This window comes from Quercus robur, chromosome 10, assembly GCF_932294415.1.
Source record: "Quercus robur chromosome 10, dhQueRobu3.1, whole genome shotgun sequence".
Classification (NCBI taxonomy): Eukaryota; Viridiplantae; Streptophyta; class Magnoliopsida; order Fagales; family Fagaceae; genus Quercus; species Quercus robur.
The window spans coordinates 44,238,137-44,356,162 of record NC_065543.1 but is presented as its reverse complement, the minus strand read 5'-3'; the positions used below and the strand labels follow the sequence as shown (position 1 = coordinate 44,356,162).

The 118,026-nt window shown below is 38.1% G+C and overlaps 8 protein-coding genes and 2 long non-coding RNA genes across 13 annotated transcripts; 5 read left to right on the top strand and 5 right to left on the bottom strand.

The window, feature by feature from the left end:
• Positions 1–3,666: 3,666 nt before the first annotated feature.
• Positions 3,667–5,213, bottom strand: LOC126702628 (uncharacterized). The gene is made up of 3 exons (XM_050401390.1): positions 4,761–5,213; positions 4,518–4,648; positions 3,667–4,111 (listed from the first exon to the last, which is right to left on the bottom strand). Exons 1-3 carry the CDS (start codon positions 5,089–5,091, stop codon positions 3,980–3,982), a joined length of 594 nt encoding a protein of 197 aa, XP_050257347.1. The 5' UTR covers positions 5,092–5,213; the 3' UTR covers positions 3,667–3,979.
• A 9,931-nt stretch (positions 5,214–15,144) lies between these two features.
• Positions 15,145–23,228, bottom strand: LOC126703639 (nucleobase-ascorbate transporter 6). Its single transcript, XM_050402663.1, has 14 exons — positions 22,742–23,228; positions 21,672–21,769; positions 21,382–21,561; positions 20,929–21,029; positions 20,485–20,560; positions 20,345–20,404; positions 20,013–20,197; positions 17,788–17,884; positions 17,309–17,395; positions 16,357–16,415; positions 16,169–16,260; positions 15,974–16,051; positions 15,721–15,881; positions 15,145–15,606 (listed from the first exon to the last, which is right to left on the bottom strand). Exons 1-14 carry the CDS (start codon positions 22,866–22,868, stop codon positions 15,391–15,393), a joined length of 1,617 nt encoding a protein of 538 aa, XP_050258620.1. The 5' UTR covers positions 22,869–23,228; the 3' UTR covers positions 15,145–15,390.
• A 10,858-nt stretch (positions 23,229–34,086) lies between these two features.
• On the top strand, positions 34,087–35,282 carry LOC126702370 (uncharacterized). The gene is made up of 2 exons (XR_007647736.1): positions 34,087–34,239; positions 34,782–35,282. It is a non-coding gene; the product is annotated as an uncharacterized LOC126702370 (long non-coding RNA).
• Positions 35,283–35,952: 670 nt separating this feature from the next.
• LOC126703544 (uncharacterized) lies at positions 35,953–37,402 on the bottom strand. 2 transcript variants are annotated; one of them, XR_007648122.1, is made up of 4 exons: positions 37,224–37,402; positions 36,294–36,400; positions 36,138–36,198; positions 35,953–36,033 (listed from the first exon to the last, which is right to left on the bottom strand). It is a non-coding gene; the product is annotated as an uncharacterized LOC126703544 (long non-coding RNA). The 2 variants fall into 2 exon arrangements; XR_007648121.1 differs by having other exon boundaries at positions 36,294–37,398.
• Positions 37,403–39,361: 1,959 nt separating this feature from the next.
• LOC126701750 (uncharacterized) lies at positions 39,362–47,512 on the top strand. Of its 3 annotated transcripts, XM_050400099.1 has the most exons (5): positions 39,362–39,612; positions 41,351–41,523; positions 44,417–44,574; positions 45,712–45,774; positions 47,108–47,512. In XM_050400099.1, exons 2-4 carry the CDS (start codon positions 41,367–41,369, stop codon positions 45,739–45,741), a joined length of 345 nt encoding a protein of 114 aa, XP_050256056.1. In that variant the 5' UTR covers positions 39,362–39,612; positions 41,351–41,366; the 3' UTR covers positions 45,742–45,774; positions 47,108–47,512. The 3 variants fall into 3 exon arrangements, with proteins under 3 accessions (XP_050256056.1, XP_050256055.1, XP_050256054.1); XM_050400098.1 differs by lacking the exon at positions 45,712–45,774 and having other exon boundaries at positions 46,195–47,196; XM_050400097.1 differs by lacking the exon at positions 45,712–45,774 and having other exon boundaries at positions 39,366–39,612.
• A 3,613-nt stretch (positions 47,513–51,125) lies between these two features.
• LOC126702478 (uncharacterized) lies at positions 51,126–59,027 on the top strand. The gene is made up of 4 exons (XM_050401179.1): positions 51,126–51,726; positions 53,282–53,653; positions 53,768–58,205; positions 58,593–59,027. Exons 1-3 carry the CDS (start codon positions 51,583–51,585, stop codon positions 58,163–58,165), a joined length of 4,914 nt encoding a protein of 1,637 aa, XP_050257136.1. The 5' UTR covers positions 51,126–51,582; the 3' UTR covers positions 58,166–58,205; positions 58,593–59,027.
• Positions 59,028–60,811: 1,784 nt separating this feature from the next.
• On the top strand, positions 60,812–68,228 carry LOC126702477 (uncharacterized). Its single transcript, XM_050401178.1, has 3 exons — positions 60,812–61,539; positions 63,036–63,407; positions 63,502–68,228. Exons 1-3 carry the CDS (start codon positions 61,369–61,371, stop codon positions 67,951–67,953), a joined length of 4,995 nt encoding a protein of 1,664 aa, XP_050257135.1. The 5' UTR covers positions 60,812–61,368; the 3' UTR covers positions 67,954–68,228.
• Positions 68,229–69,349: 1,121 nt separating this feature from the next.
• On the bottom strand, positions 69,350–74,502 carry LOC126702480 (rac-like GTP-binding protein 3). The gene is made up of 8 exons (XM_050401181.1): positions 74,207–74,502; positions 73,765–73,852; positions 73,456–73,565; positions 73,260–73,323; positions 71,512–71,576; positions 71,363–71,428; positions 70,074–70,171; positions 69,350–69,695 (listed from the first exon to the last, which is right to left on the bottom strand). Exons 1-8 carry the CDS (start codon positions 74,309–74,311, stop codon positions 69,656–69,658), a joined length of 636 nt encoding a protein of 211 aa, XP_050257138.1. The 5' UTR covers positions 74,312–74,502; the 3' UTR covers positions 69,350–69,655.
• A 7,233-nt stretch (positions 74,503–81,735) lies between these two features.
• Positions 81,736–87,799, top strand: LOC126702479 (protease Do-like 9). Its single transcript, XM_050401180.1, has 9 exons — positions 81,736–82,499; positions 84,291–84,490; positions 84,583–84,763; positions 84,928–85,119; positions 85,398–85,630; positions 86,755–86,856; positions 86,941–86,991; positions 87,083–87,187; positions 87,283–87,799. The coding sequence occupies exons 1-9, from the start codon at positions 81,935–81,937 to the stop codon at positions 87,379–87,381; spliced, it is 1,728 nt and encodes a 575-aa protein (XP_050257137.1). The 5' UTR covers positions 81,736–81,934; the 3' UTR covers positions 87,382–87,799.
• Positions 87,800–96,025: 8,226 nt separating this feature from the next.
• LOC126704218 (uncharacterized) lies at positions 96,026–96,994 on the bottom strand. The gene is made up of 2 exons (XM_050403237.1): positions 96,726–96,994; positions 96,026–96,639 (listed from the first exon to the last, which is right to left on the bottom strand). The coding sequence occupies exons 1-2, from the start codon at positions 96,901–96,903 to the stop codon at positions 96,026–96,028; spliced, it is 792 nt and encodes a 263-aa protein (XP_050259194.1). The 5' UTR covers positions 96,904–96,994.
• Positions 96,995–118,026: the final 21,032 nt, after the last annotated feature.

Here is a 118,026-nt window from a genome sequence, read left to right as displayed (position 1 = left end):
CAAGCCAATAGATATCATGGGTTCAAGGAGCTATAGTAGTAGCAGCAATAACATTCTTATGTTCAAACCACAGACCAGCCTAAGCACAAAATCAGTTTTTGTCTCAGTCCCCTCCCCTTTACGCATTGCTTAATAACCCCAGATTCTTGTGATCAAAAGGTTCGCAGCCTACCGACTCTCTCTTTTTACACGCTTCAAAATCAAAAGTTGTCCCTCTTTCTTGTTCTTCAACAACATCTCTGGCCATCTCCAACACAATCGACCAAATCCCAAATGATCATCCAACTCTACAAATATATATATATGCTTTCAACTATGCTAAAAAAGCAGCTTTATAAGTCTCTCAGCTCAACAAAGTCATGCCCAAGTTGTCACTCAAATCACTCTCATCTCATGCTCTTTCACCACCTCTCTCATTCTCTGCCTACAACCCCATTATTGCATGAATCTTATTTGATCAAAAGTTTGCCATCTACTTTAATTTATGTAACCTCATGATCAAAGCCTGTTGAAAGTTCCACAATTTCCAAAGAATCCACTCATCATTTCAACCAAATGCATGCTAGCATTAAAAAATGGGGTGCTAATGGCTATCCTGGATATAAAGTACAAATTCACCTTAGTGATCTTCACTTTGTGTTAGGACCAAGAATTACAGGAATATAGAGAAATGATCAGGGGCTAGTGATTATTGTTTATGCTATGATTCTGATAGTGACGTATCTAAGGACATGCCATAATTGTCTTTCAGCTCTGAAGACCATCTCAGAAGTCTATGGTAGAGGAATGATAGTTAGAGATTGTTCTCTTCTCCACACTTTCGAAGATGCATGGAACATGATCCTATTATGATCAGTGGTATTGATCTTTCTTCCAATGCAAGCAACACGGGCTATATGAAGTAGCTTTCAAACAAGTGATGATGATCATATCCTGGAGTGCTGTGAAGGAACACTTTTATTTGCCAAAGCAGTTTCGAAATAAAAGATAATAATACTGATATTCTTTCGCAACCAAAAAAAAAAAAGATTGTAGTCGTGTTTGGACGGTGAAAAGGACGATCTTATTGAGAATGAAAAAGGAGTTATTCCTATTCATCACTCCAAGTCAAAAGTTGTTCTCTTTGATAAGTATTGAGAGACTAAAGGTCTCAAACTATGGTATTAGCATCTTCTCTATTTGAAACTATTTCACGGTTCAAATTATATATTATTAAACATGTATCTAGTGTCGTGTTATTTTAAAAGAATTTAACTGTGAAATAGGCTATCCCCAAATGAAACTATGGTGAAAATTTAAATGTTTGATACAGCTAACTCAATTAGGTACAGCAAAGCTTTTCAATATCATTCAAAAGAAGATGCTTCTCCATAACTTCAAGCATCTGATTGATGTCATTTTTAATGAGTAATCAAAAATAGAGACAAATTTTATATGATACTTTGTATTTGCCGAACAATGGGCAAACAATTGATGGCCCGCATGGAAGGTATTCTATGTACTTTAGCAGAAACTGAAGATGCGTAATGCACCTAAAAATTATAACTCCTGCAAAAAATGCTTGGTATGGTGAGCTGGATGCAATTTGTACTACTCAATAAAAGCAATCTACGAAAGTGGATCGAGCAATATCTTTAAAAGTTCCAAAAAAGAAAGAAAAAGCCATCTTTTGCTTTGCTAGCTTTGGTCTGTCTTGCTCTAGGCACCAAAGAGAAAACCAATCATGCATAGGGTAGTGAGGAAGATTCGCTTCTACTCGTGCAATAATAAAGGTCAATCTGATGGCTATCTCAAAGTCAAAAATTTACCAACATTATCATTGCAGGTATTCTATAACTCTTTTTTAGCTCAACTATTTCGGTTAAGGAAGAACCTTCTGCAGTGGAATGCTGATATATCTACTGATAAAAAGCCTTTTTTTTCAATAGTTTTCAATAGTCACGACAGAATTTCAATCTATGGTTTCATGATGAGTGTTCTTTAGCATTAATTGAAGACTTTAATTGATTTTTGGTATAAGCGAGTTTTAAATCAGATTCTTATTCGACGGCCAAAAATCTATCAGTTAAGCTATGCAAGTCTTTTTCTTTCCTATTGGTCTTCAACACAAAGTTAAAGATTCCATACAGTCTCTGTCCATTTCTGTCAGTACATTTAATCCAAGGAAGTGTTTTTTAATAAAAATTTCAGGATGTTTCAGTCTATTTCAACGAATATTAGGTGTGAATTTATTTCTTTATATAATGACGGACTAACTCAAGTTGTTTTAATTAGTAAATATTATATGTTCTGCTAAAACAAAAGAAGTAAATATTATATATATGTATAGAATCATGAAATAGTACATACCTTGGTATCAAATTTTTTTTGTTTGTTTCTCTAATAGACAAACACAAAATGGCCACTAGAACAATATTTATAGACTTGCACGAGCAACGTATATAAAGAACTGTCCGAATCTTCTTCCATTATGGTTTATGAGAGATACCATTAAATGAAATTGCTTATGTGACATTGTCACTCTTAATTTTTTAAACCGGAATGTGTACTAAACTTTACTTTTGGAAACTTCAAGGGACAATCTGAAACTTAATATATTGATTACTGTACAAGTTCTTGTTAAATGATTCAGAGAAGACAATTAACATTAAAAAAACGACATATTTATTGTTCTTCCAAAGTCTAAATACTCATAAACTAAGTGACATGATTACATGAGCTGTTTTCTTTTTAGACTATTACTGATGAGCTTGTGGAGGGAATAAATTAAAAACAAGATTTGCATTTTTCATAATTCTTTCAGTCACATCCATGGAATCTATTTTGTCATAAATGGGGAGTTGGTGACAATTTAATGATATTTAATAGCTCTAATTTTAATTTCTAATTAGTTGGACTTTGAAGGCAATAATTAGAACTTTCTTGGCTTGAAAAATTGTAGATTCAATGTACGTACACCAGAAATAAAACACAGCACAAAACTGACCCAACTCTAAAATTGTTTGTTGGCGATTGGGTTCATTCATAAGTATTATCTTCTTCTTTTTTTTCCCCTAATGCAAGGCTGACCGAATGCTGGAAATATTACTTAGCAAGACATGAACATAGCAAAAAGTACATTTATGCATGATGCTTTTTCCCTTTACGGAGGATTTTGCAGCAGTAGTTGATTGAAACCCACTAATACTAACTATAGTGGTAGCTTATGGAATTAGTTACAGTAATTATAAATTATTGATAATCCCAAAAGCTTAAACAGTTAGAAAATGATGAATTTACCACCGCACACTCTTGAGACAATGATCACTTCACAAGTATAAGTGCTTGTAAGGTATAAGGGGTAAGGATCAAGATTTAAGTCTCAGTTTCACACACATATACACTTAGATTAGGTTAAAGTAGAATTTCTATATAGTATAATAAATAAATAAATAAATGACGAATTTAATTTGACACTCTTTTTGCCAAGCACCTTTTAATTTATTTGCCACTAGTCCCTTCTCTCCCACTATTGTACCTATTGAATTTAGATAATAAAGGAGCATAACTCTACCAAAGATTTATACAGTATTTTTTTAACATACGGATTTTTATTTTATTTTATAGAAAGTGAAGTGGAGAAAGGATTTGAACCTAATAAATTACGGATTGTCTCAAAAGATTAAATAGTTAGGAAATTGTGAATTTAATATAACAAGTCAAGTATTACACGAGCAATTGTCTAACATGAAAGTCTAATTTCTTTCAGAACAACACTAAATTACAAATGATGTTGGATATGTGCCCCTTTGCTATACACCACTATGCAGTCATTACCCAGATCAGAAATTGAAAAAAAGAAACTTTGTATCACTCAGCTTACAATAGGCCTCCTAGATGATCCAAAAAGATCTTCACAGGTTTTGATCTATTGAACATGAGTTTTGATCCACTGCTCCTCTGTCTCTTACACACCCTGTTAAAATTGTTGGAAACATGGTCAACTCGTAGCCTCTGAGATGCTTTTTAACGATGGTTGCCATGTTCTTGACCTGGCTGTGGTGGCAGAGTTAGTTGATGATGATGATGATGATGAGGTTGTCCTTGGTCGGTGTCTCTCATGTTTGGTTACCTGAAATGCAATGATATAATTAGTCAACATAATTCATGAATGAAATAATGGATTATTATTATTATTATTATTAGTACACCAGCACATATTATTCTTCATGGAATCCTTTAGCTTGAGTTAAGGAAGCTCAAGACTTTCCTACTATTTTTCACTGATCTAGTTCTAACTTCTAAGATTCCCTAATGTTCTAAATTAACCAGTAATAAAAGTTATTACCTTTAAATGTGATTTTGTCTGAATTATGTTGCATGTACTAGAAAAACTTCAATTAGAACCAAAGCTGACTAGAGGATCTGAGTTATCTTCTATTCAACTTAGCTAAGGAAAGGAAAATCTACCTTAAACTCAACCAAAATTGTAAAGACAACATATTGTAACAAAAAAATTACTGTTTTTGAAGTTTTACATGTTTGTCATTCTCTGCATCAGATCTTCTGGCTGCTGTCTCTGGCTGATCAGAACCTGGCTTCTCTGCTGATTCTGAGTGGCTTTTCCTCATCTTTGCTTGCTTCTTTGCCCACAAGCCTTTCATAACCTCTAAAACCCACAAAGAAAATTGCACTTCCATATCAGATTAAGGCACAAAGTAGCTCAAAACAAAGTCTTTTTGTCACAAGTAAAAGGAAAAAAAGACAAACAAAACACAAACCTTGAGTAGTGATGAGTCTATAAACTTGGCCAAGAACAAGAGTGTCGGTGGGACGGAGCAGCTTGATCCTAGTTAAACGAACCTGATTGCTGTTGCTGTTGCTGTTGCTGTTGCTGTTGCTGTTGTTGTTATTGTTGTGTTCATTCTTAACTGGGCAGTTTTCTTTGTCGCTGGTTTGACACAAAGTGGTGGAGATGAGAAGAGCAACATAGTGACCAGGGTTCATCTTCATGATCTCATTAGCACTCACAGGCCAATAGAAAGTGTCTACTTTCCCACTTGTGTGTTGAACCACTAGTGTTGCTGCATCAATGGCTTGGCAGTTTCCCATCTCTCTCTCTCACTAAGAAGATGATAATGAAGAAGAAGCAAGCAAGGAAGAAAACTGAAATATGCACCACCCTCTTTAGAGGCCACCTTGCTATAGTGCTAATAAATTCCCAAATGACTTCCTAACTCTTATGCAAGCCTTAAATACTAGTAACTTGTTAGAATTTGAAATGCCAAAAAATAAAAAAAAAATAAAAGTCTATTTCAAAATGAAAAAACCAATTTGGTCAAAAATGCTTTGTACTAATCATTGTGTGACACATTATGATGATCAAGGACAATTTGGAGAATTAACCTTAATATAAAGTGACATAATTGTGACACATTATGATATGGCGAGCTGTGATTGGTTGGCTCAAGAGACAAAGACCAAGTAGGTACTGAGGTGATTGTTACACTTTCTCATGTACGTTACATTCTTTTGGTCTATACCAAGTCAAGTCCACCGTTTTAATTTTGTAACACTGTTACATAGATAGAGAGAGAGAGGCTGCGTGACTGCCACGTCACCAGATTGCACATAAAGCTGTTCTTGAACGGTTACATGTAGTTCTGGCTTTAAAATGCCAGTACTACTTGCCTTATCTGCCATGTGAATCACACGCCCCAATTGGAAATTTTCTTCTTTTTTTTTTTGCTGAATAATTTCATAAGTTTTCATTGTTCATTTGCATCATACTGATATTATGAAATGACTTATTTTCATCTTTTTTTTTTTTTTTTAAAAAGGATAAAATAGAAAAGAAAGAGTTATGTTCATCAGTCAAAGGCATATTTATTATGGTATAATTTTGACTAATATATAAAATTGTTACACCTACTTTGTTGTGTGGCATTTACAATCTTTTAAATTTTCATTTTTTTTTTAAAAGTTGGTAAATTATATGATAATCTGGAATTAGACTTTGTGTCATTAGTTCTCAAGACAAGATGATCATTTTTCATTTTTTTTTCTTTATAAGTTTAGAAGAAGAAACTCAAACCAAACATGTTTAATTCTTGGTTTGTGTTGCACTTTTGCCAACTTCAAATATTTAAAATTAATCCAAATGCACGCTACATTAGTTATTAATTTTAATTTTAATCAACAATATTTCATGAATTCTAGCTACTATTTTAAGGTCAAAAGACCTAGTCTAGTCCAATAGACTATATAGTTCCAAGGTCTGATTCTTAAATTTGCAAATTTTTTGCTTACTTTGAACCTTATTTATAAAGATGTAAACTTTTAACTAAAAACATTTTACGACAAAACTGGAAACTTGTTGGGCACAAAATTTATGGCATATAGTGTACATTTTACTTTAAACCTTATAAAGATGTAATTTATCATTTTGATTAGCCTTTTTTGTTGACTTATTAACTTATTTATTTATGTATGAATTTTCAACACCCCACTTTTCTTTATGTACAACTGTACTTTTGCCAACTTCAAATAAATAAATAAATAAAATTAATTCAAATGCACGCTAGACTACATTAGTTATTAATTTTAATTTTAATCAACAATATTTCACGAATTCTATCTACTATTTTAAGGATTAAAAAGCTAGTCTAGACCAAAACTATATAGTTCCAAGATCATACTCTTAAATTTTCCAAGTTTTTTGTTTACTCTAAACCTTATAAAGACATAAACTTTTAACTAAAAACATTTTACAACGAAAATGGAGACTTTTTGTCTCAAAATTTGTCATTTAGGCTGTGTTTGGTTGCCGTAAAACGTTTTCCGGAAAATACATATTTTCCGGAAATGCTAATTTCTGGAAAAGGAAAATATTTCTGTGTGTTTGGTTGCATTTCAAAAAATTTTCCGGAAAATATTTTCTAGTGTTTGGAAAAGAAGAAAGGAAAACACAAATCAGAAAACACAACCCAGAACACATCCAGAAAACCCGCCGGCGCGAAGGCGATCTCGCCGGCGCGATCGCGTTCGCGAGATCGCGATCTCGCCGGCGCGATCGCGTTCGCGAGATCGCGATCTCGCCGGCGCGAACGATCGCGAAGGCGAGATCGACGAACGATCGCGATCGTCGACGATCGCGATCGACGAACGCGCTCGTCGATCGACGAGAGATGAGCGCGCTCGTCGATCGCGCCGCTCGATCGACGATCGCGATCGTGCACCGCGCCGCTCGTCGGCGCGGCGCGATCGTCGGACGAGCGGCGCGATCGTCCCTCTCTCTCTCTGATCTGGGCTCTCTCTTCTCTCTCTCTCTCTCTTTTTCCGGAAGTGAAATGAAGTGAAAATGAAGGCAGAAATCATTTTCCGTGGTCAAACGGAAAATTCGTGGTCAACCGGAAATGATTTTCCGGAAAATAACGTTTTCCGTGACAGCCAAACACCGAATTTTCCGGAAAATCATTTCCGGAATTAGTTTGAAGTCAATTCAAACGCACCCTTAGTGTACATTTTACATTGAACCTTATAAAGATGTAATCCAGCATTTTGATTACCTTTTTTTTATTGACTTATTAACTTATTTATTTATGTACAAATTTTCAAACACCCCACTTTTCTTTATGTACAACTGTACTTTTGCCAACTTCAAATAAATAAATAAAATTAATCCAAAGACATGCTACATTAGTTATTAATTTTAATTTTAATCAACAAGATTATATAGTTCCCAAATTTGCAAAATGGTTTTTTTTTTTCTTTTTTTGCTTTGAATCGTGAAAACATTTTCCGACGAACCCGGAGGCTTGTTGGTCTCAAAATTTATGGCGTATAGTGTTATGGTTCAAAGCTCACACAGAGGACCACAAAGAGAGGATAGAGACGTGTATGGAGGAAAGGAATAGCAAACCTATCTCTAATCCTTATGTATACTACAGTTTTTTGAGAGCGCGTGGTACAGTACTTGTACTGTAGCAAAGACAAGTGGGAGAGGAAAAAAAATACGTTTTGTATTGCTTACCAAACAGAGCGGGACCATAAGCGTGAAATTTTGTGTTGTAGTGACAACCGAGAGAGAGACTTCACTGTCAATGACACTGAAACAAAACGTGAAAATAAATAGACTTTTTTCACTATGGGTCCCTCATATTATTCTCATTTCTCACACACTTTCACTCGACACGTAATGAGTATGTGTCGCGTGATGTGTGTGAGAGAGTTTTTGGGACACTTTTTTTTCTCTTTCTTTTTGAGTTACTTCCAGCTTTCTTCTTTGTCCGTTACAACATGCCTAGCCAAAATGAACACATAATGATGTATAATTTTGTGCCATAAGTCGCCACGTAATGAGTTGTGAGTGGTATAAGTGTGATGGTGGGCTATGTAAGAACACACTTCGACCACTCATGACTCGCTACATGACGAGTGTAGCGAGTTATGACATAAAATTATACATTTTTATGTGTCTCTAACATTACTGTTGAAATTATATTCCAAAAACTCCTACAAAAAAGAGGGATCCCCATTTTGCTAAGGTTCTTTCTTCCACTTGAACCAAGTAAAAGCAAACAAACACCAAATTGCCAGAAGGAAAAAGGGATTTGGGAACAACTGAACAAGGCTGCAAAGTGGGTTCCTCTTCTTGTAATTTGAAGTGTTTGTCTTGATGACAAATCCAAAGGTTCTATTCTGAAAGAAATGTATCAAACTTTTGTGTGTGGTTTTTTCCTGTCATCTATTATAAAAGATTCTTGTTGTGTTCTTTTGTTTTTAAACTACAAAAAATTCGAACTCAAGTTTTTTCTTTTGGGGTGAAAATGAAAATCTGACTTGAGTCATAACTTATGACACTCCTGACATAAAATAAAACCCGGAGAAGGAGGGGGAAGAGCGAACTCAACCTCTGTTCCAAATTTACCATAATATTTGACCAAGAGATTTGTTTTACTCCACTTTCTTTTCTTTTTTTTTTCTTTTTTTGTGTTTTTAAGGAAGAAATGGGAAGAGAGAACTCAACCTCTGTTCCAAATTTACCATAATATTTAACCAAGAGATTTGTTTTACTCCACTTTTTCTTTTTTTTTCTTTTTTGTGTTTTTAAGGAAGAAATTTAGAATTCAAATCCATTTCTCCCTGATATTGTAACTATTGGCTTATAAATCTAGAGTAATTTTTTTGGGTTCTTTTAAGTTTCATTGTTGTAACAATTGAATTATAAATCAAGAGTAATATTTTTTTTAGGCCTCTCACAACTGGCCCTCCATTTCTCCTTATCTCTATCTCATTAATATCAAAGTCATCTCATTAAGGATGGAAAAATGTCTCAAACCTTCCTCGACCTCAACCTACCCTGACCCATTTCACCATGCAAGTGTTTTCTTTGTCCTAAAGAGGGGATTGGGCAAGACCAGGTCAACCATGGTCTAACCTTGTCCTGATTCATTACCATCCGTAAACAAAACTGCCTTTCATTTTTTAAGTTTTTATGTAGACAAATTTATACTAGGTTTTAAGACATTTTGAATTACTAAATAGGATTTCTATTAATATTTTTCACGCGGAGAGAGAGATAGGGTACAAATCACAGATATGGAATATCACAAATAATGTTATTATCACTGGGGGTATCATTTGAATCATAATTTATTCTATCTTTAGGTAACAAAAATAAAAATAAAAATTTGAAGATAGTGATTTCATTATGGAAGAAGATTTTTTGGGGTTATTGCTTAAAAAATATATAGGAGCAGTGAGTGGTGATAATAGAATTAACATGAATCGGCACAACCATCTTAATCTCAAAATTAATTTCTAAAGAACGTTGTTTTAAGAATTAATTTTGCAAAAAATAGATTATATGTTTGGAAAGGAAATTTAAGTTTATTGATGTGTATATATACACACACACACATCAATAATTAAAAGGGAGAGGATTTGAACTCTAAATATTTTCGTTGGAGAACATCACAAAATGTCAACCAATTAAACTTTAAGCTCTTGACTTATTGGAGGTCATGTTAATCATATTATTCCTAAACAAATTTCCTGACTTATGATTTAGAGGGATTTTTTTTTTTTAATTACAATAAGTGGGGGATGGGGAATTCAAAATTTGGTTCTCCATATTAGACAATACCATTAAATTACTAAACTTTTAGTCTTTTATTATTTAGAGTAAGCTTTGAATACACAGTCAATGGACAAGTTTTCTTCCATATTAATTTAGATTTTAGAGTAAGTTCCTCAAATCATTACCTGTTAATTATATGACTATCCACATATATTTTATATTCATTAAGTAATTCAAACAAGTTGAATTGACTACAAACTAAATCATGTAAATTAAAGGTAAACCTAAATAATCATTTAAACAGCCAAGTCATGGTTCCTTCAACTGATTTAGATAGAAATTTTGTCCCCTGGGAAGAAATAGTATACACCCCCCAAAATGATTCCTCCATGGCTCCATGCCTTGAGCTATATCAATGTTCAATGTGGGGACCATAATAAGGTTCCATGCCGGGTCGTTCAAACTGAGAACAAATTAATTGATACAGTTCAAGTGGTGGAGCCACCATCCTGTCAGGCCTTTTGTCTTTGAAAGCTGTGTTTTGGCAAGGTCTATGGATATTTTGGTGACTGAAAATTAATTTGATCCAACTTTTTTTCTGGGTAAAACCACAGTTTGATTACAAAAAATTAAGATGTAATGTTGTACTAGGAAAAAAAAAATGAATTACAAAGAATACACATTGTGGAGACTTTTTGCCTCAGCTCGGCCAATAGCTTGCTTGTAACCGATTTTGGCTTGAATCCCACATCGAAGGAAAACCCCCCCACTTTCTGCCTTATAAGCTGTGAAGCTAAGGGAGTAATGTACCACTAAGCATCTGATCAGAGGCTTGGTGGTACACTACTCCCTTAGCTTCACAGCTTATAAGGCAGAAAGTGGGGGGGTTTTCCTTCGATGTGGGATTCAAGCCAAAATCGGTTACAAGCAAGCTATTGGCCGAGCTGAGGCAAAAAGTCTCCACACACATAAATTTCTCATACATAATTACTACTGTATAATTAGTATTTTTCTTTTTTATGTTAATGTGTTTTCTTAAGTTTAATTTGAAATTTGATCTCTCAAATTAGCCTTTTCAGGTAGTTGCATCTACTGAGGACAATGAGAAAATAAATGGTAGCCTCAGAAATATTGATAAAAAATGATTATATGGCTAATTTTCTCGATGTTCATGCACAGTGACATGTAAAAGAAGAGAGTTTAGAGATACAAAAAATTTTGAAACCTGTTGATGTGGCAAATTGTTAGTGGTAAGTTAAAAAATGATAATAATAATGAGCCAAGATAATAACTAGGGAAAACTAGCTAACTCAACGAGTACGAAAAAAGTTGTCAAATTTTTACAAAATGTTCATAATATTGCATACATCAATGAAGTTTCAACCCTTAATTTGAGAATTTCATCTTGAATAGAGCAACCATACCTAAAATTAAAATAATATGATATCTCATCTTCTAATCTTTTCCCTTTTTACTTTTTTTTTAGTATATAGTATTAATATTTTGATACTCCTGCATTTTTTTACTTTATCTTCTGAACTAAAAGGACCTCGTCTAATTAAGAAAAGAATAACTAGCACATCCATGCTCCATGTGAAATCAATCCAACCACATGCTAAAATGCACTTTCCCATATCTTGAAACACCTGTTTATAACTACAAGACTTTCCCCTCTTTGCTACAAGAATTCTTTTAAATTGGGTTAACAAACATAAAGCAAGAGTTGGAGGCAACCATATCCAGAAAGCATTGGGAGCTTCAATATCTACCTGGGAAATAGAGACATGATCTTTGCTTCAACGGAAAGAGAACACAACAGTAATTATTTAAGAACATGCAAACTTTTGACTCCTGTAGATCTTTCAATCTCATAATCTATTCCTCGGGAACCTTTTGATAATTTTTTATTTTGTGTGGCAATGGTAACCTAGGCTAGTAACATAAAATATAAGAGTCTATGGACTATGGCTTTCACAAAGCCCCAACAGAAGTTTCAGTGAAACCATGAAAATCCTAGTAGTGAAACTTTAATTAGAACATTAATAACAATTTACAAAAGGAAAAACTTTTGCCACTAATTGTACTCAAGTTTGATTAGATAAAATCCCAGAAAGCATTTCTTGATATGAAAGTTGTGAAATCTTAGGTATTAAGGCTTCCAAGTTCCAACCTTAAATGGTGCACTTTTTTTCTTGCTCAAAATGTTGCATAAGGAGGTGGAGTTTAAGTCTATAACCATTAAATATTTCAAGAGAGATCTTAACTTCTTTCGTACAGAATCTGCAGAACCATATATTTTATATCCAAAGTCCACCAATTATTTGTGTTTGATTTGAGTATTAAACTAGTGGGTAGCATTGAGCTCCTTCTCCTTGTCATGACTCATGAATTGAATTGAGTTGGGTGGGTGCAACATTTGTAGGACCCCTTGTCATTACTTTGGCATTTAACATTGTGATCAGAACTTCCTCACCAAACAGCATGGAGAGGATTTTTGGGATTATTGTAAGACTAAGGATATGATTGTTGTTCATTTCAACTTATGTACCTAAAACACATGACATGAGCCAAGAAGCTAGCGAGATGTCATCACTTTTATATATATATTTGTGCCTAGTTCATCGGAGGAAGAAACACATGAAATTTTAATAATTATAATTGTTATTATAATAAAAAATATATATATATATATATATATTTGTGCCTAGTTCATCGGAGGAAGAAACATAGATGAAATTTTAATAATTATAATTGTTATTATAATAAAATGTTTTGTTAGTTTAGGCCTTTCGGGTTCAAATTGAGGCACAGTTTTATTTCAAATAGGACCAAATAGGACAACATCAATTTAAAAAGGTTAATTGTACTCTCTCTCTCTCTCTCTCTCTCTCTCTCTCTCTCTCTCTCTCTCTCTCTCTCTCTCTCTCTCTCTCTCTCTCTCTCTCTCAACTATTGGAAAAGTGAATATACAAGGAAAATAGAATTTGAATTTCAAAATGAGAAAATTCACTTAACAATAGATGCGAAACATATTGATGAAAAAATAAGGGAGAGTCAATTTGAAAATGTTTAGTCATGTGTAGAGGAGAGAAATTAATGCATTATGCACTAATGAGAGAGAGAGAGAGAGAGAGAGTAAATTCATATAAGTCAAGAAAACAAACAAAGATAGAGAAAGACCTAAAATAACATTAATCGAAATAGTTAAAAAAAAGACATGTTATTAAGGAGGTAACAAAGAGTATGATTTCGAATATAATCGAATACAATAAGACGACGGAATGATTAGTTTTACAACACTCCTAAATTAACCTACCACCTTAAACTGTCAAACATATGGTTGTATTAAATTAAATTATCCTTGGAAAAGATAATAATGTTTGTGCTTCATTGATCGATATAAAATATGTATTTGAATTTAATTGAGGCACCTAATATACTATACATCTATACCTAAAATTTACCCTTTCTATATGTTTATGGTCTATTTTTTTTAAATCAAATTGAATATGATCTTTTCTATAAGTGCCAAAAAAATAGGTAGAAGAATTTGTCATTATAAGACAATTATTAAGATAAAGAATTTGCCAATATAAGACAATCATTAAGATAGGGTGGTCCACTCTTGTAGATTGTATACTCAATAGTCAATAACAACTTGTTGAACTTGAACCTAATCTAGAAATCTTGAGTTACAAAATAATGAAGCCTTGTAATTCCACCATGTCGGAGCCAAAGTCCTCACCCCCATTTACATCTATGCCAATAGGAGCTTATAATCTCTGATAAACATGTCAGTGTAAATCCAGATCATGGATACCTTATTCTTGTTACAACCCTTATTTAAGATGGGGAAAACCTGTACGAAGTAGGACCAGGACAAGCTGAAGCAAAATAGGGCAAAGCTATTTTGACATCCCTAATAAGGTGGCACTAGCGTTGATGCAAGTAAACTAAATAAGACAAAAGGAAGAGGGACGACAATAGAGTTTTAAATAAGACAGTAAAAGTTGAACCCACACAAGGTGTTGTAGTATTGGTAGATCAAGGCAAGATAGAGACATTTTGCCATCCATAATAGCATAATAACTGGAATCATAATTGGTTTCCATGTTCTTGCAATCATTTAGATTAACCCTTTTAAGCATATTGCTTTCATATGGTTCCCCTCACCTGGGTTATTTATGGCACATTAAAGTCCCCTGGCTCCATACATGGTATTTGATCTAGTCATTGGGTCAAATTGGACTTCAAAAGGCAACGACAGGTGGATGCCCTATCAGTATCACCACTCATATCAAATTGTAGGGTGCCCTGTCACCTGATTAATTAGCGGTGACTCCCATTAATTGTAAGGTGCTTCATTCTATGGTCTATTAAATCCAGTTTCACCCTAGAAAAGAACAAGGCAGCTAACAGCCTACCACAGTATCCTCGAGCCTAAAATGCTATGTATTTCCAGCCACAACAAAGCCCATGTAAATTGGGACTCCCTAGCTAGTTTACTGTGAAAATCAGAAAGGAAGCTGCCAGGCCCAGGACTCCATCTTGTTTTTCAACTACTAAAATGAGTTGAATTGAAATTCTTAACAGTCTCTTAGCAAGGACAATTTTTTTTTTTTTTTTTTTTTTTAACCATGGCCTTCTTTTTTACTATTTTATGCGTACAATTAGATTAAACTGATTTTTTAATAGATATGTTAGAATTTTTGTCTATAGCATCCATTCTATGATACTTGTCTTTTATCATCAAACCAAAGCCACTATTTGGTTTTTGGTGTAAATGGAGATTGAACCCTAAATCTCTTATTCAACAACAATAGACTTTAATAGTTGAGCTAAACTAACTAGAACTCATAGATTAAACTGATTTTAAGTTCATTGTACAAGTGCAATGTGATTTAAATACAGACCAAGGAGGCATGGACAATCTCCACAAGATAAAAAAAAAAACCAGCAGTTAAAATAGCATTCAAAATCATAATTTTAAGTTGAGCAAAAAATAATAATAATATTCAAGCATTTGTGTTGAAGTAACACGGACGGACAATCATTAAATGAGAATCAGAACCAAGCAAAAAGAATGAAGAGACATAAAACTGCTTCATTAGTAGTTTAAAATTTAAATCCAGTTCTGCCATTGGATTTACAACAAAGAAAACAATTAAATAAATGTTCTAAGGCATTCTATAAAGGAAGAGACAATCTTATACTGATGTAGCCTGTAATAAGATTCACAAGTAATAGAGACAACAATGATTTATAACATGATCCTGCAAAGAGCCTTTGAACCTTCAACAGAGCAATATCTTATAGAGAACCTTATAATATCAGACAGATGGGAAATACTTGTTTAGATTGAAGGGCAGGGAATAAAATTCTTCACTCCTTGTGTCACCCTTGAAAGACCGGAACTTGTCCCACCAATGTTTACCTCTGTCTTTCCTGATTGTAGGGTCTCGATGCATTGTGTTGTCCAGGAAATATGCCACCAAGCCAGCAACGAAAGGTTCTGATGAAAACGGGACGTTTATGATATCGTTGAACTGCCAAGAAAAGAGTGATGTTTTAGTTAGTGGAATCGAAACCAACCATGACATGATTTTAAGATAAGTTTACTAAAGCAAGACACATTCAGGGTTCACATATGTCATCCATACCCATCTTGCTCCTGTATGGACAGGACCATAACCCTTGATTACTGTATACTCGTTGAAGTACTGTGGCACTGACAAGCCCACGAAGATAGAAAAGCCTAAGATGAACTTTGTTCTGAAGCTGTTTAGGTTGCAGAACTGAAGAAAACTAAGACCAACAGAACCTGCAATGCAAGATAAGAATAATTACGAATGATAAAAATGATTCAGATGTCAACCTACCTGCTTGTTAATCTGTTAAATCATGGACACCTACCCACATAAGCAAAGAAAAGACAGTACAGGGCAGCAACAATTGGCGCTGGGATTGAAGCGAAGACGGCTCCAAATTTTCCTGTACAATGATGAAAAGTTCTGATAAAAGGAACAAAATGCTTGCAGAGAAAGGCCAAGTAACACTAATTATTCAATTATCATGCATTTCAAAACATCTCACGCAACAACTTCTTACCAAGAATGGAAAAGAAAATCATAAATCCAGCTGATATTTGCACTACCCTTCGACTGCCAACACGAGTCAAGGCCAAGAGACCAGCATTCTCTCTGTAAAAAAGCAAGTAGAGTCCTCAAATCTGTGTTTCACTTAATTGGAATAGAATACTCAAAACAGGATAGGTGTTCCCTATTATTAAGACTTACACAGATACAGAGGATCCATTCACAGTTCCAAATAACCCAGATAACAGAATGCCAACTCCCTGTCAGCAAAAACAATTAACTACAATAAGAATCCAATTTTCACCAGAAATAGATCTTCAAGAAACTTGCATAATGATATTGAACACAAATTTTTACCTATATGGGTATTATTCTGAAAAATAGTCACCAAATCCCACAATTAATTACAGTCTTCAGCAACAACCCAGAGATGGATTAGAGTAAATATGATAATTCTCTAAATTTTGGGTCCATACATTTCTTATGATATCAAGTACAACCATTTTATTGAGTGCTTATCTTTATATCTTTTATCCAGATATTTTCTTCACTAAAAGAATTGTTTAATCAGATTATGTAGATAAGATAGTGCACTCAGTAAACATGGACAGGCTGAGGTTTAAACATTGGTAAGAACATATAGGATATGAAGGGGAAGCATTAATATTTGGATACATTAATGTCAATTACATACATGTATAGTAGAATTTTCTGTTTCTTCTCTTGTTCTTAAGAATGGTTATTATTTATTAACATTTCTTCCTTTCTGGTTCCTTTCATGCACATGCCTGTGTAGGAGAGAGAGATTTGCAGTATGCACTCTTTTTTCCCTTTTTTTTTTTTTTGGGGGGGGGGGGGGGGGGGGGGTGGTGGTGGTAGGGGTAGGGGAGAGAGAGAGAGAAAGAGAGATTTGTAGCAGTGTATAGAAGCAATAACAGGCTACACATGATCAAGGGCACAATTAAAATCATTTTCTTTTATTTGTTTCATTGCATTAGTATATTGATAAATCCATGCATACAAGAAGAAAAATTAAGCTGGAAATTATCCACATGATCAATGATGAAAAAACAACTAGAACCTCAATTTTGCATTGACAAGTTTGCCACATTACTTATATATGAGGGGACAAATCACAATCCTTCCTAATTACCTGCCAGCCAACTCCACGGCTGAGAATGGAAGGTGGCAATGGAGTTGCACTTGCATACCTTGCGACCGCATAGAAAGCACCAGTGGACTGCTCAAATCATTGGACAGATACAAGAAATGAGAAAACTCCAAGAAATCAAATAGTATTAACATAGTCAAAATAACAGGGTACTGAAGTCTGAAACAAAAATTGACTCTGAAGACAAGAACATCATAATGCCTAATTGAAGGTTAAATTGTCCACTCATGCAAAAGTATGATAATCATATAATCTCAAGATGAAATGGAGTTCTACTGATGAGGAGTATTTTAGTCTATCATCAACTCATTAATGGACTTCAAATGAAAGGCATAAGAATAACTGCAAGAGTACAAAATAATTTAGAACTGCAGAATAAATTATGTCAACAACAACGGCAGTGATGTAATGGATTTTGGTACTTAATTTGAAGCATTTCAAAAGGAAGAAAGAAAGCAGACCTCTACAAGAGCAACAAAAGAAGTCATCATCATTGCAAAGGCTTCACCAGCATCAAATGAAGGAGTTCCCCATTGAAAGGGATATGGAACTCTTATCCTGCAAACCCAAATTCCAATAATCAATTCTTTCCCACTCATGTCAACTATCAAACACATACTAATTTATGTTTTTACCAAAGTAAACATAATAATGCAGCATTTAATCAAACTATAATCACAATAGTACCACTTTTATATCCCAGATCATGGCTCCATTCAATAACATGTATACAATGTAATAAGGGTTTAAGATGATAACTCAATGAAAAATAAAAGGGCATACCACCTAAACTGGGCTCAGCTGTATGAATCCTTTATCAATTAATGATTTATGGAAACATAAAGATGAAATTTTTTCCAAGTACCTTTGAAGAAAATAATAATATATCACAGTTCAAGATGCAAAAAAAATGAATGTCTTTGCAACTATTTTGAACAAATCGTCTGTGAAAAATCAGCTTTTACCTCTATCTGTTCTAACCATCAAACTTGAATAACGCTTAGATTCAAGATCAATCAACACGGTATCAAGCTCTCAATAAAAGGCTAACAAATATGCATCACCTTGATTCAGAAAACAGTTAAAAATAATAATAATAATAACAATAATAAAAAAATAAAAATAAAAACACAAAGAACACAATAATTTGGTGACAAAGTGGAAAACTTTTGAAGAACTTTACAAGGGTGACTTACAAAACCTTTGTAGCTAGACCCTATGTAACCAAGTAAACAACCCATACACTTCACCATAATGATTCCAGAACCTTAGACTGTTTCTATATGATCTCCACAATGAATGACACACCTGTTCCAAGCTGGAACTCCGAGAAGTCAGTCCACACACTAACACAAGGTAAGAATCTTGGCAGTTTCAATTAGGTTCAGGTTCTTGAAGTTCTTGATTTGAAACTCAAGAATCTTTGCAGTTTCAATTAGGTTCAGGTTCAATGAGATCAACAACAAACAAAGGATCTCTTTGATTTGAAACTCAAGGGAAGGCACTCAGGGTTTGCCTTGGTATGGCAGCCTTCTTGGGGTTCAAAAAGTCATTCATCATGATGGATTTATATGAAGGTTAAAGACCAGCAAAAATCTGCTCCGAGTAGAATTAGTATTCAGTGTCCTGAGATCTCGCTCAAGCGATCGTCAAGCAATAATCACATGAACTCTCTGCCTCACTTACTGTTTCACTCAAGCAAAATTTCCAGTTGTGCAAAACTTAAGGCAGCTCTTCAACACTTGACTCAACCTAACTTGAACATACATGTTTTACAACCATTTTTGATACATAAATTGTCATACAGGAATTTGACAACTCTAAATCCTAACAATCTGTGTGAAATCTCAAATACCACCAATCCCCCCAACCACCAAAAAAAAGGGGAAAAAAAGAAAAGAAAAGAAAAGAAAAGGTAATATCTCTAAATAGTCCATGAAAATGTAGCCATGCCAAATCTGTGTGCTACATGTAAATATGGCTAACCAAAGTTTGTCAAAGGGAAACTAAATGACTGTAAATAGCATAATTCACTTGCAAAATAATCATAAATTACCCAAACACATTCCCTACAGGTAAATTTGAGCTCCAATATAGTAACTAAAATAGCAATCAAACCACACAATCCAATTGAAAGAGATTTTAGCGCGAACTTTATCTGATGAATAAGAAAGTTTTTAAAAAAAGGATTAACAATAAACAAAACGATCATATAGAGCTACATATCAAGGCCTTGTATCCTGTGCCTCAATAATCAAATTTATAGTCATTATAGAAGAAATGTTGAAACTTTCAACTTGAAAGGAGCAGTCATATATATATAACCAAAGCTGAGAGAAAATCCAATTAGATTTTCAATTGGAATCTAATTTTGCATGTGTCACATCTAATTTTTTAAATTTTTGTGCCCAATGAGTTAACTCAATGCAAAAGACAAGGAGTTTAATATAAATTAACCATCAAAATCCCAATTATATAACTAATTCTATATCTAAAATTAGAAGAAGAGAAAGTTTGAAAGGTTTTGCTTTTCAATGCCATTTGTTTGTCTAACTAAAAATAATTCAAATTGTGATATGTATGATGTGTGTGTGTGTGTGTGTGTTTTGTTTTTTATTTTTTATTGTGCCCGTGCATATGCATAGGTTTCTAAACTAGTTTCTTTGATAAAACAACCCATCCTTACCATGGAGCACCATCTATAAGTCCAGCACGATCAGTACGACAGGTATTTTGTGTTTTTGGTGATGCACCATTATATGCCCCGCCTACAGTAAGTAGGTGAGCATAGATCCAAACAATCACTACTGAGAAAATGACTGCAAAACGGTCAAAGAGATGTCTTCCTAAATGTATCACATGGGGCAAATACTGCACAAAAAGCATCAACAATAACAACCTCAGCTTAACAATAATCAATGCTCTGTAAGGTTTCAGAGATAAAATTCACATAAGGCAAGAGATTATAACACATCAATAAATTCAAAACCATAAAAAATGCACATTAAAGACCATTACCTGTGAGATAAAAATTAAAAGAACGAGCTCTGGCAGCCCAATCTCCACGCATTTGGCAACCTAGACATTCAAGGCAAAAGTTAACATCCAAAAGTAACAAATGATCTAGTGTGTGCACATTGCAGAAAAAGAAGGCTTACCCCAGGAAAACCTAACTCGTAAAGCCCAAATCCAACTAATGCTACCAAAGGTACAGCAGAAAGTGGACTTAGAAACCTGAAGAATGGAAATCAGAAAATTATTCATCAAATTGTAATGAGAAAAAGTCCCAAACAGAGTATTCAATTATTTCTGTTTGATGAGACTATTTTGGAGTAAATGCGGAGATATGTCAGTATGAAGCTAGTGACAATAATTGCTATTTCAGAAATCAAGTTGATTAAGAGTAACTAAATTGAAATTAATATGAACCAACCAAAATTAATCCATGAAAAATGACATATAAGTCAAGAGGCATTTTACAGGATGCTTTCCTATATGGCCCAAGCAAATAGAATCTGGATAATTCTATAAAATGGGGAAAAGTCCAAAGTTGCCCAAGACTTATGCAATTTGATATAATTTTGTGTTGGTTTTGTACTAACCTTGTAACGTTGCGCCAAAGGCCACTGAATCCTAAGACAATCTGAAGAGTTGAAGCAACAATAAGAGAACCCTGGATTGCCCGCATTGTCCTCTTAAATTTCTGTATAGGCATCAAGACATCGTGACATGGTTACAACCAAGCTGGAGCAAACATCAGCAAAATTAATGTGAATTTTGAAAGAATTATAGACTGATAGTCAATTTTCTTGTTATTTTTTTCAAATGGATATCTTTGTTTTTTCCAAAAGTGTGGCATTTAGTGTTTTGGTTTGATTGTATGCTCGCTCAAATTAGGGGAAACTAAAGACACATTGCCAGCAATATCCCATGCTGGACACTAGTTTGTAATATCCCATGCTCAACAATACTTATGTACACCATATTAACAAGCAATTCGTCAACTTATACAAATAGCACCAAATAATATGAGGATGGGTTTGAGATCACAAAACCTCCACAGGGTTGCCGGTGCCATCACTGAATCGACCAGCAAGGATAATTGAAATTGTGGCAGGGACAAAGGTATATGACCCTCCAATGACAGCAGGCAGTCGACTCCCAAACAATGACTGCAGCAACGTGTTCAAACCAGCAACAAAAAGAAGGGTCTGGATCACCTCGGCCTTCTCCTCCTATTACAACAGTACATGTGATTTAAGTCAGAATCATTGGAGACACCTTAAAAATAAACAGATTTTTATTTCTTTTCTTTTTTTTGCAATTTTTTTCCTCGGAAGCTTACATTTCCACCTCCCATTTGGGGAACCAGAGCAGTGGGGATGAGAACTGTTGTGCCAAGCATCACAAGATAGTGTTGAAACCCAAGAAGGATGGCCTCGGCTGCATTATTTCCCATAAACACATTGTTTTAATGATTTACTAATGAAAGCAATGGCGAAATTTGAAACGAAAGGTACTGAAGTAATTTGAAGATAAGAAACAGTACTCTGAACTATGACAAAATGTTTGACTTGAAATTCTTCTAATTACATCAAAATTGCTAGTAAATATTTGGGTAGCCATCCCCAAATAGTCAGAAAGAGACATTCTTGAGTTGAGACTAGCCGTATAGTGTGTATTCTAAAGAACCAGGAAGGAATGAAAAAAAAAATACCCAAAAAAGAAAAGTACTGTATAGAAAATTTTCTATAAAGGGAAATCAACTAAAAAAAAAAAAGGAAATAAAGTGGTTGCAACATATAACATGGAATCTAGTGACTGAAAACCAAATCCCAAGTTTCTGAAACAATACTAATACATAGCATCAACAGGCCCAAAAAAAAAAATTTAAGTAGGAGACTCAATCAGCAGAAACAAAAACTAAAAATTTTCCACCAAAAGAAAAGTCATAATAAGTTTAGTGAAAAAAGCAGTTGGTCTTTTCTTTTTTTCTTTATTTAAAGAAAAACTAGAATTTCCCAGTGGACAAGTGAGGTTTATTTCAGTTTTTTTTAAAAAAACAAATTCTCCACTTTACTTTCTGGAAAAAGGGGTATCTGCCACAGAAAAAAGAGAGAGACTTCAGAAAAAAGCTACTTTGAAGTTTGAACGGTTAAAACCACAGAAAAAGTATCCAAATCAAGCTAACTTGTAATACTAAAAACCTACCTTAAAGATATACCATATAGATTCAGAAGAATCAGAGTGAGAAACTATGTCTACAAGATCCACCAACCATGAATAATTTAGCAACACTTTATACTTTCCAAAAATGAAAAATACTTCAGAATCCAAGCCATAAAGTCAGTACTCAGAAGCAAAAAAAGAAAAACACAAACTTTTAGTGAATGAGAAAGAGATACTGTTACTCACGCCATGGCGGTGGGCTTGTAATGCAGTAAGCAATGTTGGGTAGCTGATCCTTTGGTGGGTGTGGCGCTGGCTCAGAAGATTTTCCTCCTCCTCCTCCACCACCACCATCACCTCCTCCTCCAGCCATTGATCTCTCTCTCTCTCTCTCTCTCGCTTTCTTTCTCTTTCTTTCTACAACTTTCTCTCTCTAAAACTCACTAGGAAACAAAAACTTCAACACCCACTTACACTACAAGAAGTAAAAAAAAAAAAAAAAGGGTGTATGAAAACACAAATATAAGCACAACCCAGATCTTAAATACCTAAGAAACCCACTATAGAATGAGCATTGAGTAAAGGAAAAAACAAAAGCTTTACACTCAATAATATGAGGACCCAAGAGATTGAACCAACCACATGGAAACCCACTTAATATAACAGAAGGTTAGAGGAGAACTGTTACAAAGAAAAGAACAAATTAAAAAAAGTGGGAAAATGTAGCTACAGGGCTTGGATGTAGAGTGAAAAAATGAAAAATAATAGTAGTAGTTATAATTTTTAATCATAGTCTAGCAAAGAAAATAGCTATGTGACTATGTGAGTGATGTGGATGAAAAAAAGGGTCCAGTGAAAAAAGGTACCTTTGTTAACACTCTTTCTGAAGCAAAGATCAAGTGGGAAAAGGCCTTTGAAGTCAATCAATCTGAATTATGTAAAGGTATGAACCCTACAACTAAAAAAATGTTTCAATAAAAAGTGGGGAATGATTATTTGAAAAAGAAGAAAAAAAGTATAGCTTAAAAAAATTGTGTGTGGGGGTATATGAGTGAATAGGTTAAGAAATGAAGATGTATATTGAATGATATATTTAAAAGGAAAGTGAGTGCAATTATAAACCAAGTGAGCTTTATTAAAGTCCCTCTTTTTCTCTCTCTCTCTCTCTCTTTAGAAGATTGGATTTCTCTCTCTAAATACGTGAAGTCACTCCATAACAAACATTTCTCATTCCTTTTTCATGAATGATGATAATATTTGTATGCTTTTCTTTTTTTTACCATATTTGTTTGTTACCAAGGCAAGAAATTACGGGTGCAAATGAAAATTCTAAAACCACCTTGCTTGGAGGTTAATTTTTAACTATGGATACTGATAATATTTGTATGCTTTTCTTTTTTTACCATATTTGTTTGTTACCAAGGCAAGAAATTATGGGTGCAAGTGAAAATTCTAAAACCACCTTGCTTGGAGGTTAATTTTTAACTATGGATAATTTTTTTTCGTACTTTTCCTATATTTAGTAATATAAAGAAAAATCATTTCTTAACTTTTTTTTATTTAAAAAAACTTTATTGTACACAAAACTAAATAATAATAAAAAGTTAAGATTTAATTTTTTCAACTCATTTTAAAGTCACTACTAATTATTAAATATAACAAAATGAGATAATTTAAAAAAAAAAAAATATTAATGCCAAAACAAACAGATAGCAGTGTAATCCTATAAAAGGCTTGCCTCAGCAATATCACTTCTCGATTACCAACTTTTCCGGCTAAGAATGCACCTAGTTTTGACAAAAACTACATGTTATTTTCACGAAAATGACATTAAAACCCTTAGATACTAAAACACAATAACAACATAAAATAATTGAAGGCATGGGCATTTAGGGAATTATGTAGATGATGATCACGTGTAGCCTAGTATCAAAGGGAATATATATTGGGGCACCCAAAGGCCAAAGCAACGCAATGGTGATGAATAAAAGGACAGCCGACAGGAGCCTCATAACGCTTGTACAGCAAGTCGCCCAATCAATGGGCTTGAGTTGTGTTGCCTTGACCGGCCGTTCCGGATACAACTGGCACCCATATATGAATATATATATATATATATGTATAGCTTTCATTCAACATTCAACAATTCCCTATCATTGAGCTTGTTTTGAAACTAATAGAGAATGTAAAACTATAAAATATACCCTTATTAAAAGAATTGCCCTAAAGATCCCACCTTGGGTTGTTGAATTAGTAATAACTAGGGTATGTTTGAGTATATATTAAATGGTTTTTGAGGGAATAATAACACACATTTTAAGAATATATCACCTAACTTCAATTTGCAACAACAACAAAAACAAATGTTAAAATTTAGGTATAATTATCTATGTGAAATAATATATTAGGTTCCTTCCAATTCAATGCAATTTTATGTTTTAATTTATTTGGAAAACCTAATATAACTCACTTAAAACAAAACTGAGTTTTATTTATCCTTTTTTAATAAATAAAAAAAATAGATTTGATAAAGTATCTTACGAAGCCACCTAATGAAGCGTCTCTCTCACATTTTGTATGTTTCACATATTTTTAGTATTCACATATTATAAGAGAGTTGCTTCACAATCAGTTCTCATACAATAATTTTTTCACAAGCTGTTCTCATAAGATATTGGTTTATGTTTTAAAAAACTAACTTCAATTTTAAAATTAAGAAAACATAAAACAATTTGTTAAGGGGTGTTTAGATTAAAAATTTAATAAACATATATATGTGCATAACAATTTTTATGAACCTTCAAGGGTTCGTTTGGACAAGAGGCTAAAAACTGACATCTATGATTTTTCCAACAACAACAACCAAAAAAAAAAAAAAAAAGGACTTTTGAGAAGAGAATACCTATTTTTAAAACAAATCTAAAAATATTATGGTTTTTCTAAAGAAAGAGCTGGTATCTCATGTGTTAGGTGCATGAGACCAACCTCTGACAAGCAGGTGGGTCTTACACAGGCATATGAGAGATTTTTCCTTAAAGAAAATAGAACAAAGACTTCCAATGTCTATTTTTAAAAGAGGATGTAGAAAAAAATGAGGGTGTAGAAGGGAAGGATCAATAATTGCTTTTAAAGGAATGGCTTGGGTGAGCTCTTGATGAGATCATCATGATATCATGCAAGCCACTATTTTTAAATTTCCCCCCAATTTTACTATCCCTCGTTCCCTTTTTCAAGCTTGGATGACCCTTCTGTACCAACTAAACCAAAAGGAATCGAGACCAAATGAAAATTTTCAAATATAGGCTCAATTCAAGGTTTATGTTAGAAACATGATCGGTAAACACTACAAAAAAAAAGGTCTATGGCTGCGTATTTGTGGCGGCGTAGGCCCACCTACTTGTGAGAGGCAGGTCACATGTGCTTAGCACATGAGAGATTTTTCCCTAAATAAAATAAAACAAGGATTTTCAATGCCTCTTTTTAAAAGAGGATGTAGAAAAAATGAGGGTATAGAAGGGAAGGATCAAAATTACTACTAAAGGAATGGCTTGGGCAAGCTCTTGATGAGATCATCATGATGTTATTCAAGCTACTATTTCTGAATTTCCTCCCAATTTTACTATCCTTCATTCCCTTTTTCAAGCTTGGATGATCTTCCTGCACCAATTAAACCAAAAGGAATTGAGACCAGATGTAAATTTTCAAATATAGGCTCAATTAAAGGTTTATGTTAGAAACATGATTGATAAACACTACCAAAAAACAGGTTTATAGCCGCATATTTGTGGCGGCGTTTTCCAAAAACAAAAAAAAAAAGTAATTCAGTCTTTATCTAACATCACTTATTTCAACGAGACATTATACAAAGATTGGGCACCTATTATCACTCCACTCTGACTCCATTTGTCTTGATTGTATTAACCAACAAACCCCAATGTGAAATTGCAGGCCAAATCCTAAAATTAAAAATCTCAATTAAGTTTCACTAACTTTGATTAAGGTCCAAATGTGTCAATTTTTTGTTGAAAATTCATAAACATTACAAATTCTATCATTCATATTGCTAATTGCTAAACTCCATAATTGACTGAGTTTGACCAAATTTAACCGAACTTTAATTATAAATCTAACTATCAGTTCGAAGCAATTTGTCTCCATCTTAAAGAGCACAAAAGAAGCTTTAAATCCACTGTTCATGGGTTGAAATGGAAGTTGAATCAAACAAGATGTCACAAGATCACGGGGAAAACATCTCAAACACTTTGCAAATTTTGCTTTATAGAACTATTGGATTATAAGCTTGATCTTGGTCAAACTGGGTCAAACCACCATTGCCAGGTTATGACAAATCCTACAATTTTACAAATATAGAGAATGAAATCTTGATCAAAACTAGTTTAAGGTGTTATGTTCCCATGCTCATAACTTTTCACATTGAGAGAACTGAAGTGCAAGCTTGCTACTTTAAGAAAATTGTGGTGAGGGGTTTGAAAGAATGCATGGCATTCCAAATTTCAGTACCATCTCTTTCATCATTCCTAATCTTTTCTTTCCTCTCGTTTATTCATCCTCCTACCAAATAAAACTTTATGTCCTTAAATTATATCTCCTCCTCATATTCGTAAGGTTGTTGAAATAATATATTTCCTTCAAATTCTGTGGTTATTAAGTGCTTAATCTCAATCTTTTAGTATATTTATCTATATATAATTATAATAACATTACATCTTTAAATACTAGGGGGTGTTTGGTAATGTTGTTTGGACAACAATTTTCGTTGTTTAAACAACACAACATGTATTTCTACATTACTTAAATAACGTTACTAAAACAACATTACCAAACAAGTCTAATGGCGTAGGTTTTTTTTTTTTTTTTTTTTTTTTTTGGGACCAATTGATTGGCATAGTTTTTAGTCTCATATCAACTTGATATGTTACAAGTCTAAATATCATGATAAGTAAAACACATTTAACGAACTCTTTTTTGTTCTTTGGGAGTTACCCAAAAGTATAATAATTTGAGTGCCCCACCCTTATCTTAAAAGAGGGAGAATTATGATTTGGCTAAGATTTGGTAGCATTATAAAGTAACAATTTGTTCCCCACTTCACAAGCCATGTCTAAATTTATAGTTTAAATTACAATGCCATTAATGTAGTTGGTAAAATGCATAACATACACATACAAACGAAACAATAAAAAACTCACGAGTCACATCTGTTTATTTTTCAATTGTATAGTAAAGTACTAGGTATTTTGGAATTGAGAGTTTCATTTGCGTTAGTTACAAAAAAGAGTTAAAATTGGCCCATTATTGTATATAACTAAAAATTTACTAGAATATACCCAACAAATTGGAGTTCAATTCCCTCTTGTGATTGGGTGTAAAAGGAGGAAAGTTGGATACTTGCGCTCCCACACATTAATTGGAACACCCTAATTAGCTTGAAAAATAATTATTAAGTATCTTATAACTCAACTGATTTACACTTCTACATATATCCAACAGAGATATTCAAGTTCAAATTAATTTGTGCCCATCAATCAAATTATAAAATAATTAATTGTATCAAGTTGATGAATTGTGCAAGCATAGAGATGCATTCAAAAATCAAAAGTTACTTCACTTGTATTACTTCTAGATAAGTAACATACTAGAGGACAACATTAGGTGAAATCGAAATAGTCGGTGGTAGCAACCTTCCAAAAAAGAATGAGGTCGGCGAGACTTGGACTAGGATACGGAAACTGCATGGAGAAATTCAATGGGTTTTTTCAAACTTTGACCCCCGAATTTAATATATGCAAACTTGTACTGTCGGATTCCTACGTGTACAAACGTTAAGGAAGACCAGTGGACATGCTTTGACGCATGGAAGCGTAAAAAATTCGCTAGATTTATGCAAATTATATTCAGGAAAAATCTAGTGTCTTTATCAAATCTCTCTAATGCTCATCGACTCATAGTAATATCTTTAGCCAAAAAGAAAGAAAAAAAATAGTTAGGTATACAATATTTTTACAATAAATTTTATATAAAAATTTTACTAATAAGTGAGTAAAAGAGTGATGTCAGTGGTAGATCCAAATTATAATCAATAACAGCTTGTCACATAGAATTTGTTGTGAAAATATTGTGAAAATATTTTGGACCCAAATTATTAAAAAAACAAAATCAAAACAAAACATTATTCCATGTGTAGTGAGTTATGATACAAGGATACTCTCATACTTTCTTTTTTCTTTTTTAAATACTCTCTTTAAGAAACAAACAAAGTTTGGCAACAACCGTTCAATATAAAGATGATATTGTCACATAGAATTTGTTGTAAAAATATTGTGAAAATATTTTGGACCCAAATTATTAAAAAAACAAAATCAAAACAAAACATTATTCCATGTGTAGTGAGTTATGATACATGGATACTCTCATACTTTCTTTTTTCTTTTTTAAATACTCTCTTTAAGAAACAAACAAAGTTTGGCAACAACCGTTCAATATAAAGATGATATGTGTCTCTATCATATGCGTTGTACATTAATTAAATCACACTTAAGTGATTGTATATAATAAAAAATTTTGTTGCACAAGAACATACTTATTATATTTGTTTTGTGTTAATTCTCACCAAATTATTATAGAGAATAATCTTATGGGAGGGACCTCAAGGTGCTGACAAGAGGTTTCAAAACCAGAATCTTATAGATATCACGAGGCCTTGGAAACAACTAAACCAATCCCTTGAGGTTGTTAGTTATTAATATGATTTATTATGATTGTGTTTGTATATAAAATAAATATATATTTTACAATTAAAGAAATATATGATGTGTCAAGATTCTCATGGATGTTTTAAATATATAATAAAATTAAAATTCAATTATGAAATATATATATATATATATATATATTAGAATAATGAATTGTAAATTGTGATGCTTAAAAGTTTACATAGAAAAATACTATAAGGTGAACCAAAACCAAAAGTTAAGCGTATTCAGTTTAATATATGTTATAGATAGATTATAAGTATGTAGTTTTATCTTGAAATAAAAGAAACAAAGCCCATAAAATTAATCAACCAATAGATTACTCATATTCCGGTGGCTTTTGTGATAAGTCATGGATAAATATTAATATAGAGACATGGGTCTCTTTCTCTTCTTGATATAGTAAGTATGTTAAACAAGTTCTATATTTTAATTTAACTTAACTCTAAACTTATAGTGTTTGTAGCCTACAATTTCACCGAATACATCAGTAGTATAGCGTGCATGCTTGCAAGTTACAACCCATAACATCCAAGAGCATTTCAAACTTCAGAACTTTGTTTCCCAAAAAAATGAAAAAAAAACTTCAGAACTTTTATTGCCAAAAACTTTCTTAACCCAAGAGGCATGGTTTCTCTAAAAAGCAAGCCACAGAGAGTCACCTATGCATAATGCATAGTTAATTAGCAAGCTGAGGTATCATTTGTTAATGAAAGTAGCTAGACAAATCACTTAACCAACTAAGAATGACCATGTACCACTTCCCATAAAACTAAGAAGACCTCTTAATCTATTAATATTTACTGTCTACGTATTAAGTCAAATTAAAGCACAAGCTCCACTTTTTGGTGGTGTTTTTTTTTTTTCAATTCCTTTAAATTTCAGCCTTATAACCATACTCCCCCATTCGTGATTGTACATGGGGCTATAATTATAAAACATCTGCCGACAAATCCATATATGAAACATGTTATAAAAATTTTCAACAACAATATGGAATACTTGGAGCTCTTTTTGGAGCTCTTGTTTTAGAGCCTAGCTTCATAAATATTAAAAAAAAACAAAAACAAAAAAAAGGCATATGCAAATGGCAATTGGTGTAGTGCATTGTACTGGCATTAGATTGAGAATATCAAGAAGAGGTTAGTTTAAATTTGAAGTTTAATGATTTCTAAGGCTATTCGTGTCTGCAATTGAAAAGCACAGGAAAAGTTAAACTAATTTTGATTGACATATAAAAAAAAGCCATCATTATAGTCCGTTACATTTCCTTCTCTCACATGATAGCCTCAATTATGTCACATTGAAAGATTAGTTTTTTTTTTTGAGAGGCATTGAAAGATTAGTTGAACATGTTGATTGGACCACGTGAAATTCGTCAAGATTGAAAAGCTAAAGTAATTTAGGCCTTGGCAATATAAAATTAGTAAGGAGCGGCTTTTGTTTGTCCTTTTCTTGGTAATTCATGGATTTCTTTGTCAACTTTTGTGAGCACTCAATGACGTATGTCAATATCATATTGGTGAGTGTTCAAAAATATTTATTAAAATCACCTAACCGATAAGAAGAGTGTATAGGTTGTTGGTAATATATATTATATACTGGGTTCGTTTTAGGAACAACTTATTTAGCTTTTTGATGAAAATTTTTTTTATTAAAAAAGTGAGAAATTTTTTTTAAAAAAAAAGTGAGGAAAGAATGATTTATTAAAATCACCTAACCGATAAGAAGAGTGTATAGGTTGTTAGTAATATATATTATATACCGTGTCCGTTTTAGGAACAACTTATTTAATTTTTCGATGAAAATTCTTTTTATTAAAAAATGAGAAAATTTTGTTTAAAAAAAAAAAGTGAGGAAAGAATGATTTTAAAAATCTGTACATAAAAAATAAAAGCTAAAAGTTGAAATTGATACCAAACAGATTCTATAGTAAAAAATAATGGCAATGTTAGAGGTGTGAAAGGGTAATGAAATATGGGCATGGATGAAAATAGGAAGAGGATTGAGAAAAGTGTATAAAGAAGAAAAAAAAAGAAGGGACAGAACATGGGTGTTGCTTTCAACTCTTTAGGGAATACTCATATATACAATGGCCAGCCAACCTTTTCATTTGAGGGACCACAGCTTAGCATATTCCTTGGCTTTTTTTTTAGATTATTGAGATATGGTTGTTTGGTGCTGTCACTTTCTCTCATTCTATGCTTTCTTTTTCTTTTTTTCCTCTTCAAATTTTGGAGATATATATGGTTGCCATTTGTTTTGTAATCCCATACAAGCAAGCCATACATATTTTCTAGGTGTACACCCACGAGGTTGGACAAAGTGGCTCCATCGATTTCACAAAAACGTGATGAGACTGCAACAATTTATTTATTTTTCTTTGAAATGTAATTTTCATCCCTTAAATTTGGTCAAAGTTTATCTATGTGCTCTTGAATTTATAAAGTTACAGTTCTAAACCTTAAATGTTTGATTTTTTTTTCAATTTGATTCTTCCATGCATTTATTGAAAAGGAAATGCATACAGGTGAATATGACATTACAGAAGCTAAAACAGTTTATTAATAATATATATTTTTGAGAACCCCTGATAGACGAATTTTGAATAATAATGAATTAATACCTCAAAATTTACAATGTTAAAAATTTTAACCTTTTATATTTAAATCGAAATTGAACTTACCAAATTTTATGAATGAAAAGTGCATTTTCACTTTCTTATAATGAATAACAACCTATAATTCAGCACCAATAAAAGAAAAATAAAAAGAATAGCAACCTATACCAATAATTCACTCAAATTCATCAACAACCTACAATAAGTATATATACGGAATAAGAGAAGGACATGACATCTACATTTAATGCTACTTGTATTCTAATCTACCACTATTGTTTGTTTCGAAATTACTCAATGGGTGCCTATTTATGATATTTGGAAATTTAATTTTTATTAAGATTTACTCCATTTTTCAAGGAAAATTATAGTTATAATAACTAAGGAATAACGTCTTATATTGCTTAAGAGAATATGTTGTGTGTATTGTATAGTACAACTTGTCACACCATCATTTAAAAGTTACCATGGCTTTTAAGTTGTGATATGCCTGTGTGTTAAAATTCATTTCTCTTTCTCTTATGTGTGTGTATTTGTTTCTTAAAAAAAAAAAAAAAAAAAAAGTATTTTGTGGGTTCTAGTTAATTCAAATTGTTAATAAAGTCTTTTATTATCAAAAAAGAGATATGTGGTTTGGTGGGTTCTAATTAGTTCAATTCTTTGATGGTTGAAATAAGAGTTCTAGGATTCAATTGTTTACACCAAAATCCGATTAGAAAACCGATTGATGTTTTAACCTAATGATAAAAAAACAATTATCATAGAGCGAATATCATAGATTCAAATTTCATTGTATCTATTTAAAAACACTATTGATTCACTGTTATGAAATTACAAAAAAGTAAAAGGCATAGAATGTGTATGGACTGAGAATAGCAAGCCAGCCCCCGAATTGTGTTAGGCCCCATGTCTATAAGGACAACTTTAGCCCAATTCGGGCTCATATCGCGAGCAGTTGGGAGTCAGCTAAGTAGATAGGGAAGTATTCGAGATATGCTGAGAACAAGAGATAATACTTTGGGGGAATTCACCCGTAGGGTATCAAAACCCAATGTTAAGTTACAAGGGAGTCATTTTAATAGCAAGAGGTGGGTCCCCTCTGACAAAAGATACGATATAGGGAACCTATTGACATGCCAAATATTCCTCTATCATGGCTATCCCACTCAAAAAAGAATATAAAATAAGAAGGCAGAGGTCAAAAGAAGGGGTTGGGACAAAATTGAGGAGAGAGACATGAGAGAAGTGAGAAAAATACATTATGGGGAGAAGGTAGTCTTGTTCAGACTTGAGAGAAGGGGCTCAACTGCTTGGTAGCCTTCACAACCGAGTTGAAATTAAGATAGTTCAGCATTGAGGGATCATCATAACACCATAAGTGACACCACCAATCACTTCTTTGGACTTCCCATTGAGAGATAAGACCAATTCGGAGGACAAGTAAATTTGGGATCTAGACTCAATTGCCCTAGGTTATTGGAAATAGACCACCACAGAATGTATGACACTCTGATCATATGAATACATTTGGAATCAGTTTTTTTTTTTTTTTTTTTTTTTTTAAATTAAAAGTTTATTTGTTGTAGTGTGCCCACAGAATGTATGACACTTTGATCATATGAATACATTTGGAATCAGTTTTTTTTTTTTTTTTTTTTTTTTTAATTAAAAGTTTATTTGTTGTAGTGTGCCCACAGAATGTATGACACTCTAATCATATGAATACATTTGGAATCAGTTTTTTTTTTTTTTTTTTTTTTTTTTTTTTTTTTTTTAAATTAAAAGTTTATTTGTTGTAGTGTGCCCAAGTATAATTGTATCTAAAAAAAAATGTAATTTTAAAATGCCGTAGGCTAACAAAAAAGCCAAAAATCCTTTTAAAAAAAAGAGTAAATTGTAAATTACACCCCTGAAGTTTAGGGTTGACTAGATTTTACACCCCAAAGTTTCAGAAACTTGATTTTACACTCTGAAGTTTGGTTCCGTTAGCAATTCACCCCCTACGGTTAGTTTTTGCTATTAAGTGACACATCATCATGCTGATGTATTTTATATTTGCCAAATCAGCCATAAAACTACGTCGTTTTAGTGATGACCAAATGAAGAGCTGGCATACATCAAAACTACGTCGTTTTAGGCATAAACTTAAAACAAAAACCTCTGGCCTAGACGACACAGTTTCAAGCTAAATTCTAAAATCTAAAAACAAAGAACACGAAGAACTCACACCTCCCTAGCCCAAACCCTTGGCTCAGACTGAACCCAGATAGACCATCAACTCTCCTCGTGAACCCAGGGGGCAGCGGCGAAGAACCCAGGCGGCAGCAGTGACGGTGGCGGCCACACCAATAGTGAGCTGCTCCTCTCTTTCGCTCTTTTCGGATTTGGCTTGTGTAGTCTTAATTCCTACTTCCCAACATTAAATCGTGGCATCACACCAATACAATAGTAAATTTAAACCATTGGAAAAATGAAATTGAAAAACATTTGCTTCATTTCGTGGTCACTGCTAGTGAGGTGTGTAAATATATAGTCATATTTGTGTTGATTTTTTCAATGACATTTTGGGCTGTGGTTTTGAAGTTTTTCATGTTGGTTGTTAAGATTGAATTCCTATTATTTGGGAAGATGTTATTTGTTTATATGGGTGGTAAATTATCTAAAATATAGAACTTTCTGTGATAGTTTATAGCTATGCACGGTAGGTGTTTGTGAAAATGTTTGTGCCAGCCTGTAGTGATAACTATACAGTCAAAGCAATATTATTTGTTTTGGTTTTATTGAGTTTAATTTTATCTTCATTGCATAATGAAATCTTGGAACCATCATAAACCCAATATATATATATATATATATATTGAACTAGAATAATTATTATTTGAACTTGTTGTAGGTTAGGAGAACAGGAGGCGATCATGAGTTTATGGGCTTAAGAGTGGAAGAGGATCATCACCCATCAAGTGTTGCTGGAAGCCAATGAACTATAGTAATTGCCTTGTGCTTATTATTTGCATGTTGCTAGTATTTGGTCATGCTTACCATATGATCCAATATATCAATTATTACAAGTCTTAACCCAAACAAGTGTTGCTGGAAGCAGTGAAGTTGGTAGATATGGAAAAGGAAATGGAACTGTTGCTGGAGGAAAAGTTGAAAATAGAACTGGAAAAGGATGAGGGTCAGCAGCAATGCTAGTTTGTAGGACCTTTTATATGTTAGGACATTTGATTGTTAGAATCTTTTGTGGTTACTGTTTTGTATAGCTGTCCATAAGCTTATTTGATGGTGTTAATGGACAAAAGTAACCTATTTTGTGTTGGTCTTAGGTAGGACCTTTGGTTTGACAAACATTATTAGTCACTGTTTTATTTATCTTATGTGATGTTTATGTGTATGGTATTTGATTAAGACATATTCGGTTGGTAAAGATTTAAAGAATTGCATAAATACCTAATTGCACTCTGCGGGTCTAATGTAATTGCAATTTGCATTTATAAATGGCTATTTCAATTATAATAAACAATATTCCAAAAAGAGACAAAACTAAGTGTCAATTTTAACTGCAAAAAATGCATTTCAATTTCCATTACAACATAATAAAAAGAGTGGTCATTACAATTGTCATTACATTAAACAAGATAAGAAATTGACTACTCTTTCAAAACAATTGTCACTACAATCTTTCACAATGACTAAACTAGAATTCACCTATTCTAAATACAATAAGTTCTTTCATTGGAGATGCTTTCACTAAACAAACTAAAATGACTACCACAACAACAAACTAACTTTTACAATTTGGGTTTCCTCGGAGAAGCTGCTACTTCTACAACTTCACTCCTTCCCATTTCAAGATTGTCAATTTGCAAGAGATAAGAGGCACATGTACACCTGATCCTGAATCTCTCATTGGTTCACATCTAATTTTAGCCATCACTGGGGAACACAGAATGACTTCAAGAGCTCATGCATTCAACATCAACTGATAAGAGATTATACCAAGTGTTGCAGCAGCTACGGCATCTTCAATTCGTTCTTCAATTGTTCTAATTCTGCTGGATGCATTTTACTAATGGCAGAATTAAAAGATTCTCCATGAAGGGCAGCACATGTTTGAAGGTTCTGCTGGATGCATATTTACGCCACTGGCATCACAAAAGAGAGAAATAAGAACAAAGAATAGAAGTTGATTCTAAAATGACAACTGAGAATTTGAATAACAAGTTCAATTAAGTATTAGAGAACCAACCTGGACTCTTCCTCAGATAAGTCATTGTTTTCACTCAATATTACAGTTGTGCATACAGACACTGTATAAATTAAAAGGCACAATTGCAAGACTTAATCAAAGGTTACCCAATATTCATTTGCAAATAATGTGTAAAATACAAAGATGAATCCATACCTCAAAATCTGATCAAGCTTATCAAGGACTTGAGGCAGTCTCAATGTGAGAATGATTGAAAGGGCTAAACCAAATGTCTTCCTTTGGGTGGAAGATACATTGTCTAACTGTGATGAAACAAAAATACTTTGGCAATAAAAAAATGAAGCAAGACTTAAAGTAGGGGTCGTCTACATTTTCCATGCAATGCCAACAGAAATTTCAATAAGAAAAGTGTTGGTATGTAGTTAGAATGCAATGAATAAATAATGTGATCCTGAGACTCTAAGACTATTAATTTACCAAGTGCATAATAGTCGATCCCTTAACTTTATTCCTGTAGTTTACAAGACTTGTTGTAAACTGGAGCTATAAAAAGGGTACCAATATTATGCACAAATAATAATTATTCTAGTTCAATTTTTTTTTTTTTTTTTTGGATTTATGATGTTTCGAATATATAATTTAGCAGTGAAGATAAAATTAAACTCAATTTTCTTTCTTTCTTCAAGTTAATTTTGCAATAAAACCAAAGCAAATAATATTGCTTTGACTGTACAGTTATCACTACAGACTGGCACAAACATTTTGACAAACACCTACTATGCATAACTATAAACTATCACAGAAAGTTCTAAATTTCAGATCATTTACCCCCCATATAAACAAATAGCATCTTCCCAAATAATAGGAATTCAATCTTAACAGCCAACATGAAAAACTTCAAAACCACAACCCAAAATGTCATTGAAAAAATCAACACAAATATGACTGAATATTTACACACCTCACTGGCAGTGGCCACGAAATGAAGTAAATATTTTTCAATTTCGTTTTTCCAATGGTTTTAATTTATTGTTGTATCGGTGCGATGCCACGATTTAATGTTGGGAAGTAGGAATTAAGATTACACAAGCCAAATTCGAAAAGAGAAAGAGAAGAGCAGCTCACTATCGGTGTGGCCGCTGCCGTCACTGGCTCACTGCCGCTTCCTGGGTTCACGATGTGAGCCGATGGTCTATCTGAGTTCAGTCGGAGTCGAGGGGCTTGGTTTAGGGAGGATTGGGTTCGTGGGGTTTGGGCTAGGGAGGTGTTAGTTCTTCGTGGTCTTTGTTTTTAGATTTTAGAATTTAGCCTGTCGTTTAGGCTAGAAATTTTTGTTTTAAGTTTATTAATAAAACGACGTAGTTTTGATGTATGCCAGCTCTTCATTTGGTCATCACTAAAACGACGTAGTTTTGTGGCTGATTTGGCAAAAATAAAATACATTAGCATGATGATGTGTCACTTAACAGCAGAAACTAACCGTGGGGGGTGAATTGCTAACGGAACCAAACTTCAGGGTGTAAAATCAAGTTTCTAAAACTTTGGAGTGTAAAATCCAATCGACCCCAAACTTCAGGGGTGTAATTTGCAATTTACCCTAAAAAAAAAAATCAATGCCAAACAAGAACGTTAGACAAGTCCAACCCACCTCAAAGCTTTATCTTAGGGCCATGTTGGGTTATACAGGCCTTTTTTGTGGACCAATTAAAAAGACACCAACTCAAGCCCACTTTAGGGCCATTCATAAAACGAACTACCTAAAAAGCCCAAAAAGGCTAAAACCTCCCAAAGCTTCCCAAAAACCCAAGCACCACGAACAAAACAATCATAGCCGCTTATTACACACATACCCACAGTGAAAATTTCCATAGCATAGCACTACTAGCTCTTAATAGCAAAATTGAACCATTTTCGTTCTTGGCCAATATTTACAGTGCTTTTGTTTTTCATTCAAATTCTTGCTGCAGAGGGCTCAAGTTCTCTTAGGTATACGTTTCTCTTTCCAAAGCCTTTGTTACATTCATTTAATTTTTGCATTTTTGTGGGATCGAATCCAATCTTTGGTGCTACGCTTTTAAGAGTCTGGTTGAAACTTCCTTGATGATTTATAGTGTATAATTTTTTTTTTTATTTGTTTAAATTTGTAGCTTATAGTATTGTGTTGTATAGCTTCAAATTTGACCATTCAAATTTGAAAAATCGGTAAGAAAATCTAGTTGCTGAGGAAAAGTTCATAGTTTTTGGCTATTAACGTATATAAAAAGTTACATTTTGATCGAATATAACGATTAAAAGATATAGTATAACTAATGAACTACTATAAATTGATTATTTGGGATAGCAAATTGTGATTATTCTATTTTTTAGAAGGGAAAAAAAATTCTTACCCAAATTATGGACAGGGGTGGCCCTAGATATTTTGGGACCTAAGGCAATAACTGAAAATGGGGCATTTTTTATACTTATATATTAATTAAATTAATGTTTATTTAATATTTTTATATTATATTTTTCATCATTATTTTCATTTTCTTCTAAATTATTTTGAAATTCATTATCAAGATTTGTTGTATTGCAAAATTGAATATCATTTTCTTCTAAATTATTTTGGTGAATTTCTTGCTCATTTGTGATATTTTCATCTAAATTTTGTGTTATATTTTGTTTATTACTAATAACAAATTTATCCATTGATCTTTTTTGAGACTCAATTAATTTTTCTTCTTTTTTTCTTTTTTTAAGTTTTTCATATCCAGATGCATATTTTCTAGTATATATTTCTAATCAAATAATATATTTATAAAGACTAAAATAAAAAATAACTTTCAAGTGTAGAGCAAATGAGAAATAGAACTTGATTTATATAAAAAGTAATGTTAGCAATAACAAGTTTTTAGCAATTTCAACCTGCATAAATTAAAAAAAAAATTAAGCACAAGCACAACAAAAATTTAAGCACAGTCATAACACTGACACAAAACTTATTAATAAGACCCACCCACCAAAAAAAAAAACACAAAACAAATCCTATCTGTAACCAAAAAAAATAAAATGCAGGCTTTTTAAAAAAAAAAAAAAAAAAAAAAAAACCTTGAAGGCCCAAACTTAACGCCCAGTCCAGGGAGGGTCCAGGCAGCCATAATGATAAACTGATAACTGATAAACAAAGTTACAAAACCAGCCAGGGAAAGGGAGGGCCCAAATAAACAAAGTTATCTTAAGTTCTTAACAAATAAAAGCCCAAATATTTATAATTGTATACCTGATTCCTGAACCTCAGAACCTGATACGGTGAGGTGAGGTGAGGTGAGCAGTTGAGACTTGAGAGAGGCGGAGAGCAGAGAATCAGAGAGAGGCTGAGGCGGTCCAGCTGGACCAGCCGTCCAGGCGGAGGAGCTTCAAGCTTGCTGCTTTGCTTGAGCCTTGAGCTGTTGTCTGTTGAGCAGATGAGAACAGACTGAACGGTGGAGAGTGGAGACTAGAGAGAGGCGGAGAGCAGAGACTAGAGAGAAAGGTAAAATTTTTAGGGTTTTGAGTGGATTTATTTGTTTTGATTTGTGATTCTTTTGTGGTTAATCTCTTTGACCGGATTTGTAGTTTATCTGGTTGTTTTTTGGTCAATGATTTTGTTTAGAACCAATGTTTAATAGGATTTACCAAAATTTTTGTTTGTTTTTGGTTAAAAGGATGTGCCAGATTATTTTTGTAATTCATTTGAAACTACCCGGTTGGTTCTTTTCTAAAATTTTGGGGCCCCCTTCCACTTGGGGGCCTTAGGCAATTGCCTAACTCGCCTAAGGGAAGGGCCGGCCTTGATTATGGATGAAATGACACTCCTCCCCACTCTTGAGATACGTATAAATCAGTTGGATTTTATTTTATTTTTTTTTTAAATAGTATCTTCTGTTAATGAAAACCTAACTGTTGACTATTGCATTTATACAAATGTCAAGGGGGAGTGCCATTTCATACAACTTTTGGGAAAAGTGTCATTTCGATAAACCTTAAGAGGGCATTTGGTTTGCCGTGATGTTATATTATTGTAATCTTACATGAATGTAATTTGAATACAAGAATACAACATTACATTATTTAGGAAGGTGATGAGATCAAGGTGATGTGATATATTTTGTAATTTTAGATTATGGTAATGTTAGAAAAAATAAAATAAACCAAAATTTTTAATGTCACATCATCATAATGTGCGTTACATCATCGTAATGTGTATCATATCAAGGACACATCACAACGAACCAAATGCCCCCTATGGGAGGTTGGTATAATTTACCATTTTTTGTGTGCGTGTGTTTGGGGGGGAAGGTAATTCTATAGGTGACAAGATTTTCCTTTTGGTTCAATTTTGTGGTTTCCATTTCCAGTATTTGACTAGAACAGATTTGTTGGATTCCTTCATTAGTGTCTCGTAGAAGTCTCCAAAGTCCTTGTATCACTTAACATGATTTTTACCCTATTATTTGTCAATAGAGAAAGTATTTGTGTCACAAGGATCAAAATTCCATTGCACTTGATCTTTCATTTTCCTTTTTAATTTTTTAAAATTTATTTTGATTTCCAGTTGGTCCAAAGTCCAACCATATGAAACAAATCTAGAAACTCATTTCTAGAATATTGTATATAATTATAACTTATACTAGTGAGTTTGCATGCTTTGTCAGAGTACACAAGGTATATGGGGATATGTTTGTAAAGGATATGAAACTTGTATTATGATATTTTCTTCTTCTTCCATTATGTCTTATTTTTCTTGTGACTATCATTGTAGCAACTAGCAAGAAAAGATGGTTATTTGGAAAATTTGGCATATTGAACATTTTGAATGGAAGATGGTTATTTTGCACCATGAGAAGCATATTTGATTTTTTATATAAATATTTTAAAATGTTTGTGGACTATTGTATGTTATATTGTTGATTATGTAGTTGTTTTACTCAATATACATGTCATGAATGAGAGTGTTGCTCTGTTGCTTCATATAATTGTTTTGAATTTCAAGAAATGTTACTGATCTTCTACACATACCAAAACACTAGAAAACGTTTTCAAACTCATTTTCCGGATCACTACCAAATACAAGAAAATGAGTTAGTTATCTAGAAAATGTTTTCTTGAAAGCAACTCATTTTCCAAAATCGAAACAAACCAAGTGTTAGTTTGTGTTTATGTTGCCTACATAGGATAATTGCTGTGAGAGCGCTTCCTGATTCTGTTTCTGTAATTGCATTGTGATGCAGCTAGGTGATAACAATAATGCTATTGTCAAGAATTTTTGGGAGAACACTGTTTGCAGCGGCTAAATCAGAAACAACTAATGCAACAGCTGCAGCTGCTTCTGTAGCAAGGAACCCTCTGCAAGAGTTCTTTGAGGCTGATAGGAATATAGATGATGACAAACCTGTTGTCTACGGTATGGGGCGTTTTCTTGTTCCTTCATTCTGTTTGCTCATTGCTTTTAGTAGTCGTAATAATTTATTATTCATGGCTTTATGTTATAAGATATATAGCTGTTTTTTTTTTAATTGGTAATTACACACACCTTATAGCTTGCAGCAGTGGGAGTGTGACTTACTGGGACAACCTTTTTTAATTACATACACCCAATGGGTATTGAATCCAATACCTCACCCTCTGCCTTGTTCTTACAAGGAGAATAGGTGTCATTTGAGCTAGATCTCAGTGGTAACGTATAGCTGGTTTTTTATTTTTTTTATGTTTATAATTATTATAATATCCATAAGAACAAGGTCTGTTAATTAGAAATGGATCTGTGGCAATAGAAGGGTGGAAACATGATAATGCTTGATGTTCATTTAACACTGAAGAGACCTTCAACCGAAGTGGAAAAAAGAAAAAGATTAAAGTGTTTTAAAGTCATTCAAGAGATTAGGCAAATAAGCTAAATGGTATTTACCTTTGAAAGGCACATTTGAGAATAGTTAATAATTATCAAAATGTGGGAAATGAATGAAAACAAACACAACACTGGGTATCCATGGGTTGATAGCACAAACCCCAGGTGCTTGATATAGGTCCTTGGGTTGGGGGGCTTTCTTGTAGTTCTATAATTAATGTTTTAACCTCATCGGTGTCTGTTTGTAATTCTTTAAGGTAGCTCACATTTGAGCAATCCTTCTTTCTAATAAATTATTCTCTAACTTATCCAAAAAACAAAAGTACAGGTTTTACATGATTACTTTTATCGCATCAAATCCTTCTATCAAACAGTCTTGTGCTTGGTAAATTAACTCACTCACCAAAGGGGGCTTGGAACCCCCCCAACCTCACGAACTACCCCATACTTTTTTTTTGGGGTTTTTTGTTATAGGTACCCCATACTTATGGATGGTGGAGGGGCTATTTGGTCAAGGGCCATTGGCAAATCCTTTCCTATAGATTTAAATAATGAATTAAAATGTCATTGCTTCAAAGTTATTTGAATTTTTTTATAATTTTAAGATAAAATTTTGTCAAAATTTGAAGTCTTTTTTTAATTAGTAATAAGATTCCATTAAAAAGAAAATAAAAAAGGGATTAGCCCTAGTACACTGTAAGTATACTTTGATGTAGGGTGGGTAGTCTGCCTATGAAATACTTGGGAATGCCACTGGGCACCCCATACAAAACAGCATCTGTGTGGAATCCTATATTGGAATGGATGGAGAAGAAACTCTCAGGTTGGAAGCGTCTTTATTTATAAAAGGGGGGGTAGACTTACCTTGTTGAAGAGTACTCTTTCTAGCCTTCCTACGTACTATCTATCATTATTTGTCATCCCTGTAGCTGTGGCTGATAGATTGGAGCGAATTCAGAGAAATTTTTTATGGGGGATCTTCAGAGGAGTGTTTCGAATATCCTTTGGTGGCTTGGGAGAAGGTGTTTTTACCGATAGATATGGGGGGTTTGGGGATTAGGAAGTTGGTGCATTTTAATAAAGCCTTGTTAGGGAAATGGTTATGGAGGTTTGGACGAGAAGGCTCTCATCTTTGGAGGAGGGTTATTGCAACTAAATATGGAGAGGGTCAAGGGGGGCGGACTACTAAAATATGTAGTAGGGCCCATGGATGTGGTCTGTGGCGTGGTATTCATGATGGTTGGGAGAATTTCTCCAAACATGTGGCCCTAGTGGTGGGTGATGGCACTCATATTCTTTTTTGGCATGATAAGTGGGTGGGAGATAACTCACTTAAAAGGCTCTATTCTTAGCTGTATGTGTGTTCTAATGACAAGGAAGCTTGTATTTCTGATGTATTATGCTTCCTGGAGGGCGGAAATGATAGAATTTGGAATTTGAGATTTCATAGGGATTTTCATGAAAGGAAATTAGAGGCTGCCTTCTCTTTCCTTGAGTTCATTCATTCTTGGATCCCTAGGGGTGGTGGGAGTGACACTTCTCAGTGGTGTCTCAACGGGAATGGCAAGTTTGATACCTAGTCCTATTACCATAACATGAGGGGTGAAGCTGCCTCCAATTTTCCATGGAAGGGTGTTTGGAAAGCTAAGATCCCTAAGAGGGTGGCTTTCTTTGTGTGGATAGCGGTTCATGGGCAGATCCTTACACTGGATAATCTTAAACTTAGGGGGTGCATTTTGGTGAATCGGTGTTGTATGTGCCATCGGAATGAGGAAACTGTGGATCATCTCCTCCTCCATTGTCCTGTAGCTCACTCTCTCTGGGTTTATATGTTTCAAATCTTTGGGACCCAATTGGTCATGCCACGCTTTGTGGAAAGTTTGGTGTATTGTTGGAGCTATTGGCTGGGAAAATTTAATTCAGACATTTGGAATATGGTTCTTGGTTGTTTGATGTGGATTGTTGGGATGGAAAGAAATCGACGCTCTTTTGAGGATACCGAGAAATCCTTGGCTCAATTACAAGCTCTATGCCAGAAGACTTTATTTGATTGGTCTAGGTGTTGGGGCTTCTTGGATTGTTCCACTATCTTGGAGTTTATTGCTTCTCCTAGTATTGCATTTTAAGTTTTTTCTTGTTGTTTGATGCTGTTTGTTTGTTTGTTGCATTTCCTTGTGTTCACCATCATGAACACCTTATATTTGCTTTCTTTTGTTTTACAGTTTGTTTAATAATACTCTTATTACTTATTAAAAAAAAAACACTTTATAAGTATACAAGACATAAACAAGCATTTTGAAATCATTTTGCACATGAGATCATATTGCTTGTAGTTCTTCACTATCATGTGAATCAGTGTACTTCTAGAACAATTTTAATTCTGAAAATTTTCTGTTTTTCCCAATGATGTATAATGATAATCATCCTTTTAGTGCTTTGGTGCTGTCAGGTCGTAGTTGGAAGGCTTCTGAACTGCGACTGAAGTCTTGGGATGATCTTAATAAGCTATGGTATGTCTTGTTAAAGGAGAAAAATATGCTGATGACTCAAAGACAGATGCTTCATTCACAGAATCTACGGTTTCCTAACCCAGAGCGCATTCCCAAGGTATAACGCTGTTACTTTGCTTCTCCCTTGACGCATTATGTAATTGTAGTCATTTTTGGCTCCTTGAATGCTTGGCTAATTGTCAGAGGTTTAGCATAATTCGGATGAGATAGCCAGTAACACTCCAAATACAGGACATCACTAAAACTCGCGCTGCTAGTAATAGATTTCTTGAAAAATTATTGGGATACTCTTCCAGTAGATAAATACAAGGACTTTAGTGTTATGAACTTATATAAACTGAAATTTGATGTTAAAGGTTCAGTATCAGTATGACCAATAGTCTTTTTTTTCTTGGTTTCCATGTAAGTACTGGATAAAGCAACCAAATTCATTTATTTAATTATAAGAATCCTTTTTAGTGAACAGGAATCCCTGTTGTTTCTTTGAATTCAATTTCTGTGCAGACTGAAATTTTTACTGATGTAATGATTTATTTCTTTTCATTTTAATACATAGCAAGTGAATGCATTCTTTTTACAAATAAAATTATCATTATTAAACAGATAAATAAAACTCAAATCCAGTGAGTTAATGCATTGGATACAATATTTGACCATGAAATGTGCCTGCAAAGTGAAGCAAGACATTGCTCTTGAGATATTAAAATCTTCTTTAAGTATACCTTATGCCAATAGATAACAGTACTTACAATCTTGTTGTTCCACTCTTTGGGTGACCAGCCTAAAAATGTTGGAAAGTTGTGCATTACACTTTGCAGTCCATACTTAGTGTAGAGATGGCCCAAAGTATGCGAGAGAATGTGACATCCACCAATTTTACTCATTCTTACTCACTGAAATAGTTTATTTTTAAAAGTTATTCTGTATGTTTAGAGCAGTAAATATTTTGATCATTTTTGGTGTGTGACAATAACAAAAGACACATTAAATCTACTACCAAGTAAAGTGATCCAATTGGCTGTGCAAATCTAAGGCAGAAACGGTCTAAAATCTGCACACCCCCCCACCCCCCAAAAAAAAAAAAAAACCAACAATTTTTTAGTCTCATTCTTTTCTCACTGATTAGTGATTACCAACAAGTTAAGTGATCCGATTCCATTTTCAAGTTTTTTGATGATTCGATAGTTGGGTTAGGGGAATTTGAATCATGAATGTGTCTTCATTGGAACACCAGGAGATGCCAATTGAGCTTCAACGCTCTTGACAATCCAATTCCATTTCCAAGTAATTTAAGAAGGTAAGTACTTATGTATATTAATACCCAATTAACCTTTTGGAACACCCTTATGGATGCTGTGAACCCCATTCTGGTCCCTTCTAGTGCCAAGCTTCTATATCTCATCACCTTGCTTTGGAATTGCCTTTCCTCATGCATTGGTTTGTGGTATTTGGTTGGCCATTTGTCAGGCCTTCTAAGAGATGTGTCTTTCCATATGTTAGGCATTCTAATGGGATTAGAGAATACCTTCAGAAAATGGATGGTTTTTTTATTTTTATTTTTTTTTTAAATTAGCTAATCATTGTCTGCTGTTGCTTGATGCTTCCTTGAGTAGATCACGTAGTCTAAAAAACAAGAATTTTCCTGTAGATAACAAACAATATACCATCTATCAGGGAGGGTTTCTGACCGGAATGGATTCACTGGTCTTATATACAGGGGCAGAATTTCTTTTTGATAAGTAGAGGGGCAGAATTACAATGTTAAAATGGAGTGCAAGCTATAGCTTTGCCAATATCAATATCAGATTGCATCCTAAGTGCCATAAATGCGAGAGGTTGGGAACCATCTGAACACAAATGTTACCAATATTTTAAACATGCTACTTTAAATACTTGACGTTCTTTTAATGTAGAGGGAAGAACTCTTTTTGGAACTTGGCTTTTTAGAGAATCTCTCATTTCTTGTTCATGGTAAAATTTGACTGCTAAAGTATTGAGTGCAGCAAAGTGAAATTGACTCCATGATCTAGTTCTACCTCAGCCACTGACTTGTATTACATGAAATAGCTTTGGCATTGTAGTTATATCCGCATCATTTTAGTTATATCCATCTAGTTCTTTAATTGCCATTTGGATTGCTTTGCCAAAATAAGGCGGGTGAAATTGATCAAAATTTTATCTAGGAGGAAAAGCTAATGATATGTTGAAAAATGAAAAGTAAATAGTTTCCTAGCATTAAACCTAATCATGTCTAGAAATTGCTGCAACAAATTCTTGGATTTCCTAATTGGTTTAGTATGTTAGATCATACCTAGAAACTGGTTATATACATTTTATATAAAAATGGTTAGGGGTCAATTGGCATTGTTCTCTTTTTTTCATTGCTTTCAGCTACTCATTTATTCTGAAATTCAACTTGCATTTCACATTAAGTACTGTAACTAGAAATACCACATTGGATTTGTCTCACTGTGTTTCAATTGGTAGACTGAGTACATGAAAAACAAGTTTTGGAATATAATGATTTAGGCATTAAATTTGTTGCATGTATTAATACTTTTCCTCCATCTTTCTGGAACCACAATTACTAATTGGCATTTCGGTGATTCTTGTTGTTGAATGAAATTAAGGTGAGGAAGTCAATGTGTCGTATCAAGCAAGTACTCACTGAAAGAGCGATTGAGGAACCTGATGCTAGAAGGTCGGCTGAGATGAAGAGGATGATAAATGCTCTTTGATAACTTCCAGCTTGTGTCTATTCACTAAACACTGTATTGGGTATGTTTGTGGACTGCAATCTGGCCACATTTTTCTGGGTGCAACTTTGAATCTTCTTGTAATCACCTAGTATCACTGTTATGAAGTAAATGGACAAATTGCAGCAATTCATGAATTGACAGAGTACTTGTTTCCTATCTCTGAGATTAGTTTTCTTGTAATGAACTAGTGATGTTTTTGAGCACATAATTAACACTGCTCGCGCCTGGTGGATATGTAGAACATAATGCATATTCTGTTTGGGCTATCATGTTTGAGCATTGTAATCTCTGTCTCATTTTCATTTTTGAATTTCCTTCTTTTGTAGTCTCATGAGTTTTGGCACCAGGGACATGATCTGCTTGAAGGTCCTTTACACTGTTTGCTATAGTTTTAAACAAGTCAAAATCGTGAATATATTTAATTTGTATGGAATATATTTTGCCTTTTGAATAAAGGCAAAATATTTCATCAGTAGTGCTCTGGAATATTTAATCTTTCGGACTTGAGAATCTTCTGTCTAATTTTGTTATTTATTTTGGTTATAAGGTTGTGCTAAATTATCAAACTTTGGGTTTAGGCATGCATTTCAGCAGAAGTATAGACTCTAGTATTCTTTGTGTACTATCATCAGTTAGGTCGATGAGGTTCATGGCTTTAAAATTTAAATGCATGAGGTTCTTCCGATGATAAGACAATAATCAAAGTTGATATATGTATGTGTATGCATTAATTTTTCTTTTGGCCGAAATCATATTTTCTGCAAAATCTATTCGATTGGCTGATGATATGACAATAATCAAAGTTGATATACGTACGTGTGTATTAATTTTTCTTTTGGCTGAAATAATATTTTCTGCGAAATCTATTCAATTGGCTGTTGGCATCAGAAAGTCTCTCTTTCTCAAACTTATTAGAGTTTGTTGATCGTTGTAATTAAAGTATTCAGTTGTGATGAGCCTCTAGTATTGTCTAGAATACTTCCTGTGTACTTGATGTTTTCTTTTTTCTAATAAAACTTATTAATTAATTATATATATAAACTTTATTTTCGATAATTAAAGATGTTATTTACTCCCTGAAGGTTGGTACTGGGAATAGTATCAGAAGTCTTAGGCGTACAGTTTGTGGTGGGTATATGTGATATTTCAAACTAGGCCATCATATTGACTTTATACTCTTTTGATAGATAGATTTTGCACCACATGGTCTGTTTATGTTGATAGAGACTTTGAGCCAATTACATAATTCCACAGCTAGGCTAGTTTTTGCAATTACAATTATTAAATGATATGTTAAAAATATTCTGTTATTGCCATGGTGAAAATGGTTAAAAGATTACAACAATTCTAGGTTTATGCATTTATATCTGTGCCTTCAATCGTTCTGCCTCTTGCTCTACTAGGTGTCCAGAATGATAATAACGTATATGATGCAAATTACAGAACATGTCGTTTGTTTTTATTGTTTTTTTCACACCAAACTCACAAACATGTTTTAAATTTCTAACGTGGCAAGGAAAACTGATAAGAGGAAATAGAAGCTGGGTCCATATGCAAATTTGGTGTTGCCCAGGTTTGGATATCCGTGCACGCACGAAATAAGATACATGAATAGGAAGTTAAAGATTAAGACAGCCTAGATTGTAATTCCCCATCTATTTGGGTTTGCAAGATGGGCAGAGTTGATAGTACAAGTAGCCCTGGTTTTTCTTTAAAGACACATTATTAAGTTTTGGAAAAAGATGGAGGCACAAATGGACAAACTCAACATAACCCATCAAAAAAGTATGGACCCTTTTGTCAATATAGAAGCACCCCACATGCCTTAATGGGAAAATATGGTTTTGTAACTTTTGAAAGCGATGTTTTTACATTTGATTTGTAGACCTTCATAAACTTAATATTGTTGTGATGATGTTTCTCCAACTTGCAGTTTGGCATGATTTTTCCATACCATCATTATACAGGTTGCACAAGAAGAATAAAATATAGATGACCAACAAAAAGAATTTGACCTTAAAAATTACTTTGTTTTTTGTTTTCTTCCTTTGTGATCAACTATATAGATTCCTTTTGTGATCAACTATATAGATTGCCTTAAGTAATGATGGTGATCTTGAGGTATAATCAAAATCAATTAAAATATAGTTCTAAGCACTTCTTTTTAATATTTTAAAAAAAGGCAAGGGGTGACTAGTGCAACAATTTTTATTTTGATAAATATATTAATTCTTTTATCTATTGAGAAACTGTTGTTTGAGCGATTGAACAATAAAGAAGTTGAGGTAGGGGGTTGAGTCATAGCTTGATGTAAGTCTTATTCAAATCACCAATAATTTTTAGTGGTAATAATTTTAAAGTTAAATTGGTGCCAACTTGTAACTTCCAAATGTTTAAACTCAAGATCTACACCTATATCAAGACCCTAATTGGTGGATTACCCCAACTTTGAGTTTGAGTTGAATCATAGTTTGATGCAAGTCTTATCCAGATCACCAATAATTATGGGTGGTATAATACAATAATTATGAAACTAAACCTTTGTCAAATGTTTACTTTTGAATGTTTGAACTCAAGATCTATCTATATCAAGACCCTAATTAGTGGACCACCCCAACTTTGAGTGGTGTTTTTTTTTTGTCAATAGAGTTGTAACAATACTTGACTATAAATACTACATCATGGTTCTAAGTTCTAACACATTGAAGGGTAGAGGATCCAAACTCAACCATCTCCACCTCTCACATTTATTATCCATGTGAAATGTAACTAGGTGGCAGTGCGGCACCTCAAAATAAAAACAATGGAAAGAAAAATCCCCAAATTTATGTATTTATTTTTTGGTTTGAGAATTCCAATGGTACATGATTTTCAGGCCCCCATATGATCTCGAATTGCCTTATGCTTACTTAAGCAACAACCTCATAAATCATTTTCCTGCCAAAAACAGAACATTTACATCATCCCTTTATTACTTTTTAGTAGAGTGTGTTGGAACAACTCAAGACAACCTTAACTTCTCCATCATCTGCCCTCATGTGGATGTTACCTAATTTGATATTACAATCTTACCCCTCCCACCCTATACCCATCCATCACCTACAGGTCACCCAATCACTGCCCGATTAACCCTAAAAAAATAACCTACAACACCAAACAAGTCACACAGAAAGATTAAATCAACTGGCCTTGAAATCTCAGAGCCCCCGAAGTTGTCTGGAAACTCAAAGTCAAAGCCCCTGGATGGGTCAACATTTCTCACTTCAACCATGCCACACACAAAAACACATATTTTACAACTGTCCCACATGGTAGATTTTTTTTTTTGGACAGACCACATGGTAGATTTTGAATAGTAAATAAAAAGATGACGGATCCATGTGACATGACGAACAATAATTACCATGATTTAAAAATTTGGACTATACCGGTTGGTCGAACCAAGAACCAAGTACCAATCTAATCTAATAAAAACTTACAAAATATGTCAAAAAACCGGCTATAACCAATCAAAAATTGTGAATCAGGAGCAAAAATGTTCTTTTTAACCATACCAATTTTTAAAATTATAGTATCATAATCAACCACACAAGACAGTTCTAATAAATAATATAAATTTGTGTGCAATACCTAGCATTTAGATTCTCTAAAGTTCTCTTCACACACTTCCTTACCCCAAATGGGCCCAAATCTTATAAATAAATAAATAGATAAAATAAAAAAGAAAATGAAAGTCTGAAAGTGCTCAGTCAGTCAGTCACATTCCCTTTAAAAAATTAATTGACAATCATAAATAACCTGCGTCACAAGCGTGTAACTTTATGATTCTCTCCTGCCCGAACTGCCCGATCTGCCCGAACTCTGCTCTACCCAAGTACCAAGTACACCTCTCCTTTTTGCCGTCTGAGGCTCGCTCTCTATCTTTCTCTCTCTCTCCGATATTCTCTCTCTTCGCTATTTTCTCTCTCTAGATTCTCGCAGTTTCTCTCTCTGAATCGAAAGGCGGCTCGAATTTCTCTCTCTCTCTCTCGCGGTCGTTGTGGATCTGAGGCTTTTGATTAGATCGGTTAATCGGATTCGACGTGGAAACCCTAGAAATCGGAATCGAAAATTTTTGAGGTTTTTGGGGGAGTGGAAGAAGAAAGCGGATTTAGGGTTCGGGGTTTTTTGAAATTGAAATGGTGCGTGTGGGGGGTTAGGGTTAGGGATCGATCTAGGGTTTTTTTGATTAAGCGAATGTGAAGAATTTGGGGGAAAAAGAAAAGAGAGAAGTGGGTTTGGGGTTTTGGGGAATTGATGGTACTCTTGGTAGGGATTGAAGTTGGGAAAGGGGAAAATGCAAGGCTATGCTGCATGGGCGGGTTGGTGAGGAAAGGAAACGGAATCGGCACATGTGGACAGTCCCCACGCGTGCGACCATAGCTGCTTCCGCCACCGCAACCGATGGTTCTTCTTCGGTCACTTTGTGTTCCTCTAATTCGTTTTGCAAGGTTTGCTTTTGATTGTTTTTATTTTTTTTTTTATTTAAATTTTTTTGTTTGTTTGTTTGTTTGGTTGGATTTGACTGTTTGGTGTGTGAGAAAATTTTTTTGTGGGTTTTGATTGTTTGGGACTTGAGATGATTTGGCATGTTTGGTAAGTGAGAAGATGAGGTGGGGTATTTGTGCTTGATCGATTTAGAAAGAATTTTTTTTTTGTTTTTTGTTTTTTATTTCTGTTTTGGTTTGGGTGTTGGGGGAAATTCTTGATATGAATGAAAATTTGTGTGAATTAATGTGATTGATTTAGATTTGAAGGAATGAACCCAATTTTTGTGAATCGTTTGTGTGTGTGTGTGTGTTGGCTCGATTGATTTGGAAATGGAGTCCCATTTTTTTGAATTGGTGTGATGGATGTAATGCAAAAATGAACTTGGTTTTGCGAAATGTATGGAGAAGCTTAGAAGGGGTATTGAAAGCTACTATTTTGGCTAACTGTTGATGGGTTTTGAAAACGCTGAAATCTTCTACCTATTTTGTGTTATGTGGGGATAAAGTTTTTCTATTGAACTGTTTAAATGAGTGCAGGGAAGGATTTCGGCTCTGCAATGACCTTTAGATTTAAATTTCTCTTGGGAGGGAACTCCTTTTGATGGGAAATTATGTAAACATTTGGAATTAAAATTTTTCTACAATCTGGTTGTTCTTATGTTTTAGGTGTCAGTTCTGGATGTTTATTCATGGTCAGGATATTATATGGTTGATGGGCCATTGCAGATGACACGATATTGGACTATGTTGACTGGTATTTTACCTGTTTGGCTCATGTCCTGATATAAATATTATTAATGCTTAACAACATCATAATGTGGTCACGTTCACAGGAACAGCTTCTTTTAAGTGAACATAAAAATGCAATTAGTTTATGGAGTAAATATTTAGATTCTAGATGACAGAAAATACACCAAGGTTAGCATGCATTGTCGGTCAATTGAGTTGAGAAAACTTATAATATATTTTTATGTTTTTGAGACATTCGTTGCTTGCATAGGAGCAGACATTTGTTGCTTGCTTAGGAGCAGTAGATTCTTGTTGAATCAATATGTTTATGTTCACAGTATCAAGTTAAATAACTTTCAATAAGTTTATTTTAATGACGTGTATCAAGAAATTATCAAAACAGAAGAAGTATGTATTGTTGCTTGGCATTGGCACTGGTATTGGTATGTATAGGCATTAAGTAATACTGCTAAGGGTTAGACTTGGTGGCTTTCTGGCATGGAGTTAAAAGGCCTTAAAAAGTCACCTAAGTTCAAATTCTTCTACTTTAGCCGTTGATTGACACGAGTTAAGTGTTATTGCTTTTTTGACTGCCAGATTTCTTATTACTATTTGAAATTATTCCTTAGACAAACTGAGTGCATTATAATGCCTACAACTAGCCAATGAAAGTCCTCTTTCTGCCCTTCTGTTTGTAATGTACATCGATTGTGGAAGTGCGTTTGGTTTTCTCAAGACCTTCAAATTTATAACTGCCTTAATTCCTTTTTTTGCCTCCACTTCTCAGGACGGACGCAAAATTAGTGTTGGTGACTGTGCTCTTTTCAAACCACCTCAGGATTCCCCACCTTTCATTGGAATAATTCGTTCATTGACTCAGAGTAAAGAGAATAAGCTAAAGTTAGCTGTGAGTTGGCTTTATCGGCCTGCTGAAGTAAAGCTTGGCAAAGGCGTCCTGTTGGAAGCCGCGCCAAACGAAATCTTTTATTCCTTTCATAAGGATGCGATTCCTGCTGAATCGTTACTCCATCCGTGTAAAGTCGCATTCCTTCCTAAAGGTGTTGAACTTCCATCAGGGATTTCATCATTTGTGTGTCGGCGGGTATATGATATTACAAACAAGTGTTTATGGTGGCTAACTGATCAAGATTATATTAATGTGAGTTTTTAACGCTCTTGCAGATACGTCTCCTTGCTTACATATGTTATTTCTTTAGGGTAGTTCTGAATATTCTTACTTGCACAATGGAAATTCATTAATTTTCTTTTACAGGAACGACAGGAAGAGGTAGATCAGCTGTTATATAAGACGCAGAAACAAATGCATGCAACTTTACAGCCTGGTGGCAGATCTCCAAAGCCAATGAGTGGTCCAACATCAACATCGCAGTTGAAAGCTGGTTCAGATAGTCTCCAGAATAGTGCATCTTCCCTTCCTTCTCAAGTTAAAGGAAAGAAAAGGGAGCGGGGAGATCAGGGCTCTGAGCCTATCAAACGAGAGCGTGCTACAAAAATTGATGATGGGGATTCCAATCATACTAGACTGGAAAGCAATTTAAAATCTGAGGTTTCAAAAATTACAGAAAGAGGAGGGCTAATAGACTCTGATGGTGTTGAGAGATTGGTGCAGCTCATGCTGCCTGAAAGAAATGATAAAAAAATAGATTTGTCTGGGCGGTCTATGCTTGCTGGTGTTATAGCTGCCACGGATGATTTTGATTGCCTTACTCGGTTTGTGCAACTCAGGGGTCTGCCTGTATTTGATGAATGGCTCCAGGAAGTCCATAAAGGGAAGATTGGTGATGGTAGTGGCCCCAAGGATGGTGATAAAACTGTTGAGGAATTTCTCTTGGTTTTACTTCGTGCTCTTGATAGGCTGCCTGTAAATTTACATGCCTTACAAATGTGCAACATTGGGAAGTCTGTGAATCATTTGCGCACTCATAAGAACTTGGAAATCCAGAAGAAAGCAAGAGGTTTAGTTGACCTATGGAAGAAACGTGTTGAGGCTGAAATGAACATCAATGATGCGAAGTCTGGCTCAAATCAGTCTGTCCCCTGGTCTGCAAGATCACGCCTTCCTGAAGTTTCCCATGGTGGGAATAGACACTCAGGTATGTCGTCTGATGTTGCAATGAAGAGCTCAGTTACACAGCTTTCTGCATCCAAAACTACTTCTGTGAAGATTGTCCAGGGGGAGAGTATCACCAGGTCTGCATCTGCATCTCCTGGGTCCATAAAATCAGTTCCATCACCTGCACCAGTGAATACTAACTTAAGAGACAGCCAGGCTCGAAATGCTGTTGGTAATGCTGCCGATCTCCCTCTGACAACAGCAAGGGATGAGAAAAGCAGCAGTTCTAGTCAGTCGCACAACAACAGTCAATCATGTTCTAGTGACCATGCTAAAACAGGGGGACATTCAGTGAAGGAGGACGCAAGGAGCTCTACTGCTGGTTCAATGAGTGGAAATAAGAACTCACGGCATCGAAAATCAATCAATGGCTTCCCTGGTTCAGCTGTATCTGGAGCGCAAAGGGAAATAAATTCAATCAAAAGTTCCTTGCTCAAAAATCCGGCTTCAGAAAAATTATCACAGTCTGGATTGTCATTGGAAAAGACACTTGAAAGCCCCTCAATTGAGGGTAACAGTCAAAAATTGATTGTTAAGATTTCAAATCGAAGTCGCAGTCCTGCACAAAGTGCCAGTGGAGGATCAATTGAAGATCCTTCAATCATGAATAGCAGAGCTTCTTCTCCTGTGCTTTCAGAGAAGCATGATCAGTTTGATCGTACCCTGAAAGAAAAGAGCGATACTTGTCGAGCTAATATTACTTCGGATGTGAATACTGAATCCTGGCAAAGTAATGATTTGAAGGATGTACTGACTGGGTCTGATGAGGGTGATGGATCCCCTGCAGCTGTTACTGATGAAGAGCGCTGCAGGACTGGAGATGACAGCAAAAAATTGGCAGAAGCTAAAGCTACTTCCTCATCATCAGGGAATGAACAAAAATCAGGGAATTTGCAGGAGGCTTCTTTGCGCTCCATAAATGCTTTAATTGATAGTTGTGTTAAGTACTCTGAAAGAAATGCATCTATATCCATTGTGGATGATGTTGGGATGAATCTCCTTGCTAGTGTGGCTGCTGGAGAGATGTCGAAGTCTGATTTGGTTTCACCTACTGATTCTCCGCAAAGGAACACCCCTGCAGTTGAGCATTCCTGCACAGGTAGTGATCCCAAAGTTAAATCATCTCCAGTAGACGACCTTGCTCAAGACCAAGGCCAGTCTAATGATGGTGCTGGTGATGAGCCTGAGAAGCAGGGTGTTGTTTCCTGTAATATTGGGACAAAAACTGTTGAAAGCACATCTATTTGTTCTTTGTCTGGGGAGAAACCTGCAGGAGAGAACCATGGTCATTTAAGTAGTTCTTGTATGGATTTTCAGCAAACTGTAGACCCATGTGTAGAAGGTGATGGTAAATCTACTGAAATAACAGTAGCTGCTTCAATGACTTCCTCACCTGTGAGCACTGTAGAGAAAACTATGGATATTGACGGAGTCAAATCACTTCAGGAGAAAAAGGCAGTTGGTGAGGTGAATGCAGATGCCATTCCAGATGTAAATGAAAAGACAAGTTGCTCTTTGTTGAATGAAGATAAGTTCAATGTAGTTTCTGCTCTAGAGTTCCAGATGGAAGCAGCTGAAGGTCTGGATGGTGGTAACCAGACAGAGCTGAAGCCACCTTTATCCATGATGCATATGGAAGATGTGAAAGGAACCAAAGAGGAAGTTGTGGTGCCTTCTGGTGGTGGGAAAGATATTGCTTCAGAGAAAGTAAAAGATCTGAAGGCTGAAAAGATTGATGAAGCAGATGCCAGGAATCATGTAAATCAGGCTGAAAAACAAAGAAATGAGCAGGAAAGTAATGACCCTACAACTTCTGAGAATCGAACTTCAGTTGGTTTAGCTTCCACTGTCACTGATCATGATGGTGAGTACGTGGAGGAGAATTCGGAAAGCAAAGCAGGTCATGATCAACAGGTTAGACCAGCTCCTCACACGATTTCACCTGCATTAACTGCACAAGAAACAGAACAGCCTGAAATGACTAGGGGACCTAAGAGGACTGGCACAGAAGCAGTTGACACAGAGGAAAGTAAATCAACCAATGCAGATGCAACTTCTATGCCTGCTGCCAGGGCATCAGATATGGATGCAAAAGTGGAATTTGATTTGAATGAAGGCTTTACTGTGGATGAGGGAAAATTTGGGGAACCGAATAGCTTGCCGGCACCAGCATGTTCATCCACTGTTCGATTGGTTAGTCCATTACCTTTTCTTGTTTCTTCCGTGTCTAGTGGCCTTCCTGCTTCAATTACTGTTGCTGCTGCTGCAAAGGGCCCGTTTGTTCCACCAGATGACCTGCTGAAGAGTAAAGGGGAACTTGGTTGGAAGGGATCAGCAGCCACTAGTGCCTTTCGGCCAGCTGAACCCAGGAAAGCTCCAGAAATGCCACAGGGCACTGCAAACGCCCCTCTTCCTGATGCTGCAGCTGGCAAGCAGAGTCGCCCTGCGTTGGATATTGATTTGAATATACCTGACGAAAGAGCCCTTGAGGATTTGGCTTCACGGATTTCTGCTCAGGAGCCAGGTTCTTCATCTGTCCCAACAAATAATCATGACGTGGCACGTGATGGAATGATATGTTCTGAACCTGTTCGTGGCTCTGGGGGACTTGATCTTGATTTGAACCGAGTTGATGATGCTTCTGATATGGGCAATTTCTCAATCAGCAACGGTCGTAGAATGGATATTCCACTTGCGCAAGTTAAGTCACAATCGGGTGGTGCTCTTAATGGTGCAGTGAGTGGCCGCAGGGACTTTGATTTGAACAATGGGCCTTTAGTTGATGAGGTGTGTGCTGAACCATCACCTTTCAGCCTGCATTCCAGGAGTGGTTTTTCATCCCAACCATCCGTTTCTGGCCTTAGAATGAACAATACAGAAATTGGGAACTTTTCACCATGGTTTACTTCAGGAAGCAATTATCCTGCTGTGCCTATTATGCCAGATAGAGGGGATCAGTCTTTCCCAATTGTTGCAAGTGGTGCGCCGCCAAGGATGTTGGGTACCACTGGTGGCGGCAGTCCATTTAGTCCTGATGTCTTCAGGGGGCAAGTGCTGTCATCTTCTCCAGCAGTGCCCTTTTCCTCCAGCACTTTTCCATACCCTGTCTTCCCTTTTGGAACCCCCTTTCCACTGTCATCAGCCGCATTTCCTGGTGGTTCAACAACATACATGGATTCATCATCTGGTGGGAAGGTTTGCTTCCCTGCAGTCCGTCCCCAGTTTTTAGGACCTGCTGGTACCGTTTCTTCTCATTTTCCTAAGCCTTATGTTGTTAGCTTCCCTGATGCAAACAACAGTAGCGCTGAGAGCAGTAGGAAATGGGGAAGACAGGGTTTAGACCTTAATGCCGGGCCTGGAGGATTAGACTTGGAAGCAAGAGATGAGACTTGTCTTCCACCAAGGCAACTGTCTGTTTCCAGTTCACAGTCCATAGCAGATGACCAAGCAAGGATGTACCAGGTTGCAGGTGGTCTTTTGAAGAGAAAGGAGCCTGAGGGAGGTTGGGATGGATACAAGCAGCCCTCGTGGCAGTAGGAATGAGTAATGGCACAATCTGGTGACCCATGAAAAGCTCGTAAGTTTTCGTTTCTGTATATATAGCACATGTGAGTCTAGTCACCTAGGAGAGTGATAAAGGTTTCTTTAAGATTTTTTGGATATTACATAGGAAAACTAGAAAAAGGTTTTGGTAATGAATAGTTTGTAAATGACATAAGATAATTTCTCAGTGTTTGTCCATGTATGCATCTCTTTTTCATTCCTCTGTAGCTAAATAGAGGGAGTTTCGACTTTTTATTATTATTTTAATAATGTATTTATCTTTTTCTCTGAATTCATTGTGGTTACTGTCTTTTCCATAGTATTTATGCATTTATCTTCATTTATTATTATTATTATTTCTACATTAGAGCTGCCATTCTTAACTTTTTATATTAATTATTATTTAATTTCTTCTCTTCAGTGCTTTGAGGATGGGTGTTGGCTAATCCCAGAGGTTGTCATCTAACTTGTGTGCTTTCGGAGGATGGGTGGTAAGTGAGTTATCTGATGTTGTTCATAGTCTCCGACCCCCATCCCTTCGCTGTATCAAAATGTAATCTGTCCGGGGTCTACAAGCTATTTGTTCCTTGAATTTGTTCTGGGTGGCTGCAGATCAGTTTCCCCTTTGTAGATATTTTAACTGTTGGAAAGCATGCAGTCTGTGTTGCCCAGACATTTCAAAATTGGTTCCTTTACTGGTATTCAGTGCAACAACTATATATGACATTGGACCCAAAGCCATCCCTTCCTTTTCCAACACTTCCTTTTATGGAGGTTGGGTTACTAAACTGCTTATAAGCCAACACCTTTTGTATGTGATTTGTTGTTAATTTATCTTTCTTTGCCTTTCCCCTTCTACCTTCTAATCACATATATATATATAAAGCTGACTGCTCATCAAATTTTGGCAACTGAACTCTTGTTTTGTCATGGTTTAGTTGCTATGCTTGATGCTGTATTCTAATTTCATTTTATTTTATTTATTAACACTAATATTAGTCTTCGATCCAGTTTGGTTTTCTGTCCAGACTTTGTTCCAATGTTCCTACTCATCAAGATCAATATTTTTATTACATGGTGTTTTCCCACAAGCCACATCTAGGAGCTGTTTGGTTAACCATTTTTCATTTTTTGAGGAATCATTCTTCTGAAGTGTGTGTTTACATATGCATGGTCAGTTATTGTGCTAAAAAGTCTTGATGTTCAATGAATGAAATTGTGCATCATCTGTATGATTTTATGCAATCATTGACAACTCTTCAGGAGAGGCCTTAGCTTTGTATTGTTCGAATTATTTGGTACTGTAAACATTCTTTTTAATTTTTTATTTAGGTTGGATGTTGTATTTTTGTTTATTTACCCAAGTTGCTGTATACTAATTGTTGATGGGTGCAAATGGCTGTGGGAAGAGTTTGAATGTCTTCCTGAAATAGAAGTTATAACATGGATTATAATAAGATGATGGAAACACTGTGACATGGAGCATAAAGATTTATTTATTTTTTCGAAGTCTCGATGCAATTGAAAAACCAGCAATTTCACCATTCCTAGCCCCTTTTAGAGGTGGGGGCATCAGGCATGGACAATTGGTTAAACAGAGCAAATTTGTACCATGATTATAAGGAACTCTCCCTGTTTCAGCGCTTTGTTAATGCATGTGCGTTTATGAGGATAACTTTTGGCATAAATTAAATAAGATAGATAGCCAACTCAAAATTCATTATAGCTTCCAGTACCACCACTTTGTACTATATTTGTCTGTGGCTTAAGATAAGAACTTAATTGATTAGGCAAATAACTTGCGTACCAAGGATAATTTATATTGAGCAGTTTGTGGTTGAGAAGGCATTGAATTAAATGGCTCGCTTTAGCTATAGATGATGGCATTGGTCTACTAAGATAGTATGGGGACAATTCTGCCCAACCCAATTATGGTCTCCACTTTCTACAGAAATTTCAGGACTCCCTCCTAATATTAGATGTCATTAAGCTTATCGTCTTAAAAAGTTGTGTAAAAGATAATGAAAATTTATAACTCATACATTGCTCTTAAAATTAACCTACAGAAACCTACAAGGATTAGAGGCATTTTTTTCCCTGCTTTTACAGCAAAAATTCAAAACCTTTTGCTGTATTGAGACTATAATCAATTAAGCAATGAAGCTATTCAGAAAAAGAGGAATTTTTCGTTTGTTGTTCAATTCTTATTACTATGGCAAAATAAACAACAATTGGTGTTCAAATAATCATTATAAAGACAATTATATATAAACAAATGGGAAATAAAAAGAAAATAGCCACAAATAATAAAAGTGATTTGTAAACATTACCATCAGTGATTTTTTTTTTTTCCTAAAAAAAAAAGAAAGAAAGAATTGATTTAGAGGATAAAATCAAGCATTTTAGCAAATTCAACAGGCCCAAGAAAAGGGACTGGCAAACACAACTAAGAATAGAATATGATAGTAAATGTGTGGGGAATAAGGGGATAAAACTCATAAAAAAAGGGTAGGGCATAAAAAAAGAAAACAAAATGAAGGGTCATTATCAGTTGACCTCACCTAACAAACAACACAATATATATTGCATTGCTTTGAAAAACCCAAAAAAAAAGAAAAGAAGAAGACCCGATTCCGAAAAATCAAACCCGAATCCGTAACAGACTTTAACCCAAACCAAACCCAACACAAGACAGCCCCGTTGCCAAGTCTAAACTACACCTTTCCTTTTCCCGTCTACCCCTCTCTCTCTAGATTCTCGCACTTCTTTTCTCACTCTTTCTCTCTCTAACTTTCTCTCTCTAGAGACCGAAAATTTCTCTTTCTCGTTCGGCGGATCTGAGCTCCAATTAGGCCGATTAATCGGGCACAGAAAATCGGAGTCGAAGTTTTTTTTTTTTTGAAAAAAAAAAAAAAAAGAAGCAAATTAGGGATTGTATTATTATTATATTTATTATTGAATTAAGTTTGTTTGGTAGTTTGTTTGTTGGCGTAAGATATGGTGGGAGCTAGCTAGGGTTTCGGATCGATCTAGGGTTTTTTTGCGGAATTGTGAGAAAATCATTTGGGGGGGATTTTGGTGGTGTAGAAAAGAAAGTGGAGAGGGTGTTTGGGGGAATTGATGGTTTTCGTGGAAAGTGAAAAAGAAAAAAATTTAGGGATTGAAGGACGAAGGATTGGGGAAAATGCAAGAGGGCTATGCTGCAGAAGGTGCATGATGGGAGTAGTGGTGGTGGCGGTGGTGATGGTGAGGAGAGGAAATCGACGACTCGGCACATGTGGACTTGTGTCCCCACGCGTCCAGCGAATTTGATCCCAGCTGATGCTTCTTCTTCTTCTTTTGTTTCTCAGCCTAATTCATTCTTCAAGGTCTGTTTATTTTATTTTGTCTTAATTATATTATTTGATTTGATTTAATTTGGTTTGGTTTTGTTTGATTCTATTTGTTGGGTTTGATTTTTTTGTGGGTTTTGGAATAAATGATGGGGTTGTGAATTGATGGGGGTTTCTGGGTTTGATTGGTTTAGAAAGTAGGAAATGAACCTGATTTTCTGAGAAAATGAATGTTTTGATTTTGGGGGTTTTTTTTTTTTTGGGTGTGAATTATAGGAAATTAATGAAATTTTGTTTCAATTATTTGAATTGCTGAAAATGGGCCCTTCTTCTTCCGATGAAGTATGAAAGAGGAGGTTTATTTCGGTGTATTTAATTATATATATGAGCTAAAAAAATTTCAATGAATGTTCCCAATTGACCTGTAAATAGGAATTTGAAAAGGGAAAGGGATGGGGGGATTCAGTTTGTAGTTTCATAAATATTGGTGCTAGGAATAGGATTCATGTGATGGTATTTAAGTAGAGGTAGAAATGCCTAGGGGCTAGGAACCTTGCCCCAAATCTTGGAGTTAAGGCACCTCAAGAAGCATGAGCCAAGCTCGAATCCTATTAGTTACCTCTTTGATGGTAAATTGGTGGGATTTATCCTAGTAATTGCCAAGTAATTGTAGCCGATAAGGTCTTGCTCAAATGGCACCTCCTCCCCTTGTAAGAGCAAGGTGGAGGCTGAGCCTGTGGGTTCAGGCTCCACCAGGTGCATGTGTAATTATCAATTAAACAAATGCCTGCTATTGTTATAGACATGCTTGGGATTAGTTGCGTATTTGAAGAGTTCTCCTCGTTGGCCCTTAAAACAAAAAAAAAAATATTAATTTTTATTTTGCATTGTAGTCCTTGTTAGAATGACTATTAAATTTACTGGCCCTTAACATTTTAAAATTTTAGTGCTTAGGTGGTTTTTTCTCATGTGCTTCTACTTGTCTCGCGCTTTCTTGGCATATTTTAATAAATTATATTACTCTGTTCAAAAGAGATAGCAGTCAGAGTACATGAGACATTTAATTTTTTTTACTAGTCTGGCAATATAGAGATTATCTTGAATTGACTCCCTACTTTTTACTTTTATACTTTGAAAATTCTGAAAAATTGCTTACTGTAGCGGATGGATTTGAATACTATCTTTATTCTTCTAATAATGAAGTTGCATAATCTAATCTTTGGCTTGCTAATCAATGTAATCAGTGATGTGTATTTGGTGCTTATTTCTCTCTTGACCTTGTGGATTCCCAATTATGATATGAGAGTGAAAATACATTTCTAAAACCTTCAGTTGTTTATTTGGGAGTGACTAATCATTGATACTACTTTTTATTGTCTTGTTAATAATTTCTGCCATCTATTTTATATGTTATTTTCTCTATGATAAAATAGGAAGAATCCTGTTTTTTCCCCTCTCTTTGGTTTTTGGTTCTTCTTTCTATTAACTGTTTTTTTTTTTTTTTTTTTTTTTTTTTTTTTTAAACTTTACAGGATGGACGCAAGATCAGTGTTGGTGACTGTGCTCTTTTTAAACCGCCTCAGGATTCCCCACCTTTCATTGGTATAATCCGTTGTTTGACTACGAGTAAAGAGGATAAGTTAAAGTTAGGTGTTAACTGGCTATATCGACCTGCTGAAGTAAAGCTTGGCAAAGGCGTCCTATTGGAAGCTGCGCCAAACGAAATCTTCTATTCCTTTCATAAGGATGAGATTCCTGCTGCATCGTTACTTCATCCATGTAAAGTTGCCTTCCTTCCTAAAGGTGTTGAGCTTCCATCAGGGATTTCGTCATTCGTTTGTCGGCAGGTTTATGACATTACAAACAAGTGTTTATGGTGGCTAACTGATCAAGATTATATTAATGTGAGTTCTCTTTTTTATATAAATTCTCTTGGTCATCTTTCATTTTGCTCTCACATGCTGAATCTTTAGGTCCTTAATGTCTTTTCTCTCTCAGGAACGTCAGGAAGAAGTAGATCAGCTGTTAGAAAACACACGAATTGAAATGCATGCAACATTGCAGCCAGGCGGGCGATCTCCAAAGCCAATGAGTGGTCCGACATCAACATCGCAGCTAAAAGCAGGTTCGGATAGTGTTCAGAATAGTGCTTCTTCCATTCCTTCCCAAGTTAAGGGAAAGAAAAGGGAGCGGGGAGATCAGAGCACTGAGCCTGTCAAACGAGAGCGTACTACAAAAACAGATGATGTGGATTCTGGACACAGTAGACTGGATGGTAATTTAAAATCTGAGACTGCCAAAATTACAGAGAAAGGAGGCCTTATAGACTCTGAAGGGGTGGAGAGATTGTTGCAGCTGATGCTGCTAGACAGAAATGAGAAGAAAGTAGATTTAGCCGGGCGGTCAATGCTTGCTGGTGTTATTGCAGCCACAGAAAAGATGGATTGGCTTAATCGGTTTGTGCAACTCAGGGGTCTGCCTGTATTTGATGAATGGCTCCAGGAAGTCCATAAAGGGAAGATTGGTGATGCTAGTGGCCTCAAGGATGGTGATAAATCTGTTGAGGATTTTCTCTTGGTTTTACTTCGTGCACTTGATAAGCTGCCTGTAAACCTTCAAGCCCTACAAATGTGCAACATTGGTAAGTCTGTGAATCATTTGCGTACGCATAAGAACCTGGAAATCCAGAAGAAAGCTAGGAGTTTAGTTGACACATGGAAGAAACGTGTTGAGGCTGAAATGAACATCAATGATGCAAAGTCGGGTTCAAATCAGGGTGTCACCTGGACTGCAAGATCACGCCTTCCTGAAGTTTCCCCTGGTGGGAATCGACAATCAGGTGCATCCTCTGATGTTGCTGTGAAGAGCCCTGCACAGCTCTCTGCATCCAAAACTGCCCCAGTGAAAGTTGTCCAGGGTGAGAGCACTTCTCGGTCTGCGTCTGCATCTCCAGGGTCTATGAAAACAGTGCCATCAACTGCGCCTGCAAGTACTAACCTAAAAGATGGTCAGGGTCGAAATGCTGTTGGTTTCACCTCTGATCCCCCTCAGGCAACAGTGAAGGATGAGAAAAGCAGCAGTTCTAGTCAGTCTCACAATAGTCAATCTTGCTCTAGTGACCATACTAAAACTGGACTTTCCGGGAAGGAGGATGCAAGGAGCCCTACTGCTGGTTCAATGAGTGGAAATAAGACCTCAGGTGGTTCTTCACGGCATCGGAAGTCAATAAATGGCCTCCCTGGCTCTGCTTTATCTGGAGTTCAAAGGGAAAGTTGTTCAAGCAGGAGTTCCACGCAAAAACATCTGGCGTCAGAAAAACAATTACAATCTGGATTGCCATGTGAAAAGGCACTTGATGGGCCTGTCAATGAGGGTAACGGTCATAAATTGATTGTTAAGATTCCAAATCGAGTTCGCAGTCCTGCACAAAGTGCCAGTGGAGCATCTTTTGAAGATCCTTCACTTTTGCATAGCAGAGCTTCTTCTCCTGTGCTTTCAGAGAAGCATGATCAGTTTGATCGTAGCTTGAAAGAAAAGAGTGATGCTTATCGAGCTAATATTACTTCAGATTTGAAAACTGAATCATGGCAAAGTAATGATTTCAAAGATGTACTGACCGGTTCTGATGAGGGTGATGGATCACCTCCTGCCATTACAGATGAAGAGCGCTGTAGGAGTGGTGATGACAGTAAAAAGTGGGCAGAAGCTAAAGCTGCTTCCACATCATCGGGGAATGAACATAAATTAGGGAATTCAGAGGAGGGTTCTTTACGCTCTATAAATGCTTTGATTGAAAGTTGTGTCAAGTACTCAGAAGCTAATGCATCTATTTCCATTGGAGATGATGGTGGAATGAACCTGCTTGCTAGTGTGGCTGCTGGAGAGATGTCCAAGTCTGATGTGGTTTCACCTGCTGATTCTCCGCAAAGAAACACACTTGCAGTTGAACACTCCTGCTCAGGCAGTGATTCCAAAGTCAAATCATCTCCTGCAGATGACCTTGCTCAAAACCGTAGCCAGTGTAATGATGGTGCTGATGTTGAGCATGAGAAGCAGGGTTTAATTTCCAGTAATGTTGGTCCTAAAAATGGAGAAGGTAATTCAGCCTCTTTGATGTCTGAAGAGAAAGTTGTAGAAGGGCACAGTGGAAGTTTTCATTCTTCAAGTAAGGATTTGCAGCAAACTGCAATCCCATGCAAAGAAAGCAATGGAAAATCTACTGAAATGACAGTACCTGCTTCAGTGGCTTCTCCCGCAGTCACAGTAGAGAAAACCATGGATATTGAAGGAGGCAAACATCTTGAGGAGAAAAAGGCAGTTGATGGGGTGAATGCAGATGCCATTCCTGATGCTAAAGAAAAGGTGAGTGATTCTTTGTCAGATAGAGATAAGGTTGATGTGTCTGCAAGGCTAGAAGTCCATAATGAAGTCATTGAAGGCTCATCATCACACCTATCTTTAGAAATTGATGGTGATGACAAGAAGTTTGTAAATGAAGGGTTGAACAGTGGTGTGAAGACAGAGCAGAAGCCTCCTGCTTTGATGATACATTCTGAGAGTGTGAAAGGAACCAATGAAGAAGTGCTCCGTCCTTCTGGTGGTGGGAAAGATCTGGTTCCCGGAAATGTCAATGAATTGAAGACTGAAAAGACTAAGGAAACAGATGTGAGAAGTAATGTTAATCTGACTGAAATACGAAGTAATATGCAGGAAGGTAATGCTCCTACAATCCCTGAGAATCAAATAGTTGGTTCAGGTTTAGCTATTACGGATCGTGAAGGTGAGTATCTGGACGAGAAGTTGGAAAGCAAAGAGGGTTTTGTGCAATGTGGTAGACCAGTTCCTCACAAGGTGTCTCGTGCATTGCCTGTGCAAGAAACAGAATGTGAGCAGTCAAGGGGGTCCAAGTTGACTGGCATGGAAGTTGAAGATACTGAAGAATGTACATCTACAACTGCAGATGCTGCTTCTATGTCTGCCGTAAGGGCGTCAGATATGGAGGCAAGAATGGAATTTGATTTGAATGAAGGCTTTGCTAGTGATGATGGAAAACTTGGGGAGGCAAGTAATTTGACAGCAACAGAATGTTCAACTGCCCTTCGGTTGGTTAGCCCGTTACCTTTTCCTATTTCTTCTGTGACTAGTGGCCTTCCTGCTTCAATTACAGTGGCTGCTGCTGCAAAAGGGCCATTTGTTCCGCCAGATGACCTACTGAAGAGTAAAGGGGAACTTGGTTGGAAGGGATCAGCAGCTACTAGTGCCTTTCGGCCTGCTGAACCCCGGAAGGCTCCTGAGATGCCACATGGCACTGCAAACATTCCTCCTCCTGATGCTACAGTTGGCAAGCAGAGTCGCCCTCCATTGGATATTGACTTGAATTTTCCCGATGAAAGAATTCTTGAGGATTTGGCTTGTCGAGATTCTGCTCCTGAGCCAGGTACTTTATCTGGACCAATAAATAATCCTGAAATGGCACGTGAAGAACTAATGGGTACTGCTCCTGTTCGTTTCTCTGGAGTACTTGATCTTGATTTGAATCGTGTTGATGATGCATCTGATATGGGCAATTACTTAACTAGCAATAGTTGTAGAACGGATGTCCCTCTTGTGCCAGTTAAATCATCAAGCAGTCCTCTTAATGATGCTGTGAGTGTCCGCAGGGACTTTGATTTGAACGATGGGCCTGTTGTTGATGAGATGAGCGCTGAACCTTCACCGTTTAGCCTGCTTGGTAGGAGCAGTCAGCCATCCCAACCACCTGTTTCTGGCCTTAGAATGAACAATACAGAAATGGGAAATTTCTCACCATGGTTTGCTACAGGAAGCACTTATTCAGGAGTTATTCCATCAATCATTCCTGATAGAGGGGAGCAGCCTTTCCCTATTGTTGCAACTGGTGGGCCACAGAGGTTGTTGGGTCCCACTGGTGGCAGCAACCCATTTAGTCCTGATGTTTACAGGGGGCCAGTGTTGTCATCATCTCCTGCCGTGCCCTTCCCCTCCAGCCCATTTCAGTATCCCGTCTTTCCTTTTGGAACCTTTCCGCTGAGTTCAGCCGCTTTTTCAGGTGGTTCAACAACATACATGGATTCATCATCTGGTGGGAAGGTTTGCTTCCCTGCAGTTCATACACAGTTTTTAGGACCTGCTGGTGCAGTTCCATCCCATTACCCTAGGCCTTATGTTGTTAGCTTCCCTGATGGTAGCAATAACAGTAGTGCTGAGAGCAGTAGGAAATGGGGAAGGCAGGGGTTAGACCTCAATGCCGGGCCTGGAGTCTTAGATGTAGAAGGCAGAGATGAGACTTCTTCTCTTCCACCAAGGCAACTTTCTGTTGCCAGTTCACAGGCTATAGCAGATGAGCAAGCAAGGATATACCAGGTAGGTGGTGTTTTAAAGAGGAAGGAGCCTGAGGGCGGGTGGGATAGTTACAAGCAATCATGGCAATAGATTTGAGTAATGCACAATTTGGTAACCCATGAAAGCTTGTAAGTTCTTGATTCTGTATTTGCCAGTTCTAATATGCAAGTCTAGTTACCAAAGAGAGAGGATCTCTGCAATGTTTCTTGGATTGTGCAAAGGGGAACAATGGGAAAAGGTTTTGGTAAAGAGTAATTTTTAAATGACAAAAAGAAATTTTTTTTAGTGTTTTCTCCATGTATGTAACTCTTTCCATTCCTCGGTAGCTAAATAAGAGAAGTAAGATTTTATTTGATTCTCCTGAACTAATATGTTGCATATTGCATTGATTGATAAGGCCAGTTTCCTTTGGCCACAGGAAGAAAAAAAGAGATAAAAGAGAAAATATTCATTTAGTTCTTGTCCTTGGTACTCGTTGATGCAGAAATGTAAGGCACTTTTTCTCCCATTGGATCTGAATGAGGCATTGGTCAAGACTCAAGAGCCATTTATGCCATTATGTTTTATTTTTTTAATCAGGCTGCTTAGCTATCATTATGGTTGTCAGTTGTCATTATGATATGAAGCTTCCCCAATTTTGTTCAGCACCTGAAGCACCTCGTTTCATTCTCTTTTTTCAGATAGAAATGAGAAAAAAGAAAAAAGAAAAAAGAAAAAAAAAAGTTCTTAAAAATGAAATAAAAGTAACTGCATTTTGTGTATACATGTGCAGACATGTCTATACCATATTCTGTACACCTGGTTAGCCCACAGAGAGAGAGAGAGAGAGATGAAATGCCACTTACTCAGCGGTCTTCATGTACCACCGAATTTTAGTTTGTGGATCAAATATTTCATATGAAAGCCATCGCAAACGGAAACCCCTAAATGTGCAGGGTTTAAAAAATGTTGTGATATGAGGTAGACCTTAAAAATCTCTCCGAATAGACCGTAGCTCGTATGGGCTATTACGCCATTGCTTCAAAAAGATAAGTAGGCATTGCTTCCACGGCCAACATAAATACATAATTCTTCCAGTGGCAAAGATGACTCAATTATCGATCTCTATGACAACGAAATACCAAACATCGGCCTGTAAGAGTGTAGCTACAGTTTTTTTTTTTTTTTTTTTTTTTTTTTTTAAATACTCTTTTTATTGGTAACATTGAAATTGTAAATAGTGCATCTGGAGATCTTCATACAACAACCTCAACAAATTACTCAAGGTTAGTCGAGCATATTTTTCTTCCTCCATTTTATTCTATTTGAAGTAATACTCTTTGTTACATTCGATTCAACGCATTGTTGCACTCCATACATGAGAGTATGAGTCGGATCCATTCATAATACATGAGTATGAGTTGATGGGGCAACTGAATTCTAACGAATTCACCATTTCACCTTGGGAAGCTTAATGGCTTTTTACAACTAATTTGAAACCAGTAAGTGACTACTATGAATAGCAAACCAGTCTCTTGTTTGAGAAAAAGAAAAAGAAAAACCTTTCAACTTCAATTCTTTACAATGAACAAATAACACAAAGATTAGTTTCCAAGGATATACGATTTCCTGATAATTATAATAATAAAAAATAAAAATAAAAACAGAAAAAGAAAGTGAAAGAAAATAGCCATAGAGCTCCGATATTTCTTCAGACATCACATGGAAATAAATCTAACAGGATCCTTACAGCCTGACTACAATGGAAATCTTCTGGGTGACATAGCCAAGGTCAAAGCTTAGGTAGATTGTTTCATTTGAGACACACGAAACTGCTCCCACGAAAAACATTTCTGCAGTTTTAAGCACCAGATTATTCCCAAGAAACGGAAGCATGAAGGATACAAAAGATATCAGAAACAGGATAGTTAAAGATGACTTTTGGTTACACTAGCAGATAGTCAGGCACTAACAAAATACTATCGAGAGTAATGATGCTAATTATAGAAAAGGCTATATCGGCAGTAACATGAGAAAAAAATGATGCAGAAGCAACACAACCTTACTAGAGTTTGAATTTCAAAGGGTGGGATATATATACATAAGAGCACTTGTACTACATTCATTTAGGATGGTAATTCACAAACGCAGAGTGGGATATGGTGCCCAGAAACTGTATAATCGAAGGATGGTAGAAAAGTCTCTTAATTGTAAGAAAGGAAAGTACTAACAATAGGCATCCGCGACGTGGCTTTTTCTTCTTCTCTTTTTGCTTCTGTGGTGGTTTGATAACCACCTTGATTGCAGCATCAAAAACTGCTTTCACATTCTGCAATTGCAATGTAAATGGTCAATTACAGCATAAAGACAGATACAACCTGTAGTAACCTTTTAAGACAGAATAGTGAGGACAAGTCCCCAAAGCAATCAAACTATGTGTAAATAGAGAGGCAGGCAAGATTCTTTAAGAGAGAGAAATGTAACACCCAAATTCATTACAAGCATTGCAACTATCCAATCTGTTTGGAGAGTAAAAGGGTCATGATACAGGCTACTTAAATGGTCATTTTGTCATGCCATAATTTTATTTTCTCTAAAAAAATAGGTTTTCATTCAACTATTTAAGTCCATCGTTCAATAAATGATTACAATTTATACAATTGAGCCTAATATTCTAATTTTATTTATTTCTTCAAACAAAATTTCCAAATTTATGAAAATGAAGTCTCAAAATACCAAAATAAATCAAACTAGTAAACTTAAACAAGTCTCAAACCCAAAATCAATAAAACTAACAAAATCCACAAAACCAGCACATCAGTTGGATTTTTTTTTCCCTCAACTGACAATTGCCAACGAGTTCTAACTTAAATGACACTTCCTCCTCCCTCAATAATGGATACCCATGGGGAGGATGTGTACAGAAAAAAGGGCAACCCAGCTCCTATTTCTATGAGTCTGGTAGGCAGTCTTGCCCACAAATTTTAGAGAAGCTAATTCCCAAGGTCAAACCTGTGACATAGTGTTTGGGCAGAGGACACTTACCATCGCACCAAGGTCCCACCTTTATGTGTAACTTACCAATAATTTTATTTTTTTGGATATGTATCTCATTTGAAATAAAATATTCCCAGGTCTTACTTTTTTCAATAATATGTCAAAATATTCAAAGCAGCAATGATTATCTGCTAAACTGTAGAACTTTTATTACAGCATAAATGGGATGATGGTAATTGATTCCTTTTTATTTCTTCTAGGATCCCACTAAAAAAAAATGAAGAAATGTGCCAAAGATTGAAATACCCATCTTTTTAAGTTGTCAGTTTTCTAGGTGCTACTACTTGATTAAAACCTGCTGCCAGAATATTTACACAAATCAATAATCAATTTGACATTATATCTTTGGTCAATATAGTTTATTTTGGTTGCATGAGCATTCCACATTTTCTCATATTTGCAGCAGAAAATATACCGTTGCATCAATCACATGATAAGAATATATATGCCAGCTCATACATACCTGCTGAGTTTTTGAGCTGCATTCTATATAATATGCAGCACCAATCTGTTTACGGAGTTCCTCACCCTGATTATATTAAAACCATTATCAGAAATGGAACCAACCATAAACATCAAGTTGTAGACAGCAGCTACTGGATGAAACCACACCTGTGCAGTCGTCACAGGCACCATTCCTGGATGATCAGCCAAATAGTGCTTATCCTCACGAAGATCTATGTGTCCATTATAAACCATGCATTAGTTGCAGAAATCAGCACTACTGCAAATAACTAATCACCACAATAATTTAAAGACAAATGTCAATACAATCTACATAATTGTTAATTGGAATGGAAAATTTTCTGTTTGTCACTGTTACCAGAATATTGATTGTAATAGTATGAAAATGAGAAGTTTTTTTGAAATATGACACTAATATGAAAGCTACCATCACAGATATTGGTTCATTCAGATCAGATCAAAATAACATATTTAAATAGCATTAAAGGTTCTAAAGTTTTCTTATGCAGTAGTTAAATTTCATAAATTCTATGTTAGTCCTGCTTATTAGATACCCAACCCACAAAAATTTCCCATTTGAAGAGAATGTTCAGAGATAGAAATCCCATTGCTTGGCAAAAGATAGGAGACCTATTAGAATTGACAATTGCAACATCAATTTTATTAAGCTTATTAAAATGTTGAGCTTGCTCTTTCATTATATCAAATAAATATAGACGACAAGGTGAAATGATATCTTTGAACTAAAAAATTTGGATTCTCAAAACTAGATTGTTTGGATCAGTGACAAAGCGTGATCCATCGAAATCAAAGAATCAAAAAATTGTAAGAGAAAGATATTTAAGTTTCACAAATTTTAGGCATGCAACGATTTTATATAGCAATCTTATTAAATGTAATTCCAATAGAGGGGAAAAAAAACTAATGGATAAAAAGCCATCCCTTTTAGCTAATTAATTTATGGGAATGTATTCCTTTTAGAGCACTATGCTAATCATGCATAAGAGTACAGAAGGATGAACGATCCCTGTCTTGATATTTATCCCATGTGATGGGATGTATGTGGAGCCTAACTTACTGTATTGGTTATGCCAGGCCCCAAACAAAATTGGTGCCTATACAATTATTGGGGGTATTTCTGGTATTTAAGTACAATTTAAATGCCCTAGGCTTTTTATTGTAAATTTTCACATACATGTAGCCCTAGTAATAGGGGGGGGGGGGGGGTTGTATTTATGCTAATGATCCTTATAACTCCGGTTATACCCGTCATAATAAAATTGCAGCAACTTCAATGACACAATCCTAGGTTTGGGTGAACCATGTAAATCTGAGTGTTTTGAGTTATTAGATCTGGGTTAGGTTGCTACTTTCCTAACACCGTACTACTTTCAAATGGGATATGACCTTATTCCATGCACCAAGATGACATTCATGAGCCAACATAGCAGGGTCCCTATCAAAAAGATCTTGCCCTTCTCACCACATTACTAATATTACTACATGAAAATCACAAACTTCTAAAAATATTGAAAATTTTGGAATATTCATGTCCTCATGTTTAACAAAACAGGCTTCTTCTCATACTAGGGTCAGGTTTAGTTGATACACAACATGTGGACGGTGGACACCTACAATATATATTTTCCTTCACAGAGAGCTGCTGTCAATGCATTTATGGATTTTATTTAATGCTAAAATCAGTACAAAGTATATCAAATACATTTTTGGAGCCCAAACTCATTACATTAGTAGGAAGAAAGCAAGAAAAGAAGTGGTCATACTGAACGATGAGTAACTAAATACAAGTTTCGAAAGATTGCACATAACAAGAAACTAGCCACAAACAAGGTAGGGTTCAAAGTGCATATTAATATCAATTCCTTTTAACTTACCCAATTTGGTGCCAACCAGAACCACGGGAATGCCAGGGGCATAATGCTGAAGTTCAGGGATCCACTGATCAAGAAATTGAGTATTAGAAATCACGTTTATTTACAATTACAAATCATCCCAGCAAAACCATAATTACAGTGAAATGTAATGCTAAAGACAACTCAGTCAAAATATAAAATTATCAGGTAAATTCACCTTTTTAAGTACGTTTTCGTAGCTTGCACGACTAACTAGTGAGAAAGCTAAGACAAAGACATCTCCTCCTCTGTAGCTCAATGGCCTTAATCTATTGTAATCCTCTTGCCCTGTGAAATACATTGAAAACAAATAAGACATAACAAACCTGTTTTATTACAAAATCAAAATCTAATTGGAAATTTTTAGGCTCAAGTTAAAATTTTCAAATAAAAAAAGGGAACTTTTCAGCTCAGTTTAAGATACAAGTAGAGAGCAAATTATATTTAAAGCTAAAAATGTTATCATAAACCATCAAATAAATGATACCAGCTGTGTCCCAGAGTCCTAAGTTAACAGTGGTGCCTTCAACCACCACATTTGCACTGAAGTTATCAAACACTGTGGGTATATAATCCTGATAAACAAAAAATAAAAAGCCATTCAAATTCAAAAAATAATTAAGAACTAAAAAGAGTCAGACAACAACAAGAACAACAGAACAGCAACAAGAAGTTGAAACCTTAGAAAAAACATAAATTTGTTAATAATAAAATAGAAGGTAAATTGCTCAACAATATTTTGGTGTGGGAGAGAGAGAGAGAGCAATTGCTCTATAATTAAATCATAAAAAGCAAAAATCTGTAAAACCCAGATGCATACACTAATTGAACTACACAAAAATGCCAAAAAAGATAATATATAAATTAATCCAAAAAAAGAAAAAAAAGAAGAAGACCCAGATGGATCTTTGAAAGAAGCAATAACATACAGTGGGGAATTTGTTACTTGTATAGCAAATAAGCATGCAGGTCTTCCCAACAGCCCCATCTCCAACTGTCACACACTTGATGAACCTTGAAGCACTTGAAGCCATTAAAACCAAACCCAGAAGAAGAAGGCTCAGCGCTCAAATATAACACCAAAAAGGGGTTGTTGGGTTTTAACAAGTTTGTTGCTTTTGATTCAAAGTGAGATAAAGAGAGAGAGAGAGAGAGAGAGAGAGTCAGTGTGTGTAGCGACTCACATGAATCTCACTCATTCACTCTTCTGTAGCAATTCTTTTTTACTCTTTGATGTTTTCTCTTTCCTAGTTTTAAATTGATTCTGAATTTTTTTTTTTTTTTTTTTTTAAGGAAGATTCTGATTTTTTATATAAAATATGTTAATAAGTTTCTTCTTTCTTTTTTTTTTTTTTTGGGTAAAAAAAAGTATTAGTACAAAATAGTGAATACCCATTATTAACCTTAAAACTGAAAATGGGTATTGTTTTCTTAAAATTACAAAAATGGGTATTAATATATTTTAAAAAATCTTAATACTACTTGATTACGACTTTATTAACTTTTTTTTTTTTTAATTTGAAAGATTTTTTTTTTAATTTTTTAAATTTATCTTTACTTTTCATTTTTTATTCCTTGAATACTTCTCTTTTATTTTCCCTTGAAAATTTACCCAAAAAAAAAAAAAAAGAATAACTCAACTCATTAATTTTCATAATAGTTAGGTTAAATTTATTGATTTTCACAACAATATAATTGAAATTTTTTTATTGAATTTTATCTTGACTTATCACAAATATCATTTTTTTATTATCTATCATTAATAAATTACTATCGCAAAATATTTTGTGAAAATTTGTACAATAATATCATAGACAATTTTTTTTTTACAATAAATTTCGAAATTGTTGAAATAGTAAACTATGAGTAATATATATGTGGGGCCCAATAATTTATGGGCCCGGCCCGCTTGCTTATGGGGAGTCCACAGGCCCAAGCCGAAGAAGGCCATGGCCCAAGCTCAAAGATAAGAAGCTCAAAATGGCCCGGGGATACAGCCGAAGACAGCTTGGTCCTCGGCAGACCCAAAGTCTCATTGATGAAAGTGGCATACGGGCAAACCCTAAAGATCAGAAAATATCTTAGGGAAATTGTCCTTAATACCCTTCACTGATAAGACTCTGCACCTAACAGAACCTGATTTTTAGGCTTTATTAACCATCCCCAACAATTCTGGGATTAGATTGACGGGACAAATATCAGTCCTGGAAAAGTTGACCCTACACGTGGACGAGGGACAGCAAACGTAGGCTAGTATAAAAGGAAAGGTAAACTAATTAGAAAGGGGATCCCCCATCTCCCTTCCTGGAAAAACTCCAGGGATAAGAATGCCCGGACAATATATGTACACCATCACGAAAAACCCATCGCCGGGTAACCGGAGAAAAACATTAAGTGCTCCTCGGACCTGATCCGAGGAGTCCAATCCATCAAGTTATAAAGCTGTGGGGCTTGGAAATCCAGGCTGAAGCCTTTCCTTATCTAAGTTCCTTAAAATCCGGTTTGGACAAACGCCCTGTGACCAAACTCTAGCCTTTCAAGCCCACTCTCTACAAATTTTATTGTGAGGGATCCTTCACGCGCGAGCCCAACGTCATTGTTGGGTCGTTTGAGAATCGTGTCCCTACAATATATATAGACTTTTTTTTCAGCACCCATTAGGCCATTATTTCAATAATTATAAAATGTATTGTAAAAAAAAAAGTTGTTTCCATAACATTATAAATTTTACGGGTATTAGAGCTTTTTTTTTTTGAGTTAAGGGTATTAGAGTTTTTGAAATAGATACCTTTTCTGCATTTTATAGTCTTTTTTTTTTTTTTTAATAGTGCATTTTGTAGTCCCAATTTATGTTCGTAGAAAAGCATGTGAGAGTGTATTACTGTACCGCCATGCACCAAACGGCTCACTCGTGACATTGCGTGCCCAACGTAACACGTAATTTTGTTGTTTCCATTTTTCATTTAATTATTTAGTATCTTAAAAAATAAAAAAATCAATGCCTTTTGTTGTCGAATAAGATATTTTATGTTAATTCCTATGAGTCCAAATCTTCTGTCCCACTTTTTCTGCTCCACCCTATATTCCACCAATAAAAACTTGTCATATGTTCACCTAATTAATTAATAATGGTAGTATTAATAAGTTAATAATGGTAGTATTTAATTAATTAGGTGAACATGTGACAGGTTTTTATTGGTGGAGTAGAAAAAGTGGAACAGAAGATTTGAACTCAATTCCTATCTACACCAAAAACTACAAATTGGTGTTAGATCTTAAATTCAATATTTGCCAACACCAAAAACCGATTGATGTCTTGACCTGAAGATAAAGAGCAATAATCTTAAAGCAACTGTATAATCTTTTACCTAGTTAACAGTAATAAGTAACAATTAATCTACCATTTTTCAGCAACAAATATTGATGAAAAGTGGATGCTCAAATGCTTTATCCAATTTATTCAAGTGATACTCTAGTCTAACTGCAACATTTAACAATGTTGGACCACAACAAGGACCAAATTGAAATAATACCAGCTATATGAAAACAATGACAGGGATTTGTGGAGATTCTAGGACCACAAACATTACTCTGATTCATAGAGATTGGAGAGGGGAAGAGTCAATGTTGACGTAGAGTAACAATCGGATTCTTACTCTATTATTATAAGGTAACAATCAGAATGAACCTCTTCTCTTTAATCCTTCACAAGTAATACCTGACCTAAAATAATTTAATTGATCGTTGGGACCACAAAAACTGAACTATAGTGTTGTCTTTTAGAGACTATATTATATAACTTTGGTATAACAATTGGTAGCTGGAATTTTCGTGGATATCCCCTGTTTTACTTTCAATGAGTAGATCCATTAAAAGTTGGAATTATGGGAAGTATAGTTCAGGGGTGTCAATTCGGATTAGCGTGTCGGGTTTGTGTTGTACCAAGGTAGGAATATTTGACTGTATAGCTCAATTCGAACCTGACCCATTTAATAATCGTGTTATGATCCTTCAACCCTAACCCAGCCTATTAATAAGGTAGGTTGACCTAATCCAACCCACTTGACATGCTTAATAAATAGGTTGTATTGGGTTAACGCGAATGTGACACAACCCATTTTAACTTGCTTAATATTAAATATAACATCTGTCTAAAAGTTTTTTTTTTTTTTTTTTTTTACATCCTAAAAGTAGTCCATACACTTCAAGTGTTCGACCCATTTCAATTTTGAATTATATCCTTTGTAAGTTTTTGTAATTACTTATTTTCTTTTTAAGTTTAAAATATAGATTAGATATAAAAATTATTTGATAAATCTAAAATAAAATGAATATTTATTTGTTATATAAGTTAAATGAGTTGTGTTAAATGTGTCATTTCGGGTTAACACGAATAAATTGGTGTGTCAAACGTGTCTATTGTGGGTCATGCGGGTTGACCCGCTTATGACATGTTTCTTATCGTGTTACATTTGGGTTGACTTGTTTATGACCCAAACCCACTAAGGCCCAACCCTAACCCGCAAAAACTCATATCAAATTCGTGCCGTGTTTGTGGGTTGGATCAAACATTGACACCCCTAAGATAGCCAATATAGTGACGTAATTTCCTGTTAGTACAATTGTAAAGCACAATAATATACTTCTACATCATCATTTGCATGTAGAAAGTACACTAGGTGATCTAGCAAGAAGTATTTCTATTTGACTTGTGAGTTTCTAAAAATAAGTTTAAGGGATTTAAGGCAGGTCTATTTTTCAAAAAATTTGCATTAAATACCCTCTCCTTCAAAGCTTTATGGTTTTTGTGATAGGTGTTAAATGTACACGCTAGCGTAGAGAAGGATAATAGTTAGCGATGGAGATGACAAATGAAAACAAACAAAAGAGCTTGAAAATATTTGGAGACCTTAGTATTTGCTTGACATCAATTTATAAGCTCAAATTTTATCTTTTAACTTTTATGTATAGTTTTTTAAAACTTCACTTTTTCAAAATACAAGTATAATTTAGTATACTTTTAGAGAAAATGTATATAAACTGTTCCCAAATGAACAATATATAATTTTTGGCTGAGCTTATATTTGTTGGCTTGTTTTGTTTTAAAAAGTAAACTAAATAAATGTATAGTTGTACTAAAAAAGAGAGAAAAAAAGTAGACTTGAAATGTTCCTTGGTCTTAATTGGAAACTTGAGCAAAGAGTAGATTATTTTTGTTTGTTTGTGTTTTTTTTTTTTTTTTTTTTTTGGGGGGGTGGGGGGTGGGGCGGTTATAGATAAAGTAAAAAAAAAAAATCATTTATTTATTTTTATCTTTAGTTGGTGTAACTACTAAAGTCAATGAAAGGCAATTGTTACTATTTAAAACTGAAATTAATATTTTAACAAATAGACTTGTAAGAGAAAGAAAGGAAGAGTAGAATAATTAAATAATAATAATAATAATAATAACTTTCTAAAATAAATAAATAAATAAATAAAGGCTATAGGTAGGCCTTTTAAGTTTTTAACTATTAGTTTGAAACTCAAGGCATAAAAAAGCAAGGCAACCCTAAAGCCAAAAAATAGTGAGGCAGCTAGAGAAGAAGGCTAGAATAATGGCAGACTTGAAAAGGGTTGGTCGGGGGGCATAAGTAAAGATTAAGCAAACATAATAAGAAAAGGGTCGCCCACAATGGGAGAAATATAATTAAAGAGGAACAAAAACCATTAAGCTGTGTTTCGTGCTTGGTTTCTAAAATAAACAAACTTATGAAACTTAATTCTTTATCCAAAAAATGACTTGGTACAGTACAGACGTGACCACATATTTGATTAAAGGTGTGTTTTGACCATGTTTTTTATATATATATTTCCTTATTATGGATCATGATTCATTGGTTCTAACTTGTGCTGTCTTTAATGATTTTTGGGGCTATATCAGTTTATTGTAATGGAAAACATTAGGGGCTCTAGAGTTGTAAAGATAAGCTTGCATTATAAGGTAACTTTAATTGGCAGCAAAGTAAGGGGGCTATTGTGTGCTGAGCTTTTTCTTTGGGTGCGTTTTGTTGATAGGTAGGTTTGAGTGCAAAACCTACTGACGGTGAAAAATGAATGAGTCTAGCTAGACATGTCCTTTATTCAGTGGATGAAACCAAATGCAATGATAAAAGCAACTAAAACTTCAACACTCTTAATAGTCTTATGTGCTCCAAAAAAAGGGAGTAGACTCAATTTATAAATCCCTATCTTGTATCTTATCTTATATAGGAAGTTCAATCAAGAATATAAATTAGATTCTAATTGAACTTCAATTTTGTACTAAATGTCAATATAATAATTGTCTCCTATAATTTGATGTCAATTGTCAGGTGTCTTCATACTTTAAATGTACTTCAATTTCTTGCAAGTTTCTTCTAATTATACTTTGATGTGCGTTACACTGTGTTTGGTTGGGGTGAAAATAGGAAGGATGGAAAATAAAGGAAGGAAAATAGGGTAGAAAACAGTGTTTTCCACTGTTTGGCAAAAGAAGGAAAATGGGAAGGAAGGAAAACCCTGGAGAAAGTTCTCTCTCGGGCCCACAATTTTCATCCTCCCAAATTGGGAGGAAAAGGCCGGAGAGAAAAGTGCTCTCACAACACTTTTACACAAATACTCCGTTCTGGAATCAAGTAAAAAAAAAACTGAGAGAGAGCACTGGAGAAAAAAAGAGAGAATGAGAGCTACGTCTACTAGTGCTGGAACCTTCTTGAATGAGGAAGAAAAAGAAAATAAAAGAAGGGGGATAGAGATAAGGACAACGTGTGTGGAGGAGAAAAAGAAGAAAAAAAAAACGTATGGATGAAATGAAGGTTGAGAAAGAAGAAATAATATAATGAATAAAAAATCCTAACTGAGAAATGTTACCACAATATTTTTATAATAAATTTTAAGTAACAGATTGTTATTAGTTAATATTGGTGAGTAAAAAAATAATTTTAGTGGTGGGTTCAAATTAGAACTAGTAACAACTTTCCACATAAATTTTGTTGTGAAAGTATTGCGAAAAATGTTGTGGATGTAACACTTCTCATTAAAAAATATAATTGTTGGTAAATTTTATATTATTTAATGAGTACAAATAAATTTATTTCTAACCTATTATGTAACAAGGGTATAATAGTCAATTTATATAAATTACATTTTTTATCATTCCACTTTTCTTTTCAACCAAACAAAAGAGTTTTCCACCCTTCTATTTTTCCATCCCTCCAACCAAACACACACAAGGGAAAACTAAATAATTTTTATCCTCCTACTTTTCCATTCCTCCAACCAAATAGACCCTAATGTCAATTGTGGTTACATGCAATTTCTTCTTTCTTAACTGGGAAAATAAAAAGACTAGATTCAAATTTATATGCTTTTATATAATACTATGAATGTGTACACTTTGGGTACCTGGCATCTTTGGGTAAAGCTTAGTTCTCTTAATTTATTGTCGTAATGCTCCAAGCTTAATTATCTCACGGAGAGAAATGCCAAACTAATGTAGCTATGTTGTTCTTCACCACCTTGATGCGTTCCCTACTCTCCTTGACATTGTCCCACACTAAAAGATTGAGTAGAGGCCCTTGGGAGATAAGCTTTCCTTGATAGGGAAGAAGCAAAGCCTCACCTCTAAATGGCTTTGACAAACTTTGGAATTGAATCATTTCCTTTTCATGGAGTTTTGAAAAGTTTAAACTTCTTAGAGATAGAGAGAGAGAGAGAGGTAGGAATTTATTGTACGAACTACACTCCTTTGCATACACCAAAAGTCCATTAATGAGAAGTAGTTAGAGAAGAATGTGGAGCAACTATGCATGGTACATTTTGATCGTGTTTCTGAAGTATAGCTGAATGAGCGACTTATGAATAAAGATTATTATTTGGGATCCTTCCTTTTTTCAATCAAAATGATCTGAGATAGAATCAAACTGATTTCCTAAATAATTCTTTGGATATTCCTCAATGTACCAACTTTCCACGGAATGTGAGAAGTAGATGAACCTCCATCAGCCGCATTAAGGGAGTGAACAATAGGAAGAGCTGCTTTGATTATGTATGACTAGGCATAAGGCACTAAGGACCAGAGCTATGTGGGCCTGGCCCAGTTGGGTTGGACTTGGTTGAATTGGTCTGGCTTGATTTGTTTGTCCAGGCTTACAGCCTTTTTCCCCGCCAATAACGTTTTGGAAACTGTTTCATTCAATTTGCAGTTGTATACTTCTACGACTTTAATACCCCAAAAAAAAAAAAAAGGGAAATTCATGTTAAAACTGAAACGGCAAGTCAAGGTTTTTTTTTTTTTTTTTTAATAATTTATTATTATTATTATTATTATTATTTTTTTGAATTTTAAAAAACGACATAGTAGAACTACAGGTCGTCTGACTCGAAAACAAACGACAATAGCAGCAAATCGTATATACATAAAAAAAAAACGACAGGACACATTTAATTCCGAAAACCGAATCGTAACGAAAGTAACGAGTCTGTCTCTCTGTCACTGTAGCGTAGCCTAGCTCGCCTCCTCCCCAATTTTCCTCTCTCTCTCTCTCTCTCTGCAACTTTGTTCTAACCTCTTTCTCCTTATCCCATTGAATCTCTCTCTCTCTCTCTCTCTCATTCTTAGCATTTGAATTTCCAATATGGGCCGCGAGCCCACCAAGCGGAAAAGAGGCCGTAAGCCCAAAAACCCCTCTGCCGAAACCCTAGATAACCCTTCCGGCACCGCCACCACCTCCACCGCCGCCTTAGACGACGTCTTCTCCGTCGGCAACGTCGAGCTCATCGACTCCCCCAACGGCACCACCTCCGTCGACGATTACCGTCCCCGCGGCCGCCCTAAGAAGCGTCTCAATCCCGACAAGCCTCAGCCGCTGCAGAGGAGGGAACCGCCGAGGGTGTTGGAGAACGGCGGAGAGTTTATCGACGTGGTGGTCGGAGAAGGGGATGGACTGGGGGCCAGGGTGGTTCCGGCCATGGACGCGGTGGTGAAGGTTTTCTGCGTGCACACGGAGCCGAACTTCTCGCTGCCGTGGCAGCGAAAGAGGCAGTATAGCTCGAGTAGCAGTGGCTTCATCATCGCCGGGAGGAGAATCCTCACGAACGCTCACTCCGTCGAGCATTTCACTCAGGTGAAGCTCAAGAAGCGTGGTTCCGACACCAAGTTCCTCGCTACCGTCCTCGCTATCGGCACCGAATGCGACATTGGTACGCCTTTCCTTTCTTTCTGGTGATTTTGTTTGGAATAGATATTTGAGCTTCATTTGTGTTTTCAAAAAAAAAAAACTTAAAATTTGAGTGGAAGTGTTAATTCATGGGCTAGTTAGTTTTGGGGAGCAAGTTTGTGCTGAGATGAGTTTTTGTGGTAGTGTTGATATGTGTTGCATTGGGAGATTAGGGGATTCTGCATTTGTTTCCATTGAGAACAAGTTTTTGGCTTTGTTGTTCTGGTTGAAAATGTTGGCAACAATTAAGTAAGTATTTTATTGAACAAGCCTAGGAGTCTAGAGCATAACAAAGGTTATGTACATTAAGATAATGATTCTAGGAACTCAGGAATGAGATTACTTCACTAAAGCCCCATGCTTGAGAGCAAACAAACAATAATCTAGCAAGCACCATATCATATGATTCATATCCCTATAATTTTCATATCCTCAAATATACAACAATTCCGTTCCTGCCACAAAGTTCACATGAAGTTTGATGTAACCAAGTTCCAAATATCTGAGGAATGTTTGCCGACCCACTTTTTCCAACCAAACAAAAGGTTAGGAACTACCCCAGTAACACCCAATGAAACCCAAAGGAATGAAAGATGAAACTCCACAATGCAAATGCAACACTGCATTGTAACAGAAGGTGCTCTCTGTCTCCCCACTACTATGACACATAGAACACCATCCTACTATCCTCTCTTAATAAGATTCTCACTAGTGAGGATCTCCCCTCGTGTTGCCGTCCACAAAAGAAAGATCCCTCCTAGGTTCCTTGACACACCAAATACTCTTCCAAGGAAAAATCATATCACAAGGCCCCTTAAGGCATTGTAAAATGACTTAATGAGTCAACATCAAAAAATCCATTCCTTTTCAAACTTCATTTCAATCAATCTCTACCCTCTTTAGAAAGGATGTGAGAATATACTTATAATAGATATAGAACATTGAAGAAAGAGGTTACTTCCTCTAACTCCCAATCATTAAAGTCTTTCACAAAGTTGTCATCCCAGCTCCTCTATTCCCTGTCATTTTGTCTTTCCCACAAGGAACCAACTGAGACATCTTGAACCAATGCACACCACATCATTTGTCATACCAAAAATGAACTCAGCTGTCCTTCCCTTGGAACTCATCCCACCCCATTGCAATACTTTTCCATAAGCCACAACCATGAGTTCCTTCAGCATTAACCTCCCCCCTTCTCTCCATATTTTACAGCAACTACCTGCCTCCATAATAACTCCTCCACGCAAAGCGACATAACCATTTTCCTGAAAGTGCTTGGTTAACCTTTAGCAATAGGTGTGCACACCGTATCCCACCCTGCCAAGTGATACCTCATCTCATTCCCCATACCACCCCAAAGAAAGTTTATCTGCAATTCTTATTCGCAACACTAACGGTAATGGTAAACTGTGAGAGAGGTAGATGTTAAGATTAACAAAAGCCTACTATGAACTTGGTTTCAACACCTCTTGTGGTGCTTGGGTGCTGGGGTTCGAACCCCACCATCTTCCCTCCCCCTATTTACCTATCCCAAAAAAAAAAAAAAAAAGAAAACCTGAAGAGAGTGGGAAGGATGAATCATTAGCAAAGTTGTCAATACTGTATTCAATATAGATGGGGGTTGGAGAGAGGGAAGTTGTGAAGTAAGGTCACAGGTGCATTGGTGCTGCACATGTAAAGTCTTTTTGTAGCCTTTTTATTTTGTTTGTACGTGGGCTCAAATTGTGGTATTTTTAATTGACTTCAAGTTTTGGTTTATGCAATGTTGCAGCGATGCTTACGGTCGATGATGATGACTTTTGGGAAGGGGTGTCACCTGTTGAATTTGGGGATTTACCTGCGCTTCAAGATGCTGTCACTGTTGTGGGTTACCCAATTGGGGGAGACACAATTTCTGTTACAAGTGGTGTTGTTTCACGAATAGAGATCCTTTCTTATGTTCATGGTTCCACTGAGCTTCTGGGCTTGCAGGTTACAACTTCGTGGTGCCAGCAGTTTGTTAATAATGTGGTTTGCACATTTAAAAATTGTCCTGATACCTTTCTTCATGATTGCTTTTGCAGATAGATGCTGCTATAAACTCTGGGAATTCTGGTGGGCCTGCTTTCAATGATAAAGGCAATTGTGTGGGTATTGCATTTCAGTCCCTTAAACATGAAGATGTAGAGAATATAGGTTATGTGATACCAACACCAGTCATCATGCACTTCATCCAGGATTATGAGAAGAATGGAGGATATACAGGTAATTTAGTCACAGGTTTGATTATTAAGTTTTGTTACTAACTTTTTGAAAGTTGTGATCCACCTTGTGATTTTTCTTCATTCATGTGTAATTATACAATTCTAATAATCACAGCTACTTAGTTTTTTCCCCTTTGAATCTGATTATCATTCATAACGTGCCAGGATTCCCTATCCTTGGGGTTGAGTGGCAGAAGATGGAGAATCCTGATTTGCGGAGGTCAATGGGTATGAAACCTGATCAGAAGGGTGTTCGTATTAGAAGAATAGACCCCACTGCCCCAGAATCTAATGTTTTGCAACCATCAGATATTATTCTTAGCTTTGATGGGATTGATATTGCTAATGATGGAACAGGTAAGCATGATGTCTTGTGATTGTAGGGGAAAAAAAGAAAACACTTTTCAAGTGCATCACCATTGACACTCCCTGTTTTGAGAGATAATAGGATGTTATGGGGTCAATAAAGACATAAACATCATAGCTTTACATTGACAACATGTGCAAATTTTGCGTTAGGGTTTTAAATGTAAACATGTGAAGTTCTATACTTGTCTTTTGTTACTTTATTATTCCTTCAAACTTTGAACCTTTTGTGATATGGCATTTCATCCTATTCCTTGGTGATATTGCAGTTCCTTTTCGGCATGGAGAGCGCATAGGTTTTAGTTACCTTGTCACCCAGAAGTACACTGGGGATAATGCAGCAATTAAAGTACTCCGCAATTCTGAAATTCTCAACTTTGACATTGATCTTGCAACTCACAAAAGGCTTATTCCAGCACACAACAAAGGCAGGCCTCCCTCATACTATATCATTGGTGGATTTGTTTTTACTACTGTATCTGTTCCATACCTTCGTTCTGAGGTTTGTAGTTAAACTTTTGAATCCCTTTGTGTGCTTATTTCTCTGTAATATGTAAGTCTGCATAGGCAATGATCTAATACCTTTTGCATCTACCGTTTGTTCTCTTGATGTTCTAGCTGATCTTTATTTTACATCCAAAGAACTTTAGCATGATGGAGGCTGTACAACTTGTGTAATTAGTTAATCTGATTGAATTGAGATCTCAATTCTTTCTTTTTGCATGAAATGATGAGGATGGTTGATTATCTTACATCAATTTTCTAATGATTAACAATTTTATACTTTTTAAATTTTATATGCTATAGTGACATGGCATCTTGGTCTTTTGAGCATATGCAGTTGCATTGGGTTGGTTGATTGCTGCGTCAATTCATCCCCATGAACCCTGTTCTGCTAGTCTTTTTTATCTACCTGGCTTCTATAATATGTTACAGTATGCTACTAATTGAAAAACAATGTTCAATTAATCTTCTTTATCTGAAGGCTTTTACAATATTTTAGAGCATGATACTTGTCAAGGGAAAATAAATATATTTCCTTCTTGCTTTGGGATCACTGTTACTTTGAATGTGTGAGGATGAGCTCCAATTGCAGTTGGGTTGTCATCGAATAAGGCACCATTTAGGGTAGCTTCTTAATGCTGCTGCAGCTTCTTGTATTAAAAGGCAAAAGCCCTACCAAAATGGCTCTAACTACCATAAAACGGAAATGAGTTTTTTTTTTTTTTAATTTTTTATTCTAGGCTTGATGTGATGTATCTTTTATTTATTAGAGGTTCTAACTGTTTGTTCCTAGTATTTCAACCTGCACACGTTTAGGCTCTGTAAATCTTCTTTATTTTGATGGTTTCTTATGCAAGGAAAAATGCATTTCATTTCAAACTTTTAATGGCATTTGAGCTTTCAATATATCATCTACCTTTTGCTTTTGATAATGCCCTAATCTGTTTATTTTATTTATGAAGAGTATTCTGTCCTTGTGAGTTGCAACTTGCACATGCATTTGGCAGCCTACTATTTTGATCTCAAACATCTAATTACCAAATTTAGTATTGTAATGAATGACTTCGCAAAGTTTTTGCTTGGTGTTTCATAATCCTGACGTCCTTCTGCATGTATGCGCAGTACGGAAAAGAATATGAATTTGAAGCTCCAGTCAAGCTTTTGGATAAACTGTTGCATTCAATGCCACAATCACCAGATGAGCAGCTTGTTGTGGTTTCTCAGGTACTTTCTGTCTGCCTATATGTCTGTCTGTCTGTCTCTCTCTCTCTCAAAATTCTGGCTTTTACCTTTAATGTTTTGTTTAAGGTGCTTGTTGCTGATATCAACATTGGGTACGAGGAAATCGTCAACACCCAGGTCCGTAATAGCTGTTTCCCGCAAGTGCTTTGATGTTAGTTGCTGTATTGCTTTGGTCACTGAGTTTTTTGTAGCTTATATATTTGTGTAGGTTCTTGCTTTTAATGGTAAGCCTGTGAAGAATCTAAAGAGCTTGGCCACCATGGTAGAGAGCTGTGAAGATGAATTTTTGAAATTTGATTTAGATTATCAGCAGGTCCTCTCTTTCTCTCTCTCTCTGTGTTTATATGTGTGATACAGACACGCACACATGTTGCATTCTCATTTATTCGTAAGTGTTCTTTTGTGCAGATAGTGGTTCTTCGGACAAAGACTGCAAAAGAAGCTACTCTAGATATTCTTGCAACACACTGCATACCATCAGCAATGTCTGATGATCTCAAGTCATGAGGTGGATCATAGGTTCATTTTGAACTAATTTTCTTAGCCTGCGCTGCCTGTGTGTGTCTTTTGTATAACATCTGGATAGGAAGATGTCAGATTCAGAGGCCAGACTTACTAGCTCTATGTTTGTAGTTTCTTAGTATGTGATGTTACACATTGGCTCTGGAGAACGGTTTGGTGCAGGTACCTTACTGGGGATTGATAGTTTTCTGTTCTTTGCAAGTAGCGAAGGAAATCATACGGCTTGTAGAATTGAAGGGGGTGGTCCTCAGCAAACATTTTCCCTCTTCTATAAATTTTGGAGAGAGATGCTAGGCATATATTTGTGTAATAGCTACCATAAATTGGATGTGAATGGAATCTCAACTTTGCTGATATTCGAATTTAGAAAGAAAAAATATAATACCATTTTTGTTCTTCCTTATACTATGAAATATCTTCTCTAGCAGTGGCATGCTTTTCAGAGGGTTTGTCCACCAGCAATTACAAGGGGAATGTTTGAATAATTTTATCATACAAATAATGGCATAAGGGACATATCAATATTGTACGGCACCGAGCTCCCAAAGCCCATACAGGCCTTGGGCCTAGACCCATCTAGGCCCCGGGCCCAAGCCCATACCAGCCTTGGGCGCAGGCCCAGCAGATAGTTCCCGTTACCTTATGCCCTTCTTAAAACTGCCTTAGGGCCAAAAACAAGTTTTGGTTATTAAGCTCCCAGGGTTGACCGGTTAACATTTCTCGGTAGAGCGCATGAGTCAATACCCGGGAAGGTCATGATATGCACGGGAACGTGAGTCGCCGAACATAATCGGTGAAAATGGAGTCAAGTTCCAAGATCATAAATGCTGCACCGCCCTCTCACCTAAAACAGCCACTTTAACCAGATAATACTGGACCTTCAATAGCACTAACGATGAACATAATCATGGTCTCTCCACTAATCTTGGCTATAAATAGAGGAAAGTTGGGAGAAGAAGGGGTTCAGAAAAATGGAGAGAAAAGGAGTGAAAGAGAGAGCTTTTCAGCTGAGTGTTGCTTTGAGTCTCTCTGCCGAGAACGACCCATTGTAGGAAATCCTTAAACCCACTACAAATAAATTGTGAGCCCAAGGGATCTAAGGCCCAGAGTTCTTGTACTTGGTTCTTACAATTGGCGCCCACCGTGGGGCCATCCTACGAAACTGTGGTTCGAGTGAGACTCAAGCAAAGAAGATGTCTGAGGAGCGTTCAAGAGGGCACGTTCCGAGCAATTCCGCAGGATCTTCCCGGGGATCGACGTGGAGGGAGAGAAGGCAGAAGCGGCTGGAGGATAGGGAGCATTCAAGAGGAGAGGAAGGGTCTGGATTGGGAGAAGGATCGGACCAAACGCACCGGACGATTTCAAACGTCTCAGCACATCGGCAACCTGATGATAGAGACCGGGAGCTGGAGCGGTTGCGCAGATTGGTAATGGACTTGGAGCTGGAGGCAAGGGGTCGGCGCCACGAAAGGGACCACAACCCCCAACCCAGAAGGAACCGTGGCGAGGAAGGTTCCAGCCGACCTGTTACGCAACAACACCGAGACCGATCCCATTCTCAAGAGTCACGTCGTCACTCCCAGGATATTCGTCTTGGACGGGACCGTTCCCGGTCACATGGATATGATAACCACGGGTCAGAGTCGCCAGAGGAGCGGCAGCACCACAACGCCGCGATGGATGCCATGAGCAGGGCCTTGCGGATGGCGGCCCGGTCTCCATTCTCAGATGAGATTGAACGGGCACCCATGCCGAGCAGATTCACGCGTCCACCATTCAATTCCTATGAGGGGAGGACAGACCCCGTGGAGCATGTCAGTCATTACATCCACATGATGTCGTTGCATGCGCACAACGATGCATTGATGTGTAAAGTATTCCCCTCTAGTCTCGGCTCTACCGCACTGAGATGGTTCAATGGGTTGCGGAAAGGTTCTATACACAGCTTCGCCGAGCTGATTCAGGAGTTCGGCAGCAGGTTCGTAACATGCAGCCGAGTGCAACAACCGGTCGACGCGTTGCTTTCCATGAAAATGAGGGTCGGGGAAACCCTTCGGAGTTATGCCAGCCGATACTGGGAGTTCTACAATGAGATTGGTGGGGGAAACGAGAAAATTGCGGCTAGCACCTTCAGAATGGGGCTCCCCGAGGATTCTGAACTACGGGAGTCGCTGACAAGAAGACCCCCGGAGGACATGAGGCAACTGATGAGACGCATAGAGGAGTACAAACGCCTGGAGGACGACCGGCTGCAAAGCAGGGGGAAAGCCCCTTTTTCAGGGAGAGTTCGGCAAAGCTTCTTGCCGCCAAAGCCGAAAAGGGACTTCAAAATGCAGGAGCCGGAGGTGCAGATCGAAGGGGTTAATGTGTTGTTTAAAGAGCCCGTGCACAAGATACTGGAACGAATAAGGAACGAGCCATTCTTCAGATGGCCGAACAAAATGGGAGGCGACCCATCTCGGAGGAACCAAAGCCTATACTGCACTTATCACAGAGACAAGGGGCACACCACCGAGCAGTGTAGGGTATTGAAAGATCATCTCGGGCAGTTAGTGAAGGCAGGGCACCTGAAAGAGTTTGTAGCAGATTCCACTGACCGGGAGACCGAGCAGGGCGCACCACAGAGAAGGAATCCCCTTCCACCACCCCGGGGAGTAATCAACGTCATTCATGCCGCACCGAGAGGGGCAGCGGCGGCTAGGATGGTGATGACAGTGGCTTGCGCGGAGGGAGAATCATCCAAGAAGCAAAAGAGGGCTGGACGGCTAGACATCTCGTTCGGAGAAGATGATTTCGAAGGGACAATCCAACCCCACGACGACGCTTTGGTGGTGACAGCCCGGATAGGCGGATTCCTGGTGAAGAGGGTGATGATTGATCAGGGTAGTGGGGCTGACGTCATGTATCCGGACCTCTTCGAAGGGCTCGGGTTAAGAACCCAGGATTTGGCGAAGTATAACACGCCATTGGTCTCGTTTGACGGGAGAATTGTGATTCCCGAGGGGCAAATCTCACTCCCAGTGGACATGGAGGGCAAGGAAGTTGTAGTTACATTCATAGTAGTCCGATCGTTCGCACCTTACACCGCAATCCTGGGGAGGCCATGGATTCACACCATGGGGGCTGTTCCGTCCACCCTTCACGTGAAAGTAAAGTTTCCTACTGAGTACGGAGTTGTAGAGGTAAGGGGGAATCAGCAGGTGGCGAAGCAATGCCTCATAGCCGCGGTCCAGTGGGAAAAGGAACAGCTCGGCCAAGCTGAGCACGCCGAGAAAGAGACTGCATAGCAATTACAGATACCCCAGGAAAAGGGGGCGGACGTTGCCGAGGAGTTACTGAAGGTAAGAATTCTCCCAGATAGTGACAAATACTTCCAGATAGGTACAAGCATGAATGACCGGGAAAGGGTAGAGATGTTGTTGTTCCTGTTGCAGAACATAGATGTCTTCGCGTGGAACCCGTATGAAGTGCCCGGCGTAGACCCCGAGTTCATTGTTCACAAACTCAATGTGGACCCGTCATTTCCTCCGAAAAAGCAGAAGCCGAGAAGAGCGTCAAAGGAGCACGTCGATGCAGTAAACCTGGAGGTCCAGCGGCTGAAGGAGGCCGGGGCCATAAAAGAAATATTCTTCCCGAGATGGCTAGCAAACACTGTCGTAGTAAAGAAGAAGAGCGGTAAATGGAGAGTTTGCGTGGACTTCACCGATTTAAACAGAGCGTGTCCCAAGGATCCGTTCCCGATGCCCAAGATTGATCAGTTGGTGGACGCCACGTACGGGCACCCGAGAATGAGTTTCCTAGACGCCTTCCAAGGCTACCACCAGATTGCCTTAGCACCCGAGGACCGAGAGAAGACAACATTCATATCCCCGAACGCAAACTACCACTACGAGGTCATGCCGTTTGGATTGAAGAATGCCGGAGCTACCTACCAGCGTATGATGACAAGGATGTTCCGGGAGAAAATTGGTTGCACGGTTGAGGTTTACATCGACGACATGGTAGTAAAGAGCAGAAAATAGTCGCTGCATACTGAAGACCTTCGGGGAGTGTTCGAGATACTACGGCGACACAGGCTGCGCCTCAATGCCGAAAAGTGCACTTTCGGAGTGGGGGCTGGCAAGTTCCTGGGTTATCTGATCTCCACTCGGGGAATAGAGGCTAACCCCGACCAAATAGAGGCAATCAATCTCCTAAAACCACCGAGCAACCCTAAGGAGGTGCAGGTGCTCACCGGGATGTTGGCCGCCTTAAACCGGTTCATCTCCAAGTTTGCCGATCGCTGCCGGCCATTCTATCAACTTCTGAAGAAGTGGAAGGGGTTTCAGTGGGACGAGAGCTGCGATGAAGCTTTTCGAGAACTAAAGGAGTATTTGGCAAAGGCGCCGAGGTTGACGGCCCCGGAGCCCGGGGAGGATTTGTTTATGTACCTTGCAGTGACCAATCATGCCGTAAGTGCTGTATTACTAAGGGACCGGGGAGTGCAAATACCGGTGTATTACGTAAGCAAGACCTTGGTCGATGCCGAGACAAGGTACCTGCCTCTTGAAAAGTTGGTTTTGGCCTTGGTACACGCCACGAGGAAGTTACCACACTACTTCCAGGCACACACAGTGTTCGTCCTCACCGAGTATCCATTACAATCACTGTTGAAGAGATCCGATTTCACAGGACGGATTGCTAAATGGGGGACTCGGTTGGGATCGTTTGACATAAGATACCGACCTAGAAGCTCGGTGAAAGGGCAGATTCTCGCTGATTTCATCGCAGAATTCACACCTAAGACTGAAGGCCAGGTAATCTGTAGTGCGGAGATTCGCCCGTGGAGGTTATTTGTGGACGGCGCATCAAACGCTATGGGGGCCGGGGCTGGTATTGTCATAATCACCCCTGAGGGTATGCGACTGGAACATTCCTTCAGATTGGGGTTCAAAGCCTCGAACAATGAAGCCGAATATGAGGCCCTGTTGGCCGGACTAAGGGCAGTATTGCAGCTGGGCGCCAGGGACGTAGAAATCTACTCAGACTCTCGGCTGGTCGTTTATCAGATCACTGGGGACTTCGAGGCTCGAGATCCTCGAATGAAAGCTTATCTGAGTACGGCAAAGCAGATTATCGGTCAGTTTGGAAAGGTAAAGATATCCCAGGTGTCCCGGTCGCAGAACAAGCATGCTGACTTTCTTGCGACGTTAGCCTCATCGGCTACCGAGGACACCCCGAGGCTTATCACGATTGAACTTGTAAGGGAACCAAGCATCTGTGTGCAGACTGCCCTCGACCAGGCCGGAGTAGAAGTTGCGCGGGTGGCGGTGGCCGGACCATGCTGGATGAACCCGATCATAGACTTTCTTTCTGAAGATAAAGTTCCAGAGGATGAGGCCGAGGCCAATAAGATTCGACGAATGACGCCCAGGTACTGGTTGTCTTCGGACCGAAAGTTGTACAGAAGGTCCTTCGCGGGCCCTTACCTCTTGTGCCTGCATCCTGAAAAAGTTAAGGAGCTTCTAACCGAGCTGCATGAAGGAGTATGCGGCGGGCATGCCGGGGGACGATCTCTAGCACACAGAGCAATAACGCAGGGGTCTTGGTGGCCACAGATGCAGAAGGACGCCGCCGAATACGTTCGGAGTTGCGAACAATGTCAAAGGCACGCCCCAATGATCCATCAGCCTGCCGGACATCTAAATCCTGTCAGCAGCCCGTGGCCATTTGCACAATGGGGGCTTGACATCCTCGGGCCATTCCCCCGAGCAACGGGGAACCGCCGTTTTGTATTGGTGGCCATGGATTACTTCACAAAGTGGGCTGAAGCTGAAGCCTTGGCCAATATTCGGGATATCGACGTGAAAAAGTTTGTGTGGAAAAACATAGTTACAAGGTTTGGGGTGCCGAATTCACTAGTGACAGACAACGGGCTACAGTTCGACAGCAACGCTTTTCGGACCTTTTGCGGCGAGCTCGGCATCAAGAACAAGTATTCAACCCCGGCATACCCCCAGAGTAACGGCCAAGCTGAAGCAGTAAACAAGACGATTTTGAACGGGCTCAAGAGAAGGTTGGATGGAGCGAAAGGAAGGTGGGCAGAAGAACTACCCAGTGTCTTGTGGGCCTACCGCACGACCCCCAGGAGATCCACGGGGGAAACCCCATTTTCTCTGGCATACGGAGCAGAAGCAGTGATACCGACCGAGGTGAGCTTATGCAGTGCGCGGGTCGTTGGGTTTGACCCTGTACAAAACGCCGACCTTATGATGGAGCAGTTGGATTGGCTAGAAGAATGCAGGGAGGCTGCGACCGTACGTCTTGCCGAGTATCAGCAGAAGCTAGCGCAAAGGTACAACCGAAATGTAAGGACCAGGGAATTCAGTGCCGGGGAATTGGTGTTAAGAAGGGTAGTAGGGAACATGCGGGACGTGGCTGCAGGGAAGCTTGCTCAGAGTTGGGAGGGACCATACAGAGTCACAGCCGTAGCAGGGGCAGGGGCTTACTACTTGGAGGACCTGGTCGAGAGGCCGCTCCCCCGACCATGGAACGCCAACAACCTGAAGAAGTTCTACGCGTAACCATCGATGTAAGCCAAAACTTGTATTCTATGAAGATTAAGAGTATGATGAACTTTTTTGTCTTTGCTGTTTTTTACCCTGTAGCCGCACACCAAGAGAATCGCCAGCAGAACCTAAGGACAGAAACCTGACCCTCGGCTCGATCAATATCGCCGAGCAGGTGAAAACCTTACAAACAAAATCCTAAGGACAGAAACCTGACCCTCGGCTCGATCAATATCGCCGAGCAGGTGAAAACCTTACAAACAAAATCCTAAGGACAGAAACCTGACCCTCGGCTCGATCAATATCGCCGAGCAGGTGAAAACCTTACGAACAAAATCCTAAGGACAGAAACCTGACCCTCGGCTCGATCAATATCTCCGAGCGGGTGAAAACCTTACAAACAAAATCCTAAGGACAGAAACCTGACCCTCGGCTAGATCAATATCCCCGAGCAGGTGAAAACCTTACAAACAAAAACCCTAAGGGCAGAAACCTGACTTTCGACTCGGTCAAAATCACCGAGCATGTGTGAACCCTGTAATTAAATCTATGAGGGCAAAAAAAAAAAATGATTCTCGGTTAAAATCAAACATCCGGACAAACGGAAACTTTGCAAACAAATGCTCGAAGGACAGAAACTCAATTCTCGGTTAAACCAAAACCTGATAAAAACTTAACCCTTTTTACAAAAACTAAGTCCAAATAGCGCTCTCAAAACTACTCACAGCTCCGCACAACAGGTTCTCGGGGGTACATTCTATTAAGCGGCCATAGCATTGGTGTGATTCAAGCAGAGCACAAACGGATATAATTCCATTCAACAAAATTGAAACAGGAAAAGAAAACGGACTTCCAATTAAAAGAGTAAAAGCAATTGTTCAGTCACCACAGCCCGGTGACATAGGCAAATAAAACCAATAAAATAAAACAACGGTTCAATCACCACATCCCGGTGACATAGGCAAATAAAAACGAAATAAAAATAAGCTAAAATAAAATCAACTAGGGGGTTGAGTCGGTGGTGGCACTTCCTGTTGGACGATCAGGGAGAAAGGCTGGGCCTCGTCAAGAAGTTCCTGCACGGTCGGTGTGCTCGTAGCCTCCAGTTCCTCGGGCTCAGCATGAGAGTCTATTTGCTCAACCAACTCCCTCATACTGGCCGTCTCCTCCTCATCTAGAGCAGCCGGGGCGTTCTGGACGGCAGGTAAAGGACTCGGAAATGGAATCTGGCCGGGGTCTCTCAGCGGCGAGTCTTCAGGAACTCCCATTGCTTGAAGAGCAGCAAACCACCCGGCCTCGAAACCCATATGCCGAGCCCGAGCCACCACCGGCTCTGCGGAGTTCTCGGCGTCGGCAAAGCCCACGTCGTACCACTTCTGCTCCGCGGCCGCCAAGCCCGCCCTGAGATCAGCTATCTCCTCGGCATGAGAAGTGTTGAGACTGAGGGCTTGGGCCAGTTTAAGTTCCGTCTCATTTTGCCTGGCCAGGAGGTCAGTACACCTCTGTTCGGCAGATGCTCGGAACCTCTCCGCGGCAGCAGCCTTATTCTCGGCAGACTCAGCAATCTTGGCCTTTTCCTTAGCCGTTTTTACTGCTGCCTCCCGCGCCACCTTCTCGCGCTCATTTTCCTCGTCAAGCTCCCGTGCCCGGGCAGCCACGATGTGAGCTAGTTGAGCGGCCTAGCAAGCGTGAAGGTTAGCAAAGCGGCAAAAGGAAATTTACATGGAGCAAATAGACAAAAGAATTACCGCAATGGCGTGCCACTCTAACCGGTGCCCCACGGACTCCTCGGACCCGTCCTCAAAGGCGTGCACGTCCTCGGGAAGTTGGAGAGCTCCGGCCAAGGTTTGGGCAATGCGGCCGCCCTCGCCCTTATCCCATATCCGAACAGAGGCCGTTGATGGCAATGGTTTGCCATCCAGAAGGAACTTCGGCTCCCACGCCGGAGCCACTTGGGAGGAGGATGCGCCCCCCGTGTCGGCTTCGGTCTGCGGCTCACGGATGACAATCCCCCCTGTTGGTCGGGGAGGAGTCCGGACAGCGGCGTCCCCCGGGGCCGTGGAATGTGGCTCGGCCACTTTCTATTTTTTCCGGGCACGTCCGGACTGCGAGGTTGGAGGAGGTTGAGAAACTAGACCCCGACCTTGGGTAGGCGGGGGCTGGTTGGTCGGCCGGGCACCAGGCACGAACCTGTCTAGGGTCATTATTCGCCTTGCCACCATGCTTGCACCGGGCTGGATCGCTTCAGCTAGCAGGTTAGCCGCGTCTGTCACTTGCTGTTGATGCTCGGCGGGTGGATCCTCGGGATGGGCCTGCTCTTGGGCTTGGTCCCCTTGTTGTATAGCTTCGTGGGCTCTCTCTCTAAGGCGCCGGGATACTTGCTCCGCGGAATCGTCTCGAAGGGGAACTAGTTCGTCCGCGGTAGTGAACCGCCTACCAAATTCCCTCGCTTCCCCGGTTGTAAGCTTCGGCGGCAAGAAGTTCACGTACCGGACGTCTATGTACGAGAGCAGGGGGCTGTCAACTAACAACGCCTGCTTGAATGATTGCCAAGTGGAGTAAACCGGTTCCACGCCGAGGATCAGGTGTGAGGCCCGGAGTTGCCCGTCCCAGTGCACGAAGATCTCGGAACGAAGGACGAAGTTTAAGTCCTTGACGTGGACGGCTCTGAGGTCCTGAGTAAACACTTTGCCGTCTGCAGAAGAACAAATAACACGTTAGCTTTTAACGATAAAAGATTTTCTTTTACTTAAACAACTACAAGAAGGGGAAGGTACGAACCCACTTCACGCCGTGTGAGGGGGCAAGGGATCTCCCCGGCAAACCAATTGCCGCGCACCCTGACAAACTCCCCGGCGGAGTTCCTGTTCGAATCGGGTAGGCACGATATCAGCCGTACCCGAGCATCCCTTGTCTTTAAGTAGTAATTTGTGGACTTGCTCCCACAAAGGCTGTACATTTGGTTAATATCATGGTGATCTAGTTGTAAGTTAAAGGTATGGTTTAACTGGCCGACACAACTAACTACCCGGTAAAAATTGGGGGGAAGCTGGTCGAGGCACAGCCCATAGTAGGTAAGTGTGCTTATCAGGAGGGGATCTACCGGGAACCTAACCCCACCTTCTAAGATGGACATCAAAGGAAAGAAGGCTGTACCATGCCCTCGGTGGAGTTCCATATCACTCTCGTGGCAGTAAGCCACGTCCACGTCACGGGGGATACTAAATTTACTCCTAAAGTTGGCCAAAGCAGCCGGGGTATCTAGAAGGTAAGAATAACCCATCTACAAAGCCTAAAACTACAAGAATAAAATCAAAGAAACAAAGCTGAAGGAACAGGAAGGGAAAAAGAGACTTACGTTGGGTTCTAAGGAGGAAAAGAACGCTGAGCAAGCAAGCACACAGAAATGTGGTCGGCAGAGAGTAGGCGCTAAAAATCAGAGGCAAAGGAAAAATGGAGTGACGTTTGGAGAAGAACTATTTATAGAGCCAGAAGAAATGGGGAAAGATGAAACGCTTGATCAAACAATAAATGGGCACAGCGAACGAGCGACCCAGCAAATGCCAAGCGTAACCGATTTGCGCACCGCTTCGGTTCACGAACCGTCAGGCAATAATGACGTCTGCGCCTGGCGCCGCGAAACGGCGCGTCTTTTGAGATGGCTATTAATGAGAAATGACAGCCAGAAGTCCCAGACTAAAAGATTCCCGAGGTCAAGAAGCCCAGGCAGTTCCTTGATTCTCCTCGGCAACCGAGTATGAATCAAGGGGGGGCTATTATACGGCACCGAGCTCCCAAAGCCCATACAGGCCTTGGGCCCAGACCCATCTAGGCCCCGGGCCCAAGCCCATACCAGCCTTGGACGCAGGCCCAGCAGATAGTTCCCGTTACCTTATGCCCTTCTTAAAACTGCCTTAGGGCCAAAAACAAGTTTTGGTTATTAAGCTCCCGGGGTTGACCGGTTAACATTTCTCGGTAGAGCGCATGAGTCAATACCCGGGAAGGTCATGATATGCACGGGAACGTGAGTCGCCGAACATAATCGGTGAAAATGGAGCCAAGTTCCAAGATCATAAATGCTGCACCGCCCTCTCACCTAAAACAGCCACTTTAACCAGATAATACTGGACCTTCAATAGCACTAACGATGAACATAATTATGGTCTCCCCACTAACCTTGGCTATAAATAGAGGAAAGTTGGGAGAAGAAGGGGTTCAGAAAAATGGAGAGAAAAGGAGTGAAAGAGAGAGCTTTTCAGCTGAGTGTTGCTTTGAGTCTCTCTGCCGAGAACGACCCATTGTAGGAAATCCTTAAACCCACTACAAATAAATTGTGAGCCCAAGGGATCTAAGGCCCAGAGTTCTTGTACTTGGTTCTTACAAATATCATCCTTATTTTGTTAACAATTGGGTGTGAGTTGTGTGGAACATTGGAATGTGAGGTTCTTAGTTACCTTTAGATATGGATTCTGTTGAATGCCCTAATCATGGGGGCATCTTGATAAATGCCTTGGGAAAAGGGTGCATGTGTTTGCCGTTTGCACGAGGCCATTTTGGAGAAAATCCTATGCTGATTTTTTTTTTTCTTTTCGATAAACTTACTGGCATGAGGCTTCTTTCATTGTCCTCTCCAATATCAATTAGCTGCCATAATGAAGAAAATGTGAGAATGTTGGCCTAATTATTGTAGCTCCTCTCTCTTAATAAAATTTTCAGTTCAATGAGCAAGGTAAACCGTGACCACCACCTTCAATACGTACAAGCGACCCCGACAATCCACTGTACCCGTGAGTTCCATGATGAGGAGAGGCTGTACCCGTGAGTATCATGCTGAGGAGAGGCAGTGAGTGATTCTCTTTACTGGCTACTGCGCATCTATCTATATGTATCTAAAAGTTCAAACATAATATTTATTATTGTTACGCTTTTGTTAAACCATCTCATCCTTCACGTCATTGCCGCATCATTATATTTTTCATATTCATTTTTTACCTTTAATTTTTTGACAATATTAAATATATAAATATATTAGTTTTACAAATTTATCTTAGGAGGATTTAACTATACATATTCATCTACTTCAATTTTAATGTTATAACTAAGTATTGTCTATACATATATACCTTTTAGAAGGTTTTAATTTTACATATAATTTTGCCATTTTATCTTCCTTTATTGGCTCTTCTTATTTTCATCTTCTTACTATAAATTTGTCATTCTCTCCTATTTTCTGCATATTTTTTTTCCTACACAAAAAAGTCATTTCTCTCTTTCTCTCAATTTTTTTTCATTTTTGGTTTGATTTTTAATGAGGTTTGTACTCCCATTGTCTTGTTATTGACTAATTCATAATTTCATATATGTTCCTTGATGCAAGTATTTTTTTTTTTTTTTTTATCATTTTATTTACAATACTAAATACTTTTTGTAGGGGCCAGTTAGCCAGAAGGTACTATTAAAAGCTGTACGAATTGAGTCTATGGCCTAATATGAGGATATTAACTAATCCAAAGATGGTCAAATAAGGTTATTATGGGAATGGTATGATAAAAAAAAATAAGGATTGTGTGTGATAGTCAAAAATATGTCCAAGGAGGAAAGTTATCTTGGAAACAGAGGTCCGAGGTCAGTAAGAATGTCTTATCATCCTGGACATCCTTCGAGATTGCATCACGATTAGAAGTTAGACATTGGATAAGGGATGAGTAAAGGGAGGCAATAAATATCTTCAAAAGCTGCTACCTCCACATTAAATGCATCTCAGCTAACTCTCTGGCCGCATTAATGTGGATGTGATATCTGAATAGTGGTTAAGCAGCCTTACAACTGCTAGTTGAAGGTTCTAGGAGGTATTGGATGGGACAAGAAGGAGTTCTTAAAATCTAACCTACATGTGTATGGTAGAGATGATACCAAGATTATAGTATATAGCATAGAAAGGTGGCTAAAAAAGAGAGAGATCGGAAAAACTAAGAAATCTTTGTAATAGTCCTTTGAACTCTTGTAATCTTGTTCATCAATGAGAAATTATAACATAGCTCCTCAGGCCGTGCTGAGGACAGATTTTCTTACCTTAATTATGTTTGATGCTCTTAAATCAACAATTGTTATTGTCTTCCTTATTGGATAGAATTAGTTTTTTCACCCACGCTCTACAAATTCATTGTTTAGGCTTATTGGGCTAAACCCAATCTTATATTGGGTCCAATCCAAATTCTGTCCCTACAATTGGCGCCGTCTGTGGGAAGAACTTGATCTATTTTGAAAGAGATTCGGGTGCAACGTTTAAGATGGAAGAAGCAGGTCCACACCAGGTGGATGCTAATCTATACCAAGTAGAATCAAGGGGGTCTCAACATAGCAATCCGCGTAGGAGCCTCGAACAGAGAGGAGATCCTGAGGAAAGTGTGCACACAGCTCATACTAGTAAAAGTCAGTCTCGAGGGAAGAGCCGTGTTCCCCATGCAAAGAACAATAAAGACATCCAACGTGAAATCAATGAGTTGAAGAGGGAATTGCGTCATGCACAGCGAATACGTTCATCGTCTAACTTCAAGTTGTTCTTCGAGGAGACAGATGGTGTTAGTTATAGACAGAGATCTAGAACTCCGCCCAGCGAGTCTTTCTTCTACGATGAGGAGTACCACCATAGACGTATACACAAGAGCCTGCCTCGCAAAGGCCTGGGGAACGATGCCATGAACAAGGCGCTGAGCCAAGTTTCTAAGTCACCCTTTACACAAAACATAGAAGGCGCGAGTCTTCCTCAGCGATTCCATCAACCCACATTCACCATTTATAATGGTCGAACAGATCCAGTGGAACATATTAGTCATTTCAATCAAAGGATGACCGTTCATTCCAAAGATGAGGCTTTGATGTGTAAGGTCTTTTCATCTAGTTTGGGCCCAGTGGCGATGAGATGGTTCAATGGTCTGAATGCGAATTCTATTGACTCTTTTAAGATGCTCACTCGGGCCTTTGGTGCTCGCTTTATCACTTGTAGCAGGGTTCCTTGGCCTTTGGGATTCTTATTATCTATGTCCATGCGGGAGGGAGAGATAAGGGATTTCAGGTCGGACCGGTACAATAATAACTGACCTTGGAAGGACTTTGTTGGGTAGCCAGGATTTGCCAATACCCAGGTGGTTAATGCTGTGTTCCGAGAACCAGTACAACAAGTTCTGGAGAAGATTAAAAATAAGCCGTTTTTTAAATTGCTGAACAAGATGGTAGGAGATCCTATGAGGCGTAATCAAAACCTTTATTGCCAATATCATCAGGACCATGGACACATTACCGAGGATTACAGAAACTTGTGGGACCATTTAGACTAACTGGTCTGGGAAGGGAAGTTAAAGCAACTCTTGCATCATTCCAGTGGTCGGGAAAGCCAAACGGGTTCGAAGTTTCGGGAAGATGCTTCTTCAAGACTCCCGCTTGGCATAATAAATGTTATATTTGTTGCCCCAGGGAGGACCGGATCTTGTCCCTCCAGGGTAATGTCGGTATCCCGTTACCCAGCTGAGGAATCTAGTTTAATGCCGAAGAGAGTCAAGATGGGCATCCCATTAGTGTTAGGTTTTTCAGATGAGGATAAACTTGGAACCATACAGCCTCATAATAATGCTTTAATGGTTACACTTAGAATTGGTGGGTACGATGTAAAAAGGGTGATGATTGACCAAGGCAGCGGTGCTGAGATAATGTATCCTGACCTATATAAAGGGCTAAATTTAAAACCTGAGAACTTAATAGCCTATAGTTCTCCTCTGGTGAGTTTTGAAGGTAAAATGGTCGTTCCGAAAGGTCAGATCAGATTACCAGTGCAGATTGGCCCAGATGTGGTGGAAGTGGACTTCATCATGGTAGATGCTTTCTCTCCATATACAGCCATTATGGGCAGACCCTGGCTTCATACCCTAGGAGCTGTTTCCTCCACTCTTCACCAAAAGGTGAAGTACCCCTCTGGAGGCCAGGTTTTGGAAATATTAGAAAGTCATTCTACAGCCAGACAATGCCTGGTAGCGGCCATCCAACATCGGCCTGAGGCTGAGATCTCGGCCATCGCTGATAATGGTTTATAGCAATTAGAAACTCCGGCGTTGCCCTTCAATGGACCAGTTGATGAAGCAAAATGTGAAGATCTAGAAAGGGTAATTATTGGCGATGATTCGGAGAAGTTCTTTCAGGCCGGAGCTCAACTGCCTTTGCAGGAGAGGGAGCAATTGGTTGAATTTCTTAGAAAAAACGTTGATGTGTTCGCTTGGAGCGCGTACGAAGCCCTGAGTATAGATCCAAATTTCATTTGTCATCATTTAAATGTTAACCCTTCCATTACTCCGAAGAGACAACCACCTCGGCGTCCATCCAAAGAACATGTCGAGACTGTCAGAAATGAGGTAACAAAGCTCAAACAGGCAGGGGCTATCAAGGAAGTTTCTATCCTCAGTGGTTAGCTAATATGGTGGTGGTGAAAAAGAAAACTGGGAAATGGCGTGTGTGTGTGGACTTCATAGATCTCAATAAGGTTTGTCCCAAAGATCCTTTCCCTATGCCTCGGATAGATCAGCTGGTGGATGCGACGGTAGGCTATCCTCGAATGACTTTTTTGGATGTCTTTCAAGGATATCACTAGATACCACTAGCACTGGACGATCAGGAAAATACAGTTTTTGTCACTCCCATTGGAAACTATCACTACAAAGTGATGTCCTTTGATTTGAAAAATGTAGGGTCTACTTATCAACGGATGATGACTAAGATGTTCGAACCACAGTTGGGCAGGAGCATTGAAGTCTATATTGATGATATGGTTGTAAAGAGCAAGGTGGTATCTGAGCATATGGGAGATCTCACGAACATTTTTGAAATTCTGAGGAAGCATAAGTTACATCTGAATGCATCCAAATGTTCATTTGGTGTAGGTTCAGGAAAGTTTTTTGGTTACATGGTGACTCACAGAGGAGTTGAGGTGAACCCAGATTAGATTAAGGCCATTAATAGCTTGCAATCACCTCGGAATCCCAAGGAGGTCTAGAAACTGACCGGGATGACTGCCGCTTTGAATCGATTTATATGCAGGTCAATAGATAGGTGTAGACCCTTCTTCCTTTTGCTGCATAAATGGAAGGGATTTAAATAGACCGAGGAGTGTGTTGTAGCATTTCAACAGCTTAAAGAGTACCTATCTCGACCGCCCATCATGTCTAGTCCTAAGGTGGATAAGGTTCTATTTGCCTACTTGGTGGTAGTCTCTCATGCAATAAGTTTTGTTTTGATACATGTAGACAGTGGCATACAATGACCGGTCTATTACGTAAACAAGTCACTTCATGAGGCCGATGTGCAGTATTTACCACTGGAGAAGGCCATCTTGGCGGTAGTGCATGCTACACGAAAACTTCCCTATTACTTCCAGGCATACACCGTGGTTGTCCTAACTCAGTTCCCGTTTAAGTCAATAATTCGGAGTGCAGATTATACCGGGAGGATTGCCAAATGGGGCACGATTCTAGGAGCTTTTGATATCAAGTACATGCCTCGTACCTCTGTAAAAGGCCAGGTCCTCACCGACCTAGTAGAAATAGATATGAAGCAGCATGGCATGGATGAAAAATTGGTTGGCCTAATCTCCACACAATACCCCTTACCCTGGAAAGTATATGTGGATGGGGTAGCAGACCAACAGGGATCAGGAGTGGGGCTGGTTCTGGTATCTCCTGAGAAGATCACCATTGAAAAATCATTGAGGTTGGGGTTCTCGGCTACAAACAACGATCTTTATCTCACCAAGCCATTACTCAAGGATACTGGTGGCCGGGCATGCAAAAGGAAGCACAAAAATATGTTAAAAAATGCGATCAGTGTCAGAGATTCGCACCAAACATTCATTAGCCTAGAGGAGTTCTTAATCCTCTTTCTAGCCCTTAGCCTTTTGCTCAATAGGGCTTGGATATTGTGGGTCATTTCCTTAAGGCAATAGGAAATAAAAAGTATCTGTTGGTCGGCACAGACTACTTTACCAAATGGGTCAAAGCTAAACCTTTGGCTAATATCAGAGATGTGGATGTCAAGAGGTTTGTCTGAAAGAATATCATTACTCGATTCGGGGTTCCCCATACTCTCATCTCGGACAATGACCTTCAATTTGATAGCAAATGGGCAAGTTGAAGCTGTTAACAATGTTATAGTGAGCGGACTTAAAAAGAGGCTGGATGATGCAAAGGGAAGATAGGTGGAGGAATTACCACATGTCCTTTGGACGTATCGAACAACACCTCGCTAGTCAACGGGAGAAATCCCTTTTTCAATGATGTATGGGGCCGAGGCTGTAATTCCTTTGGAAACTAGTTTCCCAACGCTGAGAACAAATACATTTACCTCGGATGGCAATGATGGGTTGCTAGAAAAGAGTTTAGATTTGATTGAAGAATGAAGAGAGAATGCAATGGTCCAACTGGCCTACTACCAACACAAGCTCAAGCAAGGTTATGATACCAATGTAAAGCTAAGACCGTTAGCCTCAGGAGATTTGGTATTGAGAAAAGTTTTGGGTACTACCAGGAATCCAGCCTGGGGAAAGTTAGGGCCTAATTGGGAAGGACCGTATCGCATCACTTCGGTGGTAGGAATAAATGCGTACTATTTGGAAGATCTAGATGAAAAAACTGTATTCCATCCTTAGAATGTAAACAACCTAAAAAGGTATTATTATTAATAAAAACAGTCCTATTTAGTTCTTCTTTAATTCGTTTCAATCATGTATCATGTGTTTCCCTATCTATTGAAGTATTAAACAGAAACTAAGTCATGTTAGGTTCTTCAGACCACAGATTTAGTGGAAATTAATACTCCTTGACATCTATTGAAGTATTAAATAGAAACTAAGTCATGTTAGGTTCCTCAAACCACAAATTTAGTGGAAATTAATACCCATTGACATCTATTGAAGTATTAAACAGAAACTAAGTCATGTTAGGTTCCTCGGATCACAGACTTAGTGGAAATTAATACCCTTTGACATCTATTGAAGTATTAAACAGAAATTAAGTCATGTTAGGTTCCTCAGACCACAGACTTAATAGAAATTAATACCCCTTGACATCTATTGAAGTATTAAACAGAAATTAAGTCATGTTAGGTTCCTCGGACCACAGACTTAGTGGAAATTAATACCCCTTGACATCTATTGAAGTATTAAACAGAAACTAAGTCATGTCAGGTTCCTTGGACCACAGACTTAGTGGAAATTAATACCCCTTGACATCTATTGAAGTATTAAACCGAAACTAAGTCATGTCAGGTTTTTCAGACTACAGACTTAATGGAAATTAATACCCCTTGACATCTATTGAAGTATTAAACAGAAATTAAGTCATGTTAGGCTCCTCGGATCACAGACTTAATGGAAATTAATACAGTATGGTACCTGTTAAAGTGTTAGTCGAACATTAACTCAAGCATTTAAAGGAAATAAACTCCTGATTCCCTCTCTCGGATCACAAGGTTTATTATCACCCAAAAAAGATGCAAACTGCAGTAAGCCCATGAGCATCACTTAAAGCATTTTAGGATGCCCTGGACTTGGCTGTTATTTGGTCAAACATTATAACATTCTCTTAAAGTTAAACTTGTTAGAATTGATAGATTCAAAATGTGTCTTAATAGTACTATGGATTCAATGGTTTTGATCCACTCCGATTACCAATTAAAAATATGTGTAAACTTTGTTCTCCTCTTGTGTAAGCAATTTTGTACTTTCATGGCATATGATTATGTTCAAACAAAGGACAGTTAAAATGAGAATTACATAAATAAAGAAAATAACTCATACAAATTTGAGAAAGTAAAAATGCATATTTCATTAAAACATGTCTTGGAAAAAACAAATTTCGTTACAGAAATCGTAACTACATTACAAAAATAAAGATTCACTGTTTCAATTTTATCTGAAGCTTGTCCTTGGAAGTCTTGCTAGTTGGTTTGGCCGCTTTAGTAGGAATCATTTTTTCTTTCTCTTTGGGGGCTTCCTTGGCAGGCATGGTAACTGAAGCTAAGGCCTGTTCAAAACCTTGGGAAACTGCTCCATCTTATGGAACCTCTGTGGCTTTGTCCGAGGATGTTTCCTTGGAAACTTCAGGTTCCTTTGTTTGCTCCTGCTGATTGGGAGGAAGAAGATCTTGAGGCTATGCTTCTTCGACCGGGTCAGCAATTATAGAGGCCACTTCACCTTGAGTGGAAGGAATGTCCGAGGCTCGTATGGCCGGTGGGAAGTAGATATTTTCTGGCCTTCTCAGCTCAGAAGAAGCCTCAACCCCGGCTTAGTTGAGGGATTCCTCTCAAGTCTGAACACAGTAGGTTCGACACATGGCAGGGACCTCCGCCCACGGGGCTTCCTCAATCTCAGCTATGCCGACGTCGTAACCATGCTATTCAGCCTCGTCCCGAGCCTTTTCGGCCTCTATTTTTGCCTTCTCGGCCTCAGCTTTCAACTTCTCAGCTTGATCTTTGAGCTTCTGGGCTTCTTCTAGTTTCTTCCGGAGGGCGGCTATTTGCTCTTTGGAAGAAGCCAGTTCATCATTGGTGTCGCGTAGGAGCTGCCTCTGAGCACTTTCCAGAGTCGATTTAGCACTCTTCTTGGCCCTTTCCTCCTCAATCAGCTTATTCCTTAGATCTTTGTTGCTTTGATCGATAATGTTGAATGACTGCATGGCTGCTACGCGCCTAGCCCGCTCTTCGTCCAACAGTCGATAGCAAGAGTTGGTTATTTCCTCAACCCTGAAGGTGGCTTGGACAACCTAAAAGAAAAGGGTTAGTAACCTAACAAGTAACAATAAAGATAAAAAAAAAAATGGGGGATAGTATCATACCATTCCCAGATACCTTTTGAGGTTAAGGAAAACCTCATTCTTCCTAATAGACCGTAGCTCGGCCATATCAGTAGGGAGTAATTAAGCCTCCTCCAAAGTTGAGGCCATATGGCACCCAGCACCTCCATCGAAATTCCTGAGTGATACATCATCCCTCAAGGGTTCACCATTGAGCATTAGAGCTGGAAGCTAAGCCTGAGGCTCAGTTGGCTGATTATCTTCCTTCTCCAAGGCTTTCTGCCATGTTTGGCTAGTCTTTTGTTGCTTTGCAGCTCTTTGGGCCTCGTCTTCATGAGCAGGATGAGACCTCCCGGCGTCCACTACGTCTTTAACTTTCTGCTCTCTCTTCCTTTTTGGATCAACAGTTTCAAGTTTAGAAGGCAGAGATGGCTGAGAAGGAGGAAAAGGAGATTTGGGAGGAGGAGGAGGAAGTTTGGGCTGTATGGATTTTCCCAGTGCACCTTTTCCGGGTTGAGATTCTATTAATTCTATCAAACTTCTTTGGGATTTCCTTTGGATAACCATTTCGTCCGAAGTGATGACGTCTACTTGTTGCTGGAAGTTAATGTCAGCCGATGTATTCTCGGGAGATGGAGGTTGATTGAACACTTTAAATTCATCCGAGGAGTCTGACAAAGTCACAATCCCCTCTAAATTTTCTTCTTCTTCTTTCTCTCTTTCTTCCTCATCTTCCTTAGGAACGGGTTGGGACAATGATGCTCCCACTGAAGGGATTCCCACAAAGAGTGGTTGAGTAAGGGGTGTACCTTCAGGAATTGGGATACCCTTAGGAACGATAAATCCCTCGTAGGCTACACTAATATGGTGAAGCTGAGGATCATTGGCTTTTATCACACACTTGGGGGCTTGAAATGCCAAAGAAATGGGTGTATACCCAAGGATTATGTGTGCTGCTCGTAGTTGATCGTCGGCTTCGTTTACGAACACCTTAGACCGTAAAATTCTATCTAGGCTCTCTTTGTTGACTAAGCTGAGCTGAGATTTGGTATAACGTCTGTCTACAAAATCATTAAAGTAAAAGGAAATTTTGTCAGAAGTAGAGATAATGTAAAACAAAAGGGAAATATAAGCCAAGGTGCATAAATTTATGACTATACCCCCACCTGGTGCTCCCTCCTCAGTCGAACAAGGTAGGCCATCATGCCATTCCCCATAAAAAATTAAAAAAATCCTCCTTTAGTCCTTTGTTTAATGTAGGGAGGTATTGGATTAACCTTACTTTGAGATATCTTGACTTAAGGTAATATCCCTGCCCCGTCAAATGGTGTAGGTTGTATACTCAATTTATATCATGATGGGTCAAATTTAAGTTCATTCTCTCGTTTAGGACTTTTATACTCCTCAATACCCTAAACATATTTGAGGCGCATTGTGTGGGAGATACTCTAAAGAACCTAAGATAGTTCCTAGTGATGTTATCCATGGGAATGATCATTCCTCCCTCTATGTAGGTGATCATTGGGATGACCACCTCTCTTGTTTTCCTAGCATCTACCCATTCCCCCTAGACAGCGTATCTCATGCCTAGTGTTGGTGGGATCCTGTACTTAACCCTAAACCTTTCTATACCCTCCTCGGACTCAACTAAACACTTGAACTTACCCATTTTCGAAGAAGTTTTGAAGAGAAATTAACAAGTTTGAAACAAAAACTAAGAGGGTTCAAGGAAACTTATAGGTTTGAAAAGAAGGTCCTCAGACAAATTTTTAGTATTTGTAGACGCACAGGGAAGTGAGAGAGAGTGACAGGTTCAGTGTATGAGCTCTAGGATTGTGTGATTGTTGAAAGTAAGAAAAGGAATTGATTTGAAAAGCTATTTATAGTGGCACAGAAGTTACAAGCGGGAAAATTCCCGTTCGTTAACCTAAGAAAATCCTCCACGGTTGGATTTACATCCTGCTGTTGAACGTGAGGGACAAGGGTGTTGCCAAAATTTAATGATGGCACGCTCTGGACATCGAAGCGTTAGGAGCGTGCCTTGAGTAGGTAAAAAGGCATTTAGGAGTTCGGGTAGACAGGGTATAGCCATAAACGGGATGGGCTGAGGATATCAAAATCCTCCTTTCCTCCCGAGGAGTCAAAAAGCAAGATTTTGAGGAGCTATTATAAAGGCTAGTTAGCCAGAAGGTACTATTAAAAGCTGAACAAATTCGACATATGGCCCAATCCAAGGATATTAACTAATCCGAGGATGGTCAAATAAGGTTATTATGGGAATGGTATGATAAAAAAAATAAGGATTGTGTGTGATAGTCTAAAATATGTCTGAGGAGGAAAGTCATCTCGGAAACAGAGGTCCGAGGTCAGTAAGAATGTCTTATCATCCTGGACATCCTTCGAGGTTGCATCACGATTAAAAGTCAGACATTGGATAAGGGATGAGTAAAGGGAGGCAACAAATATTTTCAAAAGCTGCTACCTCCACATTAAATGCATCCCAACTAACTTTCTAACCACATTAATGTGGAGGTGATACCTGAACAGTGGTTAAGTAGCCTTATAGCTGCTAGTTGAAAGTTCTGTGAGGTGTTGGATGGAATAAGAAGGTGTTCTTAGAATCTAACCTACACGTGTATGGTAGAGATGATACCAAGATTATAGTATATAACATAGAAAGGTGGCCAAAAAAGAGAGATCAGAAAAACTAAGAGATCAGAAAAACTAAGAAATCTTTGTAATAGTCCTTTAAACTCTTGTAATCTTGTTCATCAATAAGACATTATAACATAACTCCTCAGGCCGTGTCAAGGACAGATTTTCTTATCTTAATTGTGTTTGATGCTCTTAAATCAACAATTGTTATTATCTTCCTTATTGGATAGAACTAGTTCTTTCACTCACGCTCTACAAACTTATTGTTTGGGCTTATTGGGCTAAACCCAATCCTATATTGGGTCCAATCCAAATTTTGTCCCTACACTTTTAATGTTGTTGACCAAATTTTGGGAAAAATCATATTATAATATGTCCATAATTTGTGTTGTTGTCAAGTCTTAGTTTATTTGGAAAACAGTAAGAAAGCCTGGACAATATAATGAAAAACAGTTAGTGCATTTGAAGAAGATGATCTTTGTATAGTTTCCTTTCATTATTTGTAAATATTTTGTTTAACAAATTTGCACCAAATTGTTATGCCTTTATTATATGATTTTTTAGATGCTTGAGTAATTGTTTTAAGCATTTACAAATATTTTGTACTGCGCATCTTCCTTATCTCATTAGTGTATTATTTGACATTTTTAAGAAAACAAATTAAATTTTGAGTTTAAAATTATTTATTTATATATTCATTTTTGACATGTTAGATTAGATTATGACAATATTAACAATACTTCTTCTTTTTTCAAAAAAAAAAATCTCTAGTTTTTTCCCCTTTGTACTTTTTTTTTTTTAATTTAAAAAAAAAGTTACAATCATTATGTATAAAGCTATAACCAATACTTTTGCTTGGGAATAGTGACATATTTCTATTTCATTACTTCAAAACCTTATTAAAAATTTTTAATTTCATTATGCATTGGATAGTTGGCTTGATCACATCAAGTTTGAAATGTTTTACATATTTAGGAGAATGAGTTTGACTTGGATGTGAGTTTTATTTTTCCCTTTCTTTTTTATTTGAATTTTAGTTTTGTTGAATTTTATTAATTTTTTTGATACGTTTCTTGGTATTTTTGATGGTATAGTAGAAAAAAATTGGGTTTGAAAAAGTTTGTTTAAAACTAAAAAAGTAATTTCCAAAATTTATATATATATATATATATATATATTTGTGGTTGCACGATTTTCCTGGCCCAACTTCTGTTGATCAGGCCTTGACCCAAAGCACAACCCACAATAAATACTTGTAGAGAATGGGTTAAAGAACTTGGCCTCAGTGAAACTAGCAAGTCTAATGCATGTAGTGTACTGTTTGCAAAAAGGAAATAAGAACGCAAAAAAGGATTCCTCAAGTCTGATTTTATTTCTTTTGTTCCTCTTACAATTCTGCCGTCCCTTCTTTGAGGGACTTCACTACATTATATATTTTTCTTCTTTTCATCCCAGCCTTACACCTGTTAATCATCCAAGCATCCACTCGAGCACCTGTCACATCAGACGCCCTCATCAGACCCTTTGTGAGTTGCAGAGGCCAAGGCGGTACTGTTCAGGAGTCTTTTCCTCATTAATGCGGCCAAGAGGGTGGTTGGGGCGCAATTAATGTGGTGGTAGCCTTCCGTGAGATATTTTGAATTTAATTCGTTTTATATGTTGGGGAAGGTGAGCTGAAATGGCTGAGCAGAGTTTCTCGTCTGGGCTTCGTGATGTCCGAGGACGAATTACTTCTCGGACGGGTTTCCTTGGAGCTGCTGGGATTGGGTAATGCTGCATACGAGGCTCTTCCTCGGATAGTACGCTCCTCGGACGGGCCTGAGTTTGGAATAGCCCATCATTTTTGGGCCGGCCCCCACAATAGCCCCTCAAAACTGCGGTTTTAACCTCACTCCGAGGAGAAAAGCGGGGTTTTGATATTTGTGAGTGGAGGGAAATAAGGAGATCGTGGGGCGCGCGTGCGGACCGTTACTTTTGACGCGCTACAATTTACGAGACGTGGCCATTAACTTCTGGAGGCGTTATGTTCCTTTCATCCAACGGCTTGGCGTGGATCGAACGGCCATCGTTTCTTCCCGTATTTCTAGGCGGGGAGGATCTTTTCTCTCTCCTCCCTGCTATATAAGACGTCAGCGGGGTTCAGTTTCTTTTTTCATCTGCATTTCTCAAACCCCCAAAAGGCTCCAGAGAACTCCATCGAATCCCAGAGATACACGAACACTTGCGTCCGTTACGCCGCCGTAGCCGTTCTTGTGAAGCGCTTCGTCCAAGAGAGATTCCCAGGTGTCCCCTTGAGCGATTTGTGAAGGTACCAGTACATTTCGCCTTTCTCTCCGTTTCAATTCCTTCCTCGGACTCTACTTTTCTTTTCAGTCTTTACTTTCATTTCCTCAGTTCAGTTCAGATGGGTAGATTCGAAAAATTAGTAAAAACTCCTGCCGCTATGGAAGCCTTTAGGGCTAAATACCGCATTCCCCCGAGGGTTGGGCTGCGGCACTGTCCTCTTGAAGGAATATTGACCGATAGAGTTGAGGGAGAAGTCGTTATCCCCATGATTGCTTTCATAGAGGGAGGGATGACACTTCCCATGCGCAGGATCACAAGGGAATACCTGTTCAACCATAGGTTGACGCCGTATCAGTGTGCCCCAAATATATTCAAGATACTAGGCTGTGTAGATGTCCTAAACGAGCGGATGAATCTAGGCCTCACTTGGCATGATGTGGCTTATTTGTACGAATGCCACCGCCTCGGGGATGACGGGTATTATCTTAAATCCCGGAACGAGGTCGTTAGGTTGATCTCTTGTCTTCCAATTTCCAATAAGACCGTGAAGGATGACTTCCTCATTGCTTCTGGGGAGTGGTTCGACGGTATTCACTGTCCAACTCGGGCAGGAAACCCAGGTGCGGCGCTTTTAGGATTGATCCTTTTTGGGGAAAGGATTTAGTGTTGAGGGGTTATTTTTTCTGGCTTTCTTTGTAATTGGAAAATTTCATGATCTGACCTCACTTTTCTTGGTTTGTTTGCAGACAAAAATCACGTTGCTCCTCGGATAGGATTTGTGAATGTGCCAGCGCTGAACTATCTTCTCAGGTCGGAGATTTACGTCGCCCATGACGGACAGTTGCGCGCGGCCCATTTGGTTCTGGGTTACCAGCCTCTGAGCAGCGCTTTTCAGGCGGTCGGTCACGCTATAAGGGCCGGCAGTCCGAGGCTGGCTAGAATTGACGTGTCCCTGGACGGACTCCTAGCTGACCACGATTTGCCACCAGTGGTGTTGCCAGGTGTCAGAAATCCTTACTTGGCAGAGCAGCTACCTCCGGTAGATGAGCCTGGTGTTGCTGTTTTGGTTGAAGAAAGAGCTGAATCATCTCGTCTTTCCCTTGAGGAAGAAATAGACAAGTTTTACTTCGAGGAGGAAGTTCAGCAAAACCCCCCGGTGGAGCCCTTTAATCCCGAAGCAGAGCAGGATCAACACTCCGCGGTTGGTGTTCCCTCAATCGTTATCTGCTCGGACGATACTTCAAACGAAGAGGTAGAGCCCATGGCAGGAAAGGGAAAGTCTCTAAAGGAGCTGATGACCTCTCGGGGGAAAGGTCAGTCATCAAAGGTTCAGCCATCGAAGGGACCAAGTCCATCAAAGGTCAAAACTCTTCCCCCTGTGGTCCCCCAGGGCGTCTCGGACCCTGGCCTTAAGGTTATCCCGGACCTGAAGAAGAAGAGGCCGGTGGACACGCCTGAGGAGGGCGAGGTGGCTGTCCAGCCGGCCAAGCAGCAGAAAACCACACGGGCGCCGATGAGCAGAAGGGGCACCTCCTCGGACAGTAGGGATGAGGGGAACCTTGCTGAAGTGCGCACCGCCCCTCGTCAATGGGACCCAAAGTTGGAGCTGGATGGGCTCGCCATTCCTTACACTGCTTCGGTCCGAGAGTATAATCGTGGCCGGGCAGGGTACGTGGCGGAGGCCTTAGAGCAGCCCCTACTTCTTCCTCGGGACATGGAGGCCTACAGGCGGTGCACTCAGTCCGAGCTCTTTCTATCCCTTAAAAGGGATCTCGCGCTGGTAAGTAATCCTTTTACTGCTTTGTCCATTTACTTGCTCCTGTTAGATTATATATTTTTCTTTTAAGGACGCTCTTGTTTTGTCCGCAGATTACTCAGCAGGTCTTTGTGGCTGAGGAGTTTTGCCGTAATAGCCGCAACCTGGCTGAGGCTGAGACCCAGGCTCGGACAGAGGTGGAGAAAGCCTTGGGGTCCCTCAGGCATGATCACACTAAACTCACGGCTGAGTTCAAGGATTCGGAGAACCGACGTAAAAGTGCAGAGGCTGGCTTGAAGAGTGCCGAGGATCAGGCGGAGGACCAGCGCAAACAACTGTACACGGCTCAGCTTAACCTTAACACCGAGAGGCAGGCAGTGCAGGATCTCAGGACTGCCCTGCAAAAGGTAGAGGATGAGCTGAGGCTGGCAAGGGAGGAGGCCCAGCTGATCCGAGAGGCCACAGAGGCTGAGAAGAATGCTGCTCGCCAGCTTGGGGCCGAAGAGACTGAGGCCAGGCTTTCCGAGGAGATCCCTGAGGTGTGCAGGGAGTACTGCGACATTTCATGGGCTCATGCTCTCGACGCTGCAGGAGTTCCTGCGGATTCGGCCCTAAGGCTGCCCGAGAGCATCTTCTATCCTCCGGAGATCCGAGCTAGTCCTGATGAAGCCCAAGTCGCTTCGGAGCAAGACCTGGCGGTGCCTGATGCCGTCCTTGTGTCTGATGTGGCTAAGGATCCTGCCACAGACTCTACCATTGAGGTTCCTCCTCCTCAGCCCGAGCAGAAAGAAGATTCTCCCGCTAAGGATTAGCCCCCCCCCCCCCCCCGTTTTTTTTTTTTTTTTTTTTTTTTTTTTTTTTTTTTTTTGTGAGAGTTGTCTTTGTTTTTTCATTCTTTTGTAAGGACCTTTCCTTTTAATGTACTCGGAATATTAATATAAAATGTTCGTTTTGCTTACTAAGAATGTATGTCAATAGCGTTTTTTTTTTTTTAAACATTTGCAACGAGGTAGATACAGGCAAACGGTCAAAATGGAAATGGGTTTTTGGGTTGCTCATTCGAGGGTCGCGATGGTGCTAGACGGTGCGCATGTATTAAAAGTGATTTCCTTTAAGTAACAATCTCCCAATCTATCACAAGTAATAATCTCCCCAAAAGTCTGTGGTCCGAGGAGCCAGGCAGGGCTTAGGTTCCGCTTAAAACTATGACTTGTCATGAGTAATAACTTCCCCTAGAGTCTGTGGTCCGAGGAGCCATGCAGGACTTAGGTTCTGTTTAAAACTATGAGCTGTCATGAGTAATAACTTCCCCTAAAGTCTGTGGTCCGAGGAGCCATGCAGGACTTTGGTTTTGTTTAGAACTTATAAATAGTTGGCTTAAGTAACAATTTCCCCCAAGTCTGTGGTCCGAGGAGCCATGCAGGACTTGGGTTCTGTTTAAAACTTATAAATAATCGGCTTAAGTATTAATTTACCCCAAGTCTGTGGTCCGAGGAGCCATGCAGGACTTGGGTTCTGTTTAAAACTTATAAATAATTGTAATGTAGACTGGCAAGCGGCAAATAGTCATGAAAGAGAACGTATGCTAAGCCATTTTTATTAATAATAATACCTCCTGAGGTTATTTACATTCTACGGTCGAGGTACAGCTTTTTCATCCAAATCCTCCAGGTAGTAGGCGCCTATTCCGGCCACGGATGTGACACGGTATGGTCCCTCCCAATTGGGCCCCAACTTGCCCCAAGAGGGGTTCTTTGCGCTGCCAAGAATCTTCCTCATCACAAGATCACCTGGACCCAGAGGCCGCAGTTTGACGTTAGCATCATACCCTTGTCTTAGCTTCTGGTGATAATAGGCCATGTGAATCGTGGCCTTTTCCCTTCTTTCCTCGGCTAGGTCCAGACTGCTTCCTAACAACTCATCGTTATCACCTGGGGTAAACGAACTAGACCTTAACGTGGGGAAGTTGTTCTCGATTGGAAGCACAGCCTCTGCCCCGTAAGTCATTGAGAAGGGAGTTTCACCGGTTGAACGCCGCGGCGTTGTCCGATATGTCCATAAGACGTGCGGTAGTTCTTCTACCCATCTCCCCTTTGACTCATCCAGTCTTTTCTTCAACCCGTTCACTATGACCTTGTTCACGGCCTCGACTTGCCCATTTCCTTGGGGGTATGCGGGAGTGGAATATCGATTAATGATCCCAAACTCACGGCAATACTCCCTAAAATTCTTGCTGTCAAACTGAAGACCATTGTCGGAAATGAGTGTTCTCGGAGTTCCGAAGCGGGTGATAATGTTCTTCCAGATGAATTTCTGGGCGTCCACGTCCCTGATGTTGGCCAAAGGCTCAGCCTCCACCCATTTAGTGAAGTAATCGGTTCCGACTATTATGTATCGCTTGTTCCCCGCAGCCTTGGGGAAAGGTCCGACAATATCAAGACCCCATTGCGCGAACGGCCATGGACTGGAGAGTGGGTTGAGAACCCCTCCGGGTTGGTGGATATTTGGGGCGAATCTTTGGCACTGATCGCACTTCTTAGCGTATTCCTGGGCTTGTCTCTGCATGTTCGGCCACCAGTATCCTTGGGTGAGTGCCCTGTGCGCCAGCGATCTTCCTCCGGTGTGACTTCCACATACTCCCTCATGCAACTCTTCAAGAAGAGACTCGGACTCTTCTGGATGTACGCAGAGCAGGTACGGTCCAGAGTATGAGCGCCGATAAAGCTTGCGGTCCTCTGATAGCCAAAAACGAGGAGCATTTCTACGTATCTTCTCGGCTTCTAGTCTTTCCTCCGGTAGGATCTCATCTTGGAGGAAATTCCTTAGGGGGTCCATCCAACTGGGGCTCTGTCTTATCTGATGGATTTGGGTCGGGTTTCCACTGATGGGACTGGCCTTAACTAAATCTTCGACTAGGATTACTCGTGGCAAATTACGTGCCGAGGACGTGGCAAGAGTGGCCAGCGAGTCTGCATGAGTGTTTACGCTCCTGGAGATGTGCGTTAAACTGAAGGCTTTAAAGCTCTCCTGTAGCCGTTTGACTTGTCCCAGATACTCTTGCATCCTAGTATCTCGAGCTTCCAGATCTCCCATCACTTGTCCGACCACTAATCTGGAGTCCGAGAAGGCTTCTATTACTCTTCCACCCAACCTTTGAACCATTGCCATTCCTTGAAGTAAGGCCTCGTATTCAGCTTCATTGTTCGTAGCCGAGAATCCGAGTCTTAATGACTTTTCAATGACAGCGCCGTCTGGCGATATTAAAACTATCCCAACTCCTGATCCTCTCTGGTTGGCCGCACCATCCACGTAGACCTTCCAATGCATGGTTTCCCCGGCCGAAATCGCGCCGACCAGTTTTCCGCACAGGTCTTTCTTCTCGGTCACCGTTTCTATAGAGGGCTCAGCGAATTCTGCTACCAAGTCCGCGAGGACCTGTCCTTTGATGGAGGGTCTGGGCATATATTTAATATCAAAAGCCCCCAGAAGAGCGCTCCACATGGCGATCCTTCCTGTGTAGTCAGCACTTCGAAGCACGGCTCGAAGTGGAAGCTGAGTCAGGACGATGACCGTGTGCGCCTGAAAGTAATGAGGAAGCTTCCGGGTTGCATGCACTATCGCCAAAATTGCCTTCTCTAAGGGTAGGTATCGCACCTCGGCTTCATGTAGTGACTTGCTCACATAGTACACTGGTCGCTGCACCCCATTATCATCCCGTATTAATACCAGGCTTACGGCGTGGGGAGCTACGGCGATGTAGGCAAACAGCACCTCGTCTGCCTCCGGACTGGACATGATGGGTGGTCGGGACAAGTAGTCCTTAAGCTGCTGGAAAGCCTGAACGCAATCCTCCGACCACTTAAACTCTTTCCACTTGTTTATCAGGAGGTAAAAAGGTCGACATCGATCCGCCGATCGTGATATGAACCGGCTTAATGCCGCAATCATGCCAGTGAGCTTCTGCACTTCCTTCGGGTTCCGAGGAGTCTGCAGACTGTTAATGGCTTTGATTTGGTTAGGACTTACTTCTATTCCTCTATGGGTGACCATGTACCGTAGGAATTTCCCAGACCCGACCCCGAATGAGCATTTGGAGGCATTTAGCCGCAAGCGGTGCTCCCTCAAGATAGCGAAGATGGTTCCAAGGTCTTTCACGTGTTCGGACACCCTTTTGCTCTTCACGACCATATCGTCTATATACACCTCAATGATTTTGCCCAGTTGTGGCTCGAACATCCGAGTCATCATCCTTTGGTATGTCGAACCCGTGTTCTTTAGCCCGAAAGGCATCACCTTATAATGATAATTTCCGATGGGCGTCATGAAAGCCGTTTTCTCTTGGTCCTCCAGCGCAAGGGGTATCTGATGATAGCCCTGGAAGGCGTCCAGGAAACTCATTCGAGGGTGCCCCACGGTTGCGTCCACCAATCGGTCAATTTTGGGTAGGGGGAATGGGTCCTTGGGGCACGCCTTGTTCAGGTCCGTGAAGTCTACGCAGACCCTCCACTTCCCCGTCTTCTTCCTTACCACCACTGTATTTGCCAACCATTCGGGA

Excerpts from the sequence above, each read along its gene's own strand:
- LOC126703639 (XM_050402663.1), bottom strand. The coding sequence starts at position 22,868 with ATGGCTGGAGGAGGAGGTGATGGTGGTGGTGGAGGAGGAGGAGGAAAA. Across the intron at positions 21,030-21,381 it reads GCACCGGCAACCCTGTGGAG|AAATTTAAGAGGACAATGCG; the intron begins GTTTTGTGATCT and ends ATGCCTATACAG. Across the intron at positions 20,561-20,928 it reads CTTTGGCGCAACGTTACAAG|GTTTCTAAGTCCACTTTCTG; the intron begins GTTAGTACAAAA and ends TCCATTCTTCAG.
- LOC126702479 (XM_050401180.1), top strand. The coding sequence starts at position 81,935 with ATGGGCCGCGAGCCCACCAAGCGGAAAAGAGGCCGTAAGCCCAAAAAC. Across the intron at positions 84,764-84,927 it reads GAAGAATGGAGGATATACAG|GATTCCCTATCCTTGGGGTT; the intron begins GTAATTTAGTCA and ends ATAACGTGCCAG. Across the intron at positions 85,631-86,754 it reads TTCCATACCTTCGTTCTGAG|TACGGAAAAGAATATGAATT; the intron begins GTTTGTAGTTAA and ends ATGTATGCGCAG.
- LOC126702480 (XM_050401181.1), bottom strand. The coding sequence starts at position 74,311 with ATGGCTTCAAGTGCTTCAAGGTTCATCAAGTGTGTGACAGTTGGAGAT. Across the intron at positions 71,577-73,259 it reads TCTGGTTGGCACCAAATTGG|ATCTTCGTGAGGATAAGCAC; the intron begins GTAAGTTAAAAG and ends ATGGACACATAG. Across the intron at positions 69,696-70,073 it reads CCACGTCGCGGATGCCTATT|AAATGTTTTTCGTGGGAGCA; the intron begins GTTAGTACTTTC and ends TTAAAACTGCAG.
- LOC126704218 (XM_050403237.1), bottom strand. The coding sequence starts at position 96,903 with ATGTACAGCCTTTGTGGGAGCAAGTCCACAAATTACTACTTAAAGACA. Across the intron at positions 96,640-96,725 it reads CCTCACACGGCGTGAAGTGG|ACGGCAAAGTGTTTACTCAG; the intron begins GTTCGTACCTTC and ends GTTCTTCTGCAG.
- LOC126701750 (XM_050400097.1), top strand. The coding sequence starts at position 41,367 with ATGCTATTGTCAAGAATTTTTGGGAGAACACTGTTTGCAGCGGCTAAA. Across the intron at positions 41,524-44,416 it reads TGACAAACCTGTTGTCTACG|GTCGTAGTTGGAAGGCTTCT; the intron begins GTATGGGGCGTT and ends TGGTGCTGTCAG. Across the intron at positions 44,575-47,107 it reads ACCCAGAGCGCATTCCCAAG|GTGAGGAAGTCAATGTGTCG; the intron begins GTATAACGCTGT and ends AATGAAATTAAG.
- LOC126702628 (XM_050401390.1), bottom strand. The coding sequence starts at position 5,091 with ATGGGAAACTGCCAAGCCATTGATGCAGCAACACTAGTGGTTCAACAC. Across the intron at positions 4,649-4,760 it reads TAGACTCATCACTACTCAAG|AGGTTATGAAAGGCTTGTGG; the intron begins GTTTGTGTTTTG and ends TGTGGGTTTTAG. Across the intron at positions 4,112-4,517 it reads ATGCAGAGAATGACAAACAT|GTAACCAAACATGAGAGACA; the intron begins GTAAAACTTCAA and ends ATTGCATTTCAG.
- LOC126702477 (XM_050401178.1), top strand. The coding sequence starts at position 61,369 with ATGCTGCAGAAGGTGCATGATGGGAGTAGTGGTGGTGGCGGTGGTGAT. Across the intron at positions 61,540-63,035 it reads AGCCTAATTCATTCTTCAAG|GATGGACGCAAGATCAGTGT; the intron begins GTCTGTTTATTT and ends TAAACTTTACAG. Across the intron at positions 63,408-63,501 it reads CTGATCAAGATTATATTAAT|GAACGTCAGGAAGAAGTAGA; the intron begins GTGAGTTCTCTT and ends TTTCTCTCTCAG.
- LOC126702478 (XM_050401179.1), top strand. The coding sequence starts at position 51,583 with ATGCTGCATGGGCGGGTTGGTGAGGAAAGGAAACGGAATCGGCACATG. Across the intron at positions 51,727-53,281 it reads CCTCTAATTCGTTTTGCAAG|GACGGACGCAAAATTAGTGT; the intron begins GTTTGCTTTTGA and ends TCCACTTCTCAG. Across the intron at positions 53,654-53,767 it reads CTGATCAAGATTATATTAAT|GAACGACAGGAAGAGGTAGA; the intron begins GTGAGTTTTTAA and ends TTTCTTTTACAG.